The sequence below is a fragment of the Thamnophis sirtalis genome, unplaced genomic scaffold, assembly GCF_051295495.1.
Source record: "Thamnophis sirtalis isolate CommonGarterSnake01/CBP01778 unplaced genomic scaffold, rThaSir2_p1.2 scaffold_4, whole genome shotgun sequence".
NCBI lineage: Eukaryota > Metazoa > Chordata > Lepidosauria > Squamata > Natricidae > Thamnophis > Thamnophis sirtalis.
In genome coordinates, this window is record NW_028261384.1 from 23560136 (window position 1) to 23687370 (window position 127235).

At 39.4% G+C, this 127235-nt stretch overlaps 5 protein-coding genes across 10 annotated transcripts; 3 read left to right on the forward strand and 2 right to left on the reverse strand.

Annotated features, from left to right (window-relative positions):
* The first annotated feature begins 1484 nt into the window (after positions 1-1484).
* On the forward strand, positions 1485-7902 carry CLXN (calaxin). 2 transcript variants are annotated; one of them, XM_014052928.2, is made up of 6 exons: positions 1485-1607; positions 1911-2066; positions 3169-3273; positions 3523-3674; positions 3889-3993; positions 6521-7902. In XM_014052928.2, exons 1-6 carry the CDS (start codon positions 1550-1552, stop codon positions 6569-6571), a joined length of 627 nt encoding a protein of 208 aa, XP_013908403.2. In that variant the 5' UTR covers positions 1485-1549; the 3' UTR covers positions 6572-7902. The 2 variants fall into 2 exon arrangements, with proteins under 2 accessions (XP_013908403.2, XP_087568737.1); XM_087712611.1 differs by lacking the exon at positions 3169-3273.
* Positions 6090-11820, reverse strand: RBM48 (RNA binding motif protein 48). Of its 4 annotated transcripts, XM_087712610.1 has the most exons (6): positions 11671-11805; positions 11342-11513; positions 8634-8781; positions 8290-8435; positions 7082-7632; positions 6090-6925 (listed from the first exon to the last, which is right to left on the reverse strand). In XM_087712610.1, exons 2-6 carry the CDS (start codon positions 11388-11390, stop codon positions 6833-6835), a joined length of 987 nt encoding a protein of 328 aa, XP_087568736.1. In that variant the 5' UTR covers positions 11391-11513; positions 11671-11805; the 3' UTR covers positions 6090-6832. The 4 variants fall into 4 exon arrangements, with proteins under 4 accessions (XP_087568736.1, XP_013908378.2, XP_013908394.2 ...); XM_014052903.2 differs by lacking the exon at positions 11342-11513 and having other exon boundaries at positions 8634-8824; positions 11671-11820; XM_014052919.2 differs by lacking the exon at positions 11342-11513 and having other exon boundaries at positions 11671-11809.
* Positions 11821-12074: 254 nt separating this feature from the next.
* PEX1 (peroxisomal biogenesis factor 1) lies at positions 12075-52567 on the forward strand. Of its 2 annotated transcripts, none has more exons than XM_087712612.1 (24): positions 12075-12250; positions 14165-14308; positions 17220-17303; positions 17475-17589; positions 17675-18438; positions 19390-19509; positions 20835-20952; positions 21665-21771; positions 23008-23102; positions 23319-23451; positions 24403-24499; positions 24808-24978; positions 26663-26817; positions 27081-27270; positions 29609-29775; positions 30335-30469; positions 33686-33750; positions 34330-34472; positions 36142-36245; positions 37471-37647; positions 43965-44195; positions 45659-45856; positions 48028-48158; positions 52227-52567. In XM_087712612.1, exons 1-24 carry the CDS (start codon positions 12137-12139, stop codon positions 52306-52308), a joined length of 3840 nt encoding a protein of 1279 aa, XP_087568738.1. In that variant the 5' UTR covers positions 12075-12136; the 3' UTR covers positions 52309-52567. The 2 variants fall into 2 exon arrangements, with proteins under 2 accessions (XP_087568738.1, XP_087568739.1); XM_087712613.1 differs by having other exon boundaries at positions 12111-12452.
* A 4476-nt stretch (positions 52568-57043) lies between these two features.
* Positions 57044-80645, forward strand: LOC106538411 (1-aminocyclopropane-1-carboxylate synthase-like protein 1). Its single transcript, XM_087712615.1, has 14 exons — positions 57044-57424; positions 59104-59163; positions 59509-59579; positions 61392-61461; positions 62435-62501; positions 63367-63464; positions 63662-63739; positions 71227-71327; positions 73011-73097; positions 75103-75148; positions 76156-76297; positions 77267-77409; positions 78375-78528; positions 79400-80645. Exons 1-14 carry the CDS (start codon positions 57290-57292, stop codon positions 79579-79581), a joined length of 1434 nt encoding a protein of 477 aa, XP_087568741.1. The 5' UTR covers positions 57044-57289; the 3' UTR covers positions 79582-80645.
* An 18943-nt stretch (positions 80646-99588) lies between these two features.
* On the reverse strand, positions 99589-111773 carry GATAD1 (GATA zinc finger domain containing 1). The gene is made up of 5 exons (XM_087712616.1): positions 111418-111773; positions 109926-110051; positions 107977-108036; positions 103138-103321; positions 99589-101419 (listed from the first exon to the last, which is right to left on the reverse strand). The coding sequence occupies exons 1-5, from the start codon at positions 111646-111648 to the stop codon at positions 101229-101231; spliced, it is 792 nt and encodes a 263-aa protein (XP_087568742.1). The 5' UTR covers positions 111649-111773; the 3' UTR covers positions 99589-101228.
* Between the last annotated feature and the right edge of the window lie 15462 nt (positions 111774-127235).

Sequence of the window (127235 nt, forward strand, 5' to 3'; positions counted from 1 at the left end):
AGTGCTCCATTGTATGCTTCCCTTCATGTAGATGTACTTCCATTGAGGGTTACATACTAAGTGCAGTTGGTCAGCCAGTTACAAAGCCATCTGGTAGTGACTTTTCTTCTCTTACCTAGAAGGTTGTGATGAAGTCCTTTCCTAATTACATGTAGTCCTTAACCTACTGCCATAACTGAGCCCAAAATTTATGTTGCTGAGTGATTTTCGCCCCATTTTACGTTTTTTGCCACAATTGCTACGAGTATCACTAAAGTTGTTAAATTAGTAAGATGGTTGTCAAGTGAATCTGTCTTTCTGATTGAATTTGTTTGTCAGAAAGTCGCAAAAGGTGACTACATGAACATGGACTATTGTAACCATCATAAATATGAAACAGTTGCTAAGTAACTGAATTTGGATCATGTGACCATGAGGATGATAAATAGTAGTGTGAAAAACATAGGTCTGTTTCAGTGCCTTTGTAACTTCAGACCAGTGGTGGTTTGCAGGTGGTACACCCTGGTACGGGTGTACCGGAGCCTGCCCGGAGCATTGGGTACTGTTCCGGTATGGTGCTCCGGAGGGCTTACCCGCTTGCCTGCTCTCCTTACCGTGTTTTAAAGCTGTTGGTGCTTCTGCGCACACCACTCCGCTGAGCTGCAGCGTCACGGAAGCTTGTGGAAGCGTCATTTGACTCTACAGCGCATGTGCGCACCACGCACGCATGCCACTGCACGCATGCATGTGGGTGATGCCAGGGCCGTTCCAACCGTACCGGTTGGAACAGAATCCAGAACTCACCACTGCTTCAGACTGTCATTAAATGAACTGTTATAAGTTGAGGACAACCTGTTATAACCTTTGGAAAAAGTTCACACCAGTAACAAAGTTGGAATGGACCTTGTAGGTCATCTAGTCCAAAACCACACCCTCCGCTCAAGCTGGAGACCCTTGATCAAAGGCCTGGAGAGTAAAACAGATGAAGAACGCCTCCAGGATTAGGGTTCGACTAGTCTAAAGAAAAGAAAAATGGGGGTGACATGATAGCAGTATTCCAGTATTTGAGAGGCTTCCACAAAGAGGAGGGAGTCAAATTATCCTCCAAAGCACCAGAGGGCAAGACAAGAAACAATGGTTGGAAACTAATCAAGGAGAAAAGCAGCCTGAAATTAAGAATAAACTTCCTAAGAGTGAGGACAATTAACCAGAAATTGTGGGTGCTCCATCACTGGAGGTTTTTAAGAAGAGAATAGACAGTCACTTGTCTGAAATGGTACAGGTTCTCCTCTTTGAGCAGGAGGCTGGACTGGAAGACTTCCGAGGTCCCTTCCAGATCTATTCTATCTCTCCTCATGGAAAACCAGAAGAGTGAATCACTTCAGAGCCCCAAAGCCGGGTTTTGCTTCTCACGAGCATAAATAATAAAACGCGCCGCACTTTCCCGGTCCGGCCTAACAGCTGCCTTTGAAATTGTTACATCCGGGTCCGCCGGCAACAGTCCCCGTTGTTGCCATGGAAACAGCTTGGCTTGTGACAACCGGGCGCAGCGGGAGCCAGGAACATCAAAATGAACAGAAAGAAGCTGCAGAAGCTGACCGAGTCCCTGTGCAAATCCGCTAAACATTGTGAGTGAAAGTGGGTCTACTCTTTCCTCTGTAGCTCTTTAAACCCAGCTGCTCCCGAGTTCATTAACCGATCAGTGAATTCGTGACAATTGTTTTTATATTATTATTATCTCGACTGGGGTAAGATCGAGCTTTCCACCCAGACATGCTGAAACTACAACTCCCAGAATTCCTTGTCAGCGGAGCACCCGAGGACGGCAACAACATTAGAGAACCGGGGAGATACATATTCAAATTTACATTGGCTGGTTGAACAAGTGCATCTTTTATTGTGGCTTTTATTTCGCTGTTTCCTTTTTGTAGTTAATAAATTTGAAGTAGAATGTCTCATCAAACTTTTCAACAACTTGGATGTGGAACCCAGCGACCGTCATGGTGTTGTTGGTTTAGATCGCAATTCATTTCGCAATATTCTACATGTCACATTTGGAATGACAGACGACATGATTATGGACAGAGGTGAGATTAAATCAACGCTCATGAATTATTGTATTTTAAAGTATTTTTGAGAAGCTGTTTTAGATTGCAGTTTTGAAATCATTTCTATGTTGGGTAAATACGTTCATAAAGTTTGAAAATTGCATGGAAGCTCAAATTCATATCAGTTTATCTTAATATGATTCATCGTTCAGAATTAATAAACCTTGAGTAGGATTTATTCTCCTGCATACTGCGCGGTCTGTTGATAATATCATTGTAGTATTTGGGTTACTGTATCATTTGGCCTTTTTAATGTCCCCACATAATAGCAATATGTAATAAATAGCAATTGCTCTAGTATAATATTTATAGCACTGTTTATATTGATGCAGACCTAGAATTGCTAATTTTAATTTTAATAAATATCTGGAAATGTTTCAGCTATAGATATATAAGCTAACTTTGGACATTAATAAATTTACTTACTCTATGTACACTGTGTGGGGCAATATAAGATGTAAAATATAAAACCTCTTTGGAGTTGAGTTTCACTCCTTGAAATTTCCATATGTCAATATGGAAAAGATTTGCTATTGACTTCTGGGATATTTTTCAATTTTTCACAGCCCTGGTATTTTTTTAATGATCTCCCTTCTAAGCACTGACTACATTCAATTGTTTTGCTTTTAAAAAGGGAGAACATAGCAATATTAAAATGTCATTAAACATTATGCATAAAAGTTATGAAATTGCTTTTTAAAATTTTCCAGGAATTTGAGATTCAATCAGATTTGAATAGTGGATCTCCAGATCATATCAGAAACTTTAATTCAAACATAAAAGACTACGAAGATAATCTTATTTTGCAGAGATATTGGAAAAGTTATTTAGAGGATATCTGATTGTAGGGATTGGCTTCAGCTGCTTGATGATTGAGATACATTTATGAGATTTTATAATATAATGTTACAACATTGTATATTATATTTTGGGATTACTGTTTCTCTACTCTTATTGTGTCAAGTCTTAGACATTGACTACATACATAGGTATAGGCAATGTTCATACTCAAGATAAATCATTTTAATATGAAAGCCAACTCTAAAATAAAACTTTAGAATAATCTTTATTTTTCCTGCAGTATTCCGTGCTTTTGACAAAGACAATGACAGCTGTGTCAGTGTAACAGAATGGGTAGAAGGCTTATCAATATTTCTTCGAGGGACTTTGGAAGAAAAGATGAAATGTAACATTTTTCTAGTAAAAATTGATTTTCATGTTAATCTGAATTTTAGGGCAAATTCATTATGAAATGCGTATATTGTAAAAATACACATTGTACTTTATATCATTTATACCATACATACTGTACAGTAGATTTAGTATAATTTATTACAAAATTGGTTTCTTTAACTACAATTCAATTACTGTTATTTTAAATTATCTGGAAGGTATTTTGACATGCATGCAGTTAATGTAATTATACCTTTTAAAGATTGCTTTGAGGTTTATGACCTGAATGGTGATGGATATATTTCACGAGAGGAAATGTTTCATATGCTGAAGAACAGTCTGCTAAAACAGCCATCAGAGGAAGATCCCGATGAAGGAATTAAAGATTTAGTAGAAATAACATTGAAGAAAATGGCAAGTATAATAAATTTTAAAACACAGCTTGTCAGGTTTAGATCATACTAATCGTTTATCCAATTAACTCAATTGGGATTCATTCATACCCTTGATAGATTAAAAAAAAAGCGGAAATGAATTTAACTCCAATTGTATTTTAGCCCAAATAATTATATATAAGGCTATAGTGTAAATATAGTTATTATATGAGTTAAAGTATCTTATTTCACAGGACTATGATCACGATGGCAAAATCTCTTATGTGGATTTTGAAAGGGCAGTAAGAGATGAAAATCTCCTCTTAGAAGCATTTGGACCATGTTTACCTGATATGAAGGTATTTATGACATTATATCAAAGTACAATAATAATTAATTAGTAATTTTATTAGTAACTGTATTCCTATTCTAGATTTGAACTAACTGTTCTAAATACAAAACTAAAGTTATTAAACTGCTTTTTTGAGTGATCACTGAATGAGGCTAATCAAATTCATTATATATGTGTATAATGTGAGACTTTAATGCTAATCATCAAGCCAATTGTATTTTAGCATGCTTTAACTGAAGTCTTTCCCCTGATCTAAAATAATTTTAGTCCAGGACTAATGAGCTAAGCTTAGTTATGCTGTATAGATCAGGACTAAGGAGCCATGCTCTATCTGTAGATTATATGCACTTCTCAAACCTGAATATAAATCACCAGTGTCCCACTTCTGGCTATTTTAATCAAAGATTTTGGATTTGCTTTAACCAAAGTATTTGCTTTTTCTAATTTTTTTTCTGAACAATATGAACAATTCTATCTTTTAAAAGTGGCTCGATCAGTTCATGGAGTTACTGGTAGATCAGATTCAAATATGTAAATGCATATTGAACAGTGAAATGCTTATGATCTGAAAGAAAGATTTAATTTTTCCCAGATAATCTATCTACTTGCTATTAAAATTTTTGATCTTGTAACCTTAATTCGGGTGGAACGGTGTATCACAGGGCAACGATTTTTGAATCAAGGTAGCAAAATGCAATATGACTCCTGCGGAATTTAAATTTGGCAAATCTTATAAAATATTATGATACAAAAATTATAAAACAGATGACATAATACAAAATGCCATAAAACATTTCTGATGATGTTTTACTATGTTATATAGTTCAACATGTGGTATTTTCAAGGCAAACATGTCTGAATGTATCCAACTTTTCAAGTGAAGGCAATTGTTCTGACAGGTTTCTTTAAAGAGCTTAAAACAGAGTTTTGGTCCCAGCAAAACCTCTTTTATTTACATGACACTTAATTCCTTTCAGCCAGGAAGGCTTGGCAAACAGTCTTTCAGAGGAATATTTATCAACATGAATCTTATCTTGCTTGGACAGCTGCCAGATAACTAGTTTGCAAATGCAGGGCAAGGCAACACTTGGCACAGTCTCTTATAGTCACAAACAGAACTTTCCACTCTTGAAATGACCAAAGGAACAAATTGTTTCCTGCAAAAACCCACTTCCCATTTGCTCCTCTTTTGTTTCCTATGGGAGAGGCCAATTGCCTCCAAGGTGTAGCTTTACTCTCAAGTCAACTCTGCTTTCTTAGTTGTTCTTGTATTCTGGCAGCTCTGCACATGTGCACACTGGGAACTGGCTCGAGCTGTTCCTCTGCCTCACTGGTGTCTAACTCCCTCTCTGACTCCAATACAGAGCCCTTGTCTGAGCTTTCCTCAGTCCCCAGGACTAGTCCATGTTCCTCCTCAACCTCCTTACTTTCTAACTCTGCTGCCAGCTCCGTTGGCTGCTGACGGGCCACAACAGCAATGGATTACAATTTCTGTCATTGTTGAAGGCTTTGTGGAATTTCTTACCAAAGGAAAAATCATTAAAAAGGTGACCCAAAGGATCACAGGTTGTCTAGTTTACTGTTAAGGAGACTGTCATCTTAAAAGATTCAGCAAAAGTAGGGCTGTAAGGCAGACATGTTTCTGGGAGCAGGGATAAGGGATTCATTCTTATAGAAGATCTATGTTTTATATAAAATATGAAATACTCCCATATATTCTCAGTACTCTTTTAGAAACATAAATCTGTTACAAGGTTGACCATTTTAATCATTCATTTAGGTTTTTTTTACTCTTCTGAAAAAGTACATCATCAAATAGTAATGTGATGACTTACAGTGTAAGGATTCTAAATTTCTTGTAATAAATTTTTGAATTAAGGCAATTATAAAACATCCTGCAGATATATTAATGTCTAGTTGTTATATAAACTTCTTAACCTTTCTGTATTTCTGTATTTTTGCATTTCCTGCATTTCTGTAAATCAAAGTGTTTCAAAATAAATGTGTTTTATGTTTATGGCCCGTTTGATAATGGAACAATTATATGAAATGAAAATATCAATATCCAATAAAGATCCAGAGAATAATGCAACTAGCTTCACATTGTTAGGGGAATCTTTTATTTATCAAAAAGCAGATATTTGGCAAATAGTTTCAATAAATCATGACGCAACATGATTATTATTACATCTTTTTGTATAAAATACAAAGGGGGCAAATATACCTAATATTCCTGCCTCATATTTTCCCAGTTTCAACCCTGTGAGGGGGGTTGGACTGAGAGTGACTGGCCCAGAGAAATTATTGGCCAAGACATCATTCATGCCTAAAACAGACTTAAAACTCATGAGTCTTTTGGTTTTTATGTCAGTATTTTAACTGTGACACCAAACAGACTCTTAAAATTTGCTACTTAAAGATTGGGTATCTAATTTTGTACATTTTCCAAATGTATAAACATTGTTCTTTGGATATAGGTTTGTTATAGTTTTTTTTTTTAACATTTAAAAAAATGTTTATTATTTCTTTTACAGTGCAGGATGTCCTTTGAGTCACAAGCTTTCCAAGAAGCTCCTGAGTTGTAGATCTGCAAGTAAAATATAATGAATGAAATATAATGCAGCCGGATAGACCCAATGCATTGCATCATAGGATAGTATTAGGAGCATAAGAAATAAGGTGATGACATTCATAGCCATCAATAAATTTCAACATAATGGATAATAACTTTAGATTCACAAGAACTGTTTCATGTTAACAAATGAAGCCATATTTCTTTGTCTAGAAACAGTCAGAGCCTACCTACTTGTGAATCAAATATAAACGTGAAATGCAATCAGAAATATTTATATTCGCCGCCTTAGCTTTATTACTGGTTTCTTTTGATTTTCCACTAATAATTCTTCAGATGAATTTGAAGTTTGAACTGGATCAGCAATCTAGTTTGAAAAAGAGAATCTAAAGTTAGTATATTATATGCATTCATAATGGAATAGCAGGGATTACATTACTGCAAAATAATTAATATATACACATTCTAAATGATGTTAGAACTACATATTTTCAGAGCATTGAATGAAAAATTATTGGCCCACCTTCTTTAGTCTATTGCGAATTAAGACTGCTGAGGTGTTCAGTGAATCATCATCCATATCTATTTTAGGTATTTCTGGTAGTCTTGGGCCAAAAATAAGTTCTTCACCCTTAGGCTCTCTTCCCAAAAGGGAAAGTTTGTTGTCTTCATCTCTTCTCCTCTTTCGTTCCTGGAGTTGAGTAGTCCGGGGCATGAATCTTCCAAGACCTTCATAACATGGAACCTTTCTTTCCAGGTTCCAGCAAGCCAATGTGTCCTGCTCTCTTTGCTGTGGCTTCTTATCCAATGTTATCTTTTGACTAAAGCATGCAGATGTTGTAGGACAGTAATCAGAGTAGTGAGGAGCTACTAATACATTCTGGCAATGCTGTTCTGAAGGAGATGTAATATGCTTCACTAATAATGTGCAAGAGGAAGATTGATAGGGGTCCTGGGTGTATGTTACTGGATTCCATTTGCTAATGGCTGTTTTAGATGCCCATGATCCACGATCCAACGGCATGGTCATTGAAGAATGTATACCATAATCCTGTTTTGTCTCCAATGATTGCTCTGAAAACACAAAAAATAATGTGTTATGCTAGTATATAGTAAAAAAGGCATTTTTGAAGTGAATTTTAATTTTGTTAACAATTTACCATGGTAGAAAACAGAGAACAGGATTTATTTGATGAGCAGTGAGAAAACATTTTTTAATGTATTAGTTGACAGTTACAGAAAAATTCCCTCCAAAGCATTGTTCTGCTATGCCTTGGATGTAATGATTCTATATGCATTTTCAAACAATTGGAATATTCTAATAAATTACATAAATGTCCACCATTCTGGGGTTGTTGGTTTGTTTGATTGTTTTGGGAGTTGTGCAAAAATCTACAATGGAATAATAAGCAAAATAAATTAAATACATGAACTAAGAAAAAAAATTAATTATATCTAATTCAAAGTAAATTCTGCACACACACAGTTTTTTTCTTTTCTCTCATCCTTTTTTCCATACCAAGCTATATAGATTTGAAATAATGCAAGAGGATTCTTAATGAGAATATAAAAAGAATGAATATAATTTTTCAAACAGTAAATGGAAAGTCCTCATTGAGTTGTTTTACTTCTGATAACATCTTTGGCAAATTAATATTGGATTTTGGGGGAGAATTACAAAAGTTGTTTGCTCTTGCCCTTTATTGATTTAAAATAATAAAAGCCACAAACCTCTGAAATTGGTTGCTTTTGCTATATATTTTCGTCTGTCTCTTAGTTTGTCTCTGGTCTCTTGTACACTCTCAAATTCTGGAGCATAGCATATATGTAGCAAGCTGCCAAAGAAATTCCGCTCATCCAGTTTTCTTTTGGCCGCCCTAAGAGAAAGAGTGATTGATACACAATGTTAAAGACAACTCAACCTTGTTGAAGTTAAGTTCTTTTTAAATCCAGTAAGTTAAGTTTTTATAATATAAAAATAACTGTTGTGGTTTACATAAAACTGATATACATGAAAGATGTTTCAATATCAAACAAGTAGGTATTCTAGCCTGAACAAAAGCAATAGTTATTACCTTGCACTTGGTATTTTTAAAAACTTGATCAAGTACACTTCAGTAAATTCTTCTGCTGGATAACCATCTAGTGGATTATATTCCTCGATAGTTCCATATAATGCAAAAAGTTCAATTAGCTCCTTCATAACTCCCAATGCAGGAACACCTTGGATTAACAAATATCGAGACTCTAAATTGACAGTGTAAACCTGAAAAACAAAATTACTTTAAGAATACTTTAATATATGTAACTGAGCTGTTCTATTTTAAAATTAATTAAAAGTAATAAAAGATAAAGGTAAAGGTTCCCCTTGTACATATGTGCTAGTTGTTTCCAGCTCTAGGGGCTATGCTCATCTCCATTTCAAAGCCGAAGAGCCAGCGCTGTCCGAAGACGTCTCCGTGGTCATGTGGCCAGCATGACTAAATGCCAAAGGTGCACGGAACGCTGTTACCTTCCCACCAAAGGTGGTTCCTATTTTTCTACTTGCATTTTTACATGCTTTCGAACTGCTAGGTTGGCAGAAGCTGGGGCAAGTAACAGGAGCTCACTCCATAACGTGGTGCTAAAGATTCAAACTGCCGAACTGTTGATCTTTCTGATCGGCAAGCTCTGCATCTTAGCCACTGAGCCACCACGTCTCTGTTTACAGTAATACAGTATAACAATTTTAAAAGAATGTGTCAGAAGTTAGATATTTTAGCATTAGTGATCAAGTTCATCCATGGTAGTCGTCTACCTGTGCATACAATTGGGACCAAAATTTCCATTGCTAAGTAAGGCAATTTTTAAGTGAATTGCCACAGTTGATTTCATATGCCAAATGCTGAAGTTGTTAAATGAATCATGTGGTTGTTAATGCAAATCTGACTTCCTCCATTGACTTTCTTGTCAGAAGCTGGTTAGGAAGATTGTAAATAGCAATCATATGATCCTTAAATAAAGCAACCATCATAAATACATGCCAGATACCAAGCAACCAAATATTGATTATGTGTCTGTGGGGATGCTACAATGGTTACAATGAGGACCAGTCATAAGCAATATTTTTCAGAGTGTTATAATTTGGAATGTTGTTAGCTGAGGACTACATGTACGACTTGTTTGGTTATGGGTTAGTTTGATGAATGAACCTAAGCAATCATATTTTTGATTAAACTTTATATTAATATATATTAATAATATGAGACCAAATAAAAGTAACAATGCAAGTTGCAGAATAAAAACAAACCAAACAAGTTAAGGGAAAAGAAAACTAATGTCAGATGAAATGAAATTTTAAAAGTTATTGGGAAAAACATAAGTAGTGGGTCAAAGAATATAGTCAAGTTTAGAAATTAAAGATTGCCAAGTCTTACATACAGTATAGGAAGAAAGATATCGCTATTAATTGAATTATAGCAAGGATTATAAATGATTACTCATAGCATTTGGACAAACTACAATTAGCTACTACTATATCTTGGATACTTCAAAAACTATATTATACAAGAAAAGCAAGTGTTCTCATCAGACCAATGTCCCTTGGACATTGACATACAGTAGAAACTTCGCAAGATAGGAAGCATTGTGAAGATTAAAGTAAAGGTAAAACTGAAGTCACATTTGACCACTCAAAAGACCACTGCTTCTTTTTGGGTCAGTAAATTGGCACAGTGTTCAGCAATTCAAGAATGATCTAGCCGATTATGCATAATAGTTTAGAAAGGAACAAATTGGCAAATGTCTTATCAGGGAACAACAGTTGTAACAGCTAAACACAACTTCCATTTTCAGAGTATACTTGGATTCAGTAAGACATTTGACAAAGTGGATCACAACTATTAATTGGTACAGAAAAGCATCACCACCAGTGGAATTATAACTAGCTGATCACCTGTACTCAACATGTAGTCCTTAATGAAACTGCATTTACATGGAGAGAAATTCGCAGTGAGATACTTCAAGATTCTTGAAGTAGGCCCAGTAATCTTCAACATCTTCATAAACAACTTAGATGAAACGATACAAGGGGAGCTCATCAAATTTTCAGATGACACCAAACTGTCAGGAATAGTCAACACTTTAGAACATGAATCCCCAACTCCTGGGCTGTGAACTAGTGCTGGGCCATGGCCTGTGAGGATCTGGGCTGCACAGTTGGAGGTGAGTGGCAGGCAAGTGAAACTGCATGCTAAGGATCATGGTCCTCCTCCCACTCCAGTCCATAAAAATATATCTTCCATGAAACCAACCCCTGATGGCAAAAAGGCCAGGGATTGCTGCTTTAGAAGATAGGCTCAAGACAGACTTGAACACTGGGTGCTATTCAACAAAACGTAATTCAGTGGTGAGAAAAGTAAGGTTTTACACAATCAAAATGCTCAGATGGAGACTAGGTGATATGTAGCCCAATAACAGTAACTGTGAGAGGCATCTAGGACAACCACTTAAATATGAGCTAGCAGTTATGCTGCAGCTGCTAAAAAAGGCAATGCATTAACAGAGGGATAGAAACAAGGTCATGCAAAGTCTTGCTACAGCTATAATGCCTTGGCAAGACCACACTTGGAGCACTGCATCCAGCTGTGATCGCCACGAAACAAAAAAGATGTTGACATACTAGGAGTGCAGAGAAGAGCAACAAAGATGATTAAGGGATTGGAAACCTATCAGGTAGAGATCCAAGCTAGAAATAAGGAGAAATTTCCTGGCAGTGAGAATATTAATCAGTGGACCAGCTTGCCTTCATAAGTTATGGGTGCTCCATCATCTTTAAAGAAGAGATTGGACATTTCAGATTGTCTGAAATGTTATAAGGTCTCCTGCTTGCGCAGGGGGTTGGGCTAGAAGTCCTCCAAGGTCCTTTTCCCAACTGTATTATTTTATTCCACTCGATTCGGCTTCCTGTTTAGGTGCTGCGAGTAAACAAAAAGGGGAGGGGGGAAGGAAGGACAGATTTGCTTTTATCCGGCTTGTAGGCTTCTTAGGGAGATCTCAACAAAGTATCTGTATCCGAGAGCGAATTTGAAAAGACGAGGAAACGGCTCAAAGGAGGAATTTTTTCTCGTTTACCTTCACTGCTCGTGGCCTGCGCCCTTCACGGTACTTGGCGCGCGATGCGCAGATCGCCTGCTGTGCGTGATGCTGGCAGGCGCTTCCGACCTCCTCCTCACCTGCATCAACCGTCGCCATCTTCGCTTCCGTACTCTCTTGTCGCCTCTTGAAAACGTCATCTAAGTCATTTCCCCCTCCCCCCGACGGCCACGCTAAGGAAAGGCGGAAATAAATCGATGAAGAACCCGGCGAAGGAACGAGGTGGAGCCTTCGCCCATCATCCAATCACAGCAGAGAAAAATGGCTGGGCCTCCAATGACGGTTAAGGACTACATGGGGGGGGGGAGTACGGTACAGAGCCGGAAGCCGGAAGAAATAGTTTCGTCAATCTGATGACGGCCAAGAGTGGCGACTTTCTATAGTTTTGTCTTTTAAGGTGGCTGGTTGTGTTACCTGGCCGTGGGTGGCCGGAGGGTCGGCGGTAATGTGGGGGGCAAGAGGAGTCGGGGTAGCCGCGGCGAGCGTCTCCTTGAGCGGCGTCAAGAACTGCTTTCTGCACTTGCCGACCTGGCTGATTTCTTACCTCCGACTGCAGCAGGTATAAGGAATTAAAGGAATGTGTCTACCGACCTCCATTCGTTCTGTGCCCCATGATTCCTGAGATTGAAGTGTTCATTCACAGTCACAGCGTCCTTTTTCTTACCAGCATCTTTCCATTTTCAAGCATGGGGCTGTTGGCACCATAGACGACCCATGGTACCATAGACGAGCCCTTGCCTGCCTCCGGATAATGTCAAAAGGTTAACTTAGTTTGTTTGTTTGTTTGTCAAACATGTACAAGATAACAAGTTTAGGTATGAACATAAACATGAATAAAGGAAGTAAATACAGATAAATGGGGACAGTAGGCAGCTGGTGTGCTATTGCACGCCCACTTTATGGACCTCTTAAAAATGGGGTGAGGAGGCCCACAGGTTAATTTATCAGAATAAGAGAAACGGGACCTTGGACATCTTTCATCCAACCCCCTTGCTCAAGCAGGAGACCCTTATCCTCTTCATTAGCCATGCTAAGTAAAAGCAGTTATTTGCTCCAGAGGAAAAGGAGATTTGCAGCTGCGCCTGGTGGAGGTTTCTTGGCCACACTACAGAAACGATACGTTGTTGGTTTTTTCTGAGGATGTTCAATATCGCCTGACATAAGATGTCTTGATGCTCTGCTCCCTGCTAAGCCTTTATCTGATCTTGCTGGGCATTTATTTTTGAAATTTGCCAATAATGTGCTGCCACCCACTGGGGATTACTGGCATGTGACACCGAATGTCATGATGGGGAAAATTGCTATATTTTTCAAGCATTGAGAATGATCTGAAGTCAACTGCAACTTTCTGCAGTTATTAAAGGAATAGGAGTTTTAAATCTGATATAGTACACATTATCTTTTTTTCCTGTTATACCTGTGGGTCCCCCCCAATGTATACACAGTGTTAAGAACAAGTTTTTTTTTTAATCATTTGGAAAAATACCTTATAATATCCATGAGAGGGCAGTGAAATAATTATTGGAGAGAGGGGAGGCGAATTCTATATTAGCTTTGTAAATACTCTTAAAACAAAGAGCTAAAGCTGAAATTACTAAATTCCAGGCCATCAAACTATTGATCCTCTGATTCAACCCTACCCTAGTTCATTCCTTATGGAAAGAGCCAGGTCTTTGGACCTTCCAAAAGGCTGCTCCTTTCCAGATCATTGACAATTGGAACTGATCTTGTAAAGACTGATGCTGACAAAGCCAAAATTACGAAACCTGAAACCACACAGGACTGCACAGGTGATACACTATATAATGTAGTATTTGTGCATATATGCAAGGCTCAAAAATGAGCAGCATGAATTCTATTAACCCATAAAAGCAAGAAAAATATATTAAAAATAATAATCTAACATATAAAATTCAAAGCCTGAGTATTTTATGAACAGAGGTATTGATTGATTGAGCCAGTCATTCTTAGCCTAACCAACTGCCATAATGTTGCTATTGCAAGAAAAATCAGAGGAAGGTGTTTTAGATACGTTTGAGTTATACATTAAAAAGCTGGGATAAAATACTAAGAATAATAAATGGGTTAAGGTCTTATGGGACTTTAGGGTCCAAATTGACAAGCAACTTGTTGACATATGCCTGATATTATAGTTATTGAAAAGAAAAAAGTCTGATTTTTTTAATGTTGCGATGGGGGGAAATTACAAAATCCAAGACTTACAGATCAAATTTGAACACTTATTGAAAAAGAAATATCTTGTTATACCAATTTGATTGGAGCCCTTAAATTGATACATAAAGGAATTCCTTGATATCTGGAAATATGGAATTTATTAAACCAGAACACCCTAATTTTACCCCCCAAAATCTCACTCTTGCTTGGGTCTGGTCTATATGTATCTATTTGTCTACTTACGTAAAATATCCCCTGTTTGTTTAATATAAATGTATTTATTTTTTTAAATTTATAGGATCAAATTGTGAAAGTTTCTTGGGGGAATCAATCAGTATTCTTGGGTTGGATGGAAAGCAGACATCAACGTCAAACAGAAGAAAACATTGTTGAAATAAACAGACAATTAGCAGGCACGCTTGGCATCAAAAATGGACAACAGGTTTGAAATGCAATCTTCTATTTGTATATTTAGAGTAGGATATGAAGTTGATGCATATGGAATATATCAGTTATTAGTTTCAAAATCTGGCTTATTAAATTATCAAATTGCCTACAAGTTATGCTTAATAAAATACCAAGACCTAGCAAACATATTTCATAGTTAACTTTTGAAATGATTGTTGTATACATTCTCTATTAATTTATTTGCTTTGCACCTGCAAAGCACATAATACATCAAGTGCATTTCTTATGGGATATGCAGACATGAGGTACAAACAAAGAACTGCACTCAACAAAGAATATTGCTTGAAATGAACATGCAGAAATAATACCTGTCCATTACATTCAGAAGTCATGAGCATCATTTATAAAGCCCTGTTCTTTCTTTTTCAGATGCAGCCATTAAATGAATGTGCAGGTTGTTGTGCAGAGTCCCTAAGGCGGGCCCCATCCACCTAGGCACTCGGTGTGCCATTTCCCACCCCTTGAGATCCCTGCAAGCTTTGTGTCTAGTTAATGCCCCATCTTGCCCCACACCCTTGTCACCCCATGTCATCCATTGTTCACTTACCTTTCAAAGATCTCTGGAGCTTGGTTTAGGAGGTGGAAGGAGGGTAGGCAGCTCTGTTCCTGATCCATGTGGCACAATCCTGAAAGCAGCTTGGGGGCAGCCACATTAAATTGTGGGTGCTCTGAAAATGATGGCCGCTTCTTGGATCGCACCACACAGCCTATGAATGGAAGGGTTTGCCCTTCTTTTTAACACGAGCTCCAGAGAATTGTGATGGACAGGGAACTTTCCAGAACTTGCATTAGGGAAGCAGAGCAGGCCTCTTCATTCAGAATAAAAGAATTGGAATCCAACCCCCTGCTCAAGCTGGAAATCCTAAACCATTTCAGACAAATGGTTGTCCAATCTCTTCTTAAAAACCACCAGTGTTGGGGAATTCACAACTTCTGGAGGCAAGCTGTTCCACTGACTGATTGTTCCAACTATCAGGAAATTCCTTCTTCTAAGTTGGTTCTCTCCCTGATTAGTTTCTACCCATTGATTCCTGTCCTGCTTTTGGAAAATAGATTAACTCCTTCTTCTTCATGGCAACACCTTAGATATTGAAACACTGCTGTCATTTCATCCTTAGTCCTTCTTTTCATTAAACTAGACATACACGGTTCCTGCAACTATTCTTCAAACGTTTTACCCTTCAACCCTCTAATCGTCTTCCTTGCTCTTCTCTGCACTCTTTCTGGAATCTCAACATATTTTTGATATTGTGGCGACCCAAACTTGAAGCAATATTCCAAGTGTGGTTTTACCAAAGCATTGTAAAGTGGTATTAACACTCAACATGATCTTGATTCTATCCCTCTATTAATGCAGCCTAGGACCGGACAATGTGGTTTTATCCTAGAAATGGACCCTATTTTTGGCCAGTCTCATTGAACTGTGGAGGCTCTGTAAATGGCAGCTACTTCTGGGATCACACACCACACGGCCCAGGTGCAAAGAGGCTTCTTCTGTTTCTCTAATACAAATTTTGGAAAGCTTTGCATTGGGTCAGACTTCATATTAAATAAGCAGAACAAGCCTATTCGTTCCTGGGCCTTGTGACACAATCCCAAAAGTGGCCATTATTTTTAGGGTAACCACAATTCAATGCAGCTGACCAGAAAATAGTGGCTGCTTCTGGGATCACACCACACAGGCCAGGAGCAGAGCAGCCTCTCTTCGTTTCTCACTTGAGCTCTGGAGATTTTCAAAGAGTAAATAAAGAGAGTGTGAAGCATGGTGGGTCCCAGCACCCATGGTGCCCAGGGGACCCAGGGTGAGGAAATAAACAGGGGGATTCCTGCAATGTCCCTATATTCAGTCGTAAGAATGAATGTCTGTAGGGTACTACAGTGGCTGTAACTTTGGAACTGGGGTGTTGGTAGCTTTTGGATGGTCTGTTGTAACTTTGAGCAGCTGCTAAGCAACCAGTGGAAAGTTAAGAACTAACTTTTTATCGAATTATTTTCAATTCATCACTTATATCTCTCCAGTATTGTCACCCCCAAACTGAGATCTGCACCCATCCTTCTGGCTTCCTGAAACAGCTTGAAGATCTGCTTCTGCCAACTGCCCAGGCTCCCCAATAGGGGGCATGTCATTCTGGAGATGGTTAATGGGTTAAGACAAGACCCCACCTTCTCACCATTGCATCTAGTTCCCTTCCTTCTCATCGTTGTCATTTTCTATATCAATTTTAGTGTTGATATTTACTGTTTTAATATTTTATTTTAGTAAACCACCTACAGTTGCTTCTAGGCAAGATGGCTGACATTTAAGTTTAATAAATAAAATATTAGAATATTTTTGCTTAGGATTCAGTGAGTCAGTCAGTGGGTCAATAAATAAAAGTTGCACATACTAGCAGCAGCACTTAGACTTATATACTGCTTTACAGTGTTTTATAGCCCTCTCTAAGCAGTTTATAGAGTAAGCATATTGCCCCCAACAATCTGGATCCTCATTTTACCCACCTCGGAAGGATGCAAGGCTGAGTCAATCTTGAGTCTGGTGGGGTTTGAACTGCCGAAGTACTCTGCAGTACTGCACTCTAACCACTGTGCCACCAAGGCTCATATTAACATTGTTCTCAAACTGTTTAGTTTTTGTTACTGTCAGAATTGAATAAAATACCATTTGTTTATTTATTTGAGGGTGCCAAAAGTAACTTTTATATTGGCAGCGGGAATAAATAATGCTAATTATATAGGCAGAGTGTGTTTTGAAAATGTATGTTGCCTGTACAGATCAGCAACCATGGGATTCTTATGTCAGATTTTCTTTTCTTGTTTAGAATCATTTTCAGTGCTCTGATTGTGAAAATATTGGAAGTAATTTAATTAGATTTCTTATCTGCCAGGTATTCCTTGAACCCTGTTCTCAGGTTTTATCCTGTCAGCAAGTAGAAGTAGAACCAATGTCAGCAGATGATTGGGAAATACTGGTAATTAAAGTGCTTTTTAATATAATACTTATTTTTTTCTCCTCTTGTCTGTTCCACCTTAACAAAACATGCAGTTTTACTTGTTAAAGCCATTTTCGTGTCTTCATTTTGTTGCAATCTTCTTAGTCAGGATCAAAGGTTTTTTTTTAACATTGTGTAAAATGATTATAGGAGCTGCATGCATTGTCCCTGGAAAGGCATCTTCTTAATCAAATTCGAATAGTATTTCCAAAAGCTATTTTCCCGGTGTGGGTTGAGCAACATACTTGTATTTATATCCAGATTGGTAAGTGGTTATGCAAGACTTTATCAGATTTAAAGAGATAATTATAAGTTTGGTATGTATATTAACATTTCCCTTTTTATTTTAGTTACTCTAAAGCCCCAAGCTCTTTATGGAAGACTTGAAGCTTGCACAGAGCTTCTTGTATCTCCTAAATTACGGCAGTGTGAAGGTAGTTCTACCATGGTGCCTTCCCAGAAAGATGACACTGTGCAAGAAGATGGCCCTGAAACTGAATTAAAACCGAGAAAAAGAAATGAGGAGCCACACTCCAAAGAAACACATTTAAATAGGCAACTTCAGCAGCATCAGCCAAATGCAAAGGGATTACTGAGTACAAATATTTTCCCAAACATTTGGAATTTACTTCGGAACATTTTTTTTTATAATTCTGAAAAGAAACATGAGCTTTCTAATGGTATTGAGGAACTGAACGCTGCTAAAAATCATCTCTTAAACTTGATTCAGGTGGATTCTGTTTTTAGAGTATGTCAAAGGCAGCTTCCCAGCATGAAAAAAACACTGGAAACATGCACATTTCAGGAATACAACACTGTTTTTGTTTTTCCATGGAATGAAGTATATCCCGTTTTAGAAGCTAATACTCAGGTTTCTTATGGGAAAATTAGTAAGCTACTTTCTCCAAAACAGCAAATGCAAGAGTTAAAGTATCATCTAACCTCAAAGAAAGAGAAACATCTGTTTAATACAGAAAAGCAATTTACTTTGAGTAAGGTTCAAGAACCTAATGAGTTTTCTGTTGTGCAAATAATATGGAATGGATTTGAGGATCTAAAGGATGCCCTAATGTTCAATAACAATGTGGATCAACTGCATGTTGGAAAAATTTGGGTTAGTGAAATTTATGAAGGATACAGAGAAAATCAGGATATTAGGCTCATTAGCATTTTAAATCAATTTTGATGAGTTGCTGACTGGTTAACATTAGAGAATTAAAATATTTTACCTAAAAACTAAGCTGTATTAAATTTTAGTGCTTATTCAGGAAAAAAGTGGTTATTTTGAATGTGGGCAGCAATCTCCAAACTATAATGCTTTTGTAATTAGTGAGCATTATATCCTAATCCAACTTTAAATAAAATAATTCAAATACTTTCAATTTAAAAATACTAATTTAGTTTGCTTTGTTTACTTCAAATCTTTTTATACCTTCCTAAATCAAATTCTTAAAGTGGATTAAAGTAGCAAAACAAAATCAGTTATTTTTCATATGTTTTTGTTCACTTAAGCAATAAAAAATAGAGTTACAAGTTAATATTATTTCCATAAATAATGTGAGAGCCATTTGGTAAAGGCACAAGGCTAGAAAAGCAGGAGATTATGAGTTCAAGTCTTAGACATGAAAGGCAGCTGTGTGATTTTGGACCAGCCATTCTCTCTCAACCCAACCCCCCTCACAGTGTTGATGTTGAGGAAAAATAGGAGAAAGGTTTGTTGGATATGTTCCCCACCTTGAGTTATTTGTAAAAATAATAAAGGTGGGATACAAATAATTAAACTAAATCAAATCAATCAACGATGATGAAAAATACAATGCAAGGAATCCTTTTATTCCTAGAGAGAATTGAGAAATTATTAACATTTTAGCTACAATTATAGTCTTTGAAATAGCTTTGAAAATTTAAGTTTTCTTTATTTCTTTCTCAAATTTCTATACCAATCATGTCACTTAAATGATTCTACACAAACCTCCCTACTATACCAGTGACTATCTTATGGAAGATTAAAGTTTTTCTATATATTAGAGAAGGAACTGTTTGTGATTTTTATTTTGTGTTTCAGATACCTGAACTATTGAGAAAGAAGCTAGATATAGAAATGCATGCTGCTGTCAGAATCACGTCAATCACTTCAGATCCTAAAATTCCAACCTCTCTTAGACTTCAGCCTGAACGCACTTTAGTGAGTTTGACCTAATTGATAAACTGTTGATAAACTGTTCCCAGTATCTTATTGACTACTTATAGATTTTACTTCAACTCTCCTCACACACCTATCTCTGCTCTTTTGGCTACCTTGAAAACAGCATGCCATGACAGCAAGGTGCTGCCAATGGTGCAGTAGAAGCCTGGGGCCTTCAGCAGCCAGCTGCTCATAGGCCTCTACTTCAGCTTCAGCACCAAGGAATGTCAAGTCCTGTACTACAGCTAGCTACCTTCCAAAGCATTGCAAAAAAGTGTCTGCGTGATTTGGAAACAAGCATACATTTGGGGAAAGATGACCCTAGCATTCTCATGAGGTTTTGGAGGACTTCCGAGGCATCACAAGAAGGGGACATGTGGCCTTGGGGGAAGAAGGTCTGGCATACAAAGAGCCAGGCCAGATATGCTTTATCAGCATTGGAAGAAGATGGCAGAAGTCATGGTAGAACCAGTGGAGCACACGGCAGCAGGGACAACCGAGTCCTTGCGTTGTGAAGATAGAGTGACCAGGGTTTGAAATAGAGGTCCAGGCAAGTGGTGACTGCTGAAGGCCGAGAGCTTCTGTTGAGGTAGCATGGGGCTTAAGGTAACATTTCCTAGTGGTGCTGGTGGCTGAAATAAAAGCCCAGGCGAGTAATGACTGCTGAAGGCCATGGGCTTCTATTTCAGCCCTAATGGGAAGAGTTGAAGCAATCCTAGTCATAAATGTGAGCAGACTGCCTGAATTTTGATCACATGACTCTTGTACTAGCTATAACTTTGAAGACAGGGCATCATTACAATTCATTCAGTGCTGCCATAACTTCCAACAGTCGCTGAATGAATGGTCATTAAATGAGTCCTACTTGTAATTATGTTTTTTCTATATTGTATTTCCCTACAAATCCGAGCCATATTCACTCATTTAAATCTATTAAATCAATGTCCATTTAAAAAAATCTACATTGCAATTTGTACCCTGGAAAAATCCAAGTGATTTGTGTACTTTAGTTTCCAAAACAAGCATTTAGAATAAAGTTCCTGGAATGTTTGGATTGGTTGAGGGCTTACTCACTGTTGATAGAAATATAATGCCAGTATGTCTGAAATTGTCATTTTGTATAAAAGACATGAACCCTGCCAAATTTATATACTTTGCCCCCCCAAAGACATCAAAGCGCCTTAGAAGATAACAAAAATGAGATCAACTTGTAGATAGTGTTGTGATTACAGGTAACCCATCAGCTAAAGGAAGAAAAGCTCATAATTTTTTTTATTAGAAAAAAATATTACTGAATTAACAGTCCTCATCATTTTTTATTTTAGAATAAAGGAATAAGTGAAAAAGACATTAAAGATGCATTTAAGTTGTGGCTAGAGGATTACATTAGGCTTCCCTTGATAACAGCAGAAACAAGTTATTTACAATTGGCACTTAATTCGGGTAAGGAAAATTTAATTACAGATGTAACTATTGCATGTTGCAGGGCTTTTCCTATATATCAATTTTAAAAGATTTAGCCAATTACAACTGGATTTCAGTTAGTTTATCTACATTTAATACATTAGTTTAATAATTAAATGTCTCTTGCCGTAAGTATTTTTTGATAATTTGTAAAAAAAGTTGCAATATTGCAAAGGAAATGGGTAATGTTTTATTTATTTGATAGTAGCACATCCAATGTGACCTAACTGTAAATGACCTTTCCCTCTGCTCGGTTTAGTCATTTAAAATGGGGGGGGGGGGGGTTGTAACTAATGAAAAAGAAAACTAAAAATAATGAAGTTCCCGATCTTTTTGTCTTTGCAGATTGGTGGGGGTGGAGGGGAGAGGGGATGGTTCCACACAAGCAGCAAGGTGAGCATGCATGCATGGAGAAAGCTCCATACGCACCGCTGCTTGCACAAATGGATTTTTGCGCGAACAAACACACTCACCTACTATTTGAACAAGTGGAGCTGCGTACAGACATGTGCTCACCTGCAGCTTCTGCAGCCCAACTCTGAATGGGCCGCAGCCTTGTACTGGGTCATGGAGCCCGGGTTGGGAACTCCCAATGTACACAATGAAACTCATTGTCATTCCAACCAGATTTACAAGGTAAAATAAAATATATTGAATAATAATTAAATTAATTCTCATTGTATTTTGGAAGGCCTGGAAGACTTTGTCCTCACTATAGTCACTTATGACACCAAAGAAGAGAAAGCCAGAAATACTTTCATCTTGAGCCCTAGCTTACTACAGAAGGCAAATATACAAGTAAATATAACTAATTTCAGATAGCCAATAATTTAAAATATTAATGCAATTTACTTGAGATAATGTATTGATTTTCTTGATTTCTATCTTTGTACAAAATGTTAAATTTCACTATTTATAAATGTCTGATGCATTAAAATATTTGAAGAGAATTCTGGAGAGACTCTTTGCAGAACAAACTATTATCTTAGCTTAATTTAGCTTAGCTTACCATCTTATCTTAAAATTTGCTGTTTTTTGACTCTATAATTCTGTGATTAGTAGCAGGTAAAATGTAATGTTATAACCTAAAAAGTTGAAGTTTGAAATATGTGAACCTTATTTTGAATATAAAATAATTGTAATTTGAGGTTTGCACAACATTTTTAGGTGCTTATTGTTATTTAAGTGCATCTGTCAATTTAGTCAAAAAATTCATCCTGAGCAAACTGTGCTGGATTTCAGAACTTCAGATGCTTTTTACAATGTGGATGAGACCAGCATTTTCAGTTCATTTTTTAATATGTATACTCTTCGGGGGGGGGGGGGGTGTTCTGTTAAGATACAGACTGTTGTGCCTTAAAATGGATTCTACTGTACTGCCTTAATTGGCTTTTCCTGTACTGTGCTGTTGAGTTGTCATGGTAACGGTTTCACAGTACTCCACAAGGGGGCTCCCTCTGGTATGGGGGGAAATCCAACATTAGAAATTGTGGCGATGTTCATGGAAGGATGGTTGGGATAAATAAAAATCCGGGCAGTGCCAGGTTATTAGCAATAAAGAATATTAAAGTGCAAAGTCTTATAAGCTTAGTATATTTCAACCTTAATACTTTTCATAACTGAGCCACTTTTTCTTACTTTATGGAAGTTAACAGAAAAATGTGTGCTTAACAGCTTCCATTTTAATAAGTTCCTCTAAATAAAAATGAGGTTTAAAAGTGGTCCTACCAATTTTGTGTTGTTTTGATATCACTGATCACAGCTCCCCATTAATTGTTCGAAAAATCATTTTTGAAATAAAAAATATGCCTGTCCACAGAATATAATACCCATTCTTGTGTTATACTATATGCTTCTAGAGTTGTTACATAATTGCTATTTTTAATTTTTAAGTAATTGTATATGTCTTCTCCAGGATGTTACGTCTGATTTATAAGAAGTAAGCCTTATTGGATTTAATGGAACTTGCATCAGTATAAATGTGGTTTCTCATTTATCACTTTTTCTGACCCTAACAGTATATTTTTTCTGCAGGTTTTGTTACATCCTGAGTCTCCAGCATCCAGTGGTAGTAACTTTCAGTCTTGTTGTGAACAGCCTTCACCATGGCTCAGTCTAAACTGCTTAGGGTGAGTCATCTTAATAACAACACAAAGGAATAGATGAATTTTTAATATTCATTGTGCATAATGTCCATCATCTTCATACTCTGTAACATCACAAGTGTAAGCATGCGGTATTGGCCTGCTTTATACAGTATTCTGAAAAAATTGGGCCTTTACTTGATACGTAACTTGATTAGGGTAGAGATAGAAGTTCTCAATTATTATTATTATTTTTTACAGAGGAGTGGATAACATTGGATTATCATCTTTGAAACACATATCGCATAGCCTCTTGACACATCCCCTGTCTCAAACACTAGCTCCCTTTTGTGCTGGATTATGCAGTGGGGGTATCCTAATTACTGGAGCAAAGGTAAATAAGCTTTTAATTTCCCTTTTAGAATGCAGGATATTTTCATTTCAGTTATCTGTCTTTTTATATCAGGCAGTCTTGAAATTGTTTCAATTTGCTCCTTCTAAAGGAGTATTTTATACAGTTCTTTGACTCTTAAATGTCAATGTATAACAAATATATTTCTTTGCTGCATTTAGTATTATGCAGCTTCTATATATGCCAATAAAGAATAGAGGCAAGTTTTAGAATCTCTTCTACAACCATGAAACTGGTAGTAAATATATAGATGATGATTGATCTTGTGTAACCTGGATTGTGTAAACTCTGCCTATTCTCATGGATCTGAAATTTCATTAAATTCATATGATTCCAAGAAACCAGAATAGGTTTTACTGAGACACAGGGAATGAAAACAAGACAGGTTGAATTTGCATTATATAGAAATATAAATGAAGATCTTCTCAGTCCATAAAATAGTAGCTGATCTGGTTCTTCAAATGAGAAGATGACAAATTATAAGATAAACTAAGTTGAGCTTAGTTGGTCCAGAGCTCTGTGTCAATGGAGAATCCCACAACAAAGTACTCTTAAATTTCTTTGGAACAAGATATATCCCCATTTGACTAGTTGCCAGAGGCTTTAATTTATGGCAAACTGAGGGGTTATAGTCATTCATTTGATAAAGCCAATGATACAAAGTATGGGAAAATAGATTTAAAAGACTGAAATAAGACATTTTCACAAGACATTTGAGTACAATGCTCAATCAAGCAGATATTTTGCTGGTGAACCAAGTCAGGTGGCTGAAGGAATTATAGACTTCTGAATGTATTGAACTTATTCATTTTATGAATTTATATTAAACTGTTAGAATGTATTTTCTTAGAGAAAATGACCAATTATATAGGTATGTCAATAGTTTCTATAAATTTCAGTATGAAGTTGCTTCAACCCAATTTTCTTTTACAGGGAAGTGGCAAATCAACATTAGCAAAGGCCATTTGTAAAGAAGCATTTGATAAACTTGATACTCACTTGGAAGTGATTGATTGTAAAGCTTTAAGAGGTAATGTTTATCTCTGCCTTTTCTCTATCATTTCCTCTATGCATAGTATAGACTTCCAGCATTTGTTCAATTCTTAAGAGTTAATTATATTAAACCATATGGCTTTAACCAGAGTTCAGATCTCCTGTTCAAGATGGTTTATATTTGCCTTATTATAATCGGGTGGGTATTGGTAAGTGAGTATTGTTAAAACTTGTGGATATAACCAGAACTGAAACAAAGTTACGTAAGGATACATTGATAACTGCATTAGATTGGAAAATGGTCCACTTTTTTCCCCCTATCACTGACAATACATAATGTTCCAGGTAAAAGATTACAAAGTATACAGAAGAAGCTGGAAGAAGCCTTCCTAGAGGCAGCATGGAGACAGCCATCGGTCATTCTGTTAGATGATCTTGATCACATAATGGGAGTTCCCCTTGCTCCAGAACATGAGAACAGTCCTAAAGCAGTCCAGAGCACTTGTCTTGCTCATGGTAAATGGTTTGTGTTTTTTTTTTTAACTGTGTTGTTAAGAATATTCAGGAATACAGTAGAACCTCGGGTCACAAACGCTTCTGACCACGACCAAATCACTCTGATTGCGAACACATCCTTGGGTGACAATCAAACACAGTCATGGCAACTTTCCCTGCTGCGCCATTTTTTTTGTATGTGCATGCGCAGTCAGTCTTGCTTCCAGTCAAGACCAGATTGGGTTGCGACTGAAGTCCTGGAACGGATTATGTGACCAGAGGTTCCACTGTATTAGCATTTTTCTATCTGATTCTAAGTCTTCCTTGGTTCAATCAAAATGTGTTCCTTATTCTTTTAGGAAATAAGCAACTTCTGGATCTATGTTCATTGACTGCCCTCCCCCACCCCCCCACCCCTTTTCAGACATCCCTTATGCTAGCTTCCCAGGGAATCCAATCTTTCTGAAGCAAAAGAAAGGCCTTTCCCTGCTTCAGGAATGATCCCTTTTGAAAGCAGGGAGGAGCCAATAAATCATGATTAAGGAAATGATAATATAGTTCCCTTGTGTATTGAAATGGATGAGTGGTATTAATAACGTGTTTCCATCTGGATACACAAAGATATCAAGATTAGGGAGTGACAATTCCAAAAATTAATACCTGGAGACATAATGTTAAGCTATAATCACAAGTGTAAGGAAGAGATCATCCTTTTTCTCATAATCGGAAAGTCTTTCGCCAGTGAAAGGAACCTTGAATCTTTAGAATCCAAGTTTCATTTATCCAGCCCAGTGGAGAAATTCCCTTCTTTTTTGACAGCTATTTCCCTCTATCTATTTATTGACTTACATCTGTGATGGCAAACATATGGTATGCCTGCCACAGGTGGCACACAGATCCCTGTCTGTGGGCATGCAAGCTGTCGCCTCCAGCTTCACCACACATGCATACATGCCTCTCACCAGCCAGCTGGTTTTTGGGTCTCTGCTGTGCATGTGGGGGGGGCACATGTAGGGAGGTCGCAGGTGCATGCATGGGGTGGAATGTGGTGGCTCATGCATGCATGCAGGGACGGGTGTGTGTGTACACACATGGGGTGGAGGGAGCACGAGGGTGCGCATGGGTGGGGGGTCATGTATGCATTGCATTATGGGTGTGTAGCATGCATTTGGCACGCAACGACGAAAAGGTTAGCCATCACTGACCTACATGGTTGCTTAGCAACCACACCTGGGAGAGCCAAGATAGTGAGCATGGATTTCTTTTGAACTTTGTCTCGAGGCTCATGAATTAATTAGGTCATCTTTTGGAAACTTCACAGCAATTATATGGGTACTTTGTTTAACGAGTGTCCTGATTTGCATCCATAATAGAATAGAACCGGCTCCATTATGGTACTAAATTGAGGGCTACTATAATTGATAAGCTATACATTGTATCGATACTTGACAACATAATAGATGCATAAAATGTATCAGCATCTCATTGTGATGCAAAATTAAAATACTGTAAGGGTTGTAGGTACATAGCACAAATGCCCATTGGAAATAAACAGAATACATAGTTTCAAAGCCAGAGGTTTTTTTATGGAACAAACTGAACTTTTAAGTAGTTGTGTAAAATTTAATGGTCATATAAATTCAATGTTTTATATATATATATAATCTTTGAATGAATAAAAGTTGAACTTTTTTAAAAATTCTAGTTCTGAAAGAAATGATAAAAGAAGTTACTTCCATGCAGAGTTTGGTTGTACATATTGCCACAAGTCTGTCTGAGCAGTCCCTACATTCTTCCATCATTTCTACTCAAGGAATTCATATATTTCAGTGTTTCCAACATATTCAAATTCCAACTCAGGTAAAAATCATAATTCAGCTTCATTTAGAAGTTATTTAAAACCATAGAATCTTATTCCGACTAATTTTGCTTGAATTTTGAAATATATGGAATGTTAAGAGCTGCATTTTATCAGCTTCCAAATTTAGTCCTTTTACTTACGTTTAAAATCGATGTTGGTTGTTGTTGTTGTTGTGTTTGGTTTTTTTTTTTTTTTTAGATGGCATAGACGTATACTTGAAACTTTCAAGAATTTCCTGGCTAAATTTTTTTTTTTTTTTCAGGGGCAAAGATATGAAACACTTGACTCCATAATAAAAAACAAATTTGACTTCAGTTTACAGAAATTCTGTGATCTTGATCTCCATCAAATTGCAAAGGAAACAGAAGGATTTGTAGCTAGAGATTTTACAGTCTTAATTGATCGTGCCATCCATTCATGCATTCTTAGGAGGGGAACTTGCAAAAAAGAAGGTATACGTGTGCTATGACTTTAATCTAATACACTTTAAAATGTTTAAAGGATTTTGTAACCCAAAGCCATTATACATAAAAAGTAAAGGGCAAGGGTTTTTTCTTCTTCTATTTGATCATATGTAATTTTTGGAGACTGTCTGGGGCAGGTCCCATTCGTATGTTTATTGAAGGTATATATATATATATATAAAGATATTGGATCCTTTCACAAATGAATGATGATATGCTTTTCAGTTCAGTTCAGTTCAGTTCAGTTGCGTTTATTTATAGGCCGCCCTTTTCCCTGAGGGGACTCAGGGCGGCTAACAACTTATATGGGAGGGGAAGACATACAATAACATAAAAACACAGTATATAGTTAAAATCAAACAACATTCATTCAACATTCGGGCGGGGGCAAATTATGATCTTTACCCCCAGGCCTGGCGGGATAGCCAGATCTTGAGGGCTGTGCGGAAGGTCTGAAGGGTGGTGAGGGTACGAATCTCCACGGGGAGATCGTTCCAAAGGGTCGGAGCTGCTACAGAAAAGGCTCTCCTCTGCGTAGTTGCCAGCCGGCACTGGCTGGCAGATGGCACTCGGAGGAGGCCCAATCTGTGGGATCTTATGGGTCGAGAGGAGGTGATTGGCAGGAGGCAGTCTCCCAAGTACGCAGATCCACTACCATGAAGGGCTTTGTAGGTGGTAAGAAGCACCTTGAAGCGCACACAGAGATCAACAGGTAGCCAGTGCAGCTCGCGGAGGATAGGTGTTATGTGGGTGAACCGAGGTGCACCCACAATCACTCGCGCGGCCGCATTCTGGACTAGCTGAAGCCGCCGGATGCTCTTCAAGGGCAGCCCCATGTAGAGCACATTGCAGTATTCCAGCCTAGAGGTCATGAGGGCGCGAGTGACTGTTGTGAGAGCCTCCCGATTCAGGTAGGGTCGCAACTGGCGCACCAGGCGAACCTGGGCAAATGCCCCCCTGGTCACAGCCGACAGGTGGTGATCAAAGGTCAGCTGTGGATCCAGGAGGACTCCCAAGTTGCGAACCCTGTCTGAGGGGTGTAAATTTTGCCCCCCCAGCCTGAGTGTTGGAACACTAACCAAATTTTTGGGAGGGAAACACAGCAGCCACTCGGTCTTTTCTGGGTTGAGTACAAGCTTGTTAGCCCTCATCCAGTCCCTGACGGCTTCAAGACCCCGGCTCAAGACCCCGGCTCTTTTCCTTATGTGCTTGAGTAAGTGACTCTTAACAAATGTAGTTGTTCACACCTTGCAGATAAATTGTAGGGTAAGGAAGGTGTTCTTAAATTTTGTACAGTCTTAACCATCCAAAATAATAAATAAGAGTTGTCAGAACCCTAATGAAGAAACTGTTGGCTTTGCTCTGACATGGCCCCAAATGCAGGAGCTATTTGTTGTGGCCCGCCAGCTGCCAGTGGAGCTGGCAGCAGTGAGGAGGTTGGGGAGGAACATGGGCCAATCATGGAGTCTGGGGAAGGCTCTGATGAGGGCTCTGTGTCGGAGACAGAGGCAGAGAGGGGGCCAAAGCTGTATGCCAGTTACCAGTTGCCTTCAGTCAGTGAGGCAGATGAACAGCTGGATCCTGTTCCCAGTTTGTGCATGTGCAGAGTTGCCAGATGAAGGGAACAGCTAAAGAATAGGGGTCGACTTGTGAGTAAGGCCACAGGTAGACAATGAATGGGCCTTTCCAGAGGAAATAAAAGAGGAGCGAAAGGGAAGTGGAGTTTGCAGGAAACAATTGGCTTGTGACTCTCCAAGACTCCTTGTCAAGTTTTGCAGATGTTGGCCTCTCAGCTCTCCAAGCCAGATAAGGTCTGTGACTGTAAGTCCTCCCTTGAAAGACTTTGCTGGATGTGAATGAGCAGAATTCACAATAAATAAAAGGGAGCTTTGTTGGGACAAGGGGTTTGCTTCACGCTCTTGGGAAGCCTAGGTCAGAACACTGTTGAAGGAAGATCCCAGCATTGGTATCCTATTCACAGCCCTATCCTGTGCCCAACAGCTCAGTCAAGACTGTCCATATTCAGGTGGAATTGAAGCAATATGACTCTGCCCAAATTTCTTGCAAGTGTTTAAGTCATCAATCTTTAACTTTTCTGGCTTGGCAAACTGGCGGGGGGGGGAAGGGGGGATTGTTCTGTGTGAGTTGTTTGACCATTTGTGCAAGTGACAGGTATGGATGCCTGCCACTCACACAAATGGAGTTTTATGCACAAACGGGTGCCCACTCACCCACCGTTAAAACCTCCATTGTATGAGATATTCACAAATACTTTGTGTGTAATTTAGTATTCCAATGTAATACATGTTCTTCTCTGTTTTCACAGATTTGGTTCTATCAACTTTAGATTTCCAAAAAGCTATACAAGGTTTCACCCCAATATCTTTGAGAAACATTAATCTCCATAAACCTCAGAATTTGGGCTGGGATAAAATTGGTGGTCTTAAAGAAATGCAGCAAATACTTAAAGATACTATCCAGTTACCTGCAAAGGTATTTTTATGTGGGTGTTTTTGAGATCCAAGACAATTCCTTTATCATTCTATTTTGTCTGTGAACAATAACAAAGATTTCTGAAATGTTCTAGCTTAAAAAACAACAGTTTCGTAACCTAAAAAGGGCATGTGTATGTATAAGTTGCATAAAGCAATTGATAATTATTGGGCTTAATGTGTAGTATAATTATTATAATACACCTAATAATTATAATACACCTAATAATTATAATACACCTAATAATTATAATACACCTAATAATTATAATACACATTAATGCACATTAAAATAAGTACAAAAACAGTCATCATATGTAAAAAGCAAAAACATTTTATTACAGTTGAAAGAAATATAATTAAACAAAAGTCCTAGTTTTTTTTAAAGAAACTACATTTTTTCCAGAATTGTTATTGTGGAGATTGTTATGTTAATTCTATAGATAATTAGGAAATACTCTAGCAAGCACAGAAAAACAGCAACAAGAGTCAAATGAGTGTTAGGCAGAGTTTTTATACTTTTAAAAGCAGATAATATTTCTGATATGTTCTATTTCCAGTATCCAGAATTATTTGCTAATCTACCCATACGGCAAAGAACAGGAATCTTATTATATGGGGCTCCAGGAACAGGAAAAACTTTATTAGCAGGTGTAGTTGCCCAAGAGAGTGGAATGAATTTTATCAGCATCAAGGTAATAAATTGAACTTTTATAAAATTTCTGAAAGTGCTAAGATAACGAAAGACTTTTTAAAATACGCAAGAAGCAATTTTGAATCTGTTTTGCAACTATCTGTGTATACAATTAAAGTACATTAATAAGTGATTATAGAAAAGCCTTTGATTGCAACCTTGACAAGCTAGAAATATAGAAAATTGGTGGCAAAAAAGGACACATGATCTATCGTATCAGCCTTTTGATGAGTTTTTGTTTTTATTTTGTTTTTAATTTTTTTTATTATTTATTATTTATATTATGGTCTTGCCACACAGTCAGCCAGATGTTCAGAGTGGATTTGGCATTTTTGTTTGCCAATCAAATCCTGGTCCCAATGACCAGTGATAGGCAAAGATGAATGTTTGATGGTGTTACAAATATTGTTACGGGATGTATTTATTTTGTTTTATTATTTTACTTCGCTTTAAATTTTGAATTAAAATATGAAATGTGTTCAGAAAAATGGGCATCACAGAGCTATGTATTCTCCTTGTGAGATACTTATGTGCAGGTCAGGAAGCCCCTGTACAGATAGATCATGGTGAAACAGACCAGCTGCAGTCTGTTGGCAAAGGAGTGCGAGAAAAGTTGTATATACATTCTCCTTAATTCATTCATCCTATATTTGAAGTACAAACTAATTAAAGGTCAACTGGAAGAAGATAGCTATGGTTTTAAAATTAAAAGATGAAACATCAATAATCTGTGCTACTGTGAAAACACATTCCTGATAGCCGAAAACATAGGTATCCTCGACCTACAATCATCCAATCGGTGAACATTCGAAGTTAGGGTGTTGCTGAATGAATGCTTGTTACAACTGGTCCTCAGAGTTGCGGTTGTCCTAGCAACCCCTTGGTTACATTACCGCAAGGGTGTCAAACTTGCAGCGTCATGTTGCCGTCAGGGGAAGCTTTGCGATGTTTCTTCCCTTTGCGGAGCTGGGGTGGGTGTGACCTGCGCGTGATGCATCCGACCTGCAGGCTGCCAGTTTGACACTCCAACATAAAATAGTTTAGCTGTTTGGTAACCTGTTTGCACTTAGGCCATGTTGCCGAGCAGCCACAGTCATGTGATTGCCACTTGTAACTTCCTGCCAGCTTTCTCAAAAAGTTAATGGAAAGGAAAGGACAAAGAAGATAATAAATTGCTGGGGTAAGTCTTGCCTACCTGTGCACACTCTCCCAACCCTCTGCATGTGTGTTGCCAGCCCCTCATGCACTGCACTTACTCCTACACACTATTTCCAAACCATATGGCACCTCTCATACACTTTCTCACACCAACCCTGATCTGCATAGCATCTTTCACTCAGCCCCCAACCTGTGCAGTGGCTCCCTCACACCCGTCCCCACAACCTTTGTGGCATTTCTTACACACTCCTTCACTTCCCCTACTCGCTTCCCAACCACGTAGTGCCTCATTCACCTCATTGTGCACCCTCCTCACACTATGCTGTATCTTTCATATGCGCTTCCCAACTCACGCAGTGCCTCTCACACATCCCTCAGACCACACAACCTCCCCGATCCACATGGCTCATCTTGCGCCCTTACTCGCGCCCTTCTGCTTGGTATGCAATGCATCGCCTCACTCCGTCTCCAACCTAGAAGCAGACATTTATATATCTGTTGCCTGGCATTTGCAACTTCTGCTATGGTAGTTTCCCCACTGACTTTAGTTGTAGGAAGCTGACAAAAAGTTGCCTTACCTAATAGCTGAGTGATTCAGTTATCAACAGCAGCTGAGACTATCACTAAGCGAAGAAGTCATGCTTTGCAACTACATTGCTTAGGAATGAAAATTCTGGTCCCAAGTGCTATCTTAAGTTGAGGACTTACTATACAATGATCTGCAAGCTGGAGTAATATCAAGATGCACAGTGAAAAAAAATGAAACTGAAATCAAGTATAAAGAAGATCAAACTAAGGGCGACAGCTAGAACCAGCTTTAAAATTGGCAAACAAAATATCAAAGTGGTGGATAGCTTCTGCCTTTTAGAATCAACTATCAACAAGAAAGGATCAAGCAGTCAAACAATTGGTTATAAGCTAGCAGTTGCTAGGCAACCAATATTTATTTAACATGATGAGACATCACAGATTAGAAGTAAACCTTTGTACACAGTCCCCATAATTATAAATAAAGCTTCTATGGGGGTATTGCAGTTGCCTCATAATTGGATGTCCAATTCAGCTACTCAGGTGATCACCTCTGGTGTTGCTTCATGCAGACTACCATGCAGGCCATGAGAAACAAATCTAAATGCTGGGATGTTTCTATACTTAGCAAAGATCAGAATGATGGAAGCTTTGTGACACTGTGAAACTGAAAGATGGATTTGAAGAAGGGCTGGAAGAGTATTGATGCTTTTGAACTTTGGTGTTGGAGAAGACAATACAATGGACAGCCAAGAAAACAAATCGATGGATTAAGGAACAAATAAAGCCATAATTCTCAGTAAAGGCACAAATAAGACCTAAGTGCAAATTATCCTACCTTAAAAATACCACGCAAAGGCTTAGCTTTCTGGAACAGGCTCTAATTCTGGGAAAGGAAAGAGAAGAGAATGACCAACAGCAAATCAGATGGACTCAATTATGTGTTGATGGGTATATCATTTCAATATCTGGAGGGAAAATTATAGACATATTGTCATGTATAATATCATGTGGTTGCTTGAAGTTGACAGTGATGTGATGCTCCATAATCATCAGTCAATCAATTCAAGGAAATTGAACGGGCAATTTTATGTAATCATGCCAGCAAAACTCAATAGAATATTGAGAGTAACATCTATTTCAATATAGATTTATTACTTAACTGTATAAAATGTTTCTATATAATTTATCTTTTGTCCATTGGTTTTTCTCAGTAATTTTAACTTATCCCAATAATTCAAAATTTAAAAGTATTGTATTATTGTTATATTTACAGTTCAAAAGAATCCTTATTCTTGTCTATTCCTCCTTCATCATCTTTGAGAAGTATGGATTCTTGACAGTTTGAATGTTGCAGTAGAAAAGTGAGATAGAAAGATTTTAAAACAATATACATTTAAAAGTGTGTTAGAAATATTTTAAGTCAACTGTTATTTTTAAAATCACTTACTAGTGCAATTGTTTTTCACTTGTACTATATAACTTGGTTTTTTGGTTTTTTTTGGAACATTTACCATTTTGTTTTTTGCAGGGACCAGAACTGCTCAGCAAATACATTGGAGCAAGTGAACAGGCAGTTCGCGATATATTTATCAGGTTGGGTCCAATAATATGGTGTTTCCCTGAGTCTATTTTTATGATTATTGCAAAAAATAGTAACTGAATTTGCTAAGGGGTGATCTGAGAAAGACAGGTCAAGAGGGTTATGAAAGAAATGAAATGGAGCTAGTCTTTGACTTATAACCATTCATTTAGTGATGCTCTAAGATGTGTCACTGGAAAAAAAATGATTTAAGACTGTTTTTCACACTTACAACCACTGCAGTACCCCCATGGTCACATGAACAAAATTCAGTTGGGCAATTGGCATATTTTTATAACAGTTGTGTTCTGGGATAATATGATCACCTTTTACAACCTTCTGACAAGCAAAGTCAATGGGGAGCCAAATTCACTTTCGTGACCATGTTACTAACTTAACTAGTGACTCACTTAAGAAAGATTGCAAAAGGGTGCAAAACTCACTTAACAACTGTCTCGCTTAGCAGTGGAAATTTTGGGGCCAGTTGCAATAGTAAGTCGAGGACTACCTGTAGCAGGATTTGCTAATTTCACATTTTCACTTTTGGTAGATGATATTTTGTTTCCTCAGTCTGACGTGTATTTATATTGCAGAGCTCAAGCGGCCAAGCCATGCATACTTTTCTTTGATGAATTTGATTCTCTTGCTCCTCGAAGAGGTCACGATAACACTGGTGTAACTGACCGAGTTGTTAATCAGCTGCTGACTCAATTAGATGGTGTAGAAGGCTTAAAAGGTATGTGTGTATGCATGGTCCAAAACTAATCATAAAAGCAAAGTAAAACAAATATAGTAATTAAAACAATAACATTACATTGTTAAAAAGTCTGAAATGGTAATTTGAAGGTGCTTTAGGTGGTTTCTAGAAACCATGGTTACTGATAAAATTTTTCCAGCTTTCTGAGAATATACATAAAGGAAGAGCATAAATCTCATAATCAGAGGAGCCATTTAAATTATTGACAAATTAGGTTGTGACTTTTTATCCTTATTTTGCATATAATAGTTGTTTAAATAACATAATGGCAGCTTTCATACAAAGTCTAGGGTATCTGCTAGGTAACATTTTCAGCGGGGTTTTGAGTGAAGTATCTTTTTTGTTTATATAGGTCCTTGGGTGGTCTGTTGGTCTTGTGAACAGTTGAATAACAAGCCTGATTGAATCACAGGATTAGTGGAATCACAAGACTGATTTTGGTCTTCTGACTTCTGACTGATTGCTGTGAGGCATGAAATTCAGTTGGTAAGGGGCCAGTCAGTTCTGTGGTTGATTAGTGATTTGGGTGGTCCAACTTCCTTATTAGTCCATAAGCTGGTTTTAAGTCAATGTGTTTGTTGATGGACTTGTTGGTAGAATGCCAGGCTTCAATATATTCAACTTCATTCCAGTCGAGCTGGTGTTGTTTGTTGATGGTGTGACTGGCGATCAGGGACTTTAGGTCTTGCCGTTTGACAGTCAGCTAGTGTCCTTGGATTCTGGTTTTTTACTGTCATTCTATCTGTCCAATGTAGAACTGGTTTACAATTGTTACAACTGATTCTATATATTATATTTTGGTGCTATCTTCCATCCATGTTCTGTCTTTGAGCTTTGTAAGTTCCTATCTGAGTGTGAACCTGGGTTTGTGGGCTATTGTTATTCCAAGAGATTCCTGAGAGATTAATTTTTTTAACCTGAAAAGGTGAAATCAGGCATGTCAAGTAGAGATTCATCAAGCCTTAACATGGGGTTTGCTGCATTGAGATATACTGTAGATAGAAATACAGTAAATAGATTTATTTAATAACTTTAAATCAATAAAAATAAAGAGTCTCCAATCCCTTGTAGTTATGCTAAGGTTTTGCAATTCCCAAGAGCTGCCCTGAATTGAAGAAAAGCATAGAATGGCATAATAGTTTTAAAAAACCAATATGTCCCTATTCCTCAGCCTTATATAATCTATCACTATTTTATGTACACTGAGAGCTTATGCACTGGGATAAATCCCTTGTATGTCTAATAACACTTGAATAATAAAGAATTCTAATTCTAATTATTCTAAAGTCACTAGCAATTATTAGTACTGAATTTGGGAATTGAGAAATGAAACCTAATACATAGATTCAAACCAATCCTACCCGCCATTAATTTGGATGATGTGACTGTAGGATGGGAAATAAACCTTTATCATAATCTGATTAGTTTGATCAGCTTCCAGAGGAACAGCCATGATTACATTGTTAACATAAAATAGTCAGGGTGTGAGAGTATGTCATATCAGAAATCAAATATAACAATTAAAATAAATAATTAAATAAAATAGCAAAATAAATAAAAAACCCAGTAATGATCACATTCTCGTGTCTGATACGATCACAAAGATGATTGGCAGATATATAATAACACATTCTTAATTCTATTCTAGGAGTTTATATATTGGCAGCCACTAGTCGTCCTGATTTGATTGACCCTGCTCTTTTGAGACCCGGTCGATTGGATAAGTGTCTATACTGTCCACCACCTGATCAGGTAAAGAAATAAAATACTATGCCAGATGTTACATTAGGGAAAACATGTTTTTCTTCTGTAAAATAAAAAGGCAGAATGAAACATATTTCCTGACAATCACTAGTATTGCATGAAATCAGTGATAGTATGTTCTTGTTTTAACCTGTTGTAAACATGAAGTTAGACCAGTTATTACATAATTACTGTATTTTTCAGAGTATAAGACGCACCGGAGTATAAGACGCAGCAAGGTTTTGAAGAGGAAAAATTTTTAAAAAAAGTTTTTGCACTCTACAAACCTCCCAAAAATAACCCATTTTTCACAAAAATGGGCCCATTCCCCCCCCTCCCGAAAAAAGCATGAATATCCTTTAGGGAGCTTGCAGAGTGCTCCTGGGGTGTGGTGGTGGCAAAAACAAGCAAAAAACAGCCCATTTTTTATGAAAAGGGGGGGGAATGGATAGCCTATAAGAAGCTTATAGAGTGCTCCTGGGGGCTGGGCGGGGGGGGGGGTAAAATTGAGCAAAAAAACAGGCTGCCCTCCCCAGCCCCTAGGAGCTCTCTACAAGCCTCATACACGCTCTGCGCGGCCATTTTGGTGAAGGGGGCAGGGTTTTGGGAGGTAAACATAATGCTGTATTCAGTGTATAATACACATCCAGATTTTTAGCTTCTTTTTTGAGGGAAAAAGGTGCTTATACTCTTATACTCTTATACTCCTCAAAATACGGTATGACCTCCAAGTCTACTGATTGTATTATTGTATTGTATTACCATTTCAGATGTCAAACAGGCAGCCAGGTAATTATAACCCTATGCAGTAGCTTCTTCCCTTGGCTCAGGCTTTGTAGACACTCATAGTTTTAAATAGTGTTCAAAAATTAAGCCTTGGAAACTATCTAATATTAAATATTTTAACTGAAAGTTTTAATTTCATTCACTAAATGTTTATTTCTGTAAGTGACATTGGGGATATAATCATAAGAGAGAATGTTATATCTTGTCAGAATTTTAAGTTAAAGATTAATCATTCTTATTTAGATCTAGGTAAGCTTTAGTTGAGAAAAAAATAATGGAAATGTTTTTACTCTATAAGTAAAACTATAACTATAAACTATGTCATTTATTTCCTGTATCTTTTTGTGTGCTGCCTTCATGTCAGCAGAGTCCCTTTTCCTGATTAACAAGAGTTTCTAAGGATAAGAATCCATTCCTTAATAACAATGTTTCTTCTAATTTTCTAAAGGCTTCCCGATATGAGATTTTAAAAGCTCTGAGTCATTCTCTCCCTTTGGCGCATGATGTGGATTTTCAGTATTTGGCAGCAAAAACTGAGCATTTCACTGGGGCAGATTTAAAAGCTTTATTATACAATGCCCAATTAGAAGCAGTGCATGCTAACTTGAACTCAACTTTGCCCCACGTAAGTATGTAGAAATGTAAAAACTTTCCTTAGCCTTTGGTTTATAATGAAATATTATTTTGACTTCCCTGCACTGTAAAATAGTTATGAAGTCGAGGTTAGTATTGTAAACTTTTGGCTTTGAAAAACAAATTTCCCACACATTTCTATAGAAATTCCAATGATTTAAAAACTTCACTCAAAACTATTTTGTTATTGAATATTGTTCCGTCAATAGACTACTGAAAATATGTAGGCTGTAGATTTGTAGAATGGGCGTTGAATTGAATTGAATTTTGAATTTAAATTTTAATAAACTTATATGTCGCCCAATCCCGAAGGACTCCGGGCGGCTTACATAAAAGATAATTTAAAAAGTACTAAAAAGTTTTAAAAAAATACTGGTTGGTTTCTTACCTAATACGCCCCTTCTCTGGGCAGGTGGAGACAGCAGCCATGCATAGTTAACACTGCCAGTAACCAATAGGACATAAGTTTACCAAAATAACGTCATAGCCTCTGAGGAGTGTCCTCCCGCATTCTTGATGAAGGAGATAAGTAGACTGCTGTGCTCTACCTGAATGCTCTCATGTGGTTGTTTGTCCAATGTCCTTTACTATCGCCTCTCTGTGACCTAGGCCCGCACGAATAATAGGGTGGGGATGGCTGCTGTCTCCACCTGCCCAGAGAATGGGCGTATGAGGTAAGAAACCAACGCCCATTCTCCCAAGTTAGTGGAGACAGCAGCCATGCATGGGACGTACCAAAGCTTGGCTTGTCCACGGGTGGGAATGCGAAGGCCTAGGGGACCAAAGAGGGGAGAACCTGTTGAAAAACTCGCCTTCTGAAGGCCGCATCAGCAGATGTGTATCTATCCACCTTGTAGTGGCGGATAAAGAGAAGAGTAGTCCAAGTGGCCGCCCTGCAGATTTCTTCCATCAAGGCTTGTGTAGTCCAAGCTGCTGAAGTTGCCGCATTTGTGTGTTGAATGTGCTGTGATGTTGGGTGGTGGAGCGAGGTGATGAACTAGGTAAGCCCTTGATATGGCAGATCTGATCCACCACCCTATCATTGAAGAAGAAGCCTTAAGCCCTTTCTTGGTGGGATGGAAAGAAACAAAAAGGGCCTCAGTGCGTCTGAAGTCAGCTGTCCTGTCAATATAGATCTTCAGTGCATGACGCACATCCAGCGTGTGCCACTTGAACTGGTGAGTTGGATTAGGGCAAAAATTTGGAAGGATCAGATGGAAGCACGATGGAAGGCCGAATTTACCTTAGGGGTAAAGGTGGGATCAAGTCAAAGGACCACATGGTCCAGATGGAAAACACACAAATCAGACCTGATGGAAAGAGCCACCATTTCCGACACACACTTAGCTGACGTGACAGCAACAAGAAAGACTGCCTACATTGTGAGGTGGGGGCAGACCTCAGAGGTTCAAATGACGATTCGGTAAGGAAGTCCAGGACTTTGGCGAGGTCCCATGATTGGAAGTCAGAGTGGTGAATGGACCCCTGATGAAGTAGAGACCTGATCATGGGGAGCCGCCATGGTGGACCCACCGAGAGATTGATTAGTTCCGCATACCATGGATGGCACAGCCAATGGGGAGCGATTAGGATGAGCTCCTCCTCCTCTAGCTTCTTGCGAATCACCCTCTGTATCAGGAGGAAGGGAGGGAAGGCGTACAAAAGACCGGGAGGCCATCTGCACCTTAAGGCATCCGTCTCTTCCACGCCTGGCATTGTGTAGTGAGAGAAGTACCTGGTCAGCTGTTCGTTGGATCTCCTTACGAAGAGATCCAGAACTGGGGTCACATACCTCATGGTCAACTGTAGGAAGATGCGACGGTTCAGGCTCCATTCCGGCTCCATTCTGCAGGGTCGATTGTCATGCAACTCAACCAGTCTGCCTGGACGTTGTCGATGCCTGAAATGTGTTCGGAGTATAGAGAGAGAAGGTTGGTTTCCTTCCAGGCTAAAGGCCAAGTCCATTAGCGAGACGGCTCTCGTCCCCCCCTTAGCAATAGCAATAGCAGTTAGACTTATATGCCGCTTCAAAGGGCTTTCAGCCCTCTCTAAGCGGTTTACAGAGTCAGCATATTGCCCCCAACAACAATCCGGGTCCTCATTTTACCCACCTCGGAAGGATGGAAGGCTGAGTCAACCCTGAGCCGGTGAGATTTGAACAGCTGAACTGCAGAACTTCAGTCAGCTGAAGTAGCCTGCAGTGCTGCATTTAACCACTGCACCACCTCGGCGGTTGACATGCACATTGGCCGTCATGTTGTCTCTGAGAATCAGTACATGGGAGTTGCATACTGATGATTGGAAGTGGAGGAGGGCCAGCTGAATCACCCTCACCTCCAGCCAGTTCATGCTATGGGCAAGGTCGGAGCTGGACCACAGACACTGGACTACTAGAGAGTCCAGGTGAGTGCTCCATCTGGTGAGACTAGCATCTGTCGTGACTACGAGAAAAGGGGGCTCCCTGAAGAGGAACCTCTGGGAGATAGCCAAGGAGATCCACTAGTCTAAGGAGAGGATGACCTCTGGTGTCAACCTGACCTTCACTAAGGAGCAACTGCTGTTGGTCCTCTGGTATGGCAATAGAAACCACTGGAGGCAGCGGCTGTGAAGCCATGCCCAGGGGATGATGGAAAAACATGAGGCCATCTTCCCTAGTAACTGGGACAGTAGAATCAGTGGAACTTGTTGCTTTCTCCATACCTCATTGACCAGATCTCTGAGACTGAGTTGTTGTTCCAGGAAGACCCTGTCCTGAACAGAATCTATCAGGGCTCCCAGATGGACCAACCGGAAGGTGGGAACTAAGTGGCTCTTGTCTCAGTTTATGGAGAAGCCTTGATCCTGAAGGACCTGGATGGTGATCTGGCGGTCCTGAAGAACCTGGTTGTGAGACCTGGACAGCAAGGGGATGTTCGTCCAGGTAGCACAATATTCTTATGGGTCTGGCTCGGAGGTGGGCGGCTACCACCGCCTGTATGGTGAAAATCCTTGGGGCAGAAGACAGTCTGAAGGTGAGAGCCCAATACTGGAAGTGGTTGCCTGCGTAAACAAACTTCAGGAACTGCCTGTGTTGTTTGAGAATGGGTACATGGAGGTAAGCCTCCGTGAGATCCACTGAGGTGAGGAGATCATTCTTGTGGACAATCGAGGATGGATAGGAGAGAGTGCATTTTGAATCTCCTGTATCTGATGAATTTGTTGAGGAATTTGAGATCGAGGATTACTCTCCAGCCCCCCAAAGACCTTGGCATGATAAAGAGACGAGAGTAGAACCCCCTGGCCTGGAGGCACAGGCTGAATGTCCCAAATATGGAGCAGGTGATGGATGACCTGCTCCACCAGGAGCCTCTTGAGAGGATCCTTTGAAATGGGGCACGTGACAAAGTGGTTCGGAGGACTGGTGTGCACATCCAAGGCTAGACCGAATCAGATGGTGGACCTGATCCATACATCATCGGTGATGTCGTCCCAACGATCCATGAAGGCTGCTAGACGTCACCTGATAGGGAGGGACTCCAGGCAGTCTCTTCTGTCTCTTAAATTATCGATTGGAATTATACCTGAAGGATTTCCTGGGAGGGAAACTTTGATTGTTTCTTCCAATTCTATTGGGGAAGGGGGGTCCCTGTCTGGGAGGAGCCTGATGTTGTGGACAGGAGTTGGATAAACCCCCGTCCTGCCCTCGAAAAGGCTGCCTACGATAGGATTGGTTACGATTATCCTGTTTTTTGGTGGCAGCCTGGACAACCTTCCATTTGTCTTTTGATTCCACTAAGAGGGGCTCTAGAGGGGACCGAAAAGAAGACTGGAGGAATAGGCTGAGGAGGCGAACCTCCATTTTGCCCGGACATCAGCCTGCCATTGCTTAAGCCAGAGGAGCCGACGGGATGTGACGGAGGAAGCTATGGATTTAGAAGTGAAGCGGGCCGCATCCAAGGATTCATCCGCGGTGTATTCTAGGGCCACTTTTAGCTTGTTGATATCTAGAATCCCTAGGGGAAATCCTTGCCTGGAGCTGTCTGAGCCACAGGAGAGCAGAATGGCTAAAGAAAGAGGCTGATGTAGCGGCTTGAACGGCCCACGCAGCAGCCTGATGCCTCTTGACGAGTGTCTGCTCAAACCGCTTGTCTTCAAGACACAAGGTCTCCTCGGGAGCTGCTGATGCTGCATTAGGGGATGATAAACTCACCACCGGTAGGTCAATGGAGGGTACCTCAAGTGCCTTGGAGAGTTCCGGTCCCATGTTATACAGGTGCTTGTCCAAGGTATTAGAGAGAGGACCTGTACCTGGTGACACCCACTGCCTGGACCACGTCGATGAAGAGTCTGGGTAATGGAATCATCTCCTTTTCCACCTTGAGCTGAATGAAGAAAGGATCAGTGGTGTCTGTTTTGTCTGCTTTGGTGTTCTGAGGAGCCTTGGGAGCCGGGATGCCTGCAATCTTCTTTGCCTTAAATAGAAAAGAGCGAAAAATAGCAGGTTTAAAGAGGCCAACAATTGTAGGTGGGTCTGGAGGGAGACCCTTGTCTTCAGAGAGGTCCAAATCTCTGGCAGGAAGACGGATGGTTGACTGGAGGTGCCAGGTAACTCGTATGATGTGGAAGCCGAAAGGTCTCTACGTCTGGAGCTGTAAGAAGAAGATTGCGTGGGATGGAATGTGAAGAAGACGACCTGTGTTTGAGGCTCACAGGTATGCCATGTTCAATGGCATTGGAAATGATCGTGGCCACATCTGGTGTGTAGGGAAGTGGCCTAAAGGGAGTGATGCCCAAGGTCTGGGATAGAGGTTCTTCATCAGGAGTGAAACTTCTGTCATCATCAGATTCCTCCCCACTTATTATTTTATTTCAAAAGTGTCTTTCCTTGCGGTTCCCCAAACTTTTCGAGGGAGGAAGAGGAGGGCTAACCTCAACCGGCCTTTGAGTTGGAAAGGGCGAGGTTCCACATGTTTGGTCTTTCCCTTGGCCTTCCTGGGGGCGCTTGGGAGACCCTGCCATCCTCCTCTGCTGGGGTGCCTATAGCAGGCTAGTCCTGGGAGCTTTGGGCAAGTATTCAGCTGGAGAAACCTCAGCAGTGGACCTGCAGCTAGAGGCCCTGGGTTGTGGGGATCCAGCTGGAGGAATTGGGTCCTGGGCTTCTGCAGGGGCCTGTAGCGCCTGGTTGGGAGTGACAGCCATGGCCAGTACTCACTGTGGTGGAACAAGATGGTCACCCGAAGATTCCTGCTGAAACAAAATGGCCACTGAGGCAAGAAGTCTATGGACCAGATGGCAGCGTGGCCGAGGGAATAGCAAGCAAACAGTGCTGGTAGTGGGGTGCTGCGGAGAGCCGGCACAGTGAATAGAACTGCGGGGATGCCTGCTGTGGTGGTGGCAAAGGCGGTGGCGGCGGTTGTGGCGGCGGTGGCTCTAGCGGTGGCAGCAGTAGCGGCTGAGACAGGAAAGAGCGCTGCCTATTCTGCGGTGGCCTCCAACGGCCGGTGCCAGGCAGCAAAGCCGCAAGGAATCCCTTCAGGTAGCAGAGAGCCCTGAACGATGGAAGTCAGGGAGCTGCCTCGTGGCTCAGCTTCTTCCTTGGAAGAGTGAATAGTTGTAAGCTCCCGACAGGGCGTTAGCACCGCAGAACTAGGTTCCCCTGCTTTTCAGGGCCAATTAAAGGCAGGGAAGATTAGGAGAAAGCTAAATTTGAAAATAGCCAATTTCTATATTTTTTGTGAAATTAAGTTGAGGAGAGAGCAATTAGCACAGTCAGTCCTAATCAAACTGAGTCTAAAATGCTTGCAAAGGTTTTTATATAAAATCAGTAAATGCTGAACATTTGAATTGTTTCTAATTAAAACCTAGTTCATGCTAATTTAAGATATTTCTGTTTGATATACCTTTTATGTGTGATTTGATAAGATTCTGAAAGCAATTTTTAAGATTATTAAAGTAGAATTAGCAATTGAAACCGAAGGAGCAATAACACAACATACAAGGAAAGGGGTAAAAAATAAAACGCTTAAGATTAAACACAGGCATATGTATTTAATGTTTATTATATTCATATGGTTTTTATGTTTTATTATGGATTGGGATTTAATTCTTGGAAGGTGCCTGAATTTGCTATAAGCTAGGTAGCTACCTATATAAATGTGCTAGATGGGTGGGTGGGTGGGTGGTGGTTGATGCATGGATGGATGGACAGGGAGACAGAGAGAATATTTTATCACCTAGTCCAAAGCTTAGCAGGGAGGGAGTAGACTATCATTTCTTAGGGAGGAGATCATATATTCTAGGAGGTTCTAATTTTATTTATTTTCTCCTCAGGAGATAGGTTCCAGCTCAGATAGTGATCTTAGTCTATCTTCAATGGTTTTCTTAAATCAAAGTAGTGGATCGGATGATTCTGGCAGAGATGGAGAAGGAGGCTTGGAACAATCATTAACTTCCCTTGAGCTGTGTGATCTGCTTCCTGAGGATCCAAGATCTAACATCTATCGCCTTTACTTTGGCAGTTCCTATGAATCTGAACTTGGCAATGGGACTGCTTCAGAAATGGTAAACTTTCCCACTTTGCTTAATTGCTTGTTAAAAATCATACAATTGATTTGGAAGGAACATTTAATTTAGCCAAATAAAATTCAGGTTTCTTTTTGGGAGTGGTAAAATAAATAAAAATAATTCCATGTGTATAAAATCAGCAGAAGGCGATTTGAGTTTGCTTCTCTGGCTCGGTACTTGTTCAAAGAATTTTGTATTCCACTCAACACTTAGCATTGTTGTGACCAAAAAGTTGCATATTTTAAAAATCAGTAGACCCTTTTGTACTTCTCCTCCTCAGCTTCTATTTCATTTTAAAAAAGAAAGCTCTGCATTGAATCTGTTTCCCTGAATGATTGGTTGAAAAATGATAAGACTAGTGATTCAGATATAGAACATACAGCATATCAAATACAACAGGGGTCCCTAACCCCCAGGCCGTGGCCTGCTGGAAACTGGGCTACAGAAGCAGCAGACAAGCACCCGCAGCTCCATTTGCACAAGCGGCAAGCATGCGCACAAATCCATCCCTTCCCCACCCCCACTGCCCATCCACAGCCAGAAAGATTAGCCTGAAATACAATTAGGATTGATCTTTTCATAGATGCTTGTGCTATACAACGAAAATAGAAAAAGTATGCTCTGTACAAAAACTGTGATTAAAAATGTGGGTACTACTATGCATGTGATACAAGTTTATTCCAAACTAGCAGACAATAATATTAACACCTCTAAATGAACAGATAGTACTAATACATGTAAATTTCATTATAGACTTTTAAGTAAATTTAAAATCTTGATCAACCATCTTTGTTAGCCATCACTTAGTTCTATCCAACGCTTTTATTTCTTTTCATGGAAGAAACCAATGTAAGTTTGACTAACAACAGCTGCTTCACTTTTTGGACAAAGTGGTGAGAAATTATGAAAGTGAGTTGTTTCTTTTCTTTCCATGTTTTTCCTATTCTTTTTGTCCTAATCCACTCTGTGATATTTCTGAATATGCTCAAATTATCCAGTCTCAGAATGCTCCTCTGTTTCTTATCCTGCAAATTGCAAATTCAGTTGATCCTGAGTCTTTTCTTTCACTACTTCTCAGTAATACGAGGTGGCCTTTATTATTAACCATATCCAAACATTGCAAACCTCTTCTAGAAGGCTCATACTGGAATGAGACAAACCTATCCTCAGAATGGTCAGATTAGTACACTCTGGGAGAAGAATGGAATGTTTTGGAAAATGGAATATTCAGGCACTAGAACATTTAAGGTTTAACATTTTTGCTTAATTATTTCCTGCAAGGTAATTTAAATATAAAGCACATATTCATGTATTAATTATTTTGCTTAAAATGAGTAGTTGGATAAAACATTTCGAAAGCTTATCTTATTGAATGTTCATTATGGTAAAGTTTTTATTGATATATTAATAACAAATGACATGGTTAACTGTTTTTATGTTTCCCCTTCTTCTCTTCATAGAGTTCTCAGTGTTTTTCAGCATCAAACTCCATAAACCATGAATTAACCAGCATAACTCTGAAGGATTTAGTATCTTCTCAGCCTCCAACCTTAAGAACCACTTTACAGGAAGGTTTTCAAGAATGTAATCAAGAACAAATAGAACAACTCAAGTCAGAAATCAGTGCCATCAAAGCTAACTACAAAAGCATGAATGGAGTAGGCGAAAACTATAATTTTCTTCTCAGAGACATATTTTTAGAAATGGTGTTACTAACTTAGAGTCTTCAACCATGGCCTAAACTAATATTTTAACAGTTTCCAAATATACATGTTATCTTAGTTCAGACCTTAAAAACAAGTATTTATGATAAGCATTTATTACTTATAAGCTTCAAATTAGTGTACTGTATTGACCCAATAGAAATTAGAAGGTCTAAGAATAGAAAAGGCTGTTGCACAAAGTTGCAAAATTGGAATATTTTTGAAGTGAGGAGGCACATTTGCCTTTTGTTTTTCTTTTCCACTTTTTCTTTCCCTGTACAACATCTTTCTACATATCCTATCTCAATCCAGCTTTCTTCCTTTTCTTTGGCTCTGTTGAAATGAGGAAGAGGAAGATGTGTGTATTTGAATGGCCCTATGAGAATGAGGAGAGAAAATTAATATTTGTAATTAATTAACATCACCTAGCTGACACTGACAGCTATGCATATCTGGTTAATAACTGAATCGGATACCTGAAATGTCACAACCATTCCATTCATTGTTGCCAAGGAAATAACATGGACTGTTTCTGAAGTCACAAAAGAATCATCATTGACTCAAATAATTTCTTTTTAATTTTAATTAGTATTTTTTATATTCACCCTGCTTTTGGGGAAAGGAGATAAGCGTAGCTCTTGACAGACTTATATACATATTACGTATATATGTGCAAATGTATCACAAGCATGTATTTTCTCCAGGATTGCTATTCAGATAGGGTTTGGCAACCCTAATTTGAAAAGATGGGCAAGCTGGCTATTGCACAAGAATTACTTCATAACTATGTGGTTTGTCAACAAATATCCTGTCACAACAGGACATGTTATAGAATTCTCAGAAATGTTTAGAGGGAGTATTGGGTAATTCCACTTTCACCTGGTCTTACGACGTTACTTTAGCCCATGTTGTCCATCTGTCCTAGTTTTTAAATTGATTCTCAGTGTAAGAGCCAAGATGTCAAAAGTACACAGATATTCAAAGAATAACTATTCATTGATTATTATTTTTTAACATTTAACCCTTATCTGGGCTAATGATCCAAGATATTCTTCAGCCTATGACAAAGAACAAAATTACACACTTCACACTTCTTTTCAAAAATATCCAACCAGATTGCATTATTAAAGTAAGATTCAACTACCAATTGGAATACTACTTGTCTCTGAATATCTATCAGAGATAGATGCCTTATTCTGTGTAATGATGAGACTGGTTTGTTTAGGGTTGTGTTTGACCTTGGGGGGCCGGGTGGGTATGGCTAGGCTGACGGTGGCCAGCTCAATGTCACTCGTGTCAGGGGCCCTTGTGGCTTGAGTGGCCCAGATGGCTTGAGTACTTGCGGCCCTCCCGAGATCCATTTTCACTGGCAGGAGGCCATCGCAGCCAAAAATGAAGCTCAGGAGAGCTGCACCCAGTTCCATTTTTGCTGGCAGAGGCAGTGTGGGCCGATCCATTACTATTTCCAGGGTAGCCCTGCAGGCCAGATCTAAGCACCCCACAGGTTGGATCCAGCCCCCGTATCTTGAGTTTGACACCCCTGATTTAGGGTGTATTTTCAATTCCTAGTCAATCCCCCAAATATAATATATCTAACATGCTCATATCCACAGTTAAAGAATGTAATTTTTTTCTGTAAAATTCAAGTATAATTATCTAATCGTTCTAGAGCTCACTGAAAATGAGTGTGACTCCAGTGAACACCAGTGAAATGGTGCTGATAATTGAAAAATACATTTTAAAGGCCAGGCACTTCTTAAATAATGTTAAAAGAAGGATAAAATTATAATTTGGTCATTGATGCCTTGATTGTAACACTACTAAATCACTACTAGACAATTCAGTGTCATTTTTATTATCACTATTTTAATTCAGGATAAAATGTTTAGGAGCTTGCTACAAATCTGGATTTGATTGTAACATTTAGAAAATATTCCATACTCTGTCTTAAAACCATATTTGGTAGAATCTCCAAGCTCAGCTGTCATTATAAGGAAGTTAAAAATGTAGTTATTTAAATATGTTTAAATGTTACATTTTAAATATGTTTAAATGTTACATTTTTAATATGTTTAAATGTTACATTTTTAATCTGTTAAAATGTTTTTCCTTCATTCATTTTTCAGGAGGAAGGCGCTAACTGCATGACATCAGTAACCAAGAGAACTTTAAATGTTACTCAGATTCATTTAATGTCGGCTCTTGAAAGTACAAAGCCCTCCATTAGTCAAGTAGACTGGAATAGGTTTGCTGAACTGTAAGTATCTGAGGAACATATGAAGTATTCTTTTTTAATGTTGCCCACAAAAACTCTGCAAAACTATTTAATTTAGTCTATTTCAAAAAGATCAGAAATATATTAAGGATCTTAAAATTCACCGAAAAAATATGCATACAGTCATACACATAACTCTTGCACAGCTTTTCATCTTGTAAAATTGATTGTATGGTGGCATGGATTAATTTCCCTACAATCCCTATTTATTATACATATAGATTTTGTGTTTTGTGCAAGGTTTGATTAAAATGTTCCAAAAAATCTAGGCAAGGGAACAATCTTCTTCCTGTGTGCACATTGAAAAGATGTTTCCACAGTGTGTTGTTTTATTCTCAGAGTACCAGAACTATGAAGAATGTTTTCTTTCTTAACATTTATCATTAAGATGATCCGTACTTTCAGTCATCTTAGGTTATATTCTACAACTTTCATTTTTTCTTTTTGCCCTTGGGATTTTTCTTTTTTCCTTTGTTATTAAATATGGACTTTATCTTTCATCTGTTTTGCTTAGGGCCTCGGAAATTCCCTAGGAAATGCTCTAGAGGCATTGAATAAATAATGACCAGACACATTATTGCCTTTTGTACCTTGTTAACTGTTGTTCATTTGCAAAGCTTTGTTTGTTCTGATACCAAGAATGCTTCTTTGGTTCATGATTCTGATTCTACAGCACTGTCAATGGATCTAACTAAATTAACATGATCATGTACTTAAGTTTCAGCAAAGTCCATCTTCAAGAATGTTCTCATAATTCTTAGTGGAATATATAGCAATTTCACGCCGTTGCTCTTAAAGTTTTGGATCCCAGTGATAGTAAAATGCAACAAATACTTGGCCATTAATTTGATAAAATTTCTGTTATTTGCTTAGTTTTTAAGTATTTATATTAGGTTTTATATACAAATACAATATAAATAATGATTCATGATTTTAAGTCTATTTCCAAAATTGAAATCCAGAATTTGAAACTTGTTTTTAATCATACATAGCACTGTTTCATACTCTCTTTGTTCTCAAGCCTTACAATTTAAGAAGCTCAAAATATTAATGTGCTTGGTAATCTATAAAAGAAGAGTACTTGCAACAGTTCCAATCTCATTTTCCAACAGTTCCAAGTTAAATTAAATATGCCCACACCCCCTATCAATACTGTTAGTACTAGGGAAAGATCCTTTCCCTAGTACTAACAGTATTGATAGGGGGTGTGGGCATATTTAATTTAATATCTGAGCTATAAACATTTTGGTTCTGTAAAATTAGAAACAATAGAACTGAAATGTCCATTAAAGCTGTGAAGTCTATCCCCCTGCTTAGTACAGGAATCCAATTGAAGCATCCAGTAAATATTCCTATCTGTTCTGACTAAATCCAGAGGACAGAAGTCTTACTAGTCCACATTTTTGGTTTTGTTCTACCCTTGTCGTTAAAAAGGAGGGGTCCATCTGTCCCCCAAGATTCAATTTGATTCTGCTTTCCTATAATTTAAATATATCATTCCTTTAATCTTGTGGATGAGGAGGGGAAGAGAGCAGGATTTGGCTTTCTTCTGGTGACAGCCTTTCAAATATTTGGCTAATAATGTTACCATAACCACCACCACCCCACAAACTGGACCAAGCTGGATATCAACTATCTTGTAGCTCTGCAATTGATTTATGCTTTCCGTGATTTGCAGTCACTATTCAATCTTCTACTATCTGCTTATCTTCATTTTACTAAATAATCATACAAAAATCTAAACATCATCATTGCTCTAGCCAGTTCTCTTCACCCTGAGATAATTATTTGTGACTTGGTGGCTTACTTTATAATCTGTAGGCCATTATTAGGAGACGTGGTGGTTAAGACACTGAGCTTGTTGATCAGAAAGGTCAGCAGTTCAGCGGTTCGAATCCCTGGTGCTGCATAACAGAGTGAGCTCCCATTACTTGTCCAGTTTCTGCCAACCTCGCAGTTTGAAAGCATGTAAAAAATGGAAGTAGAAAAATAGTTAACCACCTTTGGTGGGAAGGTAACAGCGTTTGGTGCACCTTCAGCATTGAGTCATGCCAGCTACATGACCATGGAGATGTCTTCGGACATGCTGGCTCTTCAGCTTTGAAGCAGAGATGAGCACCACCCCCTAGAGTCAGGAACGACTAGCTCATATGTGCAAGGGGAACCTTTACCTTTATCCATTATTATACTGCATCTGTAAAATGTTTTTTCTTCAATGGATGCATAATAGGAACTTAATTCTTCAAGATGGCACCATCCCAGTAGGTATTTGCAGTGCTTTGCTCCTAATAGTTTTATGTTCCTCTAATCAGTTGATACTAATAACTTTGTCATCACTTCCTGTAATTTGAAAACTTTCCAGACAACCAATAACTGTTCATTTTAATGCTCTACCAACTGTTCAGTAAGCTGTCTCAAAAACTGTTTTCTTCCAGTTTCTTCTGTGCTGCTGCTATTTATTCTCCAGTGTTATATTTTGTTTAAATCTGTATGTTTTGCTTTCCAGGGCACTAGTGGGTACTTTAGAATTAGATATGACAGAAACCACTCATGGAATTGGAGGATCCTCAGTTGTGTTGCACTTCTGTTTCTTGACTGCTAAGTTAATTGTATCTTAATGTAGGATATTAATGATACTTTATTACCTACCAAGATATATATGGACACACACACACACACACACACACACACACACACACACCAGTCCCTTTGTATGTCAGAATCCTTTGACCAGAAATTAAATACCACCATCTCCAAATAAGTGATTGAGTATCTAGCTACTCCATTAAAACATTCCATGCAACTTACCATATGCTGTCTGCTGTGCCAGGATTTCAATTATACTGAAATCCTGGAAAATCCATCAAGTGAGAAGAAAGCTTTCTGGTTATCTCCCTGTACTGTATTGTCAACCCTTTGAAGTACACCAGGTCAAGGAACAGTCTCCAAAGGAAATGATCTGTTCTTTATTGATGTAGGTTATAGCAGTGGTCTCCAACCTTGGCAACTTTAAGACTTGTGGACTTCAACTCCCAGAGTTGAAGTCCACAGGTCTTAAAGTTGCCAAGGTTGGAGACCACTGGGTTATAGTAACACAATCTTGAAAGCCAAGGAAAATTAAGGAAGAGCTGGATTGTATTTCTTTCTTCATTCCCAGGATTAAAATTAAACTTAAAATTAAGTTTTCCTCATTGTCCAGATTTTTTGCATGCATTAAAAAAAAATCAGAGCAGACTATTCAGCCATAACTTTCTCTTTATATTATTATCTAGCAGTTGTGCCATAACAATCAGCAAGTTCTGTTGCTTAGTGCCTATACAGCAGTGATTCTGAATGCTAGAATATTCTGATAGCTGTTCAGCATGAGTTCAGAACTCCTATGAGAGGCAAACACTGCTTAGGTGTTCTCTTAAATATTAATTGGTTTCATATAGGTAGCATGTTTTCTTCTGGGCTCTTTTGAATCCTCTTTCAAGCTGGATGATGAGTAAAACCATACACATGCTTGGACCAAAACTCTGCCTCTGCTATTCCTGTGAGTAGGGCTTTGGTCCCTTTCATTCACAACTGTTATTTAGCGAAGACAGACAGTTGTGTCACTACCATACAGGTAGGCCTCAAATGCGGGCTGGTTGCAAGTACCCAAAATGTGACAATGTGACTACAGGGACCATCAGAACTTTGAGTCTGGGTTAAAGGTAGTCTTAGGGAAATCTGTCAGAACTTCCAGTCATAATGGGTTGGTATAATATTCTAGCTTTTAAAATATCAGCCCTTTTCTTTATAACTTACAGTAATGTTGATTATTATTTTAATACTTATTAATTATTTCTATTTTTCATATTAAATATAATGAAATATTTTTATCTATTCTGTTTTTTCCTATAGAGGCTGGGAAAAAAGTAGAAAGATTTCTGTGACTTTCAAAAAATTATGCTAAACCAATTAATTAAACATATATTTGGAATGTATTAACCTGAATATTTACCTCATACAACATTTTCATGGTACTAATGTGCTCTGTTTTCTTTCTTTTCATTCTGTTTCAAGTTATGAAAATTTTCAATATCCAAAGAGGAAAGAATCCAGTGGAGCAATTTTCAAACCAGGACAAAAAGTAACATTAGCTTAACTTCTGTTAAAGAAGTAGTAATCATGTTTACTAATAATTTTCTAGGGAAGTGTTTATTTGTTAAATTGTATCTATGAAAACTCTATGTTATTGTTAATATTGCAAAGAACATTTGTTTACTTGTTAAATTGTATCTATCAATAGCCAATGTTAATGTGACAAGGACATTTAACTATTAATTACTTCATTATTATTTTGCATCATTATAATTTTCAAAGTATGTTCTACTGAAAATTATATTAAAAGCTTTTGAGATAACTACCTTTGCTTTGTGTTCAGTTTTTTTCCTGAGGGGATTGACATTCTTGGCTTAGTCATTCTCTTCTCTTTCAGAAATAAAATTAAGCAATTTAACAATGTCAGTCTGCTTTGAATAGACTTACTGCATTTAAACAAAAGCGTAATTGAAAGCCTAATTATTTATCAATATTTAAAAACATATTCTAAGTAACATATTTCTAAATTAACTCACCATACTTTGTAGAGGGCAGATTATTGTAATGGAAGACTTCATGTTCCAATAACTGCTGGAAAACTGACTCAGCTAAGAGCAAGGCATCCAACAGATGTTGCTGACAATTTCATTGTTCAAATGAAAATAAATTTAATCCTACCCATCACGGAATAATTGGAATGTATCAAAATATCAGCCTCTTTTGATGAAAGTAGTTATGCCATATTGGTAGCTCCAATTAACTGGAGAAGAAAATCTGATTGGAATGAATCAAAGTGAAGAATGATAATACCCTATAATGTAGTTTGAAATTTTTAAGGAAGAACAAGGGGAATAGGGATAAGAGAACGTGGAAAATGATACGTGAAAACACAGATACAAATGAGCTCCATGGAAAAAAAATCTCCCTCAGATAGCGGCTCTGAGCAGTATACAATGTAATCAATTTATATACAGCATAAATATTAAAATACTAAAATTAATATAAGTTTAAAATTTTTTAAAATTATATAACATTATAAATTTTCAAAACATTATCAAACATTTCAGAAACAACAGGGAGAGAGCTTCTCAAGGGGTCACCCCGCTGCACAGTTGTATGGTCCCCCGTGTTTCCACACAACGCTGTGATTTATTACAATCTAAAGGGCACCTTCAAACAAAGAGTTAATAGGGGTTTTTTATTGCCTGTAGCAGATAAGTAGTAGCAAGGCTCTAGAAAACAGGAAAGGATTTGAATATTTCTGTACGAAAAAGCTGGCTGCCACAAAGTAAATACAGAAGATGATTTACCTAGTTTCATTTGGTTGAAACAACAGCGCGTGGTAATTTTCTACTACCCAGTTCCAGGTTTCTAGGTAATATAATTAAATAAAATTAAATGTTTTTGCTTCTATGTATACTCTGCAACATTGTTAATTCTTAATTGTTAATGAAGTTTTTAAAACTATTTGGTTTCTATTTCATAAATCCTCATCAAAATGTAAACAAGCTATATTTAGCTTTCGGATAAATCACCCAAAGGATATTAGTGGTATCAGCATTACTTGTGACACTGAACCTCCACAGGATGTAAATTTGAGTCAGTGTCTTATTTCAAGCATGGAGCCAATTATTTATGCACAACAGCATCTGTATCTGATGTAACCAGCAGGTCAGCATTCCATGACTCAATCCCTGTATCTCAAAGGCTGCTCATGTGATAGGACAAACCCTAAATTCAGTTTCTCAGTATTTATTTCAGTCAGTAGATGCTGACATGCTATCTTGTCCTTTCACTGATCTAATGGCCTATGTTCTCAGTTGACCTATCCACCCACCGTGAATAAACTTTCCATTGCTAGCCATTAATTTTTCTCAAAAATTAGTTTATTAACACGTGCAGACACTCAAATTTACATTGTTGTCTTCAAATTCTGATTAATATCAAGAATCCACTGATATAATTCAGTTGTTACAACCACATATATTTGCATTTATGGCTGGCAGTTTTGTCAACAGCTGTCTAAATTTGTAATCAAGATTTTTGTTATTAACTGAAGAGTTTAATAAAAAAATAGTAAAAACTAAGACAAATTAGAAGAAAAAGAAAAGTGCAGAAAGTGCAGAAAAAAGACAACAAAAGAGAGGAAAAAGACAACAAAGGGAACAATAAAGTGACTTCCAACCTTCATTACACCAAGCATAAACTAACATGCTAACTTTTCACCCTTTTTTAAATGTTACAAATAAAAAAAATATTTTCTGCATAGCCTAACCATTATCTATACAAATCCAAAAATCATCATTTTTTTCAGCTGTGGTTCAGGAATGTTGGAATGTTTGGAAAAAATCCATTTGGAGTTACCAGAAATATCGAACAAATGCTTTTACAAATATTGCAAATTTATATTCCTCTTCTTTCTATGCACAATCTTGACCTTTCAGTCATTCCTATGGCATCCTATTTCATTATTCTTTACATTTAAAAGGAATCTTGAAAGTTTTCACAAGCCTACTTTGTAATTCCATAAAGAGGATTGTCCATGATTTTTTGTCGCAGCTGTTCTAAATCCAGTTCTTTTTCTTGATTTGTTTTCCATGCCTTCAAATGCTATTATGTCAGATAAAAGTTTTTTTAAACTTTTTCTCATTTCCTAAAAGTGTTATCAATTGAAGTCTTTTCTCATTTCCAAGATTAATTTTTCAATAAACTCTTTCTTTGTTAAATAAATGTTATTTCCAAATTAGTCGTTTTAACTCCTTTCTGCCGGTTTATTTAATTCCTTCTAGTTTCCATCCGTAAACTTTCTAAAATCTAAGTAAAACAGGTTTAGTTCCATTTCAGTTATTTCCCTCAAACATATTATTTAATTATATATTCATTTTTCAAATTTTATAGCAAAAGAACTAAAACTCAATTTTTTTCTGGTCTCCAATTTGTTTTAACACTTTAAAACAAAAAAAATGTTCTTTGCAATTGTGTATTATTTATTATTATATAGTGTGTATTACTATAAATGCTTACATCTATTTTAAAATTTTCATAAATTAGAAACCCAGGTGTTTTGAAGATCTCCAATATCTATAAAGTGGTTAAACATTTTTGAATATAATTACAAAGTGAATTTGGCTGGTTTAATGTTCTTATGAAAGGCTTAGCCATTGCTGAGAACAAAAATGTTGTCTCACAAGGCTCCTGCAGGATCAGCATTCATAGATGATCTTCTGATCTCTCCTTTTCTGAAGAAATTCAAAGGACCAGTCTACAGTGATTCTTCACTGTAATCATTCTCTCTGCTCCTTACAAATGTTTTCACTCAAGCATGACTCATACTGGAAGACCATGTAGTTGTTTTTTAAAATAAAAAAAATCATAGTAAATATATACATATTCTCAAACGTACCAAGTGATAGTCTTAATGCTTTTAAAGTTATAGTTGGTGGATACTTTCTTACCATTCCTAACTTAATATTCTTCAAGGACAGAAGGCTGTAACCTTTTCCTACTCTATGGGAATTATTTTTCCTAGTCAGTTATGTAATGAACAGAATTGTCTATCATGCAAGATCTGTTTACAGTAGCTATGTTGAGCTTGGCCAGTTTTCAAAACAAGTCAGCCAGCTCAAACTGGAAAGGATTAGTGTTGGTTGAACTTAAGAAACTTTAGATGTGATTCAGCAAAATTGCTTTATTTTGCCTAGTGATTCAACAAACCTGCTCAAGATATGTTTGGATCTATCAGTAATTATTACCTAGACTGTTCTAATAATGATAAAATCAGGCGATAATGTAATTTTGGTTTATTTACAATATCGATGTGTGGATTTGCTGTACACATAGAAATTGTCTTCATTAATGTATTACACAGTATAAAAAGCACAAAACAGCATTGTTGAAATCTTATAATGTCATATAGTTAAACAATTATTTCTAAGGATAGCTGTAATCTGGTATATTTTTAATATGGTTCAGAAGTCTCGTAGAGACTTGTAGTCCCATCAACATTATTTTTTATCTAGGTCTCCATGTTCCCAACTTGCTTAAAATACAATTATTAGACATTGAGGGAATAGGTCCTTGTGTAGTGCAAAAGCGTGTAAATTGTTCTCTGGAAAAAAAGATTTAAAATATGAAAATGTATGTTTTACAAAGCAATAATGCAATCCTCTACTTAATCCTTCACTGCATAGTACAATTAATTATGTTTCAGTCAATGATATTTGTTCTTGATTAAACTACTACCTCCTTCTCAAACCTACAATTGAAGATTGGGATTCTGAGTACTCTGCTACTTGTTTATCTTTTCCTTATCTTCTAGACATTTTTCTACAACTGACAATTCTTTGTTTAAATGAAGAATTTAGAAACACCTAAAAATATACCTAATTCCCTCCTCTTGAACTATATCACGGAAGTAAATGTATATATGATGCATTTGTCCTTTCCTTGCCAGCTCGAGTTCTCGCCTCTGACAATAAATGCAACCAAATATAACAGCCACAAGCCACAATTCGATTGATGCTCGAAATGTGACTTCAAGCTTTGCAAGGTGAATCGACGCAAGATCAAGAGCGCCTGGTTTCCGCGAAGTTAACAGTACTTTCTTGGTGCTGAGGGGTGGTGGTGGTGGTGCCATTTATTTTTTAAAGATTTGGGAAGGGTTAATCTGGGTAGGGTAGACTCGCCCTCCCTTCTCCCCTCGTCATGTCTCCTGCAACAGGCGAGACAAAAAGGGGAAGAAGACCCCGTCCCGTCGCGTTAACACATCGCTGCGTCTCCACGGGAAGGACAAAAAGAGACAAAACGCCTCACAGGAAGAGAAGAGGAGAGGCGACGGGGCGGGCTAATCGGAAGCTTCGGCCAGCCAATGGGCGAGAAAGAAAACCGGATCAGCCATTCCAAAAGGCGTTCAGGCTGAGAGGAGCTGTCACCGCTTTTGAGGGAGGGCTGCTGCTTTCTTTACACCGTCACTGCCTCTTTCTTTTCGCCTGACTTCCTCAAGGCGGCCGGGAAGCTCCTCGTCCCTCACCTTTCCTCGCCGCAGGATGACCGACCAAGCACCCCGTCGGGGAGAACTATCCGCTCGCGGAGCCCGCATCGCCGATGGCGCCGCGGGGCTCCTGGACGAAGGCTTCGAGAGGTACCTCGACGACCCTTTCGACGCGGACCAAAACCCTCAGGTGACCGCCAGGTTTTGACCCGCTTTGGGCGGCTTGCAGGGTCTCCCCTAGGATATTTTGCGCCGCATCACATCACGTTGGGCTCCGGGAGGGGCAAACAAAAGTCGTCTTTGAGGATGGATAACAGATTAACAGAGTTGGAAGGGGCCTAGTGGGTCATCTAGTCCAGTGGTCTCCAACCTTGGCAACTTTAAGACTTGTGGACTTCAACTCCCAGAGATCCTCAGCCAGCTTTGCTTAAAGTTGCCAAGGTTGGAGACCACTGATCTAGTCCAAATCCCTCCCCAAAGCAGGAGCGCCTACACCTTTTCTGACAGATGGCAGTCCAGTTTCTTCTTGAAAGCTTCCAGTGATGAAGCTCCCACAACCTCTGAAGGCAACTTCTGTTCCATTGGTTGATTGTTCTCACTGTCAGAAAATATATCCTTATTTTTAGGTTGAATCTTTCCATGGTCAGTTTCCATCCATAATTCCTTATCTGGCCATCAAGTGGTTGTGAGAAAATAGTTTGACCCCTTCCGGTCTCTTGCAGCCCTTCAAATATTGGAAGACTGCTATCCTGTCTCCCCTGGCCCTTCTCTTCATTAAACTGCAGATTAACAGATTAGCAGAGTTGGAAGGGATCTTGTAGGTCAGTGGTGGGATTCAATTTTTTTTTACCACCGGTTCTGTGGGCTTGGCAGGGTAAGGATACTGCAAAATCCCCATTCCCTCCTGATCTGCTGAGACTCGGGAGGCAAAGAATAGATGGGGGACGGGGCCAGTCAGAGGTGGTATTTACTGGTTCTCTGAACTACTCAAAATTTCCACTACCGGTTTTCCAGAACTGGTCAGAACCTGCTGAATACCACCTCTGTTGTAGGTCATCTAGTGCAACACACACACACCCCCACTCAAGCAGGAGACCCGATACCTATACCATTTCTGACAAATGGCAGACCAATCTCTTTTTTAAAGCCTCTGGTGATTAAGCTTCCACAACTTCCAAAGGCAAACTATTGAATCTCACCTTGTTCAGTTTCCATCCATTCCTGTCTGGCCCTCAGGTGCTTTGGAAATTAGTTTGACCCCCTCCTTTCTGTGGCAGCCCTGAAAAATTGGCACACTGCTATCATGTCTCCCCTGTCTTTCCCTTCATTAGACTAGCCATGCCAAGTTCCTGCAACCATTTATTGTATGTTTTAGTCTTCATTCCCCTAATCATCTTGATTGCTCTTTTCTGCACTTTTTCTAGAATCTCAGCATCTTTTTTATAGAGTGATGACCAAATCTGGATGCAGTATTCTAGATTTGGTCTTACTAAGGCTTTATAGAGTCAGAGTGGCATTAGTACCTCACTTGCTATTGATTGTATCCCTCTGTTAATGCAATTTAGGATTGCATTTGGATTTCTTGATGATTTTTTAGTGGGGATATCTATCCTCTCTTGAATAAAACCTCCATGGAAATAAAATAGTACAGAGTCTATAGAGATTCTCAGTCATCAGGTCATGGTTGTCCCAAAGGTGCTTTTTTCAGGATCCAACTGGACTTTCTTGGTTGTTTTTTTCTTTTGAAGACTTTTCGCTTCTCATCCAAAAAGGTTCTTCTGCTCTCACAGGATAGTGAAGAATGGAAGGATTTATATTCCTTGCAGACAGCTAATGGTGACTTGCTGAATTTGTTACTTTTATTCTCAGGGCATTTTGAATTTTGGAACAAGCGAGAACAAGCTTTGTTTTGATTTACTACAGGAAAGGGTAAGTTTGGATTCTTATTAAATGTGTAGGTTTCTAAATTTTAGAAATATTTGAAAGATTGATGGCTATGATTTTCTATATTTAAATAATCTAATAATATTGAGAAAAGATAATTATCATAGACACACATTCTTTGCTGTGTTGTAATTCCTTCCTATTGATAATTGATGTATGGAATATAATTGTCATCAGGTTAGCCTGTAAAGATCTATATAGTTATTAAAAATTAACATCAACTGAGTTCACATAAGTGAACTAATTTCCATACTAAAAACACCATGTAAATCAATAGAATCAAGTAATTTATAAGATGTATTGTCTCCTTTTCTTTACAACAATGGATAGCTCTCGAAACCTGATATGAATTATTTGGAGCCTCGTTTACTCCAATACTCGGATACCCAAGGCATTAAAAGGTACAGTATGAGAAATCATTACCCAATTTTAAAAAAATGTTTTCAAACAAATTAACATTTACATTACTAATTCCACCTGAAATCCAAAGGGTACACTGTGTGTATGGTTTCTATTTCTATCTTCACAATGTACACAGTAAAGGACAGGGAAGCAGGATTCCATTGACTATTCCATTATTTCCTAATACTAATGTTTTGTAATAAAGTTCTTTCTGTGGATATATTGAAACTAAAGGCTGGTTAAAAATATGATTATTTCAGTTCACATTCTAATTTATCATCATCAAATTTGAAACTTAAGCAGCTTTTCAGCCCTATTCTACATTATGCAATTATAATAATGACTATGACCATCTGATAACTATTAATGAACTCTTAATAGTGGCTATTCATTAAAAATGATTAAAAACTGTAATATTTTTAAGTTAATAATTACATGTCTTCAATGTTTTTTCTGAAAATATATTTCTTTTATGTCCCAAAATATTGGTTTTAAATTTGACAACTATTGTACTGTTTCACTATGAGTGCAAGCCATACTGCTATTTGAAGAGATCAGAAAGATGTGCCTTTTGTTGCAAGAACTTTTTCAGAACTGCAGTTGTGGTGGTAACATCCTCAGTATGCTTTTGAAAAATCCATGAGTATTAAATCCATGAGTATGAGCCAAGGTGGCGCAGTGGTTAAAGAGCAGCACTGCAGGCTACTGCTAGATCAGCAGGTCAGCGGTTCAAATCTCACCGGCTCAGGGTTGACTCAGCCTTCCATCCTTCCGAGGTGGGTAAAATGAGGACCCAGATTGTTGGGGGCAATATGCTGACTCTCTGTAAACCGCTTAGAGAGGCCTGATAGGCCTATGAAGCGGTATATAAGTCTACTGCTATTGCTATTGCTATAATCTCTTGCTCTTCTTCGTTTTCCTTCTGCATAATGCTGTAACAGATATTTTTGCTTCTGATGGTTCAAAGAGAAGGGAAAATGAAGAAAAATTTAAGTTTTCTCTATTCTTGCTGATGTGAACAGTCAACATCTTAGAAATGTTTCTTAGGACTTACCGTATTTTTCAGAGTATAAGATGCACCTTCCCGCCCCCCGCCCCCCCCAAAAGAGGGTGAAAATGTGGATGTGTCCTATACACTGAATACAGCATTTTTGGCCTCCCAAAACCCCACCCATTTTGCAAAAATGGACATGCAGAGGGTTTCAGAGGCCTGCAAAATGTTCCTGGGGGCTGGGAGGGCAAAAATAAGCAAAAAAACGGGCCTTTTTTACTCATTTTTGCCCTCCCCCCAGCCCCCAGGAACACTTTGCAGGCCTCTCAAACTCTCTGCATGACCGGTTTTTCACAAAAAATAAGGTGTGCAGAGGGTTTGGGAGGATTGTAGAGTGCAAAAACTTTTTTTAAAATTTATGTCTTCAAAATCTTGGGTGTCTCTTATACTCCGGTATATTTTATACTCTGAAAAATACAGTAGTTGATGCTTCTAGGATGAGATCTTTCTAAACATGGAATACTTTCTCATCAAATTCTTGGTGGTATCAAGATAACTAAAACAACTTTAAAATAAAAATTGTGTTCTGAATACTGTAATCCTTACTTTAATTACTGTTTGAATAATTCTTTTTGCTAGATTTAAAATCAAGATTTCGGAAGTAAAAATCAATATATCAAATTTATGCTCGAAATCAAATCTGCTGTATATTGTTTGAATTCTACCTGTATGATTTTTCATATATCAATAGATAAAAATGTTATGGCAAATTATTTGGTTAATGTGTTAATTATGGATATATATTAATTTTAAATTTTAGCTTCCGAGAAGAAATTGCCAAATTTCTTACTGAATATGCAAATGCTTCAGTACCATTAGATCCAGAACATGTAAGATGCAAGGATATTTTTTGTCTTTCTTTATTGTTGGTAACATTTGATGAAACTTATCTAAAATGTGATTTTTAACAAAGTTGATTAAATTTTATTACTTTTAAATTGGTTTGGAAAATATGATGGGATATATCACAATATTTTTATGCTCAAACTAATGTCAAATTGTTTAGATAAGTTTTAGATTCCTAACTTCTTCATGTTATCAGTCCCACCATAGATATATTTATAATGATAATTTGGAAATAATATTCAGGTTTCTTAACATTTCTGAAACTGTTCTATTTCTGTTTGAATTATCTTCATTCCTAACTCAGGTACCATCACATTACCTATTTACAATAGCATACTTTCCTTATCATAATTAGTATAACAGCCTATTGATAGTCGCACAATATAGAAATACTAGTTTAGAGGTAGTATTTGCTTACTGTATGCCTGGACTGGTCAAAGTTATAATGGTTGGTTAAAAAAATCAGTTTTGCGACCAATCCTCACATGAATGATAGTTCCAGGATCCTGCAGTCACATGATCACCATTTGGGTGCTTCACAACCAGCATTTATAGCTGTAATACCATCCCATGACCACTATTTGCAAGCTTCACAAACCAGCAAAATTTATAGAGAACACAGAAATGAAATTGTGAGTTGTGGTCATGTGATATCTTGCTTAATGACTGTAGTGATTTAATAATGAAAGTGGAAGTGACATCATAAAATAGGCACATCGAATAATTTTTCACTTGGCCACCGCAGCACTTAGCAATGGAGTTGTCAGTCCCAGTTGTAGTCATTAAGCAAGGACTACCTGTAGACTTTAATAATTTCAAACAACATAATCTCCCAGATAGTTGAATGCCATAAGAATTATTAAATACCAGCCAAAACCATGATGTGATTGTTTTTAGACTGGTCCCTTAGTATTTCAAATTACCAATGTTGTTAATTGCAACTTGGCATTTGTCTAGATTATTGTGATGAATGGCTGCTGCGCTGTCTTTGCAACTCTTTCGACTGTGTTGTGTGATCCTGGAGGTAAGGCAGCTTTAGTGTATGTGTGTATATATATATATATATGTCAACTCTGAAGTGAACCTGGCTGAAGCCTGATAGTTGCCACAAACTCTGAGAGGGAGAAGGGAGGGGAAAATAGATAGGCTTGCTGATAATCAAAACAAAAAGTTTTCTTGTGGGAAGTAAGGTCATCCTAACAGGTGGCAGTTGAAGGAGGAGAGAAGTGACCAAGCAGCCTCCCAGGCTACTTTCATTGGACAATGTGACAGGTGACATCTGAGGGGAAAAAATTTTGCTCTTTTAATTAGGGAAAAAACATGGAAACTTTAAAAGTTGGTTTTCACTAGCTGTGCCAATATGATGTATCCAAAAAACATGTTCTTTGAGGAATCTACCTGCCTCAGATTTCTGCTTTTAGCGGGTATATTACTTGAAACACTGACAATGTATATATTTGTGTGTGCGTGATTTTCATGCAGTACATGTTACTGTAATAATTTTCAGCAATGTCTTTTTAAAAGCATATGTTTTCCATTGGCTGATATCAAGACATAACTTTTTTTGTCAGGTGATATTTACAGTTAACACTATTTATGTGATTTTCAAAAAACACTGCTAAAATTAAACTATTGGTGTGCACTCTTAAATACCTGAATATAATTCTGATAAAGTCTCATTAGTTAATGATTTTTAAATGAAAAAGGATATAATACTGCTAAAATGTTTAGTTAACTAATAAATAGCATAATAATAAATAGTATTTACTTTAAAACCATTAGGATTTATGGAACACAATAATGAAAAAGAAGCAAAATAGTATAGTGCTTTATAATAGTAAAAGTCTCCTGAAAAAGATTTCCTTTGTTTGTTTGTGTTTTTTTTACAGATGGATATCTAATTCCAACTCCATATTATGGTGGCATAAATTCCAAAACTTGGTTATATGGTGGAATGCAACCTGTTCATGTACCATTATTCAGTGAGGTATTCTTTTTATTACATATAAATAAAGAAGTGTATCATTGTATTTACCCTTTTCAATGGAGGGAAGTTCTACCACCATGCTTTTAATGCCTAAACCATTGACTACACTGATGTTTCCTCAAGTTTGTTCAGGATTTTTTTTACTAATAATTGCAATATCTTATTGAATTATTAACATTGAGAGTTTTGGATTTTAGGTACCTGACAAAGGAAGCCAGCCGTTTCAATTAACAGTTGAAAAATTAGAAGCTGCATACCAGGAAGCCACGGAAAAGGTAGGAATATTTTTGTTTGAACTTCATATTCTACCAGTAATTGTAGATGAATACTATTTGTAATTGATTTTAACCTTTCTGGTAAAACACATTGTGCTAAAATACAAAAGAGGCAAATGTGTGTTGACAAGTGGGGAATTGATTGAGAATGTTTTCATTATCTTTATCCTTCCTATATTACCTCTATTCTGTTCAGCCCGTTAGCCCAGTAGGCATATTTAGAATTTAAAGAACATGTCATTAGTGCTTTCCCCAAATATTTATTTATTTATTTATTGAATTTAGATTGCTGCCTTTTTGCCCATGGCCATTCAAGGTGGCTTACAGAATATAAAACCACATTTAAAACAATAAAACCAATAAAAAGAATCAAATAAATTAATATAGTACCAATATAGCAAAATCACCTCCCATCCCGCACTCCAGCATCAGCAGATCAAACAAGTCATTTAATGAGCTGCATCCCGCTCTGGGTTCCCCAGGCCCGCTACAGAACCAGGTGTTCAGTGCCTTATGGAAGAGTATTAGAATGGAGGCCATTCTAATCTCCGGGGGGAATGATGTTCCAGAGAGAGGAAACCAATAGCAATAGCAATAATATAGCAATAGCAGTAGACTTATATACCGCTTCATAGGCCTTTCAGGCCTCTCTAAGCGGTTTACAGAGAGTCAGCATATTGCCCCCAACAATCTGGGTCCTCATTTTACCCACCTCGGAAGGATGGAAGGCTGAGTCAACCCTGAGCCGGTGAGATTTGAACCGCTGACCTGCTGATCTAGCAGTAGCCTGCAGTGCTGCATTTAACCACTGCGCCACCACAGAGAAGGGCCTTCTTCTGGGTCCCACCAGGTGTATCTCCTTCGGAAATGGGACCTGCATACCAGGGTCTGCATAAAATCATGCGGGCCACTGCATTTTGCACCAACTGAAGCTTCAGGATGCTCTTCAAGGGGAATCCCATGTAGAGCATGTTGTAATAGTCAAGACAGGAAGTGATTAGGGCATGAGTGACTATGAGAAGGGACTGCTGGTCCAAGAAAGGGCGTAACTGGTGCAAAATCCGCATTTGCACAAAGGCCCTCCTGGCCACAACCTCCACCAGCAGGAGTTGTGAGTCCGGAAAACCCCTAGATTAAGTGCAGGGTCTGTTTGTGGTAATGCCACACCATCCAAGACCAAAGGTGGCAATTCTCCCTGAGCCAACGAACCCCAAACCCAGAGCCACTTGGTCTTGCCAGAGCTTAGTTTCAATCTGTTGCTCCTCATTCAGCCCCAACTGCCTCTAGGAACTATGAGAGGGAGGACACGACATCAGTTAACTTACCATGGGCCGAGACATACAGTTGAGTATCAATCAGCATATTGGTGATACCTCAGTCCATGGTAATGGCTGATCTCACCCAGAGGCTTCATATAAATGTTGAACAGGAGTGGAGAGGTTACCAAACCCTGCAGAACCCCATAAAACTGTGAGCGAGGGCTGGATTGGACACTGACTGAGAGTGGCTGCAGAAGAAGTAAGTGAACCAGGATAGCAAAAGGCCTTCCACTCCCACCCCCTGAAGCTGCCCCAGGAGAATACTATGGTCCATGGTATTGAAAGCCACTGAGAGGTCGTAGAGCAAGGATGGATACACTACCCCCATTCTGCTCCCGCCAGAGATCATCCAAAAGTGTGACCAATACCATTTCTTTTCCAAATCCAGGTCTGAATTTTGATTGGTAGGGGTCAAGATAATCTGTTTCATCCAGAAACCTCTGGAACCACCGCACTACCACCTTCTCAACAACCTTTCCCCAAAAGGGAAGATTGGGGACAGGTCAGAAATTATCCAACAAGCTGGAGTCCAATGATGGCTTCTTAAGAAGAGAACAGACCACAGTCTCCTTAAAGTGCTGGGACACTGCCCCCTCCTCCTAAGGAAGTATTAATCACAGCCAGTCCTCCTGCCTGTCACCTCCTGGGAAGCTTTCACAAGCCAGGAGGGACATGGGTCTAAAACACAGGTGCTTACACACTGCTGTCCACTTTCTCGGGAGCAACAGGATCAAACTGTTCCCAGATAACAGGGCGAGAACCTGCCTCAGGGACTTCCATCAGACCAGCAACCACGCTGGCATCTAACTGGGAACGAAGTCAAGCGATTTTCTTCCAGAAAATCCACAAATTCCTCAGCGCATCCCTTCAGGTGGACCTCAATCACCTCTTTCCCCAGGAGGAGGTGGCTCACCTTAAAGTGGGTCATTGGGTGATTATCTGCACCCAATGTGGAGAAGTATATTTACACTTCGTTGCATGAATTGCCACTAGGTAGGCTTTAGTAGCAGTTCTTACCCGTGTTCGATCAAGTTTATCCCAGTGGCGCTCTACACATAGCAATAGCAGTTAGACTTATATACCACTTCATAGGGCTTTCAGCCCTCTCTAAGCGGTTTAGAGAGTCAGCATATTGCCCCCCAGTCTGGGTCCTCATTTTACCCACCTCGGAAGGATGGAAGGATGGGTCAATCTTGAGCCGATAAGATTTGAACCGCCGAACTGCAGCTAGCAGTCAGCTGAAGTGGCTGCAGTACTGCACTCTACCCACTGCGCCACCTTGGCTCATCTCATGTGTTTCATCCCTCTCAGTTCCTCTGTATACCATGGGGCATAGAGAGGTCTATGGATGAGGAGAGGTCACATTGATACAATCCTATCCAGAGCCTCAGTCACCCTCCTATTCCAAACAGTGACTAAGAGCTCGGCTGGACTGCAGAGTAGATCTGCAGTTATAGCTCCCAGCTTCTGAAACCCATCCGGGTGCATTAGTTGATGGGGGAGGACCAATCTAATAGGTCCTGCCTCTCTGCGGTGGTGGTGGTTTACAGCTCTTGAGAAACTCATTGCCACCAGACTGTAATCTGATCATGACAATGGGACCAAGGACAGGTCCACCAATTTCAGGTCACATAGGCACTACTCTCATAAGAACCCCAAATTGGGTGTGTGGCCACTATTGCTAGTAGGACCCTGGATGACCTGGGACAGGCCCATGGAAGTTATGGTTTCCATGAAATATTGGGCTGCCCCCGCCCCCGGGATTGGAGGCTGATATCCCCCAGAACTATAATCCTGAGGAATTCCACCACCAGTCCTACGGTGAGGTCCAGGAGCCCAGGTAGGGAAGCTGCCATGCAGCAGGGAGGCTAGTATAGCAGCAGCAATCCCTCCTGATCCCTTAAGCCCAATAAGAAAAAGGGTCTCACAGCCAGGCCCTTGTGGAGCAGTGCCTCTGGAGGCTACTAGAGATTCTCTGATAATAACAGCCACACCCCCAACCCGGCCCTGAGGTCTAGACTGGTGCCATGCTCGATAACCCATTGGGCATATTTCTATGAGGGAACACCTCCCTCTGGGTCCAGACAGGTTTCAGTTATTCAAGCCAGATCGGCCTTCTCTTGGAGGAAGCTGATCTGACATTTAAAAGCAGCAGCCTAAGACCTGGGCCACCATAGATCTTCTAACCAGGTAAATGAAGTGAGTGCAAGGGGGTAGAACATGAGACCAATATTAAAAATCGAGGTCGCATTCCCCGTCCCTTGACTCCCGTGTCTCCTGTTACCTGACACCACTGAAATAGGTTGCCCTCTTCTGCCTTCCCTGAGAAACATTCCATCCCCCATCCCCAACACTCCTCCTTAAAAATCTCTCACCCACCAAGCAAGAAGCCAGTCCTCCCCACAGCTCTCACATGGGGAAAAGGGACCAACACACTCGCCTCTCACTCAACTTTCCCTTCCAGGCCCAGCCTTCCCAGGCCCAGTTACAGAACATTCAGATGATTGCAGAAGCAAGATTACAGGAGGTAGCCAGAAAAATAGCCAGAAGGAAATTTAGCAGCAGTGTAGTCCTACAGTGTCTCATGAAGTTCACATTTCCAAGCTCCCACTCGTCAGTTAACCTCAGGAAATCCCAACGGCAGCCACTCTCCACAACAATATTAACCACAAGTAGGTCCAGTTGCCGACAAAGGCCAATGAAGCTTGTCTCTTCTGTCAGCTTTGCCTCCATCAGATGACCCAGGCTATGGCCAGATGCTGACTCTTGGGTTCTCAGACCAGGGTTTAGCTTCAGTCAGGGGAATCCAGGGGGAGACCAGGGAAGTCACACAATTGTAAATCATCCACCTCCTGTGCTCCATCTCCTTGTCTTACCTTCCAACTACCATTTTAGCTGAATATGGCCACGAACAAAATATGCCACTAACACAACCTTTCCTTCTATCTTTAGGATGACCCTATTATTCAGTGTACCTTTATTATCAAAGATATCGGAGAGGATATTTCCAAACAAACTACTATACAGCTTCTGCACACTACTTTTATTTTCAAAAGTAATAAACAATTGTGGCTGGTAGATGCTTTTCAGTAAGCTGAAAATTTGTTTTAAAATTTTAAAATATCCTAAAAGATAAATTATTACCGTGTTTCCCCAAAAATAAGACAGGGCCTTTTTTCTTTTGACCCCCCAAATAAGCGCTAAGCCTTATTTTTGGGAGGGTCTTATTATTTTTGAGGTGCAGTAGGTGGCAAGCATGGTCACCTCACGGCTGCTGCTGTGTTGCAATATTTTTGGGGAGGGCTTATTTTAGTGCATGTGCTCAAATGCCTGATTGGGTTTATTATCTGGGGAGGTCTTATTTTTGGGGAAACAGGGTAATAATAGGAAGTTTAGCAATCATGCCTGGGGCATCTCTCTTGACCTAAACATTCCTCATAGTTCACAGAATAGCTCTAGCTTCTGAAAAGGGGAAGAAAGAAACCTGGAGCATCACTGGAGGAAAACAAGGGATGAATCTCACCAGATATAACTTACAGCTGTTATTAAGGCCTAGCTTGTAGCAGAAATAGCAGTGAAACACCATTATTTCTCCACCCTCTCTGCATTCACAGAGTATTGCCTGGCAGCCATGTTCAAGATTACTTGGTCCCTCCTCAGACAGGAGGACTCCGGTGATCATCTCCAGGCCATGCAGGGAAATATTTTGAACACCTGATGGACAGAATGGTTCCCACTTGGAACTAATGATACCAGTTCTTTTAGAGGTGCCTGGATAAAGGTCTTACCTGGTTATATTTGGGAATGGTTTCATCCTATTGTACCTGGGGAAGTGAACAGGGCCCTTGATGCTGTCAGTGCAGCGACTTTTCAAATCCCTGGCCCTCCTACCTGGTGAAAACTCAGAACTTGGTGACTGCCTGGTGATTCAGGCAGATCCTTCACTGCAGGAGAAGGGTGACCACTGGTGGGTTTCTACCGGTTTTACTACTGGTTTGCTTGTGCACGCTCTCTCTCTCTCTCTCTTGCACGTGTGATACTTATGTGCATGTATAGAAGCATCTGGGTGGGCAGGCAGAGCTGAACCAGGCCGAACTGGGAGCAACTTACCTCATGGGGGGTGGGGGGGCATTTCCAGGACCTTTTAAGAAGGCTACGGTTTGCTCCCTCCTCAGAAAGCCATTTCTTGATCTTACCTTTCAGGACAATTTTTGTCCGATTTCCACCTTCCCTTTCTGGAAAAGATAGTAGAAAAGGCAGCTTCAGAGGGTCCTGGATGAAACAGATTATCTTGACCCCTTCCAGTCAGGATTCAGACCTGGTTATGAGACAGAAAAAATATTGGTTACACTTTGGATGAATTGTGGCATGAGCAGGATGGGAATAGTGCATCCATCCTTGGCTTCTCAGCAGCCTTCAATACCATTGACCATGGTATTCTTTTGGGACTAGTCAACGTAATCTTGTAATATTTGGCTCCTTTCTCCAAGGCAGGTTCTAATCACTGTTAATAGTGAGTGAGAGACCCAGGCCATAGCTGCTTCTTTATTGTTTGCTCACCACAGTGCACTCTCCATCCCTTTTTAATGTATACATGAATCTACTGGGTGAGATCATCTGCCGCCATGGAATGAGGTGCCATCAGTATGCTGGTGATAGTCAACCTTACATCTCCATCTCCAGTGACTCAAATGCACTGCCCTTTCATGGTGCCTGAAGACTGTGGGTGCCTGGATGTAGGAAAGTAGGCTTCAACTGAACCATGGGAAGACCCTGTGGCTTTGGGTGGGCGGAGCTTAGAGAGCTTTAACATTTCTGGGTGGGGTTGCATCACCACAGACAGACCCAGTGTGCAATATGGAGATGATCTGGGCTCAAAGAGCAAGTGGCAATTGTGGATAGGAGAGCCTTTGCACAATTTTGTTGAGCTCCTTCCTGGATTGGGAGTCCCTGCAGTCAGTTAATCAAGTCTAATAATCCCATTCTTGGGCTATTGCAACCTGCTCTTGAGTGGTGAGGGGGTGGGGCTACCCTTGAAGAGAATTTGGAAGCTACATCTAGTACAGAATGCAGCTGCATGACAGTTATTGGGTTCCTAGGGTGGGCCATGGTTGTCAGATTGCTTTTAGGTCCAATTTAAGTGTTGATTATCACCCTTAAAGCCCTTCATTGCATGGCTCCTGGCTATCTGAGGAATCATCTCACCCCAAAGGGATTGGCCTGCCCCACCCAGAAGAGGCAGACATTTTAAGTAATTCCAACTGGCCAGGATCCAGGAGAACGTTTTCTGCTATGGCTCCTGTCTTTTGGAACTTATGCAGCCCTTACCGCTTGTGAAATTTACAACCACTCTTGGCTTTCTGAAAAAGTCTGAAGAACTGGCTTGGGGCTCCAAAGTGCTGTGTCATTCTGGATTAATGGACTAGACAAGAGACACACACACGAGGGCATCTTGCTCCTTGCCCCTATCTTTTTCAATTTCAAACTAATTTAAAGTTATTTATTATTTTAATTTTTATTGGTATAATGATTGTAAGCCACTTATATTCACTTCCTGGTGAGGTACTATGAGTCATTGAAACGGCATGTTTCTGTATCAAGTTTGCAGAGTGTGAAAACTTCACATGGTCTTTTTAAATCCAGTAAAATTCTTACAATAACATAAGTAACAATTTTAGTAGCCAACTATATTTTTGTGGAATATTATATATTTTCCTTCCTTTACTAAAATTATTGCCATTGTTTGAAAAAAATGCTGTGTATTTATATAGAAGTTTTCAGTTTTTATTTTCAGTTATTTCATTCATTTTTTAAATCTAGAATCAATTAAAAATAAAAATAAAAATGTTCTTGTTGGCTATAATTAGATGAATGCAATATGTTTGAAGTGCCTGTTTTTGATATAAAATTTCTGTTCTTGGACTTTCTGAAATTTGTCTTTTTAGCCATTAAGGATGAAAGCTAATAAGAGAAAAATGCTGCAATTTTAAGATCATTTTCTTGAATTGAAAAGACTGATGATGCAGGAAAAAATATGCATGTAAACAGTCTACTGTTTTCCGTACGTGAGTGACACTTTTAATAAAGGATGGCAGTGTTGCAGACTCTGTCTGCAAGTATGCTTGACGTCATGTTGGCGTCTCCGACTATCAGTTTTTCTTTTTTCAGGGCATCCGAATCAGAGCATTAATCCTGATCAACCCTCACAATCCATTAGGGGACATTTACCCAGCACAGTTACTGACAGAATGTCTAGAGTTTGCACACAGGTTTGCGTGCTAGAGCTGTTTATTTGGGATTTAATTTTCCATAATGCATTATTTCACTTATGAAATGATTTTGGCAATTTCCTTTCATTTGATACGTGTTAAATATGATTATCTGCCCTACTTAGGAGGTATATGGGGCAATAATTTGTCTTCTTCGTTTTGTGAAAAAACTGAGAATTTTTCAATAACCAATATAAGAAAACATAATAGTGATTATTAATGTATGCATTGCTAGGGCAAGGCTACTCTTTTTAAAACTCCAATGCCTGATGTATGTATGTATATATACGTATATATGTCAGAAATTGAATAATGGTTATTGCCAAAATCAATAGTAATAGTAGTGTGTAATATATTAAGCTCTTGATTTCAGAAGTATTTTGATAGCAATTTATGAATTGGGAATTGAGGAAAGCCTTTAATTTTAAATTTAGATATTTTAAATTATTTTAAAATCAGTAAATAGAAAGCTACATGGTATATGAGTAAATATATCTGTATCTTGCACAAAGAAGGGTGTTTTGTTTAAAACAAAAATAAAAGTTTCCAGTTGCCTTATTTTATTGCAGTATATTCAAACATTTAATTGTCTTTGAATACATTCTTATAGTTCCTTTAATTTATATACTATACTTTTAAATATGTCTACAATTTTTTTCTTACTTTCAATGAAACTTTAAATATTGATTTATAGTCAGAGACCAAAAAAAAGAGGAGGAAACAAACAGAAAGACTACTAGTACAAAAACTAGGTAACAAAGAGAGTGATAATATTTTAAAGCCATCAAAAATAGCCAGCCATTGCGCTGCAGACTACATTAAGCAACAAATGAATGATTTCCCCCAGAAATATTTAATGTAATAATCGTTCTACAAGTGTAAATCCTATAATGGTAAAGGTTCCCCTCGCACATATGTACGAGTCATTCCCAACTCTAAGGGGCGGTGCTCGTCTCCATTTCAAAGCCAAAGAGCCAGCCCTGTCTGAAAACGTCTCCGTGGTCATGTAGCTGGCATGATTAAACACCGAATGTACATGGAATGCTGTTATCTTCTCACCAAAGTGGTCCCTATTTTTCTACTTACATTTTTTACATGCTTTCGAACTGCTAGGTTGGCAGAAGTTGGGACAAGGAACGGGACTTCGCTCCATTGTGCGGCGCTAGGGATTCGAACTGCTTAACTGCTGACTTTTCTGATTGACAAGCTCAGCATCATAGCTGCTGAGCCACCTAATGCTACCTTCCATCTTTCCATGATTTCTTTTAAAAATTTAATGGCTAGAATAGAAATGACTTTTTCAGAGCTTTTTAAGCCTCAAGATTAATGTTTTTCTATCTATATGTCCTGATAAATATGGGGCCGCATTTGACATTAGAAATAAAAAAATTAATTAACAGAATTTTTCCAAGGAATGGTTTTTAGAAAAACATTTCTAAATATTTAATATTTCTATCAGTAGCAGACTTCTGAATGTCTAGGAATATTAGAATTAAGAATTCAGTTTGTTATATTGTTATGACTTTCATTGTGTAATATAAGAGTTTCTAAGGGTTTTTAAATGTTTTTAATACTAATCTTACAGATAGCATGTTAAGAATTACTGAATGAAGTAATGAATCCATGAATCAAAATTAATACTTGAAGATTTTAAGAAATTCTTATATATTTTTCTGTATATAGATATGAGTTACATGTAATAATGGATGAAGTTTACATGCTGTCAGTATATGGTGATACCACATTTACAAGCATCCTTAGCTTAAAGAGGTAAGGACACACTTCTATTGGAAAGTCTTTATTGAGATAGACTATAAAAACAGAATTTTGCAAGACTTCCTCTGAAATTTTCTTTTCTCCCTTCTTATACCCCAGAGATTCAAGGGGGAAATCAGTCTTTTTCTAATATTTTCCCTCACCCTGGGGGATGAGGGAACATATTCTGCACTTGTTCATGTCTTAACAGCTCCTGGATAATTTTCCTAAGGTCATCTCAATGGATAGGTAAAGGTAAAGGTTCCCCTGCACTTGCATGCTAGTCGTTTCTCAATGGATATCTCAGTGATATCTCAATCTTTGCAAGTTTAAAAGGTGTAAACTAGCTGGGGAATTTTGGGAATTGAAGTCCACACCTCTTAAACTTGCCAAGGTGGAGAAACACTACGTATTTTTTCCAGAATAGTATTTGATGTAATATCATATAGATGATTCAAGAGTTAGTAGACTTTTCTACTCATTTTTTCTATTCTAACAAAACCCAAAGTAAAAAAAACAAAACCCAAGAAAGTTGATGTTTGAATTTTATTAATACCTTTATTATTAAATGTACTATTTAATATTAAAATTAAGCCTGATAAAAATTTGGTACAAATTTTTGCTAGCTCATTGATCTTCACAATAGGGGGCATTCATATTCAAAAGACTTTGCTGTCCATAATGTTCTAAGGGTTTAAAGATTAATACTAATATCAATAAGCAATTAGCAAAACTTATTGTAGTTAGCAGTCTAGTTGCTGTATTCTCTATCTGTTGCAACTTTTGGATACATCTTAAGTATGTCTGCATTCCATAGATATAATATGTTGTAATTTTCATTTGGCAAATTTTCATCAACTATTGAAATGTAGGTAATTGTATACAGTATAGTAGCTTTAAGATCTATCCAGACTACCTATTTTTTATAAGAAATACCATACACTCTTTAATACTATGTTTATGATTTAGCACGCTCTTGTGCGAAGAATTTTTTCATTAAGCTCTAATATGACGAAGTCCTTATACATTGCTTCATCCCTTAGTCTTATTGCAACATGGCAGGCCAACTTCTTTAAATCAAAGTTATCCATTTTTGATTGGAACTGTCATATTCAATCCTTGAACTGGAATATGTTATGGCTAGGTGTGTGGATGGATGGAATAGGATGAAGATGAGAAGTTTCAGTAGTGACAGTGCTCAGGATAGCAACAGTATATTAGCCATAAGAGCAGGAAATATGTACAAAAATGCTGGAAAACATGAGGACCCACTCTACATATCTTATAAACCCAGCATAAGTTTTTACTTATATGAAGTAATTGTTTTCCTGTGTGTTTATAGCATTGTACATTTTCATATAAAATACAAGTAATCCTCACTCAGCTACAATGTTTGGGATTGGAAACTCCATCATTAAGTAATACAGTTGTAAGCCAAAAAAACAGACACTGAGCAACAGCAGTTCCGGTTGCCAATTTTTAAGCAAAGATTACATGATTTTGACTTTCTGCTGGCTTCCCCATTGACTTTGCTTCTGTAAAGCCAGCAGGCGAAGTCACAAATAGTGATCATGTGTCCGTGGGACACTGCAACACTCATTAAGTATAAGTTCCAGTTGTCAGCACAACTCATTGTAAATTCGAACAGTTGTTGAATGAGTAGTTTATTAAACAAGGACCATTTATAAAGTCAAAGCTCATAAACAGAGTACAATTCACTACCATAAAGCTATATTATTGTGATCATTAAATGAGCACTATTTATAATTCCATTATATCAAACTTGCACTGATTTCAGAAGGTACAATTTCAGTGGCCCTCATTATTTGCAATCTCATTACATGGTTTTACATATCTTCAATTGATAATTATAAACTACTACTTATAATTTTTGTAATTTCTATGAATAATGAGGCTACTAGTAAGTATAACAGATTTTCTCTTTCAGAGTATACTTGTCCTTATAATTAAAGATTTTTTAAAAAGAATATATTAATTCTTTGTGAATATTTCTTTTTAGTTTACCTGATCCAGACCGAACCCATTTTATGTGGGGATTTAGTAAGGTAGGTTAGAGATAGTTGATATCAATGTGTATTCAATATGTTCCTGAATGTCAAATTTTCCTCTCCCATACTATTCAGTTTGCACAGTAGAAATTATTAATGTTACTGCTATTGATGAAACTGGAATTCAGATTTTTTTCTCCCTTACTATTGTATGACAGACAGTTTGTAGTGGGACATGGGCAATCTAATTAAAATTAAAGCATAGTTTAAACTCTTTAATCTAAAAAAATAATCAAAAACTCCCTCAGTTTTTCATAGTATTCAGAGTCTGCAGCAAACCACAGCAAACTACAGGTGATACACAAAAGACACCCTTGTGCACTTATAGCCCAGTCTGTGTGCAAATATGCAAGCAGCTTTTCTTGCATTCTGATTCCACATTTTAGAATTTTACCTTTCCTTATGCCTACCCCTTAGAATTCTGTGCAAATGTGTATATATTTCTGGTTATAATAGTTCTTTCAAATGCCATTAAGAAAGCATATATTTCTATAGTTATTTGTTGTTAATAATAACCTTTGTCTGCTGCTAAATCTCTGATACCATGAAAATAACTCTCTCTCTCTCTCTCTCTCTCACACACACACACACACACACACACACAGAGAGAGAGAGAGACACACACACACACACACACACACACACACACACAAACACAAACACACACCTCCCAAAGCTGCTAAATCTGCATTAGGTGGTGTAGGTGTTTTTTTTTCTTTTTCTAAAGATCTATTGGTGCTCTCAGCCAAAAATATTGTCTAGTGTTATTAATTTGATAAGATCAACAGAGAAAGTTATTAATAAATTCTGCTTTGAATTATTTATGCATAAAAAGATAGCAGTTTATTTTTTTAAATGTAAACTTTTGGATTATATAAATGAAATTTGAGAAATTCCATATCAGAATTACAAATTCTGAACTTTGATTTATTTATGGATATGCATGGGGCACTGCCATTTTAAGGGAATTTGAAATTACATTGTTCTTTATGTCTCTTTTCTAGGATTTTGGCATGTGTGGTATTCGAGTTGGAATATTATACACCAGAAACCATTATATCAGGAAAGCAGTTAATCAGCTTGTGGTTTTTCATGGATGTTCTGGACCTGTACAGCACGTTCTCCAACAAATCCTTAAAGACAGAGGTTAGACAAATCTGAAAATGTGACTGCAAATTCACACAAACAGCATCTAAATAATGAACATAGAGCCAGTTTGGTGTAATGATCGAAGTATCAGGCTAGAAATCAAGAGTTTGAATTCTAGTCCTGCCTTAAGACACAAAACCAGCAAGGGTGGCTTTGATTCGGTTTCTCTCTCAGCCTTAGGAAGGAGGCAAAACCATACCATTTCTAAAATCCTACAAGAAAGTTGTAGGGGCTTGTCCATGTAGCTGCTAGAGTCAATGACTCAAAAGCCAAATAAAATAAAAATGAAATAAATAAAAATTGATCTTTAGAACAATAGCTGTTGAATTTTTTAAAAAAAATAATTATCACCCTAATTGTGACCAAAGTATGATTTCCCAAACATTATTGTATTCAGTAGCAAGTTATGTGAACAAAATTCGCACTAAAATCCAGCTAAAACCCACTGTATTTTTTCTATTACCATTAATTTGTCACTGTTATTGGTTGACACAATTCATGTTAATGATCATAATTAGAAAAATACTTAACTAATATGTTAAAATGTCAGATTATTTAATCCTCCAATAGCATGAGTCACTTTTTGAAGCTAAGCAGTTACATTTAAAATTATGAGCTAACAAAAATTCTCCCACATCCCTGTTCATACTCTAAAATTCTTACTGAACAACCAGATTATACAGCAATTAAAAAATTGGACATTGAAAAACTAGAAAAGATTTTAGAGTACGTGTTTTGAAAATGTAAGCATGCTACATGAAAACTGCTAAGTTTTCTCTTCTTTTTCCTGCTTTTGTCTATGATAAAACCTAAGGTAAAAGACAGTGTATAAATTCCATCTCAGCTGCGAAGCAAATAATGACCCGATACATCATGATAAGTCACACGACACAATTGAGTTTAACACTGATGGTACAAAAAAAAAAGGAAAATAAAAATGCATTATTATTTGTATTGTTTTGACAGACTGGCTGGATAATGTCTTTTTCCCAATAAATAAAAAAAGATTAAAAGAAGCTAAAAACATTCTTGTGGATGGTCTTGCAGAAGTTGGAATACCTGTTTTAAAAAGCTCAGGAGGGTTATATGTGTGGGCTGATTTCAGGAAGGTATGTAAAAAATATAAAAGAATAAAAAGTATTGATTGAAGAAAATAAGATCTCTTGGCCATTTGAAAAATAAGGATGAAATATTGATATTTTAAAATGATAGTTGATGTTTCTAGATCAATTATTCAAAATATTTTGAGGCAGTGATGTATAAAATACTTTTGTTTCAAAACACTTTTAACATGAAATATAAAAAAATTTCACCATGGACATTTTGTAAATGTTTCAATGTTCTGAAAGAAAGCCCACCAAAATACTTAAAATGGCCTTGTTCTACATTCATTGTTAGGGTATTTAATGAAATTTTGAATTTGTTAACATTTCAAAACAAAACATTTTACATATCTTACATTATTTAATATTGTTTTAGTTAAAACTACTACAGGTTGTATTATCCTTACGTTTAGTGATGAGCATACAGAATAATAACATATACCTTTAATGGTAAATTTATGTAATGTTCTAAGTTAGGGGAAATGTTGGGGATCTGGGAATTCACTGATAGGTAAATTAATTGAAAACTGATCAGATCAGAACCAGTTTAGTCTAGTGATTAAGGTCTTACCAGGCTCAAGGTTGACTCAACCTTCCATCCCTTCAAGGCGGGTAAAATGAGGACCCAAATTATTGGGGGCAATATGCTGACTTTAAATTACTTAAAGAGAGCTGTAAAGCAGTATATAGGTCTAAGTGCAATCAGGCTAGAAACTAGGAGGCCATGTGTTCTAATCCTGCCTTAGGCATGAAAGTGAACTGTGTGATTTTGGGCCAGTTTTTCTCTTTAAGCAAGACCTACCTCATAGGATTGTTGTGGGGAAAATAGAAGTAAGAAATATTTGCCATCTTGAGTTATTCATAAAAATAATAAAGGTGGAAAATAAAATCTTTTTTATTCTTTTCATATAAGGGGCTTATTATGTTAATTATAATTATTTTATGTAGCACAATTCATGTTGTTATTTTAGTTTTTAAAAACACAGACATTTGAAGCTGAAATCGATTTATGGATGAAGATTCTGGATGAAAAACTTCTTATTAGTCCTGGGAAGGCCTTCTGCTGTTATGAACCTGGATGGTTTAGAATAATTTTCTCAGATTCTGTAAATAAGATTATTTTGTGTAAGTTTTGAGTTCTATAAAATTATTATGATTCTTTTTCCATTTATACATCCCCCATTCCTGATATCAGCGAGACCAGGCATCTCCAATCCTGGCAATTTTAAGCTTGGAGGACTTCAACTTCCAGAATTCCTGAGTCAGCAAAGCTATCACTTAGGAGTTATAGTAGATAGCTTTGCTGGCTAGGGAATTCTGGGAGTTGAAATCCGCCAGGCTTAAAGTTGCCAAGGTTGGAGACCCTTGAACTAGACACATAAAGACTCAATCAGAAAATATAGTTTGATACCTTATTCTATTGTTCATTCAAAAGAGCACAAACATATAATGAAAAATATTTTAATATATCTATTTTTGTTAAGATGTATTTGATCTTTCTTGATCATTTGAGAGAAAAATAATAAAGAAAATTGATTAGTGCTATAAATGAAGTAAGAATTGTAAATAAAGATAATGCTTGATTATACTAATTCAATATTTTTCTGAAACCTTAATTTGTATTTACTAAAAATAAGTCAACAGAATTTGAAAAGTTATTTATTGTTTTCTAAAAAGCTTTTGAAAAAAATTAATACTGGAATATAATTGAAGGTGATATGATAAGTCTTCGATCAGTGTACATTGCTATAACTTATAATTTAGAATTTTCTGGCTGAAGAATTGTTTACATTTCATTTCTAATACTTCTATTTGATGAGAGACTTTATTTATTGGAATAAGCCTGTTTAGTCTAATCTAATGAATTTGGGGTTTTAAATTGCACAGCCATGTCCCTCATAGCAATACATTAATTTTAGATTTGCTAAGCTTTTTGTTGAATGCACATTGACATAAATGCATTCTCTAAAGTTGATTATTCTCTTTGCTTTTATAGGCATTCAGAGACTTCAACAATTGCTTTGTGATAAAATGGATGAACCTGTTACTCTTTGTTCATCTCCTGAAGGAAACAAATGTACTGAGTCAGATGACAATGTTTCTACTAATGTCATAAATATACCAGTGGATGATATGTCAGAGGGTTATTCACAGCTGAAGAAAATAGCTGTTTTCTAAGATCTGGACTGACAACACAAATAACCTGTTTTTATGTATCATGTGACTCCCTTTCTTTTTATATTATCTGAATATAGCTTTTACCTTGTTTGTAATTTATGGTTATTAATTTAAAAACAGGGCTATCACATCTGCGAAAGATTAACTTCCTTAATGAGGTTTCTCTTAACTGAAGTGTTAACCTATATTGGAAAACAACCGACCATTTCTCAATGTGTTTCTTTCAGACAGATTCCAAGGCTGGAAGCAATGCTTCTACTGGCAAACAACCAGTTGGGGAAAATGGACATTGGTACTTATCTGATATGATACACACATTCTCACTGCAGTGGAGACAGCAGTCAGATAGGGTTAACTCCGTCCAGTAACGATTAGGGCTTAGTCTACAGTTTATAAAACCATCCTCCATGCTGCTCTTCACAAGCTTTCGTCGAAGGTGACCTGTAGACTGACGTGTAGTTGATATGATGGAGAAGGAAGAAAATGGAAAAGGAAGAGAAAGGCCTACCCTAGTCCTATCAAGGGATGGAACCTGACCGGAATAGGGTGGGACTGACTGCTGTCTCCACCTGCAGTGAGAATGAGCGTATCAGGTAAGTACCAACACCCATTCTCCACGATTGGTGGAGACAGCAATCAGATAGGGACATACCCAAGCTTGGCCTGGGTTAAGGGAGGGATCTGGTCCCCATGGAAGAGGAGTTCAAGACATGGACATTGCAATACCCTCCTTCCAAAGGCAGCCTCAGCAGAAGCAAACCGGTCTATCTTTTTTTTAATATATATTTTTATTTTCACACAAACATAAACACACAAAAACATATAACATGAAAACTTCTTCAACTGCGTACAGTATGTTGATTGGTTATAAGGTCTTTCTGCGTCCTTTCCATAGTCAGCACTTGAGCTTTATCAAAAAATCTCATATTGTCAATCAAATATCTTTGTATATATTATTATTATACAGGTCTGCAACTAAAAAGCTGTTTGATTATTTTCATCTAATTTTCATGTATTTTGGTGTGCTGAAAACAAATAAAATATTGAAAAAACGATGTCATGATTTGCCACAACATGCAAAATTGTCTTCAAATTTATCATTTTTTTTAATTTTTGGTAATTTTTTTATATTATGGGTTTTTAACCAAATTTAAAGTCCAAATTACTATTAATTAATTCACATAAGTGCATTTAAGATATAAAATGCCAAAAAATCCTTAAGGGATTTTTCCAAGTTATGTAAAAAAAATATAGCACTGTAAATCTGATGGTCAGCAATATATATATAAGCTGAGCAAGTTTTAAGCAGGTGCTTCTAATGGTAGAAGGGTAGAATCTTTCTTGAAGAATCCAGCGGGAGGGAGACACAGGTCAGATAGCAGCATCTCCGGTCAGTGCAGGGGGTGTGGCCAGCACTGTGACATCTCGTGTACAGACACACAGCTGCTCTCCTAAATGCCACTTGTGCACAAATCATCAGGTTCTTGGTTCTAGGCTGTTCACACTTTTTCATTGCAATTCATGTTAGCTCGTCATTCTTCAACCATTATGTTATGTCTCTGCGAAAGTGTATTAATTCACCAGACAGTTTCTGTTTCATCTGTGGTGAATATACAGTGTTGAAGCAACAGCAGAATATTACAGACTTTGTGAAAAAAGTATACTTTGCATACTTTGGACTCAAAATTGGAGATCAAAATAAAGTTTGGGCGCCTCATAAAGTGTGCAAACAGTGTGTTGTGGATCTCCGAAACTGGTTCAAGGGTAAGAAAAAAATTTCCGTTATGGGATTCCTATGGTATGGCGAGAGCAAAAGAACCATAGTGATGACTTACTTTTGTTCATGTGATGTGAAAGGGTTTAATTCCAAATGGAAGCATTTTATTTCATACCCCGATCTTCACTCAGCAATTCGTCCCATCCCCCATGGCTCAGATGTACTAGTACCCAAGCCCCCTGCTACCTTGGAAGAGATACCTAGCTCCGATGAAGGTGAAGTTATAGGTTTATAGGTTTATAGGTTTATTAACATTTATAGGCCGCCCTTTTCCCTGAGGGGACTCGGGGCGGCTTACATAAAATCAGGGGGGGGGGAATACAAACAATAACGTAGACAAACATAAAGTAAAATAGTGAGCAACATTCATTCATCATTCGGGAGGGGCAATTATCTTTGTCCCGAGGCCTGACGGGCTAGCCAGGTGTTAAGGGCTATGCGGAAGGCCTGGACGGTGGTGAGAGTACGAATCTCCATGGGGAGATCGTTCCAAAGGGTATACCTTTGGAACGATACCTGTTATACCTCAACAGCAGTCAGAATGAGTGTATCAGATAAGTAATCAAGTTCTGACTTTGAAGATGATACAAGACCAAAATTGTTTTCTTAGGAGGAGATAAATGATTTGGTAAGAGACTTGAATCTTCCCAAAGATGCTGCTGAAATGCCACATCGTGAAAAGGAGTTTGTTCCTTACTTCACCTAGGGAGACAAGTTGGTTTATTGCATCGATGTCAAAGGTCTGATGGGTCAATTTAAAATCCAATATGATTCAGAGCAATGACATCTTTTTATAGATTCTTCAAAAAGAAGTCTAAAAGCAGTTTTACTCCACAAGGGTTTTTACGCTTCCATATCTGTAGGTCATTCCGTACACTTGAAGGAAATCTGCGAGAACTTGTAATTGGTTCTTCGTAAACTTAAATATGAAGACCGTGGTTGGCAAGTGTGTGGGGAATTGAAGGTCTTGTGCATGCTGCTCGGGCAACAAGCTGGGTATACCAAATACTCTTGTTTTCTGTGTGTATGGGACAGTCGAGACTGACAAAAATCTCTGGGCCAAGAAGAGTTGGCAGGCGAGGGTGTTAACAGTCAGTGAAAAAAATGTCCTCCAAGAAACTTTGGTACCTTCCCATAAAGTTCTTATTTATTTATTTGTTTGTTTGTTTGTTTGTTTGTCTTGTATGCCGCCCACTCCCGGAGGACTCCAGGCGGCTCACAAAAGACAAGGGAAAGGGGGGAACGAGACAAAGACAACATATTAAAAACAAAACCAACATTCACAATTTCCGTGGAGGTAGATGCTTCTCAGCTCCCCCCAGCCTGCTGGAACAGCCAGGACTTGGTGGCTTTGTGGAAGGCCGGGAGGTTAGGAAGGGTCCGGATCTCAACAGGGAGCTCGTTCCAGAGGGCCGGAGCTGCAACAGGGAAGGCCCTCCCCCGGGGAGTCGCCAGCCGACATTGGCTGGAAGATGGAATCCGGAGGAGACCTAACCTAACCTGTGCGATCTAATTGGTCTGAGAGAGGTAATTGGCAGGAGGCGGTCTCTCAGGTACCCAGGTCCGATGCCATGTAGGGCTTTATAGGTAGCGACCAGCACCTTGAAGCGGATTCGGAGACTAATATAGCCAGTGCAGCTCGCGGAGGATAGGTGTAACGTGGGTGTACCTTGGTGCACCCACAATCGCTCGCGCGGCTGCATTCTGGACTAATTGGAGTCTTCGAACACTCTTCAAGGGCATGCCCCATGTAGAGTGCATTACAATAATCCAGTCTTGAGGTCACAAGGGCATGAGTGACTGTCTGAAGGGCCTCCCGGTCCAGGTAGGGTCGCAATTGGTGCACCAGGCGGACCTGGGCAAAGGTCCCCCTGGTGACAGCCGACAGATGATGTTCTAGAGTCAGCTGTGGGTCCAGGACTCCCAAATTGCTAACCCTCTCTGAGGGGCGTATAATTTCGCCCCCCAGCCTGAGAGATGGAACAGTTAGACAATCTTTGGGAGGGAACATCAGAAGCCACTCGGTCTTGTCTGGATTGAATGCCAACTTGTTTGCTCCCATCCAGACTCTAACAGCCTCCAGGCACTGGCACATCACTTCTACGGCTTCGCTGAGTTGGCATGGGGCAGACAGATACAGCTGCGTATCATCTGCATATTGGTGATACTTAATCCCGTGCCGGCGTATGATCTCACCCAGCGGCTTCATGTAGATGTTAAATAGGAGAGGACAGGACCGTACCCTGCGGCACCCCATACTTGAGGGGCCTTGGGGTCGATCTCTGCCCTCCGACCAACACCGACTGCGACCTGTCCGAGAGGTAGGAGGAGAACCACCGCAAAACGGTGCCTCCCACCCCCACCTCTCACAACCGTCACAGAAGGATACCATGGTCGATGGTATCGAAGGCCGCTGAGAGGTCAAGAAGCACAAGGATAGAGGGGTAACCCCTATCACTGGCCCGCCAGAGATCATCGATCAGCACGACCAAAGCAGTTTCCGTGCTGTAACCAGGCCTGAAACCCGACTGAAAAGAGTCTAGATAATCGGCTTCATCCAAGGACCGTCGGAGTTGCAAGGCCACCACTTTCTCAACAACCTTCCCTACAAAGGGAAGGTTGGAGACTGGACGATAGTTGCTCAAAATGGCTGGGTCCAGAGACGGTTTCTTCAGGAGGGGTCTCACCACCGCATCCTTTAGGAGGGGTGGGAAGATTCCCTCCTGGAGAGAGGTGTTCACAATCATCTGGATCCAGCCGCGTGTCACCTCCCTGCTGGTCGAGACCAGCCAGGAGGAACACGGGTCCAGTATACAAGTGGAGGCACTCACCGCTTCCATGGCCTTGTCCACTTCATCAGGAGAAGCCCGTTGAAACTCAATCCATAAAGCATGCTCAAGACCTTCCCCCGGTACCTCGGCTGATATCATGCAATTGGAGTCCAGCTCTGTCCGAATCCGAGCGACTTTATCCGTCAAATACTGAACAAATTCCTCAGCTCTACTCTGTAGAGGGTCACCCGCATCCCTCCCTTTCAAGAGGGAACGGGTTATTCTAAACAAGGCGGCTGGGCGCGATTCGGCGGATGCAATAAGGGCGGCAAAATGCGAACATTTCGCCGCCCGTATTGCCACGAGATAGGCTCTAATAAAGGCTCTCATCAGTGCTCGGTCTGACTCAGATTTACTGGCCCTCCAGCAGCGCTCTAGGCGTCTCTTTTGGCGCTTCATCTCCCGGAGTTCCTCGGTGAACCAAGGAGCCCTCCTGGATCCGCCGCCTCGGAGAGATCGCAAAGGCGCAATCCGGTTTAGAGCCCCCGCCGCCGCTGTATTCCAAGCAGCGAGTAAGGACTCCACCGGATTGTGGATGATAGTGTCAGGTATTTCTCCAAGCGCCGTCTGAAACCCTATTGGGTCCATCAGGCGCCTGGGGCGGAACCACCTAATCGGTTCCTCCTCCCTACAGTGGGGGATTGGCTTCAGAAAGTCAAGCCTCAGCAGGAAGTGATCGGACCATGACAAGGGCAAGGTTTTAATGCCCTTCAACTCTAGATCACATCTCCACTGCTCCGAAAGAAATACAAGGTCAAGTGTGTGACCCGCTGAATGAGTCAAACCTCGAATTACTTGGGTCAAGTCCATGGCTGTCATGGAAGCCATGAACTCCTGCGCCCCATCAGAGCGTTCACCAACTGAAGGCAGGTTGAAATCCCCCAGAACCATAAGCCTGGGGAACTCCACCGCCAACTCGGCCTCTGACTCGAGGAGCGAGGGGAGGGCTGTTGCAACGCTGTTGGGAGGTAGGTACATTAGCAACAGACCCACTTGACCACCAAGGTCCAGCTTCATCAACAGGGACTCACACCCGACAAACTCCGGAGCAGGGATCCTACGAGGAACTAAAGACCCTTGGACGATGACAGCCACTCCTCCACCCCTTCCCTGGGGTCGCGGCTGATGAAGCACCTGAAAACCTTCTGGGCACATTTCAGTGAGGGGGACTCCTCCCTCTGAGCCCAGCCAGGTCTCAGTAATACATGCCAGGTCTGCCCCGTCTAAAATTAGGTCCCGGACAAGGGGAGCTTTGTGAACCACAGACCTGGCATTTAGCAACAACAGCCTGAGACCAGGGCCCTGACAATTCTTGCCACCTGGCCCTGGAGTGGAACTAACAGGGCCGGAAGGAGGGATCTCTGTGATGTAGCAAACCCTCCTTCCCCGGTAATGGCCAGCCCTGAAGTTCCCGTCATACCTGCCCCTCCCCATAGTGACCGTAATGCTTGGGCCCTCCCCCGCTACCGTAGACCCCACAACCCCTCCCACAGCTCCCGCACCATCCAGCAGGCAATCCTTAACACTCATTCTGGGATGGGAAGTAAGTCTGGGCCCTTACCACATCTGCAGTGGCACTCAGTGGAGGAGACACCAGGCAATACTCTCAACAGCTGAGTTGGAGCAGTGGTTAAATGCAGCACTGCAGGCTACTTCAGCTGATTGCAGTTCTGCAGTTCGGCTGTTCAAATCTCACCGGCTCAGGGTTGACTCAGCCTTCCATCCTTCTGAGGTGGGTAAAATGAGGACCCGGATTGTTGTTGGGGGCAATATGCTGACTCTGTAAACCGCTTAGAGAGGGCTAAAAGCCCTATGAAGCGGTATATAAGTCTAACTGGTAACACTCTCATACACACGCAGCCACTCACCCATGCAGTCCCCACAAAATAAGTTAAACACAGAAAATACAACAGTATGAATTTTAAAAAGTGGGTGCAAAAATCAACCAAGCATACCATTCACACTACATTCCTAAAAAAATTCGCGGAGCACTGCACTAGTGCGATGTAAGACAATGGTGTGCAGATGGAGGGCGAGCTGCTCCGCCCTTCTCCCCTCCTCTGAGTCCTAGAAGAGCTTCCCAGGCCACAGGTCCAAAGTCAGTAGCATATAAAGTGGCTGTAAGCGGAGAGGGCACGAGATAAGGGTCCGGTATTGGTAAACAGTAGCTTTCCAGTCCTGAGCCCTCTGGATCCAACAAGCAATTTATGGCCCCCGTGTCAGGGGATAGTTCTCCTTCCCCTAAGATTGAGCAGGGTCCAGAATCAGGGGGGGAGAGTCTGTGGAGCCGACGTCTGGGACTGGCCCGAGCTGCTCCAGAAGATGGGATAAAGGGCGCCAATTCCTACAGAGCCAAGTCCTGACCCCTACGGCTGCCATCATCTACCACTCCTAGCCCTATTCCAACCTTAATTATCCTACTACTAAACCTAATCCTAACCTAAAGATAATCCTAATTCTAAGCCTAAACCAAAACAAATACCAACCCAAACTAAGCTCACCCTTCTAACCCTACACCAGCCTAATCCTAATCCTAACCCAAGCGTAGCCTAGCCCTAGCCCCCACACTAACTCTACCCCCAACCATAGCCACGACCCCAACCCCGGTCTCCACTAGCCCTGCCCCAAGGCCGAGAGCACCCACAGATGGTACAGTCTCCAGTACTTATACCTAAATCTATAATCTATGCCTAAACTATATCCTAAATCTATATCTAATCTTTGCCTAAACTATCTATAACTATAAACCTATACCTATATATCTAACTAAATCTACCTAATTAACTGGAGCTATGGCAGGCAGCAAACAGTCAGAGGGAGGGCAGATAGAATGACCAGAGCAGATGGCCCCAGCCGAGGCGAAGGAGAGTCAATGCTGGGTAGGGAGATGATAAGGCTCGCTGGTAATGGAGAGGGACAGGAGTGGTATCCGAAAGGCTGCAATGGAAAAAAAGGAGGGGGAGGCATCCAGGCCTCTCACAGATTCAGCAATGGGCGATGTCAGCACGGCGCCGCCCTTCTCCGCTCCGAGCAGCACGATCATCAGGGTCGCTGGAACCCGACAGGGGCGCAGGGGCGAGAGGAGAGGGGCGAGAGGAGAGGCAGGAAAGGGCAAGCAAGGCATTGGGGGGGGGGAATGGCCACAGCGGCGGTACGCGCAGCTAGCCACCGAATCTGCCAATCCCACAGAACTCTGTTCCAGATGGTCTCAATCGAACAGATCTCCCAATCCCCTCTGCTCACTGCTCACCACATAGATGAAATCAAAAAACAGAGTTCAACTCCAGTTGGAAAAGCAGCCGCTCAAATAGAATCAAAGGCAAGCATCCAAGATTTAAAACGCAGCATTCAACAGAGCGGCGGCGCCATCTCTCCTCTGCGTCACGCAGCAGTTCCAGTTCCAGGCCTCGGCAGATTCACAGCTAGGAAAGCGACCAGAAACGAGTGAATGCCAGTCCCCACTCGATCCGCCACTTCTACCACCTCTCCACATAAAATTGGGATTGATGAAGCAATTTGTAAAATCACTTCTAAGACATGGAGAATGCTTCAAATACTTGGTCACCAAGTTTCCATGCCTGTCGGAGGCAAAATTGAAGGAAGGTGTGATCGTCGGACCAGACATTAGAAGGCTTATAGTTGATCAAGAGTTTGTCAATACCATGACAGATCCTCAAAAAGAAGCGTGGATTGCATTTAAAGAAGTTGTACAAAAATTTTTAGGCAATAACAAAGATTCTCACTACAAAAAGATCGTCGGAAGAATGCTGAAAGCATCTCAAGCTTTAGGTTGCCTGATGAGTTTGAAAGTGCATTTCCTCCAGTCCCACCTTGACTACTTACCTGAAAATTTGGGAGCTGTGAGTGAGGAACAAGGTGAACGATTCCACCAAGACATTAAAGAGATGGAAAGGAGATACCAGGGAAAATGGAGCATTACAATGATGGCAGACTACTGTTGGATGCTTCAGAGACACATTCCAGATGCTACTCACAAGCGTAAATGCACCAAGAGGAGTCTCACAAGGAAGAAGAATCAAGTTTAGTGTGTGTAGGTGACCTCATTTCAGTTCAAAAAAGGATTTTCATGAAAATATTGTAATAAAACGTTAATTTTATAAGTCTATTTCCATTTATTTTGAGGTATTGCCTTATTTAACATAGTTACCTAAATTGTTAGGAAACGTGATGTCCTATGACGAAATGGAGGTCATTTTCAGATTCAGCGCACCAAAAAACATAAAGATTACGTAGAATAACCAAAACAGCTCTTAAAAATTTTTTTTTGCAGACCTGTGTACATTTATTTGATTATCACTATTGTTTCTCCATTTTAAACAAGGTATTCTAAATATGTATCCATTTATATTATAATGATTCATTATATCATCTTCAATATATCCAATAATAAATATTTTTATATCCTATTCTAAGTCATTCTATTATTTTCGCATTGATGGTCTCTAATAATTTTTAATTCCATGTTTTTTTCATTATTAGTATCATCAATCTAATATACATGTATACAAATTGTTATAATTGTTAAACATCCATTAAGCATAGCTATTATTACATCCTTTTTATATGAGGCATGTTAAATTTGAAGTAAATTTATATTATTGCATTTCATTACATCATCCTGAAATCATCCAGTGATATTACATTTTTATATTCTATTCTATATAGAATTATTTGTCTTTTATAAAGAGGCTTTTCAACATCATCTCCATAATCCTCACTTACAGTTTGTATAAAATTTCATATTATCAATCTAGTATATATAAATGCTTTATTATCATTATTGATCATTTTTTTGACTATAGCTATTATTTGTCTTATACATAGTATTCAAAATTTAACTACATTTAACTAAGTTTTATTGTGACATTTCATTTCATCATCCTGTATCCTTCTAGAAATAGTGTAGTCCAATATCTCTTGCCATTTGTAAAGTTTATATTCTAAGTGTTTTCTTGATAAGTCTTATGTGGACTTCTCTTGACAACTTATTGTTCATTGCATATCTTATAAGGATTTGAAACTCTCCATATGCTCTTTTAATCAGCTTGACTTTTGTTATCATTAGTGCTTCTGCTGAAATTACTCTCATTATTTCTGCCAAATTTTCTCCCCATTCTTAATGTTTTGAGATCTGAGAGTTCCAGTTCATCGATCTCTCCTTTCCATATTTCACACTTGTCATTTCCCTCCACTCTCAATTTGCTGTCAGTGTCAACAATTTTCTTATCACTTTCATATGTCTCTGTGGTTTTTGAACTATATCCTCAAATCTCATCGTTGTTTTAGAAGTATTCTCAACTCTTCCTTCTGTACTTTCTATATTTTGATCTATAATTTCAAGTCTCTCTTCAATTCTCTCTGTGGTTATTAAAATTTTTTGAATTTCTAACACAATTCTTTGCAATGTTGGTTCCTTTTCTTCATATTGCACCATTTTTCAGGTTATAAACACTGCCACTAAAACATCCAAGGCTTTTGCTAGGTTTCAAACAACTTCAGTGAAGTTTTTCAGGTCAAACTTTCTCTTTCCTTCAAAGGAACACCTGTGTAAACAAAATGTTTTCCACTGACCCTTTCAGTAAACAAAGCCAATAGCTTTGTAATATCAGATGTTGCCAAGCCTCTGGCCTCTAGATAACAGTATTACATCTTTTCCCTCTGTTTTTGCCTCATTCTTTAAGCTCCGAACTCCAGAAGAGGAGAAAAAAATGTTTAAAGATTATGATCTGGCTGAGCCTTTCGAGAAAAGAGACTTTTAATCCACGAATACAAAAAATGGGAAAAGTGTAGAGGAAGAAGGGGAAAAAAAGACCAGTCCAGTTTAAAAGTAAGAGGCATTTGTAAAAAGTTCATCCATAGAAAACAAACAAAATTAAAGTGGAAAAGATAACACAGTAGTTTTAAATCAGGGTTAGTTCGCTGCTTGCTTTCTTCTGTCTTTTAAATTTTAAATTTTATTTTAACTCTTAAGTCTTTGGGGTTTTCTCTTCTCTAATAATAAAGATTTTTCTCACCATTTCAACACAGTCTCTCTTGTTCTGCTTCAGGGGTCTGTCCCAACTTTCTGCAGCCATTTTGGCTGCTTCTCTTGTAACTGGCAAAAGGAGCTGTCTCCTGGATCAATCTGGGACTTTGCAATGTCTCTGAGTTCAGCAGGACATGCTCTTCTCTGTCACCGTTCCTACAGAATGGTTTAGATCTAAAAAGGATCGTCCAGCAACAGAGATATCGATAGCAATCTTGGAGCCCCAAGATTATATGTCGTGTCATAGCAACATCAAGCCCCGCCTTCCATAAAGGGATCTATCTTGTAATGGCGAATAAAGAAGACTGGGGATCTCCACATGGCCGCCCTACAAATTTCCTCCATTGAAGCCTGAGTAGCCCAGGCTGCTGACGTGCTGCACTTTGGGTGGAGTGGGCCATTATACCTTGTGGAGGTATTTTATCATTCACCCTGTATGCCTTATATACAGGCTCTAAGCCAGCGCCCTACGGTGGAAGAAGAGACCTTGGAGCCAAGGGAATCTGGCTGAAAAGAAATTAGTAGACCTCAGAACGGCTGAACACAGCAGTGTGTTTGATGTAGATATGTAACGCCCTGCAAACGTCTAGGGTATGCCACTTTTTTCTAACCCATGAGTAGGATGGGGACAAAAATTAGGTAGTATAAGTTCCTGAATTTTATGAAAGGATGAGTTCACTTTAGGCGTAAATGCTGGATCTAGATGGAGAACAACCCTATCTGCATGAAAGATGTAGGTTGCTTCTAATTGATACAGCTGCAATTTCAGAAATTTGTCTCACAAATCCAAGTCACTGCGATCAAGAAAGAGACGTTGACAGTGAGATATTGTAGAGATGGTCCGTAATGGTTCAAATGGAGTCTTGGTCAGAAAGTCTAAAACCTTGGTGAGGTCCCAAGTTGTGTACCTACGAATAGTTGGAGGATGAATGTTGGTCACTCCACAGAGGAACTGTTGAATGTGTGTCAGGTGAGAGATGGGGTCACCTGTTGGTAGAGTTAAGACTGTAGAGAGGGCTGCCATTTGATGCCTCAATGTGTTTGGTGAAAAACCCTTGGTGAGGCCCTGTTGGAGAAAGTGTAACACATTAGCCAGAGAGACAGATAGAGGAATAATGCTAGAAGAGGAACACCACTTGGTAAAAGCTGTCCAGATCGCATCGTATATTCGAGTCATAGAAGTACACCACAAAGCTTGTATGGTTTGAATGACACTGTCCGACAGCCCATCCGCTCTCAGTGCCTCTCGCTCAACCTCCACACAGTTAGTTGCAACCAATGCAGGTCTGGATAATGGATCAAGCCTTGTGAGAGGGACAGCTTGTGCAGTGGAATACACCATGAAGGTGTTACTGATAGTGTCATTAAGTCCCCGAACCAGGGACAGTGGGGCCAATGTGGTGCCGGAAAGAGAATTTCTGCTTCATCTAGCATTTTCCGCACCATCCTCTGTATTAGAGGCAGAGGAGGGAAAGCATATAGAAGATCCGGGGGTATGGGCACCGCAGAGTATCCACCCCCTCCGATCCCGGAGATGCATACCTGGTGAAGTATCATGGGAATCGGGCATTTTTCCTTGTGGCAAAGAGATCAAGTTCCGGTCTCCTGTATCTGTAGGACAGTTCCCAAAAGAGGCTGTGTGAGATGCTCCACTTGCTATGGTCGATCTGTTAGCCAGTCAGCCTGAGCATTGTCGATACCCGAGATATGTTCCGCCCTGAAAGAAGATGGGCTTCCCCAACAGCCAAGCCTCCCTTATTAGCGGTTTGGACCTTGTTACAGTGAACAGCTTAGGTCGCTCTTCTGGTACGGTAGCAGGTACCATGGCAAGCAATGGCTGTGGAGGCATGCCCATGGCATGATGGAGAAGCAAGACACCATTTCCCCCAACAGACAAGACAACTGGAGAAGTTGGGCTCTGCAATGGGCACAGATTGTTCTGGCCAGATCCTGCAAGCTGTTCCGTTGATCTGCTGAGCAGAGCACTTTGCCCTGCATAGTATCTATTAAGGCCCTCAGATGAAGGATATGAGTGTCTGGACTCAGAGAACTCTTTGTGAGAAGCCTAGCCCCGGAAGGACTTGAATGGTGTTGTGAATATCTCTTGTGGCCCTGCCTGATGGAAGGGACAGCAAGAGAATGTCGTTCAGATAGACCTGGATTCGGACTATCTGGAGTAGAGGTGGGCCACTACCACAGCCAGAACATTGTAAAGACCCTGGGGTTGATGACAGCCCAAAGGGAAGGGCCCAATAGTGGTAGTGATTTCCCCTGTATTCGAACTGAAAGAACTGTCTGTGTTCGCGAAGGATGGGAATATGCAGATACGCCTCCATGAGGTCCACCGAGGAGAGATCCGTGGCATGACAAAACCGCGGTCCACTAAAGCGCGCCCGATTAAAGCGCGTCGCTGACGTCATCAGCAGCGTGACAACACCGACCGCGGAGAAAAAACAGCGCTTTAAAAAGCGCTTTGAAAGCAAGCCGATTCACGTTAAGGTAAGGGTTAGGGTTAGGTTTAGGGTTAGGTTAAGCATTAGGGTTAGGTTTAGGGTTAGGTTAAGGGTTAGCGTTAGGTTTAGCGTTAGGTTAAGGGTTAGGTTTAGGGTTAGGTTTAGCATTAGGTTTAGGGTTAGGTTTCAGGGGGTTAGGTTTGGGGGTTAATTTTAACTTTAGCGCTCACAGCATGCTTTTTTGGTCGCGCTGTGATGACGTCAGGTACACGGTTTCGTCGAGCGCGCTTTAGTCGATCGCGGTTTTGTGGTGGAACCGGAGAGGTCGCCCTTGCAGATGCTCTCCAAGATGGACTGCAGGGAGTGCATCTTGAACCATCGATAAATGACGAATCAGTTCAAGACTTTCAGATCCAAAATTGGTCTCCATCCCCCCAAGGCTTTTGGCACCACGAACAGCTGAGAGTAGAACCCCTGTTGGCCCTTGGGAACAGGTTGAATGGCCCTGATCTGAAGGAGATGGCAAATGGCCTGTTCCATCAGCTGTCTCTTCTGAGTGTCACAAGACACTGGACAAGGGACAAAATGCCTCGGCTGGAGAGAAACTCCAGGTCAGACCCCATTTGATTGTCTTCAGGACCCAAGAATCTGTCGTTATTTCTTCCCATCGCTCTGCAAACACAGCCAGATGGCCCCCTATCGGAAGATCCTCCAGACAGTCACTTTTGAGGTCTATAGGATCAGTTGAAGCACCCTCTAAAGGATTTCCTAGGAGGATATCGCTGCAAAGTTCTATTGGACTTATCCTGCTGTTGGTTGGCGCCCTGCCTAGGGTGAGACTGTTGCTGATGACGAGAGTTGGAGAAACCCCCGTCCTGCCCTCAAAAGGAAGGGTGTCTATAGAAGGGAGAAGTTTGATTGTCTGACTTGTGGAAGATTGATCGGAGGACCTTATGCTTGTCCTTTGACTCCACTAATAAAGGCTCTAATGGGGCTCCAAATAGATTTCCCCCAGAAAAAGGGAAGCCAGACGCCACTTAGCTCTGGCGTCAGAGAGTTGTTGTGGTGTTAAGCCACAACAACTATCTGGATGTGATTGAAGAAGCAATAGCTTTTGAAGCAAAGCAAGCTGCATTGAGCACTGTATCAGCTGAAAATTCAAGAGCTGCTTTCAACTTATTTCCCTATGAGCCCTAGAATCCCTATTAGGAATCCTGCTCTGTAGGTATTTTAACCAAACAAGAGAAGATCTGTTAAAAAATGAAAAAGAGGTGGAAGCCTTAATAGCCCAGGCCGCGGCCTGGTGGCACGTTTGTTCCAAAGGCATGTTTTCAGGCTTAAGGGAATCCTCCAGAGCACTGGCAGCTGCATTAGGAGAAGTCAGGGCCACCACTGGCAGGTCTATGGTGGGGAGATCGGGAACCTTAACTAAGGCCAGCCCTACGTTATACAAACGTTTATCTAGGGTATTAGGCAGAGGACTGGTGCCAGGAGAGGCCAATTGTCTTTGTACTACATTCATAAAGATCCTAGGAGAAGGAACAACCTCTTTTTCAACAGTGGGTTCTAAGAAAAGAGGATCTTCTGAATCCCCCGTCTGAGGCCATAGCCTTAGGAGCTGAAGTAGGCTTAAAGCCAGCAATCTTCTTTGCCTTAAACATCAACGACTTAAAAAGAGCAGGTTTAAACAGAACCATAAATGCAGGTTGATTGGGGACCAGATCCTCATCCTCAGAGAGCTCTGAATCTCTGGGCGTCTGCTCTTCTTCGTTCCCCACCGTGGATGGCCGAGACACAGAATGTCCAGAAGAAGCCTTATCAGAGGAATGCTTCTTTTTACATTTGGATTTGGAACCCTCAGACTTAGATTTAGAATTATGGCTAGATTTCTTGCGCTGAAGCCCAGCAGCTATGCCTTTTTCAATGGCAGAAGTTATGATGGCAGCAACATCAGGGGTTATAGCAGGGGCTGGTTGAAACCACAAAAACCCTGGGGAGGAAGAAGCCTGATCTGCCTCAGGAGAGAGGCCTGCACCATCTATTGATTCATCTCCACTCTGAGGAGAATTGGAAAAAAAAACTGTACCATCCCCTATCTGAGAAGGGTTATCTGGAGCAGAAAGAGAAGCCTCCAAACCAGAAGACCCACAGGAGGGGGCGCTATCAGGAGAGACTGGGATCACTTGGAATGGATGAGGGCTCTCTCTGCCACCTTTCATTCATTTTCAACCTGTTTAAAATTGCTTTTACATATTTTGTATGAATTTATGCTGGTAGACTTTCATTTTCTTTTAATAATAATTCCCATTAGTCCATATTACCATCTTACTTTGCAATATTTGAATTTCACTGATATCCAAGTCAAGCATGTATGAATACAATTGTTAGTTACATGCTGTGGACTTTGTATTGATCCCTTTATTTGTAAAATGTTAAAATCAAATGTTTAAAAACCTGAAACTTAATTTTCTTGATGTGTACTGTATTTTGCTTTCTAAGAAACTTCAATTTTTCTGGTTATTGTTCAGTTTTAAAGTGTCTTTTTATGGTATGCTGTTCTTCTGGAAACAGTTCTATTTTTTTACACCACAGCTCCAGCCATCATAGCATCTGGATTTTTTTTGAAGTTTATACTACACCAAACGTGTTTATAGTAATGCACAGATATTAAACACATAAAGGTTTAAGGTTAATATGCTAAAATAGCTAAAGGTAAAACAAGGTTGTTAAATGATAGGGTCCATTTTTTCTAATATGCCTGATAGACCCTGATGGGATCCTGATGGACCCTATGGGATTTCAGACGGCACTTGGTGAGATACCTGACTCTCTGGCCCACAGTCCGGCGGAATCCTTGGTCGCTGCTTGGAATACAGCGGCGGCGGAGGCTCTAAACTGGATTGCGCCTTTACGGCCTCTCCGCAGCAGTCAATCCAGGAGGGCTCCTTGTTTTACCGAGGAACTCCGGGAGATGAAGCGCTAAAAGAGACGGCTAGAGCGACGTTGGACGCTAGTAACTCTGAATCCGACCGAACACAATTAAGAGCCTTTATTAGGACTTATCTAGTGGCGATACGGGCAGCAAAATGTGCGCATTTTCCCACTCTTATTGCATCCGCAGAATCACGCCCAGCCGCCCTGTTTAGGATAGCCCGCTCCCTCTCGAAAGGAAGGGATGTGGACGAGCCTCTACAGGGTAGAGCTGAGGAATTTGTTCAGTTTCTGTCGGATAAAATCGCTCGGATTCGGACGGACCTGGACTCCACTTGGACGGTACCAGCCGAGATGCCAGGGGAAGGTCTTGATCGGATTTTGTGGAGCGAGTTTCTACTTGTCGCTCCTGAGGAAGTGGACAAGACCATGGGAGTGGTGAGTGCCTCCACCTGCTTACTGGACCCGTGTCTCTCCTGGCTGGTCTCGACCAGCAGGGAGGTGACACGTGGCTGGCTCCAGAGGATTGTTAACACCTCTCTTCGGGAGGGATTCTTCCCGCTCCCTTTAAAGGATGCGGTGGTGAGACCCCTCCATAAGAAACCTTCCCTGGATCCAGCCATCTTGAACAACTATTGCCCAGTCTCCAACCTTCCATTTGTAGGGAAAGTTGTTGAGAAGGTGGCCTTTCAACTCTGAAGAATCTTGGATGAAACAGATTATCTGGATCCCTTTCAGTTGGGTTTACGGCACTGAAACTGCTTTGGTCGCGCTGATCGATGATCTCTGGCGGGCCAGGGATAGAAGACATTCCTCTATCCTAGTGCTTCTTGACCTCTCAGCGGCCTTTGATACCATCGACCATGGTATCCTTCTGCGACAGTTACGGGAGGTGGGAGTGGGAGGCACCATCTTAAGGTGGTTCTCCTCCTACCTCTCGGACAGGTCGCAGTCGGTGTTGGTTGGGGGACAGAGATTGACCCCTAGGCCCCTCAAATATGAGGTGCCGCAGGGTTCGGTCCTGTCCCCCCTCCTATTTAATATCTACATGAAGCCGCTGGGTGAGATCATACGCCAGCACAGGATCAAATATCATCAATATGCGGATGATACTCAATTGTATCTGTCCGCCCCGTGCCAACTCAGCAAAGCAGTTGAAGTGCTGTGCCAGTGCCTGGAGGCTGTCAGGGTCTGGATGGGAGCGAACAAGCTTATACTCAATCCAGACAAGACCGAGTGGCTATTGATGCTGCCTCCCAAGGATGGTCCAGATATTCCACCTCTTAGCCTGGGGGGTGAAATTATACACACCTCGGAGAGGGCCCGCAATTTGGGTATCCTTCTGGATCTGCAGCTGACGTTAGAACACCATCTGTCAGCTGTGACCAGGGGGGCCTTTGCCCAGGTTCGCCTGGTGCACCAGTTGCGGCCCTACCTGGACCGGGAGGCACTTCGAATGTTCACTCATGCCCTCGTCACCTCAAGACTGGATTACTGTAATGCGCTCTACATGGGGCTGCCCCTGAAGAGTGTTCGAAGACTACAATTGGTCCAGAATGCAGCCGCGCGAGCAATAATGGGTTTACCTAGATACACCCATGTTGCACCTATCCTCCGCGAGCTGCACTAGCTCCCCATTGGTCTCCGGACGCGTTTCAAGGTGCTAGTCGTTACTTTTAAAGCCCTACATGGTATAGGACCTGGCTACCTGAGAGACCGCCCCCTGCCATTCACCTCCCAACGACCAATAAGATCGCACAGATTGGGCCTCCTCCGGGTGTCGTCGACCGGACAATGCCGGCTGGCGGCCCCCCGAGGGAGGGCCTTCTCTGTAGCTGCACCGGCCCTGTGGAACGATCTACCCATAGAGATCCGGACCCTTACCACTCTCCCAGCCTTCCGTAAAGCGAACAAGATCTGGCTGTTCCGGCAGGCCTGGGGCTGTTGATTATATCCAGCCCCACTTAGACTGAATGGATGGTGTATTATTTTAATAATTGTATCTTTCTTAAATTTTTAAAATGCTTTTATCTTGCTTGTGAGCCGCCCAGAGTCCCAATGGGAGTGGGCGGCATACAAATTTTATTTAACTGAAACTGAAACTAAATGTTTCATTAAATGAAACAAGCCAGTTAAAATGCCAAGATATCTTTTGATGCGAGACTACTATCAGCTACCTATTTTATCAGATGAAATTATCTGTCAAAGTCTCAATATTAGAACTGTCCTAGCTAGGCAAGAAAAACCTGGGCAATTACTGAATGACAACAAATAGGTATGGAAATCTCCCGTGAAAGTGTTAACCTAGCATGTGAACGTAAGTCCTTGTGATACAATGTTTCAGCAATGATTGCTAATGTAGATTAATACCAGCATTTATAATGTCATAAGTGAGACATTATTGGGGTATCAGTTGACACTGCAGCATTGTAACTTGTGCATTATGCCAAATGCAAACTTCCATATTATTCAAGTTAGCAAAGGACTTTCTGTGGAAAGCTGAAAAATTTGATGAGGTTTATTTAAATCATTATAGTCAAATAGATAAATTAAGTCATATACTAGACTTGGTTTATATACCTGAAAAGTGAAGTGCCAAATATTTTGGATGTATCAATATTGTATGAATAATTTGGAATGAATCTTTCTCTGAACCTCCATTGAAAGTTGGGTGTTGCTGCCAAATGTGGATATAGCTGGCTTTTGCTTGGTTGGTGGAACTGCAGCATTAACCAAGGTCTTAGAAAATAGTGCTATAAACACAACACTAAATCGAAGATATTGCTGGATGCCGTCTTATTTCAACTTCAGTATTCCACTATTTCATTCCACAATGAAAAAAAAATGGAATCAATCGGTAGAAATGGTTTTTATCTTCAGTTTTTCTTTGGTAGAGAAAACAGAATCTTTGAGCATGTCTGCATTGATAGTGTTAAAAGGTATCATATAAGCTATTCCAAATAGAGATGCCTTTGCAATTGACTGATGGCAATTTTGTCAACACCCCTGCATTTTTACTACTTTGTCCTGACATTGCTAGTAATTATGTCTTCAGTACTCATTTAGCGACTAAAATTTGTTCCAGCCACTCAGTCATTAAGCGATGTGCTTGCTATGTGAACATTATAGGACCATGATTGGGATTATTATTTTATTTTAACTTTGGTTTTGCTTTCTTTTGTTGACTCAGGGAACAACCCCAAATAGCCAGTTGAGCCCAAGAAGCAGGTAAGGTTTCCATACTCAAACAGAAGCCAGGTAATAGTGCAAACCTTACAGCTCTTTCCCCTCCAACTTTCCACCTTTTGGAATGTTCTTCCTGGGATTAGGATAATTAATGATAGAATTGATGTATTTACATTCACTGGAGAGGAAGGGATTACAAAAGAATAAGCAGGCACACAATGGGAAGTATACATAGAAAGAAATGTGTTAGCAGCAGCTATTGGCCTAGCAAGCTGCTTAGGAGGCAAACAAAAACCTTTAGTGTGAAACTGATTAGTTTTGTCAATGTCAGCAGCAGCAATCTAGAGAGTTCTAATTAACTAAAGACAGAGACCCTGCTGCAGAGGAAAGTAACTCTGGAAAAGATCACTTATTTAGACACTCCATTTTGAGAGGGATTGGGGGGGAGGCGAGTCAGGCACTTTTTATTAGCTTATTTTTGCTTATTAGCTGACAATGATGATGAACATGTGACTGGAGAGATGCTGTGGATGTTGTAAATATGGGCAGTTTGCAATTACTGATAACTGAACACTGTCCAAGACAATAAAACGAGTATTTGTATCTAAACAAGTCTTAATAAATTGAAGTTAATGCAAAACAAGTCTGTGATACCTATAATCTAATAGAATTTATAAACAATAGAACTGATTCATACAGCACTTCCAGAACATCAGAAATATTTTTTACCAGAAGGTCCATTTTTACTAATTCTCTGGTGTATTCATCCATCACGTATTAGAATCTAGTTATGAATAGTCCGTTTATTGTTTTATGCGATGATACAAAAGAAAAATAGATCTGGATTTCTTCAAAAGCATTCATGAGTAGTAGCAGCAGTATAAAAAGCCATTTTAATGTTAAAATTAAACCTGGTACCAAATAAAAATGAAAATAATCAGACTGGGATTGGGCTTTACATTAAGCCACAATTTAAAAATAGTTTCTGAACAATTTTCAATTAAATGGGTACATACAACATACTGAGACAAAATTATATGATTTAAAATAATTGCACCAGTTTCGTATTATCCAAGTTCAATCTAACAAACCATTTCCATTTCTGAACAATGTCTAAAACAAAAGTAACTGTAACTTGATAGAACTTAAAAATAATGGTCTAAATGCAGTTAGAACACTAGAGATAAGCTATTCAGCTGTCTCTTAAAAGATACCTGGCACTTATATTTATTTTAAAAACTATTTTACCACTCCTCCTTCCACCTATTCATTTCTATTAGCTGCAAAGATTTAAGGTAAAGAAGGAGAAAGTTACATTTCCCCAAGATTAACCTTAGAATGAACCAACAAGATATCCTTTAATATAGCAGTCTCAACCTTTCCGGCTTGGCAGGCCGGGGAGCAGGGGAATGGTTTCCCGTGTACGCACACACCATTTCCACAACTATAGGGTCCTCACCTACCGTGACCCGTCAAAACCGCGCTCGACTAAGCCGCGCCCGATTAAACCGCGTCGCTGACGTCATCAACAGGGCGACAACAGCCAGCGCGGAGAAAGAAGGGCGCTTTAAATAGCGCTTTGAAAGCAAGCTGATTCAACTTAAGGTAAGGGTTAGGTTTAGGGTTAGTTTAAGGGTTAGGTTTAGGGTTAGGTTTAGGTGTTAATTTTAGGTTTAGGGTTTACAGCGTGCTTCTGTCTCTGCGCTGTTGTCGCCCTGTTGATGACATCAGCTACGCGGTTTAGTCGGACACGGTTTAGTCGAGCGTGGTTTTGTGGTGGAACCCTCACCTACCACTTCCGCAAACTGGTTCTGAATGGGGTGCAACCTGGAGGTTGGGGGCTCCTGTATTAATACGACACAAGAATTACAAGTTGGTTCAAGAATTCACATTAAAGTTCTGGAAAAAGCCATCATCCAAATAAAGTGCCCATTATAATGAAATCATACTGAAACATGATTTCCACCAAAATTGTTTCAGAACTACTCCTTACATTTTTCTTAAAATCACCATAGATTTAAGTAAGGAAGACTTAGTAACTTTTTTTCAGATAAGGATAGCACATATGCAACATGGAAATGTACTCCTTTTCCCCATGTTTTTCAATTAAATGTTTTAAATAATGTTGTGGTATATCCGTATCAAGGTTTTCCTCCATTTTCCTATAATTTCAGCTCACTTTTTAATGAAAACTTGCTCCATTCCTCAAATTAAATACAAATTACTATACACAATATCCTAATATAAGGGTACAGTTCTAACATAGCAGAAATACTTTAAAATATTCATTTATCTAGATATATTTTTTCTGGAGAAAAAAACAGCTTCAAAAATGAAAAATTGACAAAGGCAGAGATTTAAACAATAAATAGAAGTCAGATAGTAATTTAAAATATAAATAAAAGCATTTTTTTGAAGAGATACTACAAGCTGCTACTAACAGTTTCCTTGATTGAAATTGCTGGAGTAGGTCCAACATGAGTCCAGATATAACCTTTTTCTGGCCTAGTGGGAATCGTAGGAAAAGGAGTTGATCGAGATTTGAAATATTCTGAAGGCGCATGGCAGATAAATTCTAAGTACTCAATTTTTCTTGGAAGATCTTCTTCTGGTCCTAAAAAAAAAGCATTTATTTTACAGACAGTGTTGTGATACATACATCTAAATCAAAAAGCACAAAAGAATCTTAGGGTCCTCTTGGTTGTGCAGCTATTGCTCAATCGGCAGGTGGCAGCTATGGCCTGGATGGCCCTTGTACAGGTTCATTTTGTGTGCCAGTTATACCTTTTCCTGGCACAGGAAATTCTTCAGATAGTGATGTTAACACCTATGTGCTCTACATAGTGGGGTTCTGATACTTCCATCTGCAAGCTAGAGTTGTTCTAAATGCAGTGGCCTGAGCAGTTACAACATTGTTAACTCCCCTGTGTCATCACTATTACAGGAACTGCACTGTTTGCCATCTGACTTCCAGATTCATTCCAAGGTGCTTGGTGTTACCTATAAAATCTTTGGCTCTCTGAGGGAGTGTCTATCTCTTTTTGCCTGTCCAGTACAGGTTCTCCTGATGACTGATTGTTTAGTCACCCTTTGGAGTTAAGACAGCCTCAGAAAGAGTGCTTTATAAAGCTCTTCTAACTCTCCTAAAATGCTGCCTTGCTATATTCACATGATCCTGATTTGTGAAGTACACCTCCCCCCCCCCCAAGTTTCTGGCAGTTTTTGACAGAAACCTGCTAATTTGAGAGAATGGGACCATATGATTAGCTTAATGACTGCATATTTTAGACTTACAACCACAATTCACTAAAATAGTTGTAAAATTGGGTCCAATCATGTGGGAAATTTTACTTAAAAGATATCATGATTTAAGAATAAAATTCTGGTCCCAATAATAGTTGTAGATAGAAGAATATTGTATGTTTGGTCAGAATGGGTGTGCTCACACCTTAGGACCCCCCTCAATTAAACACTGTCATCTTGTGAGAATGAAGCAGCATGCCTTCTCTACCCCGATCCTTTGCAGCATTCCCATGGAGATATATACGGTGCCCCCTCTTCGTGGAACTTGGAAGGCTCTTAAGTTCTTACTTTGTTTCCAGACATGGGGCTAACGTATTTGTATGACTCCCACTATATTTTCATTTTTACAGTTGTTTTTAAGCTGGCTGCCATATTTTATGTGTTTTATTTTTTTATTGGATTTTGTAAGTTGATAGGACTATGGGAGTGGGCAGTCATAGCAGTTTTAATACATAATAATTTAATTAATAAAGCAGATAGACATAAATTCATAGTACATAGAGCTACAACCCTATTTTCTGCATGATTATTCCAGATGATGTTAAAACAAGGCAAAGACTATGTATTTAACTTGTTACATTTCTGTACCTTATTTTTTTCCAGATACTTTTGACTTGAGATTTATAAGGCTGATTGGTGGAAAGCTAGTCTTTCTCGTTCTTCCAGATCTATAGATCAATACCCAGTATTCTTAGTTACTCTACTGGTTGGGAAACTTTGGGAACTGAATTCCATACACTTGGAAGGCACCCAGATAGAAAAAAGCTAAGAGATAATGTATATGGTTGACATACGCATCTGAAAAGAATCTGTAAACTGATCCCGTTTAGTGGCATTTTTGCCTTAGCAGATAGAAACATTGAACAGAAGAGGCTGCTGTTAAGTATACATGTTTCTACTGCAAATATATTTTCTCTGAAAATATAGGCCTTATGGTGCCGTTCTAGGGGAGAAAAACAAATTAACTATGAAGCTGTACAATTATCCACAGGACAAGCCAGACATAATATTTTAGTCCTTGGAACTTACCTATTATGTAAGTTGCAGGATCAAAATAGTCTTTTGGGCTTGCTGTAGTAGGAATGAGCCATGTTAAAGCTGCACTTTTTTCACAGTATTGGTCTTGAATAAAACCTCTAATCTGAGCATAGTATGTTTTACCATCTTGCTCATCAATCACTGAAACAACATCTCCAATTTGATAGTATATTCCCTAGAAAAGATACAGATCGTTAAAAATGTAAACTCTTAACTGCAGCTGATAGATTCTGTTAATTTACACAAACTGTGCCTTTTATCTACAAAAAGTTTATAGTATCTTCTCTAACACAAAAATTTCCTAAATATAGTAAATATTTAGTGTCTTCCAACAATTTAGTCCTTAAGAGATAAAAATGTATTTTGATAAAAACAACAATAGCATCTCATCTGACAGCAAAAAACCAGCATATTTGATTCATTATGTGTTATCAACTTAGATCAATTTCCAGTAACTACAGAGTCAGATCTTTTCCAGGATGATCTTCTTTCTAATTGATCCTTCAGCCTTGCAATGATGCAACGATTGTGACAATAATTGAGTCCATGCTAATTCTCCTATTCTCATCCTGTCTACCTTTCCCAGAATTATGGTCTTCAGACAATGTGGCCAATTCAATAATTTGAGCATAATCATTTTTGCCTTAAGAAAATTCTGATCTATTCCATCTACTTGTTTTCATGGTTATCCATTGTGTTCTGAAAAATTTCCTCCAAAATTAAATTTTAAAAAGATCTTTCTATACTGATTCTTCAGATGTCAAGCTTCAATTTCTAGTTTCCATTATATTGGTATTATAGAGGGAGTATAATATTTTAAGAAACACCCTGGATTTGTCTCTAAGCCCCTCATTGTTACCCAAGTAAAGGCTGACATATTGCATATTTCTTGACTTTACTGATAATAGTCAATCTAAAAAGAGACAAAGGATAATGCTGTTGGCCATATTTTTCATTAGTATATTAGTCTCCATTTTTAAAACCACAGAAATTTTCTTCAACCCAGTTTCTCCAATTTACATTGAGCATATAGGTAGAAAAAAGTGTACACAGTCTTATTTCCCTCTTTTGCCAGCAGGAGCTATCCTATTTTATAATGGTCCTTACAGGCAGTGGCTTCCTCTAATGCAGGGGTATCCAACCCGATCGCATCGTGGACTATATTGTGATGTATCAAGATTATTTCTGCCCTTGCGGGATCAGGGTGGGCGTGGCCTGCACAGGCCTTATCTGCCCTGTGGGCCGCATGTTTCACATGCCTGCTCTACTGCGTGTAGATTTTTCATGACGATGAGATATTCCAAAGATCTCCAGGTGAGGCAATGAGGAAAGAAGAGAGATTATGGCTGATGGCTGATGGACTGACAAAGCTGGACCAACAGAATATCTCTAGACAAGGAAAAAATGAGACATCTCCCACTTATGCTCACAACAACTATACCTTGCAAGGAGACTGCAAGATAGCAGGTCTAAGCAACAGGAGATGAGAGAAGCCACCAAATTCTCAAAATAACGGTGCCTTTAAGAACAGTGGATCTGTCTGGCTTCACTTCCGAAATCTGGATTTATAATTATTTTAAAACAGGTCTCCCAAGCAAAATGTTTAAAAAACAAAATAAACGGATAAAGCTAAATAATTGAAGAAAGTTTAAAACCAATTAAGAGACAAAATAAATTTGGGATATTACAATTTATGAAACAATAAAATAAAATATTTGTGGGAATATTGTCTACTAAGAAAGGATTGGTTGAAATTTGAAAATAAAGAAACAGTTGTGATTGCAGAAATGGGACACCAGAGGGGACCAAAGTCCCAGGTAAGAAAAAAGAAATAAATGGGGGGGGGTCTTTTATCGTTGAATCAAAAGAGGAAGAATGAAATTTATAAAATGACAAAATAAAGATATGATTTTAAATATTTTTTTAATTTGGAGATGAACTTACAATTAAATTGGCAATAATAATTTCTTCACTTAATCATATTGAGAACTCTGAAGAAGAAGCAAAAGATGGAAAAATGAACATGAAAGAATCAAAATAAATCTTTATCACCATCATAAACATAAAAGAAATTACGTACCAACAAAAAAGAGAGATAAAACAAGTTCTAATCAATGGACAAATATTGGAAAATAAATAAATTGTGGCTTATAAAACAAAGATGATTGCAGAATGGAAGAACAAATGATGAGCGAAGTGATGAAAAAAAATTTCGGAAAAGATTTACCATTGACTTTTTTTGTCTGTTTGTTTAAAAAGGTAGTTCTAAAACTACCTTTAACTCTCTTGAGAAAAAAATGGAGTTTTAATCAATAATAACAGTAATTTGATGAACTGAAGATCAAGATTTAAAAATAGTGCTTAAGACACCAGGTGACAAATGAGAAAACTGTGGGTCCTCGTTCTGCTTGAGGCATACAAGCTGACTGAATGACTTTGGATCAGTTACTATGTCTCAGCTCAAATTACTTCATAAGATTATTGTTGTAAGGAAAACTGAAGGAAGGAATGTTAGGAGTGTTATACGCTCTACCTTTATACGGGATTAAAAAAATATTTTAAAACTGTCAAAAGCAAAAGGAAAGAAAAAAGTTGAATTATTTGATCAGGATGAAAATAAGAAATATTTCTATAAAATTCTGGAAATCTTTTGTGGACTTTTTGCTGACACCTTGACAGAAATGACAAAGATTTTGGATCTATGGATGAATGGGAGAATGTTAAATAAACAAATGAATATTTTTATTGTCAGATTAACTTGATCATAAAAATCCACTTCATCTGTTTTCAGTGATTGGAATATAAGTTTAATAACTGTCATATTAAAAGCTAAACTAAAATTCTATTTATTATTAAGTCGCCGCACTGTCTCCAAATATCATCTTTGCTATAAGCTTCCTAATTATGAAAGCAAGGTAATTCTTTGGGTTTTTTTATCCTATACATTAAAGTGTTCAATTCCAGTCTTTTTCAATTTACTGATGCCTAAGATATCAATGCATAACTGATTCATTTCCTTTCATCCTGTTTTGAGATTCTATGTTTACACTTTTTAGGTTCCAGCTTTCCACTTTTATTCTGTTATGGGGTGGAAAAATAAACACTTAAGGAACAGGTTATAAATAACGGTTGTGCAAGGCAATTTAGTTCAGCAACCACCAGATAGATTAAAAAAAAAAAAGCATTGCTGGAGACCCTCTGTCTAGGATATCCCCATGTTACTAGACTAGATGTTTGACCTGCTCCGACTGTGCCACATGAGCAAAAAAAGTGAAACTTTAGGTATAAAATGTTACATTTTTAATAAACCTTAATTCATTAGAATTGTATGTTTCTATGCTTAGAATAACTAAAAGACTCTAAGTCAGTTCTTTAACTGCTATTAGGAAAAGAAGTCCCATTGGGTGTTTTCCCTTTGCAAGTTTCCCCTGCAAGTTTAGCACCCCTGTGCTGTAATAGTCATTTCAAGTGAACTTGCAAACTGTTGATCAAACAAGTGTGAAGGATCTAAATGCATGTGTGCATAAAGAGGCGAGAGGAAGAAAAGTAACTGCCTCTATGTGAGACTTTTAACACTAGAGTCAATTAGATTTTGAGAGAAAATTTCATGCCTACCACCCCCAAGAAGTCATCCAAGCCCAAGCATAGGAAGACCTGGGGGGGGGAGTAATTCTTTATTTTTAAATAAAAATATACAATTATAATTTAGAAATACATAGTCCTGGAAGTTTCCAATAGCTCAGCCACGAATTTTCCAACTACTTTATTCATTATATTATCATATGTATATACAGAGGTGGGTTCCTACTGGTTTGGACCAGTTGGGCCGAACCGGTAATAACTTGGTGGCCTGGGTTGCTGGAACCAGCAGCCCATGCCTGCCACCCACGCGAACTAGTTCTACTCCGGCGCCACCATCTAAATTTTCAGTTCTCCACATGCGCAAACAATTTTCACTTCAGAAACGTATTCCCCCCCCCCTTCTAAGGTTTTGCACATGCGCAGACCTTTTTATATGCAAATGCACATGTGCGCAGAGCATTTGCAAAAAAAATTGTTCGCCGAACCAGCAGCAACCCACTCCTGTGTATATGCTCACACAGTTCAGTAACACTGAACCAAAATATAAACTTACTATATTATAAATTGTAAATTCATTACCCAATTATAGTAACATAAATACACTTGAATATTTCAAACATGAAATATGATTATTCAGTAACATAAGTATTTACAATAAGAACTCTTATAGACTTGAATCCTTGAATAAGAGAAAGAAAACTTAGCTCTTCCAAATGTCATATTTGCTTGAATTTTCCACTCATGCAAATTAAAATCTCTTTTTACTTAAATATATTTTAATTTTAGAATGGTTTGTGTGTGTGTGTTCTTTTAAATTTTTTTAGAAGAAACATGTAACTCCCAGACACAATTTTTGGGGGGAGATTAATTAACCTGCAGCAGGAAAGAGCTTGAAAGTTCCTATTAAGTCAAGACAACGCTCAAAAGACTTGCAAATCCTATTAATGTTTTTAAAATATATTCTGTTCAGACTTTTTTCTAAGGAATTATAAAATTCCTAAATCATTTAGGTAAGTAGATAAACTTCATTAAATTCTTCTAACAGCATATAAACAATTTTCCTTGATTTTTTTTTTAAATGGTTCAATATTCCTGAACTTTAGTAGTGTATTTGCTTAACACTAGGAACATTTCTAAGACTAAAAGGGCAATCCAACAATTGTTTACTCAGAAATAAATTACAAGTGCATTCAGTGATACATTTGTATGTAGATAAATACAATCTTTTTTAAAACATCAAAATCATACCTTATAGAAGATAGATTCTGCTGTAATGATTGTGGCAACAGATTCTGGAGCTTTGATGGGCTAAAAGAAAAAAGAAAAAGTTTATGACTGAATAGAACAAAACTTTGACAAAAATGCACCTAAAGTTGCATGCTGGTTAGTATTACCAGGAAATATTTCGAAATGCAAACATGTAATCAAATCAAACACTACAGAAACTGCATTTCAAATTGCCTGAAATCTATTCACTAGTTTATAGCTGAGCAGCTAGATGTATCTGTTTCAATAAATGAAAATATAATAACAGACTAAACTATTACTGGAGTTTGTAAATTCAATAATGTGGATGAAGCTTATATCACTCTTAATGTGTTCAGATATGAAATTATAATCTTCTTTAGATATTGGCAGTATGTAAGTATATTGTGCTGTACACAATATGGACCTGTTAGAATCAAGCTTGAAAGTGACATTAAACGAATGTTAGTTTCCAAAGATGGATGCATTCTGTTAGTCTGTTTGAAGAACAGAATAAATAAAACAAAAACAGCAACTGAATTAACAGAAAATAAAATTTTGAATACAAAATAAAAAAATATATAATATACAAAAAGAAAATGATCTAATTAATTTCATATTTCATTCTGTTACATTTCTGACATTTGAATTTGTAGACCAAATATTGTATACATGGTATATCAAGTATAATAGGCATATTGATGATTGGCCCAGATTCTACATTTCATTCTATGAAGATAAGGATATGCTCCTCATAGAAAGCTTTCTTTTATTTAAAAAAAATACTTTTCTAATTTAGCATTTTTTGTAAAGTATTGTAAAAGCTTAAAATTTTGGATTTTTTAAACAACTCTGTAATCTCTTGCCTCAGAGTGGAGTTGGAGCAACTTAACAGAGCGGTGAGGCAGCCTAGAAGCAACCTCACAATCAGGAGGCTGTGATTTCTATCCCAGGTAGCAGCAAATATTTCTCTTTCAAGGTGCAATGATTAATTGTCTGCTGCAAACTCTATGTAGGTCAGGGGTGTCAAACTCGATTTCACTGAGGGCCGAATCAGGGTTGTGTTTGACCACTGGGGCCAGATGGGTGTGGTCAGCTCGACATCACTTGTGTCGGGGGGAACTTTCTGGGCTCCATTTTCGGCTGCAACGGCACGGGTGTCAGCACTCTGCCAATGAAAATGGAGCATGCACAGGGTCCTCCCAGGTTCCATTTTCACTGGCAGAGGCACCATGTGCCAGTCCTTTACCCATTTCCAGGATGGCCCTGGGGGCCAGATCTAAATGCCAAATGCGGCTCATGGGCCTTGAATTTGACACCCCTGATGTAGGTATTAGGAAGATCATCCAGCCAGTAAACACTTGAGCTCCATTCAGTCATCCCAAATGTAAAAGCTTAAGAATAAAACTTCCTTAAATAGCTGCAAAAACTATTAGTCCATTAGCTTTTTCAAGTCTCATCTCAACAAAGATTTCTAGACCACAATTTCTAGACCTTTCCCTTAACTGATCCCAAACTCATCCAATTCATTTCATTTTCCACACTGACGAGTTTCAAAGGTACCATTTCCATGGGAACACAGGAAATAAATAAATTTACCCAATAAATTTGTGTCTATTTTCAAGCCTGTAAATCCAGCCACTGTGATTTATAAACAATGACTCATAACTCAGCATTACATGAAAATAATAACAGCTTGGTGCAATATGTATACCAATAAATGAGTGTCCATCACACTTGAATATCTACATATCATAGCATTTTAAACTTCTCTCTGTGTGTGTATGTGTGTGTGTGTGTGTGTAGACAGACAGACAGACAGAGACAGACAGAGACTTTTTGTTGTTTTTCTGCAGAGAACTGTTGACCATGAAGAAAACATATCAAGAATTTTTTAAACTGTTCAAATCTTGCTGGCATTAGTAAATGCTTAACAGTAACAATCTCCTTACATTTTTTAATTTGAAAATATGCCTTCTCCCCTTTCCTTTAGTGGAAACCTTTTTCTCAGCAGCAGGAGCAGATTTATATTTCGTGTTCCTCAATCGAGCAGATCTTCTGTGGATTTCTTGCTTACTCTATGGCATATGAAACATAAGAAATATTTAGAAAGTGTACTCTGAATTCCATTTACATTATTATGCATATTTAAAAAGAAACATGGAGTAAATGGTAACAGGTGAAAAAGTGTACAAACTAAGTTCCTATTCAAAACTTATTTACTTGAAAGCACATCCCAGTACCGGTAATTTCAATGAAAAATGTTTTTCATACTTTCCTCATAGGTTAAAATGACTCACAAGAAAACAAGACACAGTGCCAGCAGCTTCAGCAATTCTCAGAAATCATTTCCAATCACTCCCATTAATTCTGAGAAATATCCCAATACCCTACCTCCTGTATTTCATTATCTGTATATTTTTCTAAACATATGACTAGCTCACCACCCTGCAGCCTACAAAAAAAAGAATACATTAACAGCCAGATTATAAAATGAAAAATTAGTTAATCTTTGTAGTAACAATAAACCAGCACAATACAAGGAACAATAACATCTCAAAATAGAAGTTTCTCTAAAACAACTTAGGTTTTAGAGCTTTTTGAAAAATCAATAGAGGGATCATCCACCAGGAGGCTGTTTCCACAAAATTGGTAGTTCCACCCAGTGGCTTACTAGATGAAGTCATATAATTGTGGTTACTTAGTTAAAAAAAAAAAAAAAAAGTTAAGCAAACTTTAAGTTGGCATGCCTCAACCCCATGACCGATATTTTATTCCCAATTAAGACTGCAAACTTATATACAAATGAGTACACCTGTGGAGTTAATGGGACTCCTGAATAGAAACATATAGCAATTATATACTGCTTCACAGCCCTCTCTAAGGAGTTTACAGCGCCTAAGCATATTTTCCCCAATAATTTGGGTCCTCATTTTACCGACCTCGGAAGGACGGAAGGCTGAGTCAACTTTTGATATTAAGATCCCAGCAGATGCAACAAACTTTTTTCAATGTCTTCTACCTTATTGTGGACTCACCCCGAGCGCACTTTCCAAAGTTTAGTCATTTATACTTTTTTTTTCTAAAAAAAAAAACAAAAAATGACGGGTATCTTTTCAGTGTGCATTTTAAACAAATAGTTTAATGCTCCCACCTTAGCACTGGGGGAAGGCAAACCGCGTGTAAACGTTGCCACTAATGCAAACTAGAGTGATTTATAGCCACCACCCCGAATGATAGACGAATATTCAACGTATTTCTTTTAAAGCAGTTTCCTCGCTGCTTGGGGATTGAGAAAGTCCTTCGTACAAAGCCTGGAGGGGAGGTGGGGGGGAAAGGTCGAGGCCCGCAGCCTCAGACCCGGGCTAACCTCAGGGAGCTCTGCCTAAGAAAGTAAACCCCGCGGCTGCCGATGGTTTCGGGGCGGCTCCTAGAGCACCTCACCTGCTTCCCGCCGCCGCCGCTATTCCCGCCGCCCCCTCCTCCTCCTCCGCCGCCGCCGTTGCTGTGCTGCGAGGCCGCGGAGGTGCCGGCGTAGGAAGCCGCCCCAGCAGCGGCCGGCCCCGAACGGCCCGTGCAGTTGTTGCAGAGGATCTCGCCCTGCCCGCCTTTCTTCCACATGGACGAGGAAGTGGTGCGGCAGACGCTGCACGTCGGCTTGAGGCCCAGCGGCATCCTGGCGCTGGCCCGTTTGCTCCTTCGGTTCCTGACACTCGGCCCACCCGCCACGACGGCTCGGTCGCGGAAGCGGCGCCCAAGGCGAGAGGCCAGCGCTGCTGAGGAAACGGAGGGAAAGCAGGGCGGCGGCGGCGGAGAAGGCTGCCCCCTGCTGGATGCCCAGCAGGATGCGCGGCTCGAGGCTGTATGGAGGGGGCGGGGGGAATGAATCCTGTAATAAGTGGGGTCTCTCAAAGCCGGGATGGGGCGGCAGCGGCGGCGGCCTTGGTTGAGACTCCGGCCGACCGTGAGGAAGCTCATTGGCAACCAGGCCTACTAATTGGAATTTTAGGCTTTTAATAAATATAAATATATAAAGAATTATATATCCGTGCTTTCTTTTTAGCCGAAGCCCATTTTTCAGGTGCAAAAAACTTGCTTCTCAGCAGCTAAACAATAGAGACTTGGAATAACTTTATTCTCATTTTGAATGTACACTGTATCATGTATGTAATCAGCATACATTAAAATGAAATTTCGTTGCATATGGGTCTCAAAGGGTCACCACTTCCGATATACACTATATAAACATGACAAAATAAATAAATACAAAATTATGCATATACCCACATATATGACACAGAGAAACAACAAAAAGAGAGCATATTCTGAAAGTCCATGAATATACTTCCAAGTCTAAAAGATACAATCCGGACTGGCAAAGGGAAACCTATAAATTTGCCACTTGGAAAGTTATGTAGAATTGATGTTTTCTTTTCAAGACTGACATGTACAGATAGTCCTTGACTTACAACCACAATTGAGCCCAAAATTTCGGTTACTAAGTAAAACAGTTGTTAAGTGAGTTTTGCCTCATTAAACATCCTTTTGTGCTAGAGTTGTTAAGGGAATCACTGCAGTTTTAAAATTAGTACCACAGTTAAGTAAATCTGGCTTCCTGGATGACTTTACTTGTAAGGTCACAAAAGGTAAATCACAGCAATCGTCATAAATATGAGTCAAAATTCATCTGAATTTTGATCACATGGCTATGGGGATGCTGCAACAACCATAAGTCACTTTTTCAGTGTTGTTGTAATTTGCCACTAAATGAATTGTTACAAGTTGAGGACTATCTGTAATCAACGTCTTTTATTGTTTGATCATTTACAATAATACAATAGCAGAGATTGAAGGGACCTTGGAGGTCTTCTAGTCCAACCCCCTGCCTAGGCAGGAAATCCTATACCCTTTCAGACAAATGGCTATCCAACATCATCTTAAAGACTTCCAGTGTTGGGGCATTCACAACTTCTGGAGGCAAGCTGGTCCACTTATTAATTGGTCTAACTGTCAGGAAATTTCTCCTCAGTTCTAAGTTGCTTATCCCCTTGATTAGTTTCCACCCATTGCTTCTTGTTCTAGCCTCAGGTGCCTTGGAGAATAGTTTGACTCCCTCTTCTTTGTGGGAACCCCTGAGATATTGGAACACTGCTATCATGTTTCCCCTAGTCCTTCTTTTCATTAAACTAGACATACCCAGTTCCTGCAACCGTTCTTCATATGTTTTAGTCTTCAGTCCCCTAATCAACTTTGTTGCTCTTCTCTACACTCTTTCTAGAACCTCCACATCTTTTTTACATTGTGGCGACCAAAACTGAATGCAGTATTCCAAGTGTGGCCTTACCAAGGAATTATAAAGTGGTATTAACACTTCACGTGATCTTGATTCTATCCCTCTGTTTATGCAGCCTAGAACTGTGTTGGCTTTTTTGCCAACTGTTGCACACTGCTAGCTCATATTTAAATGGTTATCCACTAGGATTCCAAGATCCCTCTCATAGTTACTATAATGAGTAAGGTACTACCTATACTGTACCTGTGCATTTCGTTTTTGTTACCTAAATGTAGAACCTTACTCTTTTCACCACTAAATTTCATTTTATTAGATAGTGCCCAATGTTCGAGTTTGTCAAGATCCTTTTGTATCTTAAGCCTTTCTTCTGGAGTTTTGGCTATTCCTGCCAGCTTGGTGTCATCTACAAATTTGATGAGTTCCCTATTTATTCCCTCATCCAAATCATTGATGAAGATGTTGAAGAGTACTGGGCCCAAAACAGAGCCTTGGGGTACTCCACTGCATACTTCCCTCCATGAAGATGCAGTTCCATTGAGGACTACATGTTGAGTGCGGTTAGTTAGTTACGAATCCATCTGGTGGTGATGTTGTCCAACCCACATTCTTCTACTTTATCTAGTAGTAGGTCTACCTTATCAAATGCCTTACTGAAGTCCAAGTAAACTATATCAACCACATTCCTCTGGTCCACTAATTTTGTCACTTTGTCAAAGAATGCAATAAGATTAGTCTAGCATGATCTATTTTTTGACAAACCCATGTTGACTTTTGGCTATTACTTTGCTTACTTCTACCATGTTTCCCCTAAATTACAACATGTCCTGATAATAAGGCCATGCCACATTTTTTTGGTAAGCAAAAATATAAGCCCTCCCCTGCAAATAAGCCCCCTGGACAACCCCCCACTTCTGGCCAGGCAGAGTGCCGCTCACAAACCTAGCGGTATCCCAAAGGTGCCAAGCTGCAGGAATGGGGGGGGGGAGGCAAAGGTGACCGCGTTGCTTAGCGCCTTCGGGATACCCTAGGTTGGTGAGCAGCTCTGTGCCCGGCCTAAAGAGAAGGGTTGCCTGGCAGCTGCTCTCCTGCGAGTGGGCTCCCAAAGAGCCGGGCACAGCCTCATGGGCGAATGGCTGTGTTGCGCTGTCACAGCAGGGCAGCACAGCAGCCCTGAAGCGATCACACTCATGAGCAGCCACCCGGCAAACCCCCTTTCCAGCCGGGCACAGCGCCATTCACTGACCTAGGGCTATTGCCAAGCCATGTGAGCACCTGTTTGCTGCCGCCCGGCTCCCGCAGCTTGGCGTCTTTGAAATGGCAGTGAATGGCGCTCTACACGGCTGGAGGGGGGGGGGTTTCTGCGGCTTCCAAACCAAGTCTTCTGGCAGTGGCCGCTCTGGGCATATGCTCTATGGTTGTGGGCCAGTCGCCCGGCAACCCCAAAACAATAAACCCTCCCCTCCTAATAAGGCCCAAGCCATATTTTGTATGTAAAAAGAAAATAAGACCCTGTCTTATTTTCGGGAAAACATGGTAGGTGTTTGCTAATTTGTTGCTTGATTATCTTTTCCAGAATTGGTATTGAGGTCAGGCTGATAGGTCTATAGTTTCCTGGATCAGTTTTTTTCTCCTTTTTTGAAGATGGGAACCACATCAGCTCTTTTCCAGTCCTCTGGTAGTTCCCCAGTGCTCCAGGATCTCTGAAAGATATAGTTCAGTGGTTCCGAGATCTCATCTGCCAGTTCCTTCAGAACCCTGGGGTGTAATCCGTCTGGTCCTGGTGATTTGAACTCGTCTAGGGTAGACAGGTGCTCACTTATCATTTTCTTCCCTATTTCAATTTGGGTTCCTAATCTGATTTTTGTGGTGCTGTTTTTGATAGGTTGGACTGTTTTATCCCTTTGTGTAAAGACAGATGCAAAAAAATGAGTTAAATAGTTCTGCCTTCTCCCTGTTGCTTGTCACCTTCTTGCCATTTTCTCCCAGCAATGGACCAATTGTTTCTTTAACCTTTTTCTTGTTTTTAACATGTTGGAAGAAGCTTTTTTTGTTATTTTTTACTTTTGTGGCAAGCCTTTCTTCATTGAGAGCCTTAGCTTTCCTTACTTCATCTTTACAGGCTCGGGCTACTTGCTGATATTCTGACTTAGTTATGTCCTCCTATTTCCACTTTTTATACTTAACTTTTGTGTCTTTCGATTTGTCAGAGAGTTCTTTATGCAGCCATGCTGGTTTCTTTTGGGAGCTCTTATTTTTCTTCTTCAATGGTATTGTGCTAGACTGAGCTTTTGTAATCTTATTTTTCAAAATTTCCCAAGCTTCTTGAGTTGTTTTCCCCTTGATGATTCTCATCCATTGAATTCTTCCCAAGCTCTCTCTAGGTTTATTGAAATTAGCTCTCTTAAAATCCAAGACTCTAGTTTGACTTTGTTCTACTACTTGTGTTTGCATAATGTTGAATTCCAATATTGCATGGTCACTTGTCCCCAGGGTTCCTATGGCTTCAAAACCATCTATCATTTCCTCTCAGTTAATGAGAATTAAGTCTAATATGGCCAATCCCCTTCTCTACTTTTGGGGAAACAAAGTTGTCTGCTAGGTTCGTTAGGAAACTGTTGGATCCTCCACTTGCAGAGTTTGTTTCCCAGTTGATGTCAGGGTAGTTAAAATCCGCCATTACTATTGTGGTGTGCTTCTTACATACCTTAGTTAGCTGACTAGCAAAAAGTCCATCTACTTCCTCTGCTTGGTTGGGTGGCCTGTAGTATAGACCTATGGCAATGTCATTTCCCCCCCAACCTTTAATATTGACCCAAATGCATTCAAGAGAATTCTCATCATTGTTGTACTCTATTTCTGTAGAGATGTAGTTATTTCTTATATATAGTGCAACTCCACCTCCTCTTTTATTTGGTCTATTTCTTTTAAATAATTTAAATCCTTCTAGATGTATGTTTCATTTGTGGGTTTCATCACACCAAGTTTCTGTAATGGCGACAATATTGTATCTGCCCTCATTTACTTGAATTTCTAATTCACCCTGTTTATTCCTCACACTCTGTGCATTGGTGTATAGACATTTGAGTACATTTTGATTTGACCCTGTGTTTACTGTCTACATAACCTGTGTTATGCCTGACTGCCCCTGTTTTCTTGCCACTTGTATGATTCATGCACATGATATGGCACTCACTATTAAATGCTTGGTTTTGCTTGACAGCAGGAGTGATAATCTTACCCACACAAGTATCTGTTACATGCACTGATAACCCTGTGTGTTTTAGATTGCTGGAGACAGAAATGTTTTGTATCAATTAATTCTCTGTCTCCACTGTTCAGTTTATATGTCTATCCACAAAATTTGTGAATTTAATGCCAAGTAAGTCAGTCCCTTTCTTGGATGGGTGCAAACCATTTATTTTGTACAGTTTTTCATTTGACCAGCTGCAGGCATCATGACTAATAAAACCAAAGCCTTCCCTTTTATACCACTCCTTTAGCCACACATTAAACTCTGCTACACACTGGACCTTCCTTTTTTGTTCCTCATATACTGGTAAAACCTCTGAAAAGATAAGCCTACAACCTACACTACTAAGTTCATACCCCAAGCTCTGGAAATCATTCTTCACAGAAAGTACATCTTTTTGGGACAGATCATTTGTGCCAAGATATATAATAGCATCAACGTCACAGTCCTTACTTGCATTCTTGACTATCTTAAGAATACGCCTCTTGTCTTTGTTGGCAGTAGCACCTGGCAGACACCTGACCTCTTTTAAAACCTCCATATCCTTTCCTAAATTTACATCTCTTACGATTGAATCACCAACCAGAAGGTGACTTCTCTTTTTACATACCTTGATCTTCTTGCGCGACTGATATGTAATACCTGGGTCCCCAATTCGCCTTTCTAAAGAAAGTTCTTCATTTTGCATCACGATTCCCTGCTTATTTGAGTCATCATTATCACAACTACCTTGACATGTCTCTTTAGTGTCCCCATTAAGGTCAGCAAGGGTGCTATATCTGTTATGCTGGGTCACAGCAAAAGCTTTGTGTTTATAGTTCACAGCTCTCACCCTGCCAGATCCCACGGTTGTCCAGACTGCTCTTCTCCTGCAGGATCTTTGCGATAGAGGGGGCTGATAGCATGGCATCTCCATTGTGTGGAATGGCCAAATTGGGCACCTAATTTCTGCTTGGAGAGCACAGATTAGAGATTCAAGATAGGTAATCTGTCTATGTAGACTAGTAATTTGTTTACAAAGGGGACAGTATCCAAATTTGAAAAGAGTACTGCGAAAGACAGGTGCAAAACAGCTATTACATTGAACTAATCCGGTCATTTTGAAATAAAATAAAATCACAATCTCAAGCGCACTAATCCAGAATGTATTACTGCTATTTTGATTTATAGATATATTATTCGCATGCCGTTAGGGGCACAGGCTACTACCTCGTCCTCTTTGTCTCTCTGACTCCCCTCTTGTAGCCAGCTGTTCAATCACCAGCCTCAGGGAAGTTCAAATGAAATGGACTTAAAGGGCCCCTACCTTTGTCTCTCTGACTCCCCCTTGTAGAAAACAGCTCCAATCATCAGCCGCAGGGAAGTTCAAATCAAATTTGCTTTCTGATGTATCTAAATACATTTGCTTGTGTACCCTATAAAAATGCCCGACTTTCCTCCCCATATAGGGTTTTATCTGTGTACATGGTAATTTGTATTTTTGGAAGGCAAAGAATCTCCATTACAAAAGTGAAAATGTCTCTCTCATATTTAGGGTTTAGATTCTTACGGACGCCCATGTCAAAATTGGGGTGTCTGAGTTTTTAAGAAACAGATTGAAAGCTCATTCCTTCACTTGCAAATAATTGCGGGTATCCTGTGGCTACCTTCGGAAGCAAGGGTTGTTGGGGTTTTTTTTTACCATCCAAAGAACATGATGGGACTCACTGAAAGGGAGTTCTCATTGGCCACAGTGTGCTAACGATTTTACAATTAGCACATGAACAAACCATCTATAACAGGCCTGTCAAACTGGCAGCCCACAGGCCTGATATATCACACACAGGCCACCACCACCACCCTGGCTCTGAAAAGGCAAAAAATGTCACGATATGTCACAGCATGTGACATGATCAAATTTGACACCTGTGATCTATAAGATGAAATTTTGCATAGAGAATGTGCATTTGTAAGATAGGTTTCCTCTTCATCCTTATTTGTTTCAAAAAAAAAAAAAAAAGCTCATCCTTAAAGAGGAAAAAAGTATCTGAAGGCAAATTCCAAGAAAAAGTAGGAACTTTTAATAAAATGGCAGTAATGAAGGATGTGTAATAGAGACATTCTTTCATTTTAATAATTTTAATATGGTAAGCTGTGTTTAACCTGGGTTTGTTAATTATTATTTTTTAATTTGAGAGAGTTCTATTTTACTCTGCTCTTCCATTATCTCCATGGTGATCGCAGACTCATCCAGCAGCTCTGCAAAGCTTATTTATATGCTTCGTACTAAATCAAACAATACAGGTGAAATTTAATAGCAGACAATGGATGATTAAGAAAAGGAAAGTCATTAAAAGAACAGAAAATTTTAAACAGATAAACCAACATCTGCTTTGACTCCCAGCAATAACATTGAAAAACAACGTTGACATTCTTGATAATTATACTGTGGCTTATCTTGCGCTGTTTAATTTTGGCTTTTGGTCTTCTGCTATTGTAATGGGCAAGCAAGATATATTACAATTACAGAGCTCAAAAGGAAATTAGTATATTACAGGACTGTATGGGTTATTTTAGCTGCTTGGAAAGAGATAAAGTTTTTCACAGGACTCTCAATGAGAAGAGGAAAAGGCTTTGATACAAGAAATAAGAACTTCCACCAAGCAATGAGTGTCTAACTGAAAGTTGTTAGTTTATTCCTCATTGTCTCCAAGCTCTATTTTGGATTTTTTTTTTCTAAATTGAAATCAGGAGCTGGAAACAGAAGGCACATGAAACACAAATTAACAGGACTCTAATTGACTTAGATCTTTAGACAATAATAACCATTATGGGAGGAAGGCTTACAGAACAGTCTGCATCAAAGCCTTGCTAGAAGCAGTATTGCTGAGCTATTAATAGGTATCAGGATTTAAGTCTGAACATTAGTACTTTAGCTGCAGGCTACCATAATTTTTAAATTTCCACAGCTAAAAACAGTTTCTCAAGGTGACCTTTTTCATACATTTAAAAATAGAAATCTACACAGAAAAATGCTTACAAATATTGGCCACCTCTTTCCATCAATATGAACACTGTCAATGTGAAAATTTTCTCTAGAAAATAATCACATTTCATTGCTTGTTCTTGCACAGGTGGTTCTTGATTTACAACAGTTCATTTAGTGACCGTTGAAAGTTACAATGGCACTGAACAAAGTGACTTGGGCCATTTTTCACAGTTACAACTTTTGAAGCATCCCCATGGGCATGTGAACAAAATTCAGATGCTTGGCAACTGGTTCATACATTTAAAACAAGGCAAAAGGGGCTATGCGGGTAGTCCTCAACTTATAACCATTCATTTAGTGATTGTCCTAAGTTACAATAGAAAGGAAAACAATGACTTATGGACGTTTTTCACACTTATGGTCCTTGCAGCATCCCCATGGAGCAGAGGTGGCACAGTGGTTAGAGTGCCGTGATGCAGGCTACTTCTGCTGGCTGCCGACTGCCTGCAATTTGGCAATTCGAATCCCACCAGGCTCAAGGTTCACTCAGCCTTCCATCCTTCGGAGGTAAAATGAGTAAAATGTGCACCCAGATTTTGTGGGGGGGGGGCCAGTACGCTGACTCTGTAAACTGCTTAGAGAGGCGCTTGGTGACTCTCGCGATGCAAAGTGCCCCGCTGCCCCCGATGCCGCCGCCCGCCCGCTGCCCCAGCCTGAAGCCAGCCCAGCACCATACCCAGGTCTGCTGCGATGTAAAGTGCCCCGCTGCTTAGAGAGGGCTGTATAAAGCTGTATACACAGGTAAGAGAGGGCTGCTCTGCTTAGAGAGGGCTGTATAAAGCTGTATACACAGGTAAACTCAGAAAATTAGAATATCATGCAAAAGTTCATTTATTTCAGTAATGCAACTTAAAAGGGGAAACTAATACATGACTCATTACATGCAAAGCAAGATAGTTCAAGCCGTGATTTGTCATAATTGTGATGATTATGGCATACAGCTCATGAAAACAGTGACGTGCAGTGAGGTTTATGCCTGGTGAGGCAAAAAGAAAAAAAGCGGCTTGACAGTGGGTAGAGGGGAAAGCGGCGGCAGCGGAGGAAGCAGTAGCGGCGGCCGATGAAGTTCCCATGATGCAAAGTGCCCCACCGCCACTGAGGCCAACATCCACACCGCCTCTGATGCCGCCGCCCGCCCACTGCCCCGGCCTGCAGCCAGCCAGGCAGCGGTCGGCCTCAGGGGGCACTTTGCATCACGGGAGCCGCCAAGCGCCCGGGTCTGCAACAAAGGCGCTTGGTGACTCTCGCGATGCAAAGTGCCCCGCTGCCCCCGATGCCGCCGCCCGCCCGCTGCCCCAGCCTGAAGCCAGCCCAGCACCATACCCAGGTCTGCTGCGATGTAAAGTGCCCCGCTGCCGCTGACATCCACACCACCCCCCGATGCTGCTGCCCGCCTGCCGCCCCGGCCTGCCGCTAGCCTAGCACCATACCCAGGTCTGCAGCAAAGGCGCTTGGCGGTTCCCACAATGCAAAGTGCCCCGCCGCCACCGACATCCACCCCGCCCCCCTATGCTGCCACCCGCCCACTGGCCCGGCCTGCAGCCAGCCCAGCACCATACCTGGGTCTGCAGCAAAGGTGCTTGGCAGCTCCCATGATGCAAAGTGCCCCACCCCCGATGCCGCCACCCGCCTGCTGCCCCAGCCTGCAGCCAGCACCATGTCCAGGTCTGCATGTCCCACTGAATGTCGGCCTGGAAGGCATGCCAACACTTTAAAGTGCATGCCGCCTCGGCCCGCCATACAGCAAAACATGTCCTGGTTTGTGGCCAGGCAGCACGCTGGCACTTTAAAGTGCATGCCTCCCAGCCACAAACCAAAGTGCATGCCTTCCGGGCCAGCCATTCAGCGGGACATGCTTTAAAAAATAAAATAAAAAATGAAAAATGAAAAATAAAAATAAATGTGCCAGCCCGCGCGCCAGCAGAGGCAGGTGAACACATACACACACACAATAAAAACAAATTACAATTACTTACATTACAAATAATTTTGAATTCCTCCCCCCCTGCCCCCCTCCCTCTGACCCAGATACCTTCCAGCTGCGTCAAAAATGCAAGATTTGGTCTAGCCAGGGCCAAGCAGGCTAGGACAGTTGCTGCTAGAGTCACCACGTGGATGACTCTGCTTAAATGTTTTTAAAAAGCCTTTAAGCCCTCTGCAGGAGGAGGCGAGAGAATCTTGTGCCTCATTTGCATAAGATTTTTTTTGCTTTTTAACCCTTGCTTAACTCTTAAAAGGCGAAAAATTCCTTATGCAAAGGAGGCCCATAGTTCTCCAGCCTCCCCCTACAGTTAACACTAAGCAGACTCAAAGTCACTGTGACTTGGAATCTGGCAGCAACTACCTTGGCCTTTTTAATTATTTTAAAAAATTGTTTCCTTTTCCTCCTGAGACTGGTGAGCCCCCCCCCCCCCCCGCCTCCAGTGACTGCACGTCCCTGCATGAAAAGCCTAAATCCACCATCTCAGAAAATTTGAATATTACATGCAATCAATAAAACAAGGATTGTACATAGAACAATATCGGACCTCTGAAAAGTATAAGCATGCATATATACTCAGTACCTGGTTTGGGCCCCTTTTGCAGCAATTACTGCCTCAATGCGGTGTGGCATGGAAGCTATTAGCTTGTGGCACTGCTGAGGTATTATGGAAGACCAGGATGCTTCAATAGCAGCCTTCAGCTCTTCTGCCTTGTTCGGTCTCATGTCTCTCATCTTTCTCTTGGCAATGCCCCATAGATTATCTATGGGGTTCAGGTCAGGCGAGTTTGCTGGCCAATCAAGCATAGTAATCCCATAGTCATTTAACCAGGTTTTGGTGCTTTTGGCAGTGTGGGCAGCTGGAAAATGAAGTCATCCCCATAAATCTCATCTGCAGAAGGAAGCATGAAGTGCTCCAAAATCTCCTGATAGATGGCTACATTGACCCTGGTCTTAATAAAGCACAGTGGTCCAAAGTCCTCTTGCTCAGTGGTCCAAAGTCCTCTTTTCTGATGAGAGCAACTTTTGCATCTCATTTGGAAACCAAGGACCCAGAGTATGTAGGAATAATGGAGAGGCCAATTAAGCACAATAATCCCACGGTCATTGAACCAGTTTTTGGCGCTTTTGGCAAAAGTTGCTCTCATCAGAAAAGAGGACTTTGGACCACTGAGCAAAGATGGTGGATTTGGGGTTTTCATGAACTGTGCGCCATAATCATCACAATTATGACAAATCACAGCTTGAACTATCTTGCTTTGCATGCAATGAGTCTATCTCATATATTAGTTTCACCTTTTAAGTTGCATTACTGAAATAAATACACTTTTGCATGATATTCTAATTTTTCGAGTTTCACCTGTAAGTCTAAGCGCTATTGCTATGATCAAAATTTGGGAATTTGGGAACTGGCATGTATGTATTACTGTTGCAGTTTCCCAGGATTATGTGATCCCCTTTTGCGACCTTCTGACAACCAAGTCAATGGGGAATTAACAATTGTGTTACTAACTTACCAACTGCAGTGTTTCATTTAACAACTGTGGCAAGAAAGATCATAAAAGCGGGCAAAAGTCACTTAACAAATGTCTCACTTAACAATAGAAAATTTGGGAACAATTGTGGTCATAAGTTGGGGACTACAGAAGAGGCATAGTCCTCCTGCGATGACAAATAGGTTCATGCAGAACTCAGTTAAACCATTCAACAGGGAAAGAGATAAGCAATAACAAACCACTTGCTGTATTGGTTGTATATTTTTAAATAAAACAAAGGATGTTTATTCTGATTGTCATGGCACAGTACACTATTTGTCTACCAAACCTTCATAATACTTTGATATTTAAAATTACTGCCTTGCAATAATTGTCTTAATCTTTCCAATTTGCTTAATACTCGACCCTGGAAGTGTATTAATGGGGAAAAAAAACATTACAAACATCAGTGGCAAATTAATTCACAAAAAGGAAACTGATCTTTTTTCTCTTTTAGCATTAAGCTGAACACACATGATTAAAAGCTCTTTCACACGTCTGAAGTTCTCTATTCCGGTCAGGTTTGTTTATCATATTATCCAAAATTCTCTTGTCACTTTCTGTTAGGAAATATGGCTACTTACTCATTCTAATTTGGATTGAGAGCTATCCAGCATCCTAAGCCTGCTGCCCTTTTTCTCAATAAGGTTGTTATACAATTCTGAGGGAACAGTCCAGCTGCTCCTATGGTGATATCAGCCTCTTTTTAGCTAGTGCTTTTTATGCTCTTTTTGTGATTCTAGAGCTCACAGACTAGTTGATTCTCTCACAAAGTAAGCAGCCTGAGATTTTTCCCTCACGCCCATATGCTTCCTCTTGAATACCATCAGAGCCAATTGCAGGTAATCCTCAATTTACCACCACAATTTCTATTTGTAAGTAGTAGCCCAACATTGCTATTGCTAAACAAGGCAAATAAATATTTAACATAAATAAATAAATATTTGTTAAATAAATTTTGCTCCATTTTTTTAAAAAAATGTCTTGCCACAGTTCTTAAGTGAAGCATTGCAGTTGTTAAATTAATAACACAGCTGTTAAGTGAATCTGGTTTCCCTCTTGACTTTAGGAGTCACATAGGAGTCAGTTGCAAAGTTGCATCCAAATTCTGATCATGTGACCATGGGGAGTCTGCAATGATCGTAAATACAAAAACGGTCATAAGTCAAATTTTTCAGGACTGTTGTAACTTCAAACAGTCACTAAACAACGGTTGTAAGTCAAGGACTACCTATACAGCTGTTTTGCCATCTGGTGAAGCATCCATAGTAATGTGGTTCTCACACTGTCACAATAAGTTTCCTTGGTCCTATAATGGATCATGAGCCCCAACAAACTCCCCAAGGTTGTGCTATTTCCCTGTCCCATTTTCTTACACTTGTGTTCTCTCCTAAGGAATTACCGGCTAGCATTTACCTCCTCCTAACTCCTTAGTTGTTCACTTCCTTTGAAGATAGAGGGGTGAATTCACCCTATGCTGACTGTCATCTTAGGGGTACGAGCCCAAAGAACACTGTGTTCCCGTTACACATAGAATTGGAAAGAGTTGGGGAAAAAACTAGCTAGAAAAAAGTTGGAAAGAACTTAGAATCATTTGAACAAACTTAGATTTGAAAGAGAAAAAACTTTGTAAAATGACTTTTACATGTCTCCCCCATAATGGCAATGCAAAAAGTACTTCAGGCAAAACTTCATTAAGAGGCAGTTGAGTCTTTATGTAAAGCACAGACAGGCATTTGATTTATGTAATGCATCAGAAAGCAAAAAAAAAAAAAAAGATATCAAACAATAAAAGACACTGATGTGCAATAAAGGCTTTGGAATGGTTAGACATTAAAATATGTTGTGCTTATTTCCTTACCATTTGCAACTTAAGTGTAATTGGGGTCTTCAGAATGAAACTGTTTTGTTTAATTGATGGTGCCTGAAAGAGTTAGCTTTTGCACCTGGAAGGAAATTGCTTTGGCTCAAATGAAAAACATGGTTATTTAAACTTCATGTCACTTTGCCATGTCAGAATACCAATATCACCTTTATTGCAGTACTAATAGTAAAGCTTAAAATTGTTCATAACGAAGGAAATGCAGAGAGGTGTTACATTGCTGTCTCTAAATATTGTAAAGCACATTTTCACATTTGAATCTGATGTTCCGTGCTGCTCTACTAGCAAGATATGGTAACCCACTGAGCCAAGACTATCTGCCATACTTCTGAACTTCTTGCTTTTATTGTTCTCAGTAAAGAAAAAAAAATAAGCAGTTGGTTAAAAACCTTCAGTGACACGATAAAAAAAAAGCAATTATAGTTTTGAAGTTCTTAGTAATATAAGCTTTTACTAACAGAGCACAGAGATAGGTTGGTCTGTTGTAAGAGAAGCAGATTTTGGCTGTTTTGGGCCAAATACATGGGATGTTTTCCCCCATGTATTTTTGCTTGGTTCACGTAAGACTCTTTTACCAACTGTTGCTGTTAGAATTTTCTTGCTTGAAACTTCTATGTATCACGTTGCCATAGAGTCTTCTCAAAATTCAGTGTAGCAACCATCTATATTTTAGTAAGTAATCTTAACTTTTAATGATGCATAATATTATCTGAATGAACTTCCTTTACTTCTTATTCTAAACTTGCAACTCCTTCTAATGTAAAGCACTTTTCCTATAGATGAAAATGCTATGTTTTGCATTAGTCTAAGAAACGTTTGAAGAAACCTAGATCTGTTTTAATCTGCGTGTAATTCTAAAAATAAAGCTATGACTAATAGTTCCAATCCTATGACTAGGAATGTTATAGTGGGCCAGACAACCTTCTTGTCAAAATAACATTTTAATTCAATAAATAATGACAAAGATCCTGGGAGACCTTGCAAAATTTGGACAAAAATGTTAATGTCTAGGTTGATCTTTCAAGGTTTGGATTGATCATTTATTATCTCACATGATTTCAAGTGACAACATTAAAATGTTATTTTAAGAGAACCGTGGTGGCGCAGTCATTAGAATGCAGTACTGCAGGCTGCTTCTGCTGATTGCTGGCTGACTGCAATTGGCAGTTCAAATCTCACCAGGCTCAAGGTTGGCTCAGCCTTCCGTCCTTCCAAGATCGGTAAAATGGGGACACAGATTGTTGGGGGCAATATACTGACTCTATAAACAGGTTTTAAAGCATTGTGAAGAGGTATATAAGTTTAAGTGCTATTGGTATTAAAAAAAAAGTTCATTTCCGTTTCCTATGAATGAGACAGGGAGACCTCTTCTGCAGTGTGATAGATTTTAGTGGTCTGCATAAATAAAAGCTTGATAATAACTGACAAAGAAATATTTAAATGTTTTATTTATAACTAGTTTTTACCAATCACTCAACTATGATGTATATATCTCTTGGAATTATTTATTCCTTTTAATTTGTTCCTTGCTTAGATCAAAACGCCAATTTCTGTAATTCAGAATTTATAAGTTTATTTAGCATTCAGATCAAGACAGAGGTGGGTTCCTACCAGTTCGCACCTATTCGGTAGAACCGGTTCGTCAAATCTACCGAACTGGTTAGAAGAGGTTCCACCAGTGGACCCGGAAAGCAGGCCACACCTACAGAAGAGGTTCCAAAATTTTTTGAAACCCACCACTGGCAAGGATCTTGTAACTTGATAGCTTTAAGACTTGCATGCTTCAATGCCAGAGTTTCTGAACAGCTACTTGGACCGACCTAAGTACTAATTCATAATTTCATATCCGGTCACATGGGCAGCAAGCCACTCCCATCCAGTCACATGGGTGGCAAGCCACTCCCACAAAGGAGGCCACACCCACAGAGTAGGTTCCAACAATTTTTGAAACCCACCACTGGATAAAGAGCACTAAGCACTCCGCTTTTAAATTTGCAAATACCAAATTCTAAAATTCTTAGGTTTAACTGCTCTAATAAAGAATAGTCTGTTACTCACTGTTCTAATTAGAATAGTTTTTCTCTATTGTAGAAGTGTAAATCATTCCTCCTCATTCTTTTCTTATTTGCCTATGTCACTCTCTCATTTCTATATAATGGCAAACTACTAACTGCTCTTCTAAAATCACGTTGGTTTAGCTTTCTAATAACAACTTTCCAATGTACTCAATGTTTGTGTATTAGAATTGTGGTTTCAATATTGCCAGAAAGGCACAAAATGTTACCCTCAGGTT

Coding starts and splice junctions, on each gene's coding strand:
- PEX1 (XM_087712612.1), top strand. CDS start 12,137: ATGTGGGGGGCAAGAGGAGTCGGGGTAGCCGCGGCGAGCGTCTCCTTG. Junction 27,271..29,608: donor GGGAACTTGCAAAAAAGAAG/GTATACGTGTGC, acceptor CTGTTTTCACAG/ATTTGGTTCTATCAACTTTA. Junction 34,473..36,141: donor TGGTGTAGAAGGCTTAAAAG/GTATGTGTGTAT, acceptor ATTCTATTCTAG/GAGTTTATATATTGGCAGCC.
- LOC106538411 (XM_087712615.1), top strand. CDS start 57,290: ATGACCGACCAAGCACCCCGTCGGGGAGAACTATCCGCTCGCGGAGCC. Junction 59,580..61,391: donor GATACCCAAGGCATTAAAAG/GTACAGTATGAG, acceptor TTTAAATTTTAG/CTTCCGAGAAGAAATTGCCA. Junction 63,740..71,226: donor ACCAGGAAGCCACGGAAAAG/GTAGGAATATTT, acceptor TTCTTTTTTCAG/GGCATCCGAATCAGAGCATT.
- GATAD1 (XM_087712616.1), bottom strand. CDS start 111,648: ATGCCGCTGGGCCTCAAGCCGACGTGCAGCGTCTGCCGCACCACTTCC. Junction 110,052..111,417: donor GCGGCGGCGGCGGGAAGCAG/GTGAGGTGCTCT, acceptor CATATGCCATAG/AGTAAGCAAGAAATCCACAG. Junction 101,420..103,137: donor TCCTGCAACTTACATAATAG/GTAAGTTCCAAG, acceptor CTTTTTTTTTAG/GACCAGAAGAAGATCTTCCA.
- RBM48 (XM_014052903.2), bottom strand. CDS start 11,790: ATGGCGACGGTTGATGCAGGTGAGGAGGAGGTCGGAAGCGCCTGCCAG. Junction 8,436..8,633: donor TTAAAAATACCAAGTGCAAG/GTAATAACTATT, acceptor TCTTTCTCTTAG/GGCGGCCAAAAGAAAACTGG. Junction 7,633..8,289: donor AAAAGCAACCAATTTCAGAG/GTTTGTGGCTTT, acceptor TTGTGTTTTCAG/AGCAATCATTGGAGACAAAA.
- CLXN (XM_014052928.2), top strand. CDS start 1,550: ATGAACAGAAAGAAGCTGCAGAAGCTGACCGAGTCCCTGTGCAAATCC. Junction 3,274..3,522: donor TTTGGAAGAAAAGATGAAAT/GTAACATTTTTC, acceptor TACCTTTTAAAG/ATTGCTTTGAGGTTTATGAC. Junction 3,675..3,888: donor AAATAACATTGAAGAAAATG/GCAAGTATAATA, acceptor CTTATTTCACAG/GACTATGATCACGATGGCAA.